Here is a 143,582-nt window from a genome sequence, read left to right on the forward strand (position 1 = left end):
CCTGACTGTAGATGGCATCATTGGCATTGATTGATTGATTGATTGATTGATTGATTGATTTCGATTTTTATACCGCCCCATTCCCAAGGGGCTCCGGGCGGTGTACAACAAAATTAATCGCAAACAAGAAGGTAAACCATACAATTAAAACAACAACAACCCATAAAAGCTCTAACATTAAACATAAAAGCTCTAACATTAAACATACTAAATTCCATTAAAACAGCGGTAATATCATAATAAAAGGCACCCGGTAAATCCTTTCCTTTAAAACCCTCCCCTAGGGAGCAGCCGAACTCCTCCATAGGAGGATAATCTAGATGAAATCGAGCAGGGGCGCCATACTCAGCGGCTGGTTGCTCCAAAGGCCCGGCGGAACAACTCGGTCTTACAGGCCCTGTGGAATTTGCCAAGATCCCACAGGGCCCGGACAGCTGGAGGAAGAGTGTTCCACCAGGCCGGGGCCAGGGCCGTAAAGGCCCTGGCCCGCGTAGAGGCCACGTGGAGGCCGGGGATATTGAAATCCCCCAGTATGATCAGCCTGGGGAACTCCTAGGTCCAGCCCGGTACTGCCTCCAACAGGCTTGGCAGGGTATCGGTTGGTGCATACGGTACAGCAGTCAGATAGCCAAACTCTCTCTCTCTCTCTCTCCCTCTGATCCTTCCTCATCTTTATGCAAAGAACAAGGTGCAGAGGGTCTTCAATTAGGCCTGCAATATCACTTTTACCTCTTAAAGCTCTGTTTCCCCAGTGGGGTGAACACCATAGCTGTTTCTAGCATACTGCAACATGACAAATCATTCAGAGCCAGCTGAGTTTCTTCTTTACCTTTCAAAACACCCAAGCATCTCCTTTTTAGCATGGAAGCCCTGGACAAGAGCAATGGGGTACCACCTGTGCTCCTTGTGCCTTTCCTTTTGTTTAAAAGCTGCGGTAACTTTCTTCCCTCCATTGCGGAAGCCTTCGCATTGGCCGGCCAAGCTTATGAAGCCAGAGCCCTGTAGAATTTGCGCCGGTCGATAGGTAGGAGCAGAGACGCTAGCCTGAGTACATTAAAGCCATGGCAGCAAAGTGGCCATCCTGCAAGGTGTATGATAAGTGCAGAAAGGAAGTCATACCCTGACACAATGGAAACCAGGAGCCAAAACTGCTTTGATCATGAACTGAAAACTATTATTCATGTTATTTTGGTTTCAATGTATTTAATGCATTCTTTCTCCATTCCTTTCTAACAAAAGAGGCCCCATTGACCTCAATTTCTCACATGACACTTAACATCCTGAACAGATAATGAAATCTTTCTTACCTCCATGTTCTCCACTTACCTTATGTAGAAAATAGACATAGGTCTCAGAATTTCCTCCAACACACAACACACTACCAAGCCTCCCTTCTTTTCTTTATTTGGAAATTATCTTACATTTGGGATGCCTCTGCCATATCCCTCCACCCAATTGGAAGACTTTTAAAAGAATGAACAAATTGCAATCAGCTCATGGCCACCCCAACCATGGAGTGCTCAAAGCAAGAGATGAAAAGAAGTGGTTTGCAATTACCTTCTTCTTCCAGTCTTTCTTGGTGGGCACCCATCTAAGTGCTGATCGTGGCCAGTCCTGTTTAACTCTCAACCCCTAATGAGCTCAGGCCAAACTGGGTTATTCAGGCTGCTTTCCCCTGAGCTCCCCGGAATTCCCCACCTCTCTCCAAACCCAGGACAAATCAAATGCTTTGTCATCTATTATTCCCCAATTCCTGTATCAGAACCTGCAGTAGCTCTCCCCAACTGTGTTCCATAATATGTAATCTCTGTGGTGTGCTCTTAACCAAATCTGCCCTGCTGCGTTCAGCCCACAAGATCCCTTCCATATATCTTTTCCTAGACTGCTACCTGGATCTTTTTTATTTGGATTTTTCTTGGGATTGCATGGTTGGATCTTCAGCTCTGGACCTTGGGTAGCTCTCTCTGCGGGCTCCTGTTCTCATAGTTATAGGTCTGAAGGCTATCAGTTGCGTGGAATCTCCCTGGACTGCTTCCCTACACAGAATCATTCATGATGTACAAATACTCACCCCGACCCCACTTTCTCTGCTACTTTCTCCTTTCTTCCCAATCCCTCCCTTGGTTTTACAAGGCTGGGGGTCAAGACATTGTGATATCATGTACTGACGGTGCATTCTAGCATTTAGCATTTATACATGCTTGATAATATTCTAGCTGCGTAAGTATACACTATAATCTATTCAAACTATCCGATTCCCAGTATTCCAAATTTTAGTTCGCTTTCCAGGATTTCTCTAGAGCCCCATCTCTTCCCCCTAGATCTCTAAAACAGACTAGTGATCTGAGTCCAGATGTGGACTTGTTCCTTAGCCACAAGATGGAATTTAAGAGAGCAGTTTCTGCTAGGGCAAGAGTAACAGATAGCAGCATAACAGGTTTCTGTCCTGTGTTTTGCTATTTTTGTGGTTCTGCATCTGGTGGAATCCCTCACATGTCTGACATGTACATACAACAAACACTGGCTTCAACACTGTTTACCATTTTCATACTCCTGTGCCCAGAAAATTGTAATCTCCATTTTGCTCTTATTTCTGCTAACATGAATTGCAAGTGGTTTGCTGTCATTCAGCCCTAGCCTTAGTTAGATCCTCCCATGCTAAGTAGCATATTGGGCAACAAGTACTTTCCTAACTGTACTAAATTGTTGCAAAAATTGGGGATGAGAGGACGTCATATGCTATCCTGAGTTCTGTGGAGTAAAGAGAGGGGGGAAATGCACTAAATGGCTGTTTGATATTCATGCATGTTTTGCAGATTAGTTGCATCTATCTGACTCCAGTCTTCAGAATTCAACTCTCTGCCAAGAAAGTCTAGAAATTAAGAAGAACATAAGAACATAAGAACAAGCCAGCTGGATCAGGCCAGTCCATCTAGTCCAGCTCTCTGCTACTCGCAGTGGCCCACCAGGTGCCTTTGGGAGCTCACCTGCAGGATGTGAAAGCAATGGCCTTCTGCGGCTATTGCTCCCGAGCACCTGGACTGTTAAGGCATTTGCAATCTCAGATCAAAGAGGATCAAGATTGGTAGCCATAAATCGACTTCTCCTCCATAAATCTGTCCAAGCCCCTTTTAAAGTTATGTCCAGGTTAGTGGCCATCACCACCTCCTGTGGCAGCATATTCCAAACACCAATCACATAAGACTTATGTGTTGGAAGAAGTGTTTCCTTTTATTAGTCCTAATTCTTCCCCCAGCATTTTCAATGTATGCTGCCCCTGGTTCTAGTGATTGTGAGAAAGAGAGAAAAATTTCTCTCATGTCAACATTTTCTACCCCATGCATAATTTTATAGACTTCAATCCCGCTATCCCCCCTCAGACGTCTCTCTCTCCAAACCTAAAGAGTCCCAAAGCGGCCTGTAGCCCTCTCATAGTAAGGAGAGAGGCGGCTCTAGTCCCCTCAAATCTATCCTCGTTGCCCCTTTCTCTGCACTTTTTCTATCTCTTCCATATCCTTTTTGAGATGTGGCAGCGAAGCCAGAACTGGACACAATCACTCCAAGTCGCGGTGTTTCCGCATTCACGGCTTCTACATAAGGGCATGACAATCTGCTGCAGTTTTATTATCAGATTCCTTTCCTAATTATCCCCAGCATAGAGTTTTGCCTTTTTCACAGCTGCCATGCATTGAGTTGACATTCCCATGGAACTATCAACTAAGATGCCCAAATCCCTTTCCTGGTCTGTGACTGGTAGCACTGACCCCTGTAAGCGTGTATGTGAAGTTTAGATTATTTGCCCCTATGTGAATCACTTTTACATTTTGCATACATTGAACTGCATTTGCCATTTTCTTTAGCTCCACTCACCTAATTTATCAAGGTCGGCTTTGGGAGCTCAACCAAGCAATCCTTTGTGGTTCTCTACCCACCTCTACATATAATTTGGTATCATGTGTACAGAAACTTACGGCCACCACGCTACTCCACCCCTACTTTCCCAGGTCATTGATGAATAGGTTAAAGAGCACTGGTCCCAAAACGGATCCTTGGGGGACATCACTCCCCTACATCTCTCCACATTGTGAGAAATTTCCCAAATTTACACCCACTCTTTGCTTCCCTGTTTCTCAACCAAGTTTTTAATCCATAGGAGGGACTTCCCCTCTTATTCCTTGATTGCTGGAGTTTTTCTCAATAGTCTCTGCTGAGAGAACTTTTGTCAAAAGCCTTTTGGAAATCCAAGTAGACAATGTCCACTGGTTCCCCTTATCCACATGCCTGTTTACACCCCTCCAAAAGAACTCTAGTAAGAAGTCTTGTAGAAGGCAGGATTTTACTTTACTCTGCAAAAGCCATGCTGACTCTCTTCTCAGCAGGTTCTTGCTTTTCTATATGTTTTATAATTTTATCTTTAATGACGATAGATTCTACTAATTCTACCAGGGAACAGATGTCAAACTGACTGGCCTTGTAATTTCCCTCGAGTCCCCCCCTAGATCCTTTCTTAAAGATTGGTGTGACATTATTGCCATCTTCCAGTCTTCAGGGATGGAGCCTGGATTTCAGTGGGATAAGTTGCATATTAAAGTGAGAACATCCAGCAATTTCATGCTTGAGTTCTTGAAGAACTCTTGGGTGAATGCAATCTGGGCTAGGGATTTGGTAGCATTTTAGGATTTATCAATGGCTGCCAGAACTTCTCTTTCCCTTGTCTACCACTATCTTCGCTAGTTCCTCGGATTAGCCTCCTAAGAAGCTTGGTTCAGGTGCAGGAATTTTCCTCACCTCCTCTTGAGTGAAGACAGATGCAAAGAATTCATTCAGCTTCTCACTGCAATCTCCTGTCATCTTTTAGCACACCCTTTGTTCCTTTGTCATCTAACTGGGCTCTACCACTTCTCCTTTGCTGGCTTCCTGCATAACTTTTTTTGGAGGTGTACTTGAAGAATTGTTTGTTGCTGATCTTGATGTTCGCAGCCATGTGTTCCTCATAATCCTTTTTTGCCTCCCTTACAGCTAACTTGCTTCTCTTTTGTCACCATTTGTGTTCCCTCTCATATTCTTCATCAGTCAAACTGGACTTCCATTTTCTAAAAGACATTTTCTTTTTTTCTGATAATTTCCTCAACCTCTCTTGTTAACCATGGTGGCTTTCTTTTGGACTGGGTGCTGCCTTTCCTAACCTGCGGAACACATTCCAGCTGAGCTTTTATTACTGTGTTTTTAAATAACCTCCAAGCATCCTGGACAGTTTTGACTCTCTTGATTTTCCCTTTCAGCTTCCTGCGCACTATTCCCCTCATCTTTGAGAAATTTCCCTTTCTGAAAGCGAATGTAACTACATTAGTAGTTGTCAGTCTTGTTCGCATACAGAGATACTGAATCTGACAGCATTTAGATCTCTGAATAAGAGGTAGATGCAACTAATCTGCAAAACATGCATGAATATCAAACAGCAATTTGCACTGCCTGCCTGCCATTTCACATACAAGTGGTGTTCAATCTGGTAACAGATTGTGTGTGTTACATTCTGTTCGTTTGCATGACCATTATGATTTTCTAGCACATTTTTTTCACCCAAACCAAAAAACAACAACACATTCTTGGCTTTAAAAAACGAGTAAAGCCTAGAACACTCTAATTAGGCGGATGGGGCAAGGGTTCCGGCACTCACCCTTAACGAAGTCGGCCTGTCTCCTCTTTTAGCTGTAAAATGCTGGAGGATATGGAGATAAGGACGTCTAGGACTTGCGGAACTTTTACCAAGATATACTAATCATCTTCTAATTCCCTGCCAATGTCCATATGTGCGTGTGTCTATATTTATATCTACACACACACACGTATGTATGTATGTATGTATGTACGTACGTACGTACATATGTACGTACGCAAGTACATATAGGTTTAAACTGGAACTATCCTGTAGTTACATAATGCAACTGGCTCCAAGGATTTGAGAGATTCTGCCTTAAGAATCACTATAGAATAAGACACCACAAATTTGAACTGACAAATAAAGCTGCACTCTGTCTCCTGTGTGCTGTCTGGGTTTTCTTGGCTGAAATATATAGTGATTTGATCAGTTGGACTAACAAAGTTATTTTTGTTGGATTGCAAAGAGGTGGATTTGTGGTTAAGAGTTCATATAACAGTTTTAAGAAAAGAACTAGCCAATTCTATTTATAGAAACTGGAGAAGATCCAACTTGTTTTAAAGTTGGGCAAACTTTGTACTTGTGCTTGAGAACTTTATAGGCCTAGAGTCTGGGGCTTGCTGACTGAATTCCAGCAGCCTAATTCACAAGATAAAGTTTTTAGCAAAACTGAAGGAGACAGAACCTTATTCAGAACCTGCAGCTGATCTCCTAAAAGGATTTGAGTGCCAAGAGTATGTTAAATCAATGTCTCAGCATCTGTATTAACTTCCTATTCTTTATGGATACAATTTATGGTAATTAAAACATTTGACATGGAGTGCTACATGGCTCAGTATGCTGCGACTGATTTTTCCCAGATGCTTCCTCATAATCAAGGTAATCAACTGTGGTATACTGAGAAGACCCTCTTGATCAGCCAAACATCAAGTACAAGCTATGTTAGGAGTCTGAAAGCATATGACGCTCTTCCATCTCTGAATTTAAGCAGATCTGGCCATTGACTAGGAATAGAAACTGCAAAGGAAACTGACAGACAAGAGACTGTCTTGCCCCTGTAATGGTAAAACAGCCACTGTTGTTATTTTCACACCTGAGCCTATGGGAGCACTGCTCCAGACCCTGTCTCCATCCAGAAGGGAGCAGCAGCCTGCCTGAGGGAGAGGGCAGACAAGAGAAAGGGATTTTATCTGCAAGGCAGCAGACAGTTTTGTGTGTACTTCTGCCTGTTAGTGTCGCAGGTTTAACTCTACCTTTGAGAGAGGATAGAATTGTGAGGCCTGTCTGATGAACAGACCATAAATACAAGCTTTAAAGGGAGTTCACCACATAACCTGTCCTTAATTAAATCTGTTACGTTTGTGCTATCTCTGCACTCTTCATGAACAATATAAAACTCACCTCACAGCACTGACCTTATGCTTACTACCTCAACAGCACTGTATAACTGACGGGAAGGCTTATATCACAAAACCAAGCAGATCCCCCAAATTAATTAGAGGCAGTGCTGGGGGGGGGGGGGGTCCCTTTGGTTTACAGAAAGGACCTGTCATAGAAACTTCAATATATTTGTCTCCCTGAGAGCTACTTATATACCCTTCATTGCTTCTTGAAGGAACAGTACCACATAGTGCAAAAATGGCTGAGAACCACAGTCAGTGGCTTTATGGAATTCTGGTCATGCTGCTCCCTTGCTCTGATGAGCCCCTGGGGGGATTCCAGTGAGGAGGGCTAGGTGGGGGGTTACAGTAGATGCAAACAGCTATCTTAGGTACAGGACCCCTAGGATCTCTCTCTCTCCCTACCTCTCTCTGCAGCCTTCTGTGTGCAAGCGTTGGAACCCTACAATTGCACTCCAAAAATGTCAACAGTACATAAGAAAGCAGGGCAGAAAAGTTAAAGATATTTTGCCATGGTAAAGAGGAATGCTGGGAACTTCACACTATGATTGATGTTCAAAATTGGCCTGTTTGAAATGCTCAGTTTTTGTTAAAGTCCAGAACACTTTGATTGCCTTGAAGACTTGCTTGCAAGAAGTAATACTAGCAGTATTCCATCTATAGCACTAGCAGCCTTTGATGTAGTATCATCCTGGGAAGCAACTAAACTGTATGTGCCTGTGCAGCTAGCAGCACTTCCCCCTGTTCTTCTCCACAGTCAGGGTCCTTTGTTTTCTAGCTATTTTCTAAAGGTATATGATTTATGGGGATAAGAGGACCTTGGTCAATTTAATTTCAGGTGCCTAGGCTTAGAACACTAGAGCTATGCTCCTGTACATTGGTTGGATGTCTTGGTTGCAGCCCCTTGGCCTAATCTGTTGCCCACCTCAGCACTACACCAGTCCAGTAACAGCCTGTTTACACCTGTGAGAATGGGGGTTCCTGCGCCCAAAGCCAACTAATGTCAGCCACTCCTCCAGGTCCAACCCCTTTCGTGTTGGTGCGGGGGATTGTGCCAGTGATACGCTCTAGCACCAACAATAGTGCCCTGCTGCAAGCATAAATGCCCACTGCACCGGTGCAAGTGTAATTTACACTTCACAGTGCTTTTGCCCATCTTCCTCTTTGGATTGCATTGTTAATAACCTATTAGAATAGATACTGTGGAGATTCACTGAAGATAACCATCTGGGAAGTTTATTCACTTAGCCAAGACAGTTAAGAGATTTCATTGCAAGCATATATGATCGTACTGAGGAACTGTCCAAGTGCAATCTCAGCTAGGGAGTTGTGTTGCCCATTCTTTTAAGGAGATGTGCAAGGAGGTGTTTATGTATGGCTCTCCATCCTCTTGTGAATTCTAAAACAGTGAAAGAGCACAGCAAGAAAGGCAGGCAATAAACATATAAATAAGAGAAATGAACATCATGTTATTGTAATGTAAAAATGGGATGAAAAAGGCCAACCCTTTCACACAATGATAGTAAATTTGTGCATATAAAACATAACTCTAGAAATATTCCCATCCTTGCTCCAGGCACAAACAAAAACAAAAAATAGTGCAATGCACAGCAGATATGAAGAAGCATTGGTGTAATTCTTCTATTGAGGCTGTTTTTCAAGAAGTGTTAAAGTTCTAAGCTAGAGATGGAGAACCACTTTTCCACTTTCTCTTTCCTACCACTCCACCACTTATTCACATATGCCCAGATGGACTTAGGTTGCAATGCTGAGAATATTTATTTGTGTCTACACTCCACTCAAGAATCCACTGAAAGCCAACCTTTATACCGAGCAAATGAAACAATGAAGTATCCACATGACAATCAGGTCCAAGACAAAGAAGGCAAAACTGGTCTACATCAGGTGACTTTATTAAGAAGTAATTATTTGATACAAAATGTGACCAAGTACAATTTTGAGTATGAACATCAACAAAAACATATCTACTAAAAGGAGAAGCATTAGATTTAGCCTTCAAAGTCCAATAAAGGAAATCCAAATCGGGTGAATATTGATTCTACAGCAGACATCGCTGGCTAATGCCACTGAGTGCAATGCATCTAGATGTTCTCTCGCGCAAGCCTCACTGGCATGAAAGGGAGTTGTACAAAAGTAATAAGATTGTACACTAAGTGACTAAGGCAGATTCCGCATGGGCCAAAAACAGTGGTGTGAAAATGGTGTGAGAACCCTTTTACACTGTTTTCACACCATTTTCACCCCGCTGTTTTTGGCCCATGCAGAATCCGCCTAAGATAATGACTCCAAAGGATGAGCCAGAGATACAAAACCTACTAGGTTCCATCTGTACAGCACAGAAGGGCCCTAACACTGTCTCCCATATGACAGCATACAAAGCTATCCTATACCAAGTCAGACCAGTGGTCTACCTGGATTAGTACTGAATGTTCTGAGTGGCAGCACTTCTCCAAGGTCTCAGAGAGAAACCAGCTGTACCCAGCATCTTCCACCCAAGCTTCTTGAACAGAAGAGACTAAGAACTGAACCTGGGACGTTCTGTGAGAAAAATCAAGTCTTCAAGTGAGCCAAAGAAATAGGATAGAAAGTTACACCATGTGTTCATTCAACTGTATTTAATTTTTTTCAGCTAAGGAAAACTGGAACCTGAGCTGGAAAATTCACACATCATTTAGCTCTAACAAGATTGCAAAGACTCCCTTTCAAATGTCCCCAAAAGTGCAAATCAGAAATATTCATATGCTTGTAAAACTTGTGCTCAAAGCTTTCCTCTTAGATTTGTTTTTTTAAAATAGCAAATAGTTTTAAAAGTATGTCTTGTATACTAAAATGACCTACAAAAACTAAACTAGGTGGTCAACAAGACATTCAGCAATGGCCATCAGAACTTTGGACACTTTCTTGAACTGCTGCAAGCATTGCTTTAGTCTGTTTCTGTTTTGAACTTTTAGTTCAAATAATTCCAGAACTTTTATGTTACCATTTTAAACAAAATGATAGCTACTTGATACTCAGGAGCCAATTCATACTTGCATGGTGCTAGTGCCACAAGAAATGGGTGTTTGCTATGGCAAACATGGAAAATATGGAGATGGAAAGCAGACAGTGGCACAGCAAAGCACACAGTGTGTTCTGAGGGACAGAATATATTTGACATTGGGAATGAACCTCTCGATCTTCTGACATGAAATGTAGCTGCAAAAAGGAGCTGGGAGAGACCCCCCATGTGGATTGGGCCACAATGTTGGGAAGGTGTTTTCAGCAACAGTATATCCCCACATACCAGCCCCCCAGTACAAAATTCTCACTGGGCCTGCTTTAAGTTCTAAGGAGGGAGGAAGGGGAGAGACAGAAGGCAAGACAGCATAAGAGAAAAAGATAGGCACAATATGGTTACTAATCTTTTCCCCCAATGAGGCTTTAAAGAAGCCTGAGATGGATTTTAATTAATCCCACCTCCCTTTCTCAGCATTACAACTCAGGTTACTATTAGGAAGCACACAACTGTCTTTGCAGTTGTGTTACCGGCTAGGACAGGGGTAGGGAACCTGCGGCTCTCCAGATGTTCAGGAACTACAATTCCCATCAGCCTCTGTCAGCATGGCCAATTGGCCATGCTGGTAGAAACTGATGGGAACTATTGTAGTTCTTGAAGGGTATCTGGAGAGTCATGCAGGATTCCCTGCAAACTTAGGGGATCTGATCACCAATGTTACAAATACCAAATCACCCATTTCTTACTTCAATGGCCCTTTCTACAAGCACAAATAAAATATCTTGCAGACATTAAAAAAAACCATTTTGGCTTGACAGCGCAGACAAAAAAAAAGCATTTGCAAAGCTTTCAAAAGAAATGGTTTCCTTTCCCGCCGCCCATGCCACTTCGCCTACTTACATCACCACGGCTCATGCCTGCCACTTTTCTGCCACTTTCTCCATCCAGCCCGCCATATGTTCCATTTGTTTCCCACAGAGGTTTTCTCTGCTAGCAGGTTTATCTGCTTGTTATTTCTGTTTAGACCCATGACTGAAAGTAATGAGAAGACATGGCCTCTGTGGAGGACAGGTATACCTACTGCTTCTTAATGGGAGATAGTTGAGCCCTCGAAGTGGCTGTGATTCTTATATCGTGTTGTTGACACCTCCCTCAAAACAAAACAAAATTAAAAACGACATGTACGGGGGATTGCCAGGGAAAACTAACTTTATTCATGGACTTTATAATGGAAATAGCAAACGGACAAGCTGCCAGCAGAGGAAACCTCCAAGGGTTCACCAAATGGCAGGCGGGATGGAGTATCTCTGCAGCAGCAAAAATAAAAATAAGAGCTTTAAAATTATTGGGCAGGAAAAATAATGTTTCCTGCTCTCCACCCTCCACACAGCAAGGAGGAAACAACTTGCCCCATCTTGGCAAAAAATAATTGCTAGTTTAGCGATTTTTGAAAAAAACCAAGTTGGGAGGAAAAAAACCCCTGAAGATGTCTTGGGGGAGAAAACTGTGCAGAGTTCCTCTCCTAAACGCTTTATAACATCCTCGAGAGGTTATATTAGTGCTGTGCCAAAAGGACCAATGTTTACTGCAGCAATTGCCCATATGCCTGTTAGAGCACAAAGTGTAAAACAGTTCCCAGAAGCTACATTTTCTTTCAGTTCTCTTTACTGCTTCCTTTATATTGTACACATTTCTTTTATAACATATACAGTTTTGTTGAAACAAAGGTTATTTGGAACTAGGCTATTACATATGAGCTTTTTAACTTTACCAACACTGTTATTTGCCCACAGGTTATGTAAGACATTGAATGACTGAATAAATAGAAAAATATTAATGAAGAACAGAGTAAGAACTTATGCAGAAGTAACCTCATTCTTTAGTTTTTTAGATCACAGTTGACAGAGGCCTTATGCTGTCACACAATGGAAAATTTATGGTTATCACAATTTATCCAGAGAAAAGTAGTAGTAACTGACATCAGAACAGTGTGGAACTATTAAACTGCCAAGAAAGTATACATTTGGCTTTTTGTCTTAAAGATATGCAATCCAATCTGAGGTTGCAGGAGCTTCTTAAGGATACAAGGGTCTGTCCTGGTTCAATATTCTGTAAATCCAGTTCTTGAAGTTAAGAAGAAAATCAGCCAGATATTGGACTGGACAGATGACCATTTGTGCGCTACCAGGAATTAAGGCTCAAAAGGTAATGGAGACAAAGCAGAGGCAGGATAGAGACCACAATGAATATCTAAAATGGCAATGCAACTGAAACAACTTTTCTATTCATACATTTTAACATTATAGAAGATTGAGACCTGGTCTACAGAGGAGGCAAACTGTGATAGAATCGCAAAGTGGCATAATGAATTGGACCAGCTCAAGGTGCAAGTGAACAATACTGTGTTTAATACTCTCATGTTAAAAAAAAAAGCAGCAAGCCCCCCTGAAAATAAAAACCTACCTCATCAGGTAGAGAATGAGAAACCTGGAAATTCTATTCCCATGAAGGGAAGTAGCACCAGAAGTTATATAATCCTATCCTGAAAAGAAACCATTTTTATTAAAGAAGTTTTTGGAAAGCATTCCCATAATGCTTCAATGTAAATAAAGTCAGTGACACAGCTACAAGGAGGAGAGGGTGCGCGTTATACTGGGCGCGTGCCTGGGGGGTGGAAAAATTGTCCCCCGCTCCACCCACTTTCCTTTGATGTGTGTCTGTGCAGGGGGCAGGGGAGGCGCTCGGGCACCATATTGCCCCAGGCGCTATTTTCTACTCCTACGCCCCTGAATAAAGTACATTGGTATAATAATGGGGAGTGATTACACCCCTGTAGATCGGTACAATCATCACTTAAGGTTCTGTTCTCCACAAAAGTTACCTTATCAAGCAATTTTAGCCCATAAATGACTGGTTACAACCCCTAGTTCTTTATTTTCTCTCATGAACCCCTCCTCCCCCACCCCAGTCTTAGTCAATGAATTATTCAAGTACAGCTACAGTACTGTTTTGAATATACCCCTTTGGCAAAGTCTTCCCATTTCAAAAATATTTCCATTGCCAAAGATCCCACAGATGAGTTAGCTGCAATAGAAATAAGCCAAACTAAACATACTAATACAAAAATATTTTCTTTTAAAAATTGCAGCCTTATTTTCTTTATGATTTATTTCAAAGAGACATTGATAAATTTTGGTATTTTGAATTTTGTGCTTCAATCATTTATAATCCTTAATGCTTTTTCCTCTTTTTAAAAATTTCTTAGGGTAGGATTGTAAAAAATTTTAAAACACACACACACCTCACACTAACACTGGACCATCTCAAAATACAAATATCATCTGATTTTACAAAAAGTATTAATACAAAGGCAACATTCAAAAGAGCTGAAAAATTATAAAGAACATATAAAGCCTGTAACAAAACAAAGGAGAGAAGGAGAGAGATGTTAGTTTTCTCTTCCTCCAAAACTGAATTGAGATATTTGGTTCTTCTTTACCAGTTGTCTAGAAAATCAAATCCCGTCTTCAAGATAACATTACTTGTATTGTTCTGCAAAGAGACAAGTTTTAGACAAGGTAAATTATTGAAGGCATAGAAACACTAACCAGAGAGAGACAGACAGCTGAATCCAACAAAATTACAAATCAGTACATATATCACCCCAAAGAATTACTGCAAGACATATTTACCACAGGGTGAACCTGTCCCAGACAACTAATGGCAGAATGATCATGCCCCTGTACAAAATATCTGAGAGACTTTCCAGGTATATTAGGCCTTTGCAGTGTTCCTTTCTTTCCCATCTTTCTTCTAAATTTAGTTTTTAACATGAATAGCTATACTCAATGTTTTTGTCATCAAGTCACAGCTGACTTATGGCAACCCCTTGTAGGACCTTCTGAGGTGGTTTGCCATTTCCTGCCTACACATCAAAACCTTGGTTTTCCTTCAAGGTCTTCCATCCAAATACTTGTCAGGGCCAACCCTGCTTCTGAGTTCAGATAAGACTGGGTTATCCAGGTCAGGGTAGCCACACTCATACTTACCTTGAAAATAAAACTGGATTAAGAAATTCTTCCTAGCTATAAACCTGTCAAGATGATCCACTGCAGGGATCCTAGGGAGGGCACAATATATTCCTGGGTACAAAAATACACTGAGTGCCAGATGTGGCTCTTCTCAGGAATCTACACATATAATCAATGGGACAACCAAGAATTTAACTCTGATGAAAACCAGCATACAATGTTGAATACAGAGGAAACTATTTTTCTTTATGTTCATAACACATTTTCTTATTACATTAATATCTCATGGACTATCCAGATGGCTTACAGAGGCACTGATCAGACTCAGGGCCCAAAAGTAAGAATTCTTAACAGTTGGATTCACAAAGCAGAGACTTTTTAAAAATAAATAAGAGTCTATTTGTGCTCAGAACAACACCCTTGGGAAGGGGGCCCTCCGGCTTTCCACCAAAGTAATTTTCCTGCACTGTAACAGTACAGGGTATTGACCCTTATTGGGAAATAACTTCTCGTCCAGTGCTGGAAAATTGGCTTGGCAGGAAAGAAGAAGCCGTTCCTTTTCCTCTAGTGGTGTAACAGGCCCAAATAGGACCACTTTCATTTTTTAAAAGCCCTCTTTGTCAGTTGCTGTGTGGTTGTAGGGAACCCAGACCTTCCTCTTTAAACACAAATACCTCTTGTTTGGCACTCAGACTTGGTTAGATTCAGCAAGGTTGAAGTATCAGAAGCTTTCCAGCCATACTTTCCACCATATTCCCACTGGTTACCAAGATATATGGATCATACCACTCACTGCCAAGCTGCCCGCAACTGCAGCATGCAGGCACCCCAAGAGGACTGAATGGCAGCAATTTGCTCACATGGTGGCCTGGCTTTTGATATAATGAGGCCAGGAAGGACAAAATTCTGAGTTTTGGAAAAAGATTCTGTGCCCAGTGGCCTACTGGAATTTTTTCTTGCAACAGGCATTCAGATATTCATTTAAATGCCTGTTGCAAATAAAAATTTCCTGAGTTTTTTCAAAACTCAGAAGTTTGTTTGTATATTGCAGTTTATACATTGCACATCATTTACACATATAGTGTAATCACATATTGATTACAGGATAATCACCCTATATATTAAAAATACCCTCTACAGAAACTGATGGCTCATTAGCATGAATGCAATGGCCAAAGTTATTCATTGATCTCCAAATCAATTGAAAAGGAACTCGGCTAGGGTTTAGCATTCCACAGAACACCTAATCCTCTTGCAGGGGCACAGGGATTGCACATCAATTACATATTAGGCAAGGAATAAAATATTGGCCTTTACCTGACCAAGTTCCTGCAAGTCCGAAAACAAACCGCTATCAGGCTCTTTACTTTTTGTCCCAGGAGATGGCAGTTTTTCCACTGGTTCAGGGAGGGCCTGAGTGGAACTAACTGAGGGCTGGCCAGGTTGAGGTTTCTCCCATTCCACAGATGTAGTAGCAAGCGAGGGAGCAATCGGTTTTTCGGGCTTCATAATGTTAGGCTTCTCTGCTTTAGATGCTTCCTTTGGCCCAGATTCTTGCCTGTAATATGGCTGGAGGGTCTTCTCTCCTTTCTCCATGGATTTGATCTGACTAGGGGTCAGAGAACAAAATTTGGACTGCTCCCCTTCAAACTTGGAGCGCTCAGCATTTATTTTCCAGAAGGAGGCCTCGTCCTCTTTCCTGGCTGGTATAAACCCATCTGAGATTATTGTTTTACCACCTTGCGAAGGTTTGGGGATCTGGGGGCCTGGAGCTGTTTTGACAGACTGTTTCTGTTCGTTCTGTGAAGACACTCCGCTCAGTTCTTGCATCGACAGAGAAGCAATACTGAACTCCATTTGACTCTGTTGGGGATTAAGAGCAAAACAACTTCAAAATTCACAATACAGGCAAAGTAATTAGCATATATCAAAAGAAGAGGGCTGTAGGATTTCCCGGGATAGCTAATGAAGAGGGCACACATCATGGACTGTGCCAAGGCCACTGGCAACTAAGGCATGTGGTATAACTGCTGTCGGAAGAGCTATACATTTGGCACACAATTTTGATGCTTCAGTATAAAGAATATCTGGATCTAGGAAAAGGGAATTTTAAAACCCACATAAATTGTGCAGTGTATGTAGATTTGCAGAGCAATTATTTCTTTGGGGCATCACACATTCTGCTAGTCTTCAGGGAAAAAGCTGAAATACAGGTAATACAGGTTTAGGTTAAATTGGAGTGGAAGATCCTACATGTTTCACTAAGTTTCAAGAATTACCTAATTACTGAAGGTACACAGCATCAATTCACAAGAAAATTATAAGGCAACATGAAACAAACAAACAAACAATGTTTTCTTAGATGGGTAACTTTCTTGCACCACCAAGCTACTCTGGCTCTTCCTTCTGCTAGGGGAGAATGACCATTGGGTACTTACCGTGAATGGTCCTTCTCTGAGCTAAGGAGGACATCTTGTGGGTGTTTCTCACCATCCAATTGGAGAGGCAGGAAATGAACTTTTTTCTCCTTCCTGGTTGTGATGAGATGACCCCTCTTTTCTCAGTTTGGGAATCCCTAAAGCAGTCTTAAACTAATCAAGAACAATAACAACTAATCCAACTTGCAGTAACTAAAAAGAACTAAAAAATGTGCTGATTCCAGCTAGAATTTCAAAGTTTTGAGATTGATATGTGTGACGGATTAGGCTTTAACAGGGTTAATTTTTCAAAGGTGCTGTTCAGCCAGAGCAAGAGCACCAAGTGTTAGCCAGAGCGCCACCTGACTGGCTGGCTGAAATGCAATAGCCAGGACCCCCAGACAGGGTGTGATGGCTAATATAAAAAGCAGGAAAAGCCTGTCAGAAAGACAGATAAGGTGAATTCAGAGATCTAAAAGCATCTTGAGAGCTCGTATGAAACGCAAATTGTGTCAGTCCTCAGATTCAGTCAGGGGACATTGTGTCTGAGGGCAGAGAGAGCCAGAGACAAAGGGAGAAACGGCTAAGAGGGCTTGATTTCTCAAAGAGATAGACTGAGAGGAAAGAGCCTTGTTTCCACAAAAGGCTAGGAGGCCCGGTGATGGATAAAAACAAGAGGGAAACTGATCTCATGGGAATGCTCCTAAAATCACACAGAAGGCTTGGCTATCGCCTTCCAGATATGGAACCAGAGAGTTTCTGAGGGCGTTTAGCTTAACTGGCAGAGTTAAGAGTGGGTGTGGTGAAACCCCTGAGCTTAATCTGTCCCAAGCCAGTGTGAGACCCTTTGGAGTTTAAGGGTGGGAGTTTTAGGAAAGTGTTCAGACCAGTGTTGAAAAGGCTCACCCAAAACTGAGACAACTGTGCATGTGTGTGAAACTATAAGTGAAGTAATCTGTGAAACTGAAACAGCCATCTTTAAGTGAAACAAAATCTTGAAACTGAAACAGCTATTTAAATGAACCTGCATTTGCTCTGTAACCTCTAAGAAATATCTTCCTACAGAAACCACTAATGCTTAAGTACCTCTCTGTAGCAACAACCTGATTCCTTCTTGACCATAGGAGAGGAGGTCAGCTCTGATTTCTAGAGTGCAGACCCAGATTGACTTTTGCACCAAGGGCAAGACCGGCTCCTCTAAGGTATCTGTTCCAAAGGAGTACAGGTCTGGTGGTATAGGGTAGGGACTCCAATGCTGTGCTCCAATGCTTCAGGAAAAGACATGGTCACCCTGCTACTGCTACTGCAGGATCTTACGGTTGGCTTCCAGGTACTCAGAATTCTGGTGTTCAAGTGAGGGTGAGTCATTCTTTTTTTTGTCTGCGTATGCGAGTTTTAGGCCGCACTTTTTCTGCCAGCTCTGCTGCCAGACAAGTTCGGCTGCCCTTGGATTTGACCATGCTATTAACAGCCCAGGAGGGCATGTTCCTCGGGTCTGGGTCCGGCTTGGCTGTTAGAGGGGTTTGACAGTTGTCCTCATCATGTCTGAAACCCTGCATGCTTGGATGCCCACTTGGAGTGTCTTCCAAGCTGATTAAATGAGCAGTTGACTCCTGCTCTTCTTGCCCAAAGGGAAGAAGAGAAGGTGTGGCCATTATAGCAGTTTGCAAATAATCCTCGGGAAAAAAGAGTCATCTTTGGAGCCCTACATGCTCGGACGCCAAGTCAGAATGCCCTACGAGTTTGATTAAATAAAGAACTCTGGACTCCCACGCTTCTTGCCCAAGGGGGAGGGGGGGAGGGAAAAGAAGGGAATCAGTGGGAATAGAAATAGAAAGTAGGAGTGTGATAGAGATCAAAATTATTGAGATTAGTAATAAGGCAATAAAAATGCAAACAGAGCAAACAGACTATAAATCAAAACAAAAGATAAAGTAGACTACAGAATATAATTGGAGTAGCAAAGACAACTTAAGAGCTGCTCTCCCCTAGCTAGGCAGGAAAAGAATTGAGGGAAGACACAAGGAAGGAGAAAAAAGTTCATTTCTTGCCTCCCCAATTGAATGGTAACAAACACCCACAAGATGTCCTCCACTCACTGGGAGAATGACTTGGCAATTCAGGCCTCAAGCAAACCTGAGCATCAGGTCATATTCCATCATTTTCATAATAAGTGATGCATCATGGAGGCACTGCAATTCTGTTAATTCCAAGGTTGCAAAAGATTCATGTCACTGATATGCAAAATCTTAGGACCAAAGGAATTATTTTGGCATGCATTTCATTTCAACACAACATCTGCCAGTGTAATGGAGGTGCTAGGGAAGGGGTAGTGGAAGAAAGCCTTACAGGATTGGCTCCCTCCAGAAACACACATTCACAAAGAGCAGGAGGAAGATGTGCTAGCACATCAGCCCATCCTTGTCAGAAACCAGATTTATTAAAGGGATAGCACTTGCCTTATACAGCACTTGAAAAGATGACTGGGTGCAGAGGCCCTAGTTAGCCTTTCCCCACTGCTCAGATGTGCAAGGGAGAAAAGTGTGTGTGTGTGTGTGGGGGGGGGGGGGTTCCTGGAAAAGATGACTGCATCAGTGGTGTTTTTTGTTTTTTTTAAGGCTGCTGCTTTAAAAATGCTGCACTACTCTTGCTGCTACCAAGAGCAGGCTGGTGTGTGATGTGTCAAGCAGCCCAGAATGCAGGAAGTCTTGTTTATCCAGTTTCAAAGTGGCAAAACCCATGAGTTTACTTAGAACAGAGGAGCAGTGATCTTGGACTTGGTTCTCAGTGGAGCTCAACACCTGGTACAAGATATAGATGTTGTTGCCCAGTTAAGAAGTTACCACAATGATATTAGGTTCAGCATTCGTGGAAAGTTACCCTAATGTCCCAAAACTGTAACATCTGATTTCAAAAGGGGAAACTTTACAAAAATGAAGACTAGTGAGAAGGAAGATAAAAGGCAAACTCAAGAGTAAGTCCCACAGAAAACGTTTGGAAATTATTTAAAACCGCACTAACTGAAGCAAGGATATAATGCAATCCCAAGTTTAGAAAGGTACTGTCAAATCGAAAAGGGTGCTTGCATGGTTAATACCCAAGACAAGTCAGTCATAAAAGACAAAAAAGGCAAATTTTTTTCTTTAAAAATTGGAAGGCCTGCCTCAATAAACAGAACAGAGCACAGGGTCTGGCAGAAGAAGTTAATAAACAAAAACAGGAGCAGATTGTTACAAGCTTCAAGACAAACAATAAGAATGTCTTTAAATCTATCCAGAGCAGGAATTTGAGCAGAAACAGTATGTGTGTGTGGCCTCTGGAAGACACAGGAATAAAATAATTGCTAAAGAAAGATAGGGAGACGGCAGAGGATTCTCTTCTAGATGATGTAGTGATGGCAATAGGCATACATCTGGGCCTATAACATCTATCTAGACCTACCGTTCTCCCTGGGGGTGGAAGAATTTAATATTAGGCACCGGGCGCCACCTACACCTATGCCTATATTTATTTTACATTTAAATGCTAATGTTTAGCTAGTTTTCGCTGCTTTTATAAGTTTTAGCCTATTTATGATGTTTTAAAATTGTATTTATTATCTGCTGTACACCGCCCGGAGCCCCTCGGGGATGGGGCGGTCTAGAAGCCCAAAGTATAAATAAACAAATAAAAATACATGGCATTGAAAAAGGATTAGACATATTAATGGTGGATATGTCTACTAGTGGCTAGTGGCCATGGTGAGTAAAGGGAACCTTTGCACATTCAGAGGCAGTAAACCTATGAGCACCGAGGGCAAGAGGCAACATTGGGGGAAGCCTCTATGCTTTTTTGTTGGCCCTCCAGGGTAAATATCTGGTCACTATGTGAGACAGGATACTGAACTAGATGGACCAGTGGTCTGATGCATCAGGGCTCTTCTTAAGAAGTAAAGCAGATAAGTGCTTGATTTGCTTGTCCTGCTCCCAGTTGGTGATAGAGAGAGGAGGGATGATGGAGCAGGAAATTAAACTGTGTACTTCCTGTCAAGTCATCTCTTCTTCCATCCAGCAGCCAACAGAGGTGAAGTACAAACAAGTCAAGCACTTCTGTTTTATTTCCTACCCTAGCTTGAGAATAAGCGTTTTTCTTCCACATGCAGTGCCTCAGTGGTGGAGATGGCGGGTGGGTTGGGGGGCTGAGAAGAAAGAGTAAGCCAACAACAAAGAAAGAAAATAAATCTAGGGAAGGGAGTAAAACAGTACACTCTCCCCTTGGATCGCTTCTGAGTTTGTGCTTTATTCCTTCTTTCCACCCATTTAGGCTTCTTCTGGGGTGTGTATATATGTCTTCCCCTGCCCCATCAGAGCCAAGCCATTCTGCATATCACATGCAAGGAGGTGATCTGCCCATATTTTGAGGGAAGACCGAAAACTCCGCCCACAGTGTTGGGCTCCCATAATCCCACTGGGTGCAGAGGCCCTAGTTGGCCTTTCCTCCACTGCTCAGATGTGCAGGGGAGAAAAGTGTATGTGTGTGTGTGTGGGGGGGGGGGGGGGGTTCCTCCTAATGGACTGAAAGCTTTGGCCAGAAAACCAAATTAGAGATAGGCCACCAATATTACATTACTTATCCTGAATTGTAATGAAATGGTTCTGCTTTTCATCAAAATATTTGTTTCTATTAATAATACAATCTCTTCTTGTCACACATTCTATACATTTTTATAATATTATCTGAACACTGTACAGTCAATACATAGCTGCAGCCACAGGAGTAATTTTAGACTAATCTTTGTGATGCAAGCTGCTTTTATCTCTTCCACATTCCTTCCAAAGATACTTTTGAATGCCACAGCCAAGGTCAGTTATCATAGACACCATATTGTAGATTTGGGAAGGGTGGGGGCAGGGGCGGGGAGAGCTGACTGAGATGAGACAGGCTGTTTTAAGACTACTGAGTGGGTACATAAGGGAGGGACAATTCAAACTGGGATCAATCTCTCGCCTGAGAAATGGCCATTTGCACTCAGGCTAAAAAAAAACCCCTCACAAAAGATGCATCATGGGTGCCCCAGAGAGGCCGGCTGCTGGCTTTGCATATGGCTCAGTCTGTGCTGCCCAAAGCTATCATGGTGGCAAAGGGAGCTAGAAGAATGCAAAAATTCCAAGGCTGTCCTCATCTCAATGCATCAAAGTCACCAAGTCTGTACTAAAAATGGAAAAGACCGCAAGAACCGCAGAGTTATTTTTATGTCTTATTCACTCATGGAGAATGTGCAGTATTTCATTAAATACATCGCATGTACAGCCAGAACAAGCTGTTTGTCTTGGCAACTTCTGAACAAAACAAAAAAGAACAAAACTCGTAAGATGCTGAGATAAAACTTTTAGAGCCAGTTTGTCAAATATAAATATATAAAACATAAGCTGATATGTCAAGAAGCCAAAGACCAGCTTACTTCAGTGATAGAAAATGAGAACCCGCGGCAGACTGAATTGATTGAGAACACTACGTTCTAAACTATTACACAACCACTGAGGTATGAGCAAAGTAAACACAAAGTCAGCACAGAATCCTCCATTTATTTATTTAAAAAAAGATCCCTAAAAATACATCTTTCTGAAGACAAATCAAGATGCTGCCTCTTCAGGCCAAACTAAGAGAACAAAGAAGCACTGAAAACAAAGCTTCCTGTTTCTTTGGTCACTTCCATGCTGGTGTTTAGGCCCAGCTTAAATGCAAATGTGCAGGTTTTTGGCCAGCTTCCTGACAGTGGCATGGAGCATTCATGCACTCTCCAGGTTTTTCTATAACCTTCGCATTACAAAAATGCAAACAATACAAATTACACTTCACATACAAAACTACAAAAATGCCAGCAATGAAAAATCAATAATACAATGAATGCTGTGCAATTGTTAACATAGCAAGCGTTGTAAATCCAACACAGCAGTCCAACTAGTCTCAAAAATCCATAGTAATTTTGTCACTGAGTAACATCAGACACTGTGTGGTTGTCTGACATGAAGTATAGTCTGAATGAAGAGAAGATAAGTACCCTGGCCTTGCACAAGTTTCATTGAATACTTGGTCACTACTCCTTTTCTGTCCTTAAATTATGGATCTTAATAGTTTTCTATCCTTTTCTTATGTTAATTCTGCACAGTGATCCAAATGCTACTTCTGTGAAGACAAACTAGTTTGATCCCCTCTAATCTGAAGCACCACCTACCTCCTCAATCTGCTGTATAAGTAGACCAGGCTTAATTGCTGTCCAGGTTACCAGGGTCTGGCTTGCAGGGATAACTGCTTCATACATGTGGCTGCAGCCCAGTTTAAACAAGATACTGTGTGGCTGCAGAGGCCCACAAGCAAGTTATTTTGCCTCACAAGCACCATAATTAAATCACATTTTAGCTTCGGCATAATGATTTGTTGCTGGGCTTGAATTATACAATTAGTTGTCAAAAATTCCTGGGTACACAATAAGGACATTGCTGGCAGTATACTAACACACCACAGCTAGCAGCCCAGCCTAATCCTATGACCCCACCCAATCAATACCTAGTTTTGCTGGAGGAAGAAGAAGAGTTGAATTTATATCCCCCCCTTTCTCTCTTATAGGAGACTCAAAGGGGCTTACAAACTCCTTCCCCTTTCCCCCTCACAACAAACACCCTGTGAGGTCGGTGGGGCTGAGAGAGCTCAGAAGAACTGTGACTAGCCCAAGGTCACCCAACTGGCGTGTGTTGGGAGTGTACAGGCTAATCTGAATTCCCCAGGTAAGCCTCCATGGATCAGGCGGCAGAACAGGCAGTGATATAGGTATAATTTTTATGGGGTGGATTGGGGGGGCTCAGGGGGCAGGGTCATGCCCCCACCCACCACTGGGGGCATGGCCACACCTCCCCAAGGCCCGCCTCCACCAGGAGACAGGGCTCTTAACCGAGCCCCCTCACCTGGGAGGCAGAGAGGCAGTCCTGGTCTCCGCCTTTCACCCACCACCCCCCCTGCCCCTCGATCTTTAGCAGGCGGCGATATTGTTCAAAAGGAAATGAAGTATCCCTAGCTACATTAGGGGACAAGCTGATCTCAGAAGAACGATTAAGACTTTATACGAAACAATTTCTCCTCCCACAAAGAGGGAAAAGAACTCAGCTTTGGGTACTTGTTAGCACAAGTCCACCTTTTCATTGAATGATCATCAGTATTTGTTCAAAGCAATTTATGTTGGTTAATTCTGTATCTTAAAAGAACCCTGCAAGATATGCAGGGTTAATTTGCGTATGACCAAAGATGTGTTTGTGAATTATGAACCTTTCCGATGCACGTGGCCTGATCAGGTTCAAGTCACTGGTCTTCCTCTGATGCTGTTTACTGAAACTGAAACAGCTCAGAGGAACTGCTCTTTGACACACTGGAGAATTTACATGTATGGAAGGCTAAACAAGATGTCTTCCAATGGGGAAAAAGGAAGGAGGGGAGAATGTATAAGCCATTTTGGGTCCTTACTAGGGACCAATGAAGTTTTATGTAAACAAACAGCAAGTCCCTAGGCCTATTTCAGATCACAAAGACAGCATGGAGGAGAAGAGCCTTAAACACCTGCTCCCCATGTGTCACCACAATCCAGATCTGGCCCACATGCACCTGGGAGAAATGGAACTTGCCTTTTAATATGCAACTTGCCCCAGAGTGTCAGGACCAAGAATGACCTATGCTTGCCTAGACCAGCTGGCATGCGAGTTCATGGTTCATGACACACAGCCACCAGGTGATTGCAGCTCACACCTCACTGTGGAGGAACATGAGGTGAGGCAAGTTTTGAGGGCTGTGAATCCAAGGAAGGCTGCTGGACCGGATGGTATTCCCGGTCGGGTGTTAAAGGAATGCGCTAACCAACTGGCTGGTGTTTTTACTGGGATCTTTAATCGATCTTTATCCCAGTCCACCATTCCATCTTGTTTGAAAGCTTCCACCATTGTTCCACTACCAAAGAGATTTCCTGCTGACAATCTTCAGGATTATAGACCAGTGGCACTCACCCCCATCATCATGAAGTGTTTTGAAAAACTGGTCCATAGGCATATTAGTTCTTGCCTTCCAGATACATTTGATAAACATCGAGTTAAGCATATCGGACTAATAGATCTGGAGGGCATAGCCATTGCCATTAGCCTCCCACACAGCTTTGGCAGCATCTGGAACAGCAGGGGAATTATAATGCGAATGCTCTTTGCGGACTTTAGTTCCGCGGTTAAGCCTAATCTACTAAACCACAAAGACTGGTGACAAAACTTGTGGATCTTGGACTCTCACATTCAATCTGTTTTGTGGATTAGGGACTTGCTTCTTGTCTGGGCGTTCCCAGAGGGTTAGACTGGGAAATCGGGGTTTCCCTCAGTTCTTACTCTAAATATGGGAGCATACAGGGCTGTGTGTTGAGCCACTTTACTGTTCACCAACTGTATACATATGATTGTACTCCCTGTCTATCATTAGTAACACCATTATCAAATTTGCCTGATGACACAACGGTTGAGGTGGGAGGGCTCATCTCTGGAGGGATGAGTCTGCCCTATACTCGGAATAAAGTGGACCGACTGCTCTTTCCATGGTGCAGGGGAAAATAACCTGGTTCTTAACACTAACAAGACAAAGGAGCTCATAGTGGACTATAGAAGGAATAGCTCAGAAATTCAGCCCTTGACTATAAAATGGAGATCAAAGTGGAAGCCGGGTGGCTAGTTTTAAATTCCTGGAAACGTTATGATTAAAGAGGATTTTGACCTGGGGGGGGGTACAGACTACCCTTGGTTGGTTAAAGAAAAGCCCAGCAAAGACTGTACTTTCTGAGACTTTAAGGAAGCAACAACTAAGATGGAAGAACTTCTGGTGTCCTTTTACCGCTGTGCTATAGGAAGTGTGTCCTAACCTACTGCATCTGTGTATGGTTTCTCCAGTTGCACAGTGGCGAATAGGAAGAAGCTCCAAAGGGTGATCAATGCTACTGCACAAAGTTATCGGCTGCCCTTCTCCCCTCCTTGGAAGAAATCTATAATGCCCGAAGTCTAAATAAAGCCCCAAAAGGTATTCTAAGGGACCCGTCTCATGCATCACACTCTCTTTTTAAACGGCTACCATCTGGCAGACGATACAGGGCCCTCAGAACTAGGACAAAGAGGCTTAGAGACAGCTTCTACTCTAGAGCTGTGGCTATGCTAAACTCCGCTGCTTCATATTGATGTATTTGGGGCTATGTAGGGATGGGTGGAGGATGATGATGTATGAGTCTGAAATTGCATGAGTCTGAAATTGTATGAGTCTGAAATTGTGTGCATCGAGGAATGCTGCTGTAAATTTCGTTGTGCGTGCACAATGACAATAAAATGCTTATGCTTATGCTTATGTTGAGGTGAAATTCGAATCAGTGTCATGCAGTGTTGAATAAGTGTCATGAAATTCGAATCATAGCCTTTTCCCTGCACTAGTTGAAATTGCAAGAGGTACACCACACATTTTTCTCAAACTGGCTAACTAGCTGTACTTCTGACAGAGTCTATCTTGGTCACACAAGGCACAATGGCACAAGAAACTGTTGACCAAGATTAAGAGCTGGAGCCTCTCGGCATTGCCAGTACAGTATAGTAAACAGTTGTGCTTAGTTACCCCATACAATATTACCACTTTGGAACTGACAGGAAGGAGTTGCTCTCTACTGTGAATCCTTTTTTTGTAAATTGCAGTAGCGATGTAATCCAGCTTCAGTAAAAATGGAGCGGAAACCTACTTCTGTCAATTATACTCATTAAAAATCCCAAGGTGAAACCACAACAAGGACAAATAAAATTGATTTGCAAAATTACCGTGGTTTCCCAGGAGAAAGGAGCTGAGTGTTCATCTTGCCAGGTTATATCCTGAAATGAAACAGAAATTATGCATAAGTTAGCCTGCATACTTCTGAACACAAAAACATTCAGACCATGTAACTAAGATTCAGTATGGAAAAGAAGAACTCTCAGACCACTTCAAAAAATGAATCCACTGAAATCCCAAAACAAACATGAGTTTTATATATTCACCTTCAGAATAAAATTATATTAACAGACAGTTTTCTGTATCGCTCGATAACACTTTGTACACTTACTGTGCAAACCAAATGGGGGACAGAAAAGGATTCAGAACAGGCAGGACCCCAACACCAGTGTAAATGCCACCTAATGCTAGTGAAAGTGGCATCCATGTCACTGCAGGGCCAGTTACGCCACTGCCATCCAAAACTCTGTGCCAGCGCTCCTATGGTGCAGAAGCCCCAAACAGTTTGATTGGGGAGGGGGGATTCTGGGGGCTGGAACTGACATTAGTCAGCTTCCAGAGGACTTCCAGCCCAGGAATGTCCCCTTTGATTGTGCAGACTTAACTCCACCAAAAAGGCAGGCACAGACAACTGAGCTGCATAGCGGATTTACAGGGCAGCTCGGGATTTTTTGTATGTGTTTCTGTGCTTGCTGCAATGCCTGAAACCTCTTTGGAGGCAATACAGCTGAGCCACAGCAATGCCACCCCAGCCACAGTGCAATTATCTGCCCCCTTTGGATTGTGCTGTTAATGTTGTGTGGGACTTCTGTCTGCATAAGGATATTAAAAGTTGCTGCATTCCAGCTTCAAAGATTCCTTTTAAAATCTGCTGAATTAATAGGTAAAATATGATTTAAATAATGGCTTTCTACATAAAGACTCATTCTTGCCGGTATAACCTTGATACGGTATAATCTTGATACAAACAGATGGCAGTTTCATTTTTAGAGTAATAACTATGTGGATTAGTTTTACAGTTATCAAACATTATTGAATTGTTATACTATAGAAATACAATTATGAAATTACTGCAAAGTGAACTATCTCCCGTTTCATTCAGGCCACTAGGCCTTGCATTTCTTTGCTGCAGTGTTTGCATTTTGCACATATGCCTGCCTTACCCATAGGTAGAGGAATCTCATTAAAATATTCCCAGACTGGGTCTCTTTTATGCCCTGCTGCTATAATAGATTTTCTTCTCCAGGGAGTGAATAATGATAAACCTCAGACTATACATACATAGATCCCAAAACTTGTGGAGAATTCTACTCTAAAGGTTTCACTTTCATTTTTACTGCTTGACTGTCCCTTCTCTCACTTAGCTCCTTGTGCAGATCTAGTACACTACACACAATCTTCTATTCATTGATCTTCTTGAAACTTGCCACTTAAAAGGTAAGGGGTTGATTCAAAAATGTAAGGGGTTGATTCAATGTAAACAGATTTGCAAAAGAACAATGGGATAAATCTGAATCAAGATGACTTACTTGTACCCATTTAGGAAGACAGCAAAACTGAAGCTTCGGCATCTCATCAGGGAGAGGGAATTTTGAAGCTGAAGGGCAGCTACAGAAATTGCATATCTGATCACCTCTGAAATTTCACTTAATTCACCTGAAGCATGGCTGCCTTATCCACACACTGTTGGATGCTGTTGCATCACTGTATTGTAACAATTATGTGCAACGGGTTTTCCTGTGTGGCTATAGTGTAACAGTAGTGCAATATTCAGTAATGTATAGGCTGTTCATTTACTGGTAAAAATAGATCTCTGCGATGGTGGCTTTTCAGGAATCAGGAAAACAGAACAGCCTTGTTTTAAATACTCTGACAAACATTTAAGAAGTTTTGAATGAATGCTTTTGGTTGTTTATGTAATCAAAATAGATCTTTTGCTTTCAACTTGTAAGAAACAAAGTGCTTCTCCTAAGTGGACTGAGGCCTGCTGCAATATTTAAGGAGATGAGTCTTTCGCTGCCGGTTTCTGAACAGTTAACTCATGACAAAAGTGCCATCCACAAACAAGAATCCAGTGACGCTGACCTTGGCAGCCAGCTGTAAAACATCAGATACACAAAAGTATGCATCTGACTACAATAGACTTTGAAGCCCCATTTTAGAAAAAGGCAACAACGATCAAAATTAAAACTGGCTGAGACAGTAGCATCTTTCTTTCCTGCCAGTGAATGACATCGCAGAGATCTGACTGTCAGCTCCGAATAACAGCCCTGTTGCCCAAATTAATACAAAAGATCTCTCTGTTGGCCTCTAAAGATTTCTGACAGAGCTGCTCTATTACATAATGGGCACTTTAGGAAAGTTTTGAAACTCTGTATACCAGCCCCTTTTATTGCTGGCTATGAAGCTGCAGCACACATGCGTAATCATACCCACATAGAGGTCACTACACACAAGTAGGGGAGGAAATCTGTAGCTATCAGCATGCATGGCAATTGAACAAGCACTCAATGTTAGTCACTGGGAAACTAAAATTTGTATTGAGTAACCCGGCCTATTAGCTGGTGTTTCTTGAACAGCAGTCACACAACAAACAGCTTTTGAGATTGCACTGATTTCCCAAAACCCTCTGTCATGCAGCCTGTGGGGGTGCTGCAGCTCAAAGAAGAATGGCCATGCTCAAGTCCACTGGCAGTTCTTCATACAGAGCCTATTCCCCAGCCCTTTTCAACCCAAAATGCTGTTGATGTGTTTGTATCTGTGTGCAAATTTGCCTTGCACTTTCCCACTAAGGTCAGGACTCAGCAGAACAGGGTCTGATCCACATGAATTATTTCAGTTTCCCAAGTGGAAATGAAGCCCAATCACAAGACCCGCTGTAACACCAATCAGTGTTCAGAATGTACTTTGGCACCCTTCCAGCTTTGCTACATACCGGGAAGAACACTGGGGTTTTTCCAATTGATGTATAAATCCAGATGTTTTTCCCCCAACAGCTTTGAAGCAAATAGCCATCAACTGTTTAAAGTCCAAAGCTAAGCACACTTCTGTGTCACTCCAGTAAACTGCTTTTTCCACACCCTAATTTTTCCTGGCTCAGCAGAAGAGGAAAACTTGACAAACATTTTGAGAAGGTCTCTTAAAAACATCAGAATTTGGACTATTCTAATATTATGCAGCCAGGCTTCCCCAAAGAAGAATAGAAAGGACTGCCAGATTCCTAGAGACAAATATAAATGTTTCCTCAAACCTAATTTTAGAAATAACTTCTTACCATCTGTTGCTAAACACATGAACGGTTAGCATACTCTTTTTATAAATTGTGTTAGTTTCTCCTTGAACTTATAGACTAATTGAGTTATTTTCTTTTGTTCCATTGGTATTTTTTAGGCATGCTGCTTTTCTTTTCTTCAATATTTGCTGTAATTCACACTATGAAACACCTGCCACACAACAAGTGTAACGGGCTCTGTAATTCTGTAATAGACAATCATTATACTGTTCTGTTAGATCCATAGTTAATTTAACCCATGGACATTTGTCTGTTAGGCTCATTCCGCACATGCAGAATAATGCACTTTCAAACTGCTTTCAGTGCTCTTTGAAGATGTGCGGAATGCAAAATCCACTTGCAAACAGTTGTGAAAGTGGTTTGAAAACGCATTATTTTGCGTGTGCAGAAGGGGCCTTAGATAGGTACCCTACTAAAAGCAAACCCATAAATCTCACAGAAAATCTGTGACTGGACCACCCTTCAATGAAACTGTTTGGTGGTCTGAATTTATTAGGGTCTAAATTGGGAGGGGGCCCTGACACTAAAGGAAGGGAGCGTTTAAACCCTCCACCCCCCAAACTTCCTCAGTAGACATTCTCCCCTCCCAAGCTGCCATGGGGGAGAGAAAGAGAGAGATACAACATCAGTAACCATAAGTTTTTAACACTACGATTGGGTGAGCCATGACATTTTTCAGTGAGAAATCAGTAGAAACAGATAAAGTTCGCTGAAAGACAGCTTGCACACCACATACAACTTTAGCCTGCAAAAAAAACTGCAGAGGCTAACGGATGTTTTGTAGAGGCCCAACAGGCAGGTCAGTATCCTACATTACTTTTGTTTGCTCCACAATTTCCCCCAGAATCCTCTGCAATATGCTAGGTACTGTGAAAGTTAGTCAGAAATTCATCGCCTGACAAGTCTCTATAGAAAGGGTTTTATGAAGGAAAGTGTGACAATCACTGTGATGAAAAACTGAATATTTCAGTTGTTTGTTCTGAGAAACTAGGCATACATACGAGTGTTCTTTCTTACACACACAAGCTAGTCCCTTTTCTTTCGCCCAAAGGTAAAGGAAGTGGGATACTTGATCTCTGAGTGTCGTTCTCACCCATTTCACAGCCAATTTTCGCAGCATTTTCAACTATCTGCTGTGGCTCTCAGGGTAATAATAAGTAATTGACTAGCTGGCATTGTGGCTATACCCAGCACTGTAACAGATCTTCACTATGTACCTCCAACCTCCAGCAAATCTGCAGAGCTGGAAAGTTCTCTATCCGTTTCCAATAAAACTAGCATCTGAAGTGGATCTGAGGTTGGACTGCCGTTGTCATATTCAGACGCCATTTTGCGATAGCCGTATTCGGCATTTTACTGACTTATTGCAGCAAATGAGGAAGTGTCCTGTGGCACCCTAAAAGCTACATGAATTATGCAACAGTTTACCTACAAGGCAGGTACCGTGCATACAGTCGGAGATACAGTGGAAGGAAAGAACAGAGACTTAATGAAGTGGAACTCCATTATAAGGCAGTGGCAAAGATAACAGAGCTGAAAAATATTTAGGACCAGTTCTTCACAGCTACATTTGCCCTGCAGACATTTCTGCTCCCTCGCCGCCATGTACCACCATACAAGCAGCGATATGACATAAATGTGATTATTTGTGCTGGGAGGGCTAAATATACCCCTCTTCGAGATATGGCAACAGCAACATATGGCGCTGCTCACTCAATCTCGCCAGGTGCCTATCACCACACTTCATACCAAAGAAAGTACCATGAACACCAGCATGTGCGGGACGGGAGAAGGCAGCAGTGGGACAGGAGATTGAGAGCACAAATGTATAAATCTGGAAGAACCGGGTTTGATTCCCCGCTCTCCGCACCTGTTGCGGCGGAGACTTCTCGCGAGGAAATTCAAGTTGTTTTGTGCACTGCAACACATGCCGGCTGGGTGACCGCGGGCTGGTCGCAAACTGCCAGGAACTCTCTCATTACCTCACGGGGTGTTTGTTGTACAGGAGGAAGGGCAAGGAGATTGTCAGACGTCTTTTGGAATTATGCAGGAGAGAAAGGGGGATATAAATCCAAACTACTACTCCTTCTCCCTCTTCTTCATGGATGTTGCAGTTAACTGTATCGATCTCATGCAATCCACTTTTTCTGTTCTGTTCTTAGGGAGAAGCTACAAGTGCAGTCCTAAATACTTACTGAATTAGGTAGCAAACACCCATAAAGAACCTGTGGCAATGGCAGCCAGCTCCCCGGGCTGCTTCAACTGTTCCTATTATGACCTCACTCAAAGCCTCTTTTTTTACAGTGGAGCAACAATTTCTTTCTTGAGTCTTGACAGTGCTTATTCCCAGTGGTAGCTACGACTGGCATGCAAAAAAGATTTTCACAGAAAAGGTAAATGTGCTTCATCAACACTTTTTTTTAAAGGGACAACTATTATTTATTTAAACAATAATCTTCAACTACTGAAACGATTGCTAAGGAGTCCCAGTAGGTTTCCGCTTCGCCAGAAGTAAAACACTGCTTTAAAGCTCAAAAGATCAAGTCTGAGGTCTGAAGCCGTTCCCTGCTCTTCACCAGGTATCTGAATTTCAACAGCGAGGAATTCTAAGACCCAAACTTTCCAGGACATAACCCAAATTCTCTGTTCTGAAAGTCGGGTGTTAGCCTTTATTAATACCCCGGATAGTGAGAGAGACACTTACAAACTTAGTGGTCAGAGAACTGCGGGCATTGTACCTGCTTACACTCTACTCTCTGCTTACTATAGACTCCAGCGAAAGCATTGGCACTGAGAACCAGTTCCAAGGACAAGCTGGACATTCCACAGGTATATATAGTCCACTTGCTTTACTACCACCAGATCTTCTGAAGATGCCAGCCACAGATGCAGGAGAAACGTCAGGAGAAAATGCTACTGGAACACGGCCATAAAGCCCAGAAACCCCACAACACCCGGACAAGCTTTTTATCTGCATCCTGCCTCAAAGTTAACACAACCCTTTTCCTATACCGCCTGATACTCCAACTGCATTTGTCCCCCAATTGAGCATCCACTCAAGTCTTGCAAGATTAGATGGAAGAGGAATACGCCCCCGAGCATGTGCAAAGAGCCACCTGACCCCCCCCCCCCCTTTACCTCGTCCCCGAAGTGCACCTCCTTCTGGCCGGTGTTGAGGCGGAGGTTCGGGTAGCAGGCGGGAGGCGGGGGGGCCCGGGCGGCTCCCCGATGCGCGGCGTACCGAGCCTGGACGTGTGGCTCCACCAGGGTCTTGTCGACGATCTCGTCCTGCTGGCTGGGCGGCAGCCGGTCCCACTCGGGCCCGTAGCGCTGGCGGATGCGCTCCTTCTCCGCCATGATCTTGCGCGCCATGGGGTTCAGCGACGAGAAGTAGGTGAAGCGCTTGCGCTCCCGCTCGTCCAGCGGCCGGTTGCCGTTCAGGGAAGCCATGCGGGAGGCCGCGATCGCCGCCGCCATGGAAGCCATCGCAGCCCGGGCCTTGGCAGGCTCCGAGTCCGGGTTCCGAGGCGAAGCCTCCCGCTTGCTCTGGTGCTGCAAACGCAGCCTCACCCCCGCCTCCGCCTCCCTTCAGGCGTCCGCTCCTCCTCCGGCCCGGGATCCGCCTCCCTCCTCCTCCTCCTTCCTGCCGGCGCCACCCTCCTCCCCTGAGCCCATCAAGAGGAATCAGTGGGTCCAGTTTACGCGTGCCGGCTATTGGCGACTGAACTTCTGGTTAAAATTGCACGCGCGATTGTGGTCGATTCCACCCGCTGTCCTTCTGGTATCGTTTACTCCACCACCCCTTGGTCTGGATCAGACCCGTAGCCTGAAGATTTTTTTTTTAATCAGGGGGGCAAATGAGTTTATGGGGGGGGGGGGGGGGTCTCCAGTGGTGGGATTCAGCAGGTTTGCACCACTTCGACAGAACCAGTTGTTAAAATGGTGCTTGTAAACAATCAGTTGTTAAATTATTTGAATCCCACCACTGGGGGTATCCATCACTATTTGCTATATTTATAGTCTCATTTTCTATTTGAGACTTATGGTGGATTGCAGGGTATGAAGCAATGTAATCAAATAGCATGAAAGATCTCTAAAGCAATACAACAGGGCTAGGGTTACAAGCATTCAAAAAGTGCAAAAGAGTACCAGACTTGCTATGTCAAGCAATGCAAAAAATGGAATCACAAAAAATGAAAACAATGCTGTAAGATCATGATGGAATAGCATACTCTGTGGCATAGACGGCAGTGCTGTTCTCTGATAGCTTTCCCCCAAAATCTTCCCCAAACAACTATTTTACATAGTTTGCAGAATTAAAGAAGTCCGAGAGCCTTTTTTCAAGTTATTGACACCTGAAACTGCAAATACAACCTTCTTTTAACCATACATTTTCAGCAAACAGAAAACTGTCACTCAAAAAAGAACGCATATCATACCATCTGTAGCTAACTGTTCAGCATTCTTATTTTGTTTTGGGGTAAACAAGCTGAAGTTTTGATTTTCTGTACCTAAATCTGGACAACAAATTGATTTAGTTGTCTAAAACTCTTGGTTTCTGCTATAGTTCTGTACTTAAAATTTAGCTATTTTGGGGTTATAATTGAGAACCTGTCCATTTGCTTAGAGGATTAAGTAATTATACTGATTCCAAATGAGACTCGCAATATTCAAGTCACAGTTATAAAAACTTTTAAAAATGATTTACAAATTGAGTACAAAACTAAACCATTAAACTTCTAACGGTGCCATCCAACAAAGATCAACAACTGCACATAGGCATGCATTTTCTGTGGAACAGCCTTTCTGAGGATGTCAGGAAAGCTCTTACATTTTGTGTCATTCTGCAAACTTATGTAAAGCAGAATTGTTCAAAAGAAGAAGAAGAGTTTGGATTTTTATCCCCCCTTTCTCTCCTGCAGGAGACTCAAAGGGGCTTACAATCTCTTTGCCCTTCCCCCCTCACAACAAACACCCTGTGAGGTAGGTGGGGGTGAGAGAGCTCCGAGAAGCTGTGACTAGCCCAAGGTCACCCAGCTGGCATGTGTGGGAGTGTACAGGCTAATCTGAATTCCTCAGATAAGCCTCCACAGCTCAGGTGGCAGAGTGGGGAATCAAACCCGGTTCCTCCAGATTAGATACACGAGCTCTTAACCTCCTATACCACTGCTGCTCCAAAAAAGGGTATTTTTATAAAGACAATAGATCTACATGATGATGGAATAATTCAGGAAGGAGCTTTTATAAAATCAGTAGGACTATGGATTTCATACTGTATGTACTATCTGTTTGCTATATACATTATCCTGCTCTTACTTCATTGCTTTATACCTTTGTAATACCATTTTCTGCACTGAGATAGTTTGTGCAATGATTTTTACTCCTTCAAATTGCTATAATCCTAGTCTTATTGCCTTGTTTATTAGATATCTCATCTGATGATTGCATTGATTTACACTGGGTAATCTGTTTTGAGTCTCATTGAGAAAGGTGGACTATAAAGAAAATAAATAAATAAAATGCAAAGGAACAGGCTTTCTTTTCTAAGTGATCATCATGTATACAACAAGGAACAATGGCATGATCTCTGACCTGCTTTCCTAGCTACTTTCAGTCTTCAGAACAAAAACCACAACCCTCCGCTGTGAATAAGATTTCTGTGGGGTAACATAAATTGGCAAAATATTTGTGCTCACTTACCTCTGGGCCTAAGTGCCTTATTATCTGTCTCCTGTCAAAAATAGTTTCCCCAGCGATAAGAGTTCTTCAGGACAATTGTGGAACATTTTTCTGTTCTCTGTGTATTTTTCTTTGCTTTGTTCTGGCGCAACATGATTTTTATCCCTTCATTACTTAATCTCTCTCTCTACTCCAACATAATTTTACTTCACTGCTTGCATGCTTTAAAAATCAGGACTCTTCAGCCTTGCCAACTACTCATTCTGTTTTAGCCAATTGCTTAGAGAATTCACACTTGGAAAGATTTATAGCAGGAGTCACACCTTTTTGCTTCAATTTTTTCCTTTTCCCTTTACATAGAGATTTTGAAAGTCTTGTAACAAATTTCACACCAATCCTTAGTATTGATTGGAGGGGCATGACAAATGATTGTTGGAGCACTGCCCTCTTTTGCCCCATGGTAGCTACTAACCTAATGGGGGGGCAAACAATAAGAATAATAATAATAATTATTATTATTATTACTACTACTGCTGCTGCTGCTGCTGCTGCTGCTGCTGCTGTATTAATATTAGTTTGATTTGGCATACTGCCCTATCCCCAAAGGGCTCTGGGCGGTGAGTACAGTGGTGGGCAGCCCAGCATTATTTATTTTCTTTACTATTTATTTCTGCTTTATTATTTTATTTTATCAGTTTTGTACTTGGTTTTGTACTTTTATCAGTTTTGTACGTGGTGCCTCGTGGTGCCACTGGAACAATCTAGAACTGAACACACTTAAAACCGTAGAAATGGTGGTAGATTTCAGGAGAAACCCTCCCATCCTACCTCCTCTCACAATACTAGACAACACAGTATCAATAGTAGAGACCTTTAAATTTCCTGGAGCTCCACATCATATCTCATGACCTGAAAATGGTCACCTAATATCAAAAATGTCATCAAAAAAGCACAACAAAGAATGTTCTTTCTGCACCAACTCAGGAAGCTCAAACTGCCCAAGGAGCTGCTGATACAGTTCTACAGAGGAATCATTGAGTCTGTCATCTGCACCTCTATAACTGTGTGGTTTGGTTCTGCAACCCAACAAGATCGACACAGACTTCAGAGAATAATCAGAACTGCAGAAAAAACAATTGCTGCTAACTTGCCTTCCATTGAGGACCTGTATACTGCACGGGTCAAAAAAAGGGCTGTGAAAATATTTACTGACCCCTCGCATCCTGGACATAAACTGTTTTCAACATATCTTACCCTCCTAAAGGCGATAAGCTACAGAGCACTGCACTACCAAGACAACTAGACATAAGAACAGTTTTTTCCCGAATGCCATCACTCTGTTGAAACAAACCCAATTCCCTCGATAATGTTAAACTATTTATTATATACTTATTATATAATTACTGCACTACTTTTTTCATCATTCCTATTATCCATCTCCTCCCACTTATGACTGTATGACTATAGCCTGTGCTGACATTTTATTTTACATTTTATTTTATTTTATTTTATGATTTTACATTTTATGTTTTCATTACTACTGATTGTTTCCTGATTGCTTAGTAGACCTATATGACAATCATTAAGTGCTGTACCTTATGATTCTTGACAAATGTATTTTTCTTTTATGTACACTGAGAGCATATGCACCGGAGACAAATTCCTTGTGTGTCCAATCACACTTGGCCAATAAAGATTCTATTCTATTCTATTCTATTCTATTCTATTCTATTCTATTCTATTCTATTCTATTCTATTCTATTCTACTTGAGACTCAAGGTGTATACATAGTATAAAGCAATGTAACTAAATAGCATGAGGTGTCTAATAAGCAATCAAACAGATCTAGGATTACAAAAATTAGAAAAATGGAAAAAAGTTTCAGACATCCTATTTCACCCCCCAGGTTTTTTAAGTTAGGACACTTCAGCCCTGCTAACTGCTAATGCTGTTCTAGTCAGTTGCATAGAGAATTCACATTTGGAAGATTTATGATAGGATTCACACCTTTGAACCTCAGCTCCTTCCTTTTTTTATGTAGAGAATTTACACTTGAAAGACTCGTGATGGGTTTCACACCAATCCTAGTGCTGATTGGAGGGACATGACAAATGATTGATGAGGCACAGCCCCTTTTTGCACCACCATGGCTACAGCCTGGTCTGGATCCATCTCAACCTGAGTTAAAGAATCTGTCATACTGACAAGCGACACATGCAGTTTGTTGACTGAAACAACTTTTACACCTCAGCTTTCAAATAAATAGTGATTATATGCCACAGCAAAAGTGTGACAGATATTCTTTCTCAGATGCACCACATCCTACGGCTCCCAGATGAGAAATATCATAAGAGAACCAAAGACATCTGGACCACATTTCCAAAGCATGTTGTTGGCATATTTTTTTGACATTACGCCTAATAACATAGTCTCAGCATCCATTAGCATTGTAATCCTGGTCACAAGTACAGAGAGCACATGTACATCTGTTTGTAAGAAACAGTCAATGCATATTCATATTGTAAATGAAATGGGACCAGTACTTGAATAAATGTGGGATTGGTATCACATTCAGCTGCAGAAGTGCTAAGTGTAACATGATAATTGCTAAGCATACAACAAAGAACAATCAAGTGCATGCAGACTGTATGTGTGTTCTTTGTAACTTTTAAACAGGGCTAGTGTTATGCCTGTGTTAAAGGAATCCCAGTTTCCTCAGGGAAGGAACTCCATATGACCTGGGTACAACTACTGATCTTCTCCTTCCTATGTGAACTTGTTGCTCTGAATCAGAGTCCTTGGGATGATCTATGACAGAAAGTAGCATCAAACCAGACAGCATAAAGAAGGCCTTAACAAAACAATTGACATTGAGACCAAGGAATATTTGTTCTCACTAAGATGGGGCCAGACTTTTGATGAATGTTTGAGTGATTTTACTATGAGGAAAGCTGAAAAAAAAACTTTTTTAGTGTTAGTGTATTTGATTATTGTAGTTCCTTTATTTCTTACACCGTATTTTAAAACTGACAGTTTAATGTACAACATGAAGTAGGATCTAAAAGTGTCCTGTTATCATTGTCAGGTAATCATCATCATCTTATTAACACTTCCCAGGCAATAAAATTTGTAAGCTCAAGGTTTTTTTTTAAAGATATAACAGTAAACTTACAATTTCATTTTCCTAAAATTCCTGCTTATTCCACAAATGTTTACAAAGTTCAGTTATGGCAAAAGTTTTTCACAGTATTAATGTTAATATTTATGCATTTTTTCCAGGCACTACGGTATTTAACAGTATTAAGATTAATAAAATCTTATGTCCGACCTTTATGGGGGGAAATTGTGAATTGCAGAATTTTAAACACCTGTCATCATCCTTGGCTTTACTCAGCTTTTAAACACTCTTCCACCTTCCTCTAGTTGTGAAGGTGGAGGATTGGGAGGGAGGCTCACAAGTAGAACAGCCTAGGGCAGTGATGGCGAACCTTTTCGAGACTGAGTGCCCAAATTGCGACCCAAAACCCACTTATTTATCGCAAAGTGCCAACACGGCAGTTTAACCCGAATACTGACATTTTAATCCTGTGTGCACTCCAAGTCCCGTGCGCACCGCTCTGCACCTCTCTAGCATCTCCGCCTCCTCTGCCCCCCACTCGGGTATCAGCCACCCAGAGCACAGGCACCAGGCCCATCAGTCGAGTCTCCCTGCTCTCTGCAGGGCATTGTGCCCAGAGGCCCAGGCCAGCCTAGATGTGTGTGTGTGGGGGGGGGGGGATGAACTCTGTGTGTGCGTGCCCACAGAGAGGGCCTAGGGCCACTGGCCTAGGGCCTCTCTTCATCTAAATCTGCCCCTGGTCACTGGTTTGTTTGTTAAATTTAAGCTACTTTTACACAGTGGTTCTTTAGATGGAAGAATTAGGAATATTAACACCTTTCTCCAATGTTTCCTTTAAATTGGCCTGGGATCACTCCTTTCAGAGCTATTTTCCATTAAACTCTTAGGGATCATTCTATCAACCTTAGAGCTATTTTCCTAGATAGCTGCTTATGGATTCTTCCTGAACCGAAGCCCAAATGTGTTCCTTTTCATTCCAGAGGAGAACCCTCCACTAGACAGCTTGCAGTTAACTCTGACTGCTAACTCCCCTCTCAGTCAACTGTCAGAACTCTCCAACTGCCCTTCTCAGAATTCTGTTTGAACACCCCATCCATCAAGGGGTTCTATGTCTTGCAAGACAGCTGTCCACCACAGCTTCACGGACATCCTTCCTGTAATCACTTTTATTATCTTTTTTGACTCCTTGCCCTTCCTTTCAAAACAGAAGGATGCAAAATGCATAAAATAATGCCAATGCTAAAATCAAAACACTGACAAAATCTGAAGCCAGTAATGAAATTCTTTCATCACTGCTTTTATTACTCTTTTACATTTTCCCCCTTTTTAAGAAACATGAGAGAGATTTATTAGTGTTAGTTATTTAAGCTTTGTTTAAAAGAAATGCCATATAACACTTGGCAGGTAATGATGACACAAGAAAGGGCCAACAGTTTTTAAAGAAGCCTTCTATGAATCCTTGAAGATTGGCTATCAGTCAAGAATGAGATGAGCAGATACAATCAAGAATTTGTTTTTTGTATGAATTTTAGCTATTAACAATTAGGACTAATAAAAGAAAACACTTCTTCATGCAACATGTGATTGGTGTATGGAATATGCTGCCACAGGAGGTGGTGATGGCCACTAACCTGGATAGCTTTAAAAGGGGCTTGGACAGATTTATGGAGGAGAAGTCGATTTATGGCTACCAATCTTGATCCTCTTTGATCTGAGATTGCAAATACCTTAACAGTCCAAGTGCTCTGGAGCAACAGCCGCAGAAGGCCATTGCTTTCACATCCTGCATGTGAGCTCCCAAAGGCACCTGGTGGGTCACTGCAAGTAGCAGAGAGCTGGACTAGATGGACTCTGGTCTGATCCAGCTGGCTTGTTCTTATGTTCTTATGTTCTTAACAACACAAGAGGCAATTTCAGTGAGTGCTGTTTGTTCAGCTGAAATGATATAGAGCTGAGTATTAATTCCATTTCTTCTGTATAACTATTTTAAAGTGCATTTGGTTACCCAGGAGTAAGCAGGAGTAAGCAGGAGGCCCCTTCCGCATACGCAAATAATGCGTTTTCAAACCACTTTCACAACTGTTTGCAAGTGGATTTTGCCATTCCGCAGAGCTTCAAAGAGCACTGAAAGCAGTTTGAAAGTGCATTATTCTGCATGTGCGGAATGAGCCTTGCTGAGCTCTAGGTGAGAACAGTAATTAAAATAGTGGAATCCACAATCTATTAAGGTGGTGAGTCATATTTTTTATTTTTATTTATTTTTTTATTTATACTTTGGGCTTCTAGACCGCCCCATCCCCGATGGGGGCGGTCCTATTTTTGTTCCTATTCTGCTGTTAACAACATCATGTTTTAGAGGACATTAATTCATAAGGTCACCAAAAGTTGGAAGCACCTTGATAGCACTTAACACACACAAACATAATTCTGCTTCTAAGTAATCATATTCCATTACCATGCTGTCCTGTGATAATGGCAGTGATCCCATGAATACGGCAAACATGCTGTACAAAGGCATATTTCTACAAGAATCCTCCTACCTTTCAGTACATATCTTTGATAATATTACTGAGGTAATTTCAAACAAAAAGCACGATTTGTCCCTGCAAGTTGATACCCTTAAGAGTGTGTGTTGAGGCAAAGACTACCTCCTGTCATTGGGACTATTTGCTTTAATGTATTGTCGAATGTATTTGCTTTAATGTATTCAACTGGTTCTGGTGGGTTTTCCAGGCTCTGTGGCCGTGGTCTGGTGAATTTTGTTCCTAACTTTTCGCCTTCATCTATGGCTGGCATCTTCAGAGGTGTATCACAGAGAAAAGTCTGTTTCACACTGTGTCTAAGTGAGAAGGGAAAGTTTAGTGGGGTATATTGTCCATGTCCCAGGGTGGGGAACCAATCATTAAATGTTTGGGTGAAACTTGCTATGCAAAGGTGTGGTTGAGTGCATTGTATTGTGGGTGGGGTTATCAGTCCATTTTTTAAGTACAGGGAGCCAGGCTTTGCTAATTTTTAACGTCTCTTCTTTCTTATTGAAATTGTCCTGGTGTTTGTGAATTTCAATAGCCTCCCTGTGCAGTCTGAATTGTCCAGAATTTCAGTGTTCTCAAATAAAATATTATGTCCAGTTTTGTTTAACACATGTTCTGCAACTGCAGATTTTTCAGGATGGTTAAGTCGACAGTGCCTTTAAGGAACACGAAAGGCACTGTTGGCTTAACCACCAGATCATGGCCACACAGCCCGGAAAACCCACCAGAACCAGCATTTGCTTTAAAGTAATTTTAAGAAAAAAGGACTCCATTTAGTTATTTATTTAGTACCAGTAACCCCATCCTTCCTCCATATTGCCCTGGGCAGTAAACATGGTTCTTCTTGCTTATTTTATCCTCATAACAAAAACTCCAAGAAAGAGAGTGACTGGCCAGCCTCACTCACAGTGCTGTCATATTACAACCTTCTAAATTCAATGAGTTTAGAAGGAAGTAACTGTTTAGGATTACAGGGTCAGTGAGTATTGTTCATGGCAAGCACAGACTGGATATTGGATCTTCTGAAGCTTCAGCCCTCTAACCACTCCTTCACTATACTGGCTTACACTATTGGAAGTTGAACTTCATAAGTTTAATTATGCTCTTACTTGATACTAAATCAAATGTCATGTTACTGTGTAATTACTGTTGTAACAAATTTTGACCCAGTCCATCTTGATTTATTGCATATACCGGTCCTTCTTAGTGAATGAAATGGAAGGTTAGGGTGAAAAGAGTCGATGTGATGGGATTGCTCATTAAGTTTTGTAAAAGAGGAACTCACTGGTGAAGCAGAATGGAGGAATACAGGGTAGTCTGCATGAGAAGGTGGGAGGAGAAAAGAAATACTTGGAAAAATACTCCCTGCTCCAGTTTTCAGTCTGAGATACTATAAATATAGTAGGGAAGACCAATTTTCCCTTTCTTGTTTTTCTTCTTTCCCCTTTAGCTTATCTCATCATTCTATCTTCATCAGGCTGTTTTTGTGGTCATTTTTTTCTAATTTACAAAGAATTGTTCTGTTGTATGCTGGGGAAATCCCCTGTGTAGAAAGAAACTGTGCTCTTTTTCACAGTTAGGCTCTTTCTGCTGCCATTTGTGAGATATGTATTGCTATTGCATGGAGTGCTATTTAATTATAGTTATCTATATAGATGTAATATACACAAATATATATTTATAATAATGAGGGAAGCTTCTAAGGAGTTTAAATACAAGAAACAGTATTTCTTCCTGTTTGAAGGCAAAGAGAGTCTGAAAGGATTTAGCACAAATTAATTTTTCACTACGGTTGGTTCTTATTTAAGGCTCCTTTCCTGAGTTCTGTAGTTATCTTGTCTCAGCAAACCCTCTCAATTTCTATTAAGAAAAGAGTTATTCTGTATACTGCATCTTATTATTCAACAGCTCCCAAGCAATAGAATATCTGGGGGGGGGGGGGGACAAGGGGGGACGACTCAGGTGCCATTCACCTGGGTCATATGGGGGCGCATTTTGGCCACCCACCCACCCTCTCCCTCACCCCAGGTGCCATTTTGTAACGGTATGCCACTGTCCTCAAGAAACCTTTAAGAAAAATCACACTTTCAGCCATCTAGAATAGGTAGCATTGCAGCATTAAGTATAGTGGAATACCAATGTGGCCACTGAAATATTTTTTCAAAGGGATAACACACTAGTGGAGAGTGGGCTTTTTCACCCCTACCTTATAGTAGGAAGGGATAAAGCAAAGCTCAGCTAGATATATAATACTATTTGATTGCACTGAATTACTCCGCTTGAATTCCCCATATTATTTTACAAAATTTATACTCCATTGTTTCTGCCCTTATATGGATATTCAAGATAGTTAACAAATTGAAACATAATAAAAGCACATCTTGAAAGCAATTGAAATAACAAAACATATCATTAAAACAATGAAAACAAGAACTTAAATGCATAAAAACATTGAATATCTTTGTGGATTTTTTGACTGCAAATATGGATTTTTTTTGACTGCTGATATGGCAGACTATGCAGGCAAGCCATTGGAATCCAGAAATATTGAGACATTTTCAACAAAAAGGAAGTGTTGAAACAGACTTCCCTCTGTGATACACCTCTGAAGATGCCAGCCACGGATGCAGGCGAAATGTTAGGAACAAGATCCACCAGACCATGGCCACACAGCCTGGAAAACCAACCACAACCAGATTAATTCATAAGATGCCAATAATCTAGTTTGAAATGCTGTGTTCTTACATTACAGAAACCTCACATTTCTGAATTCACATTTTTTACATCAAGGTCCTTACACAGCTAGTTACTCTACAAAACTCTACTCAAACTTTTTACAATCTTTAGTCAAGTCAACTTCTTCTGAAGTGATTAACTACAAGGATAATGTAGGTGTGGGTCAATAAAGATCTCTACCATTCTACAGTGTCGTTGTATATGTAAAGTGCTCTTAATTTGCACACATGGTGACTTTCAAGGCAAGTGAGGAGCAGAGGCGGTTTGCCACTGCCATCCTCTACAGAGTCTTCCATGGTGGTCTCCAATCCAAGTACTGACCTTGGGTTAGTTTCTGGGGTGTCTACTGAGTTCAGACTGCACCATGCTGCCCTCCCTCCCTACAGTGTCATTACTACAGCAGAAGCTAATAATCTCCTAAATCAATAACTGAGTAGCAGACTACTCAGGCTGCCCTGTTTTCTTGCAAGATTTAATTATTTACCCCAGTTATCAGAATTAATCATTTTCTGTAGTCATTTGCAGTACATTAATTCAATGAAAACAGATAAATTGTGCTGTCTGCCATATTCAGATCTCCTAACATTGTTAAACCACTGCATTACAGCCTCTGTAATTAAGTCTGTCTCCTCCATTGGAGCAATATAAGTTTAAAAAATCCTTGTAAATGTTAAGATGGAAGTTGAAAAAAAGAGCTTATTTTTAAAAAATCATTGTTACACTTCAAATCCCTGCATTTCCTCAAAAGTTTAAATGGGTTTCTGGCATGATCCCCATTCAGACCTAGTCTAGCATTGAGTTTCTCAAGTAAACAATTGCAGGCCCTGATAAAGAATCCCCAATAGATGAACATTTAAATTTTGTTTAGTTTCTAATACCTTCTGACAATATGCATATTAAACAATGCATATTCTGTGCCAAATGTAAGCACAATACTAGGAAAAAGAGTGACAGCCATGCATTTTACATGCTTGGAACAATTTTTTGCAGTTCTGTGCAAAGTTACCGTACTTCTGATTAATCTCATTGATTTCAATGTATTTAAACTGCAATAGCTCTGCATGGGATTGCAGTGTTAGACTGCGGCTAAAGCAAGCAGTCCCCCTCTAACTTTTCCCCAGTGGGGTGGAAAATACATCCTAATCAATTACTTATCTTTACAGCCTTGGTCTCCAGAAAAAAGCCCAACTTTTATGAAATTGTGTATTACTCGATATGCCTCCATGTTAATTTTTAAAAGAATGATATCATTGCAGAATTGAGGTTAATAAAATAATTGACTAATTATGCCAACATTATCAATTCACTGCAAGGAGCCATCTGCTCCTTTGTTGCAATGCATGATTCGTTTTTTTGCAAATGAGATTTTATTTTTTGAAGGATACTTCCACTGTATCCTTCTGCCCCCTTCTGCTGCCACCCTCTTGTAGCAGGTAAGGACGTTTTTTGTTTCATTTCGTTTTCCCCTAATAATCCCTTTTGCACAGCTCAGAAAACACACTTTCTCTCAATATTAAGAGGTGCTTTCCCAATGTTTGCAGCTGTGTGCAGATAGATGTTCCTCATGGAATGCACAACAATCACTTGGTGCTGTATCGATGCAGTCTCAGCAAAGGTCTCACTTTTTGATAGCAAACCAGACAGAGTGTGAGGCTGAAATCCATTGTGTTCGAAGATGGAGGCTGTAACTGGGCCATTCCAGAGCCAAGAAACACTTGATTAACACTTGCGATCTACTCCAGTCAATATCCTGGGTATGGTATTCTACATCAGTTGAACTTTCTGGATGCTTTCCTAGGGCAATCCTAATTAAAGTGCTTTGCAGTCTAGATGAAAAAGGGCATGCACCACATTAGCCAGAACTTTTCTGCTATGGAAGGCTGGCTAACGTGTAGAAGCTGGTAAATGGCACTCCTAGCCACTTTAAATCACTGGCCAGGCCTTCTGTTCACCAGAAGCATTTCAGTCTTGTACGGATTAAACCTCAGTTTATTAGCCGCCTGCAGCTCCAGAATTGCCTCCAGGCACTGGTTCAGGGTTTATACAGCCTCTTTGATACAACCAGTGGTACAAGATAGAGCTGATAGAACATAGATAGGGCATGCCAGTGTAGTAGTAGTAGTAGTAGTAGTAGTAGTAGTAGGAGGAGGAGGAGGAGGAGGAGGAGGAGGAGGAGAAGGAGAAGAAGAAGAAGAGGAGGAGGAGGAGGAGGAGGAGGAGGAGTTTGGATTTATATCCCCCCTTTCTTTCCTGCAGGAGACTCAAAGGGGCTTACAATCTCCTTGCCCTTCCCCCTCACAACAAACACCTTGTGAGGTAGGTGGGGCTGAGAGAGCTCAGAGAAGCTGTGACTAGCCCAAGGTCACCCAGCTGGCATGTGTGGGAGTGTACAGGATAATCTGAATTCCCCAGATAAGCCTCCACAGCTCAGGTGGCAGAGTGGGGAATCAAACCCGGTTCCTCCAGATTAGGTACACGAGCTCTTAACCTCCTACACCACTGCTGCTCCTAGTAAATTTAGCCCATTATCCATTCTATCTGTGGTTTACCTATGTATTCTTGCTCTAGGAACATGTTTTCTCTTGCAGTGCAATTATAAACATATAGGCTTAAAAGAGTTCTGCTATTAGCAGCTAGCACAAGATGTCAACTTTAGATGTTATAGTAAAAATATATGTAATCAGGGCCCAGTGCTATTAAATATTTTTATCAAGGACTTGGATAATAGAGAACATGTTAATCAGATTTGCAGATGATACCAAATTAGGAGGGGTAGCTAATAACCTGGAGGACAGAGGCAGGATTCAAAATGATCTGGACAGATTAGAGAGCTGGGCCAAAACTAGCAAAATGTATTTTAACAGAGATAAATGTAAGATTCTACACCTAGGCAGAAAAAATGAAATGCACAGATATAGGATGGGTGACACCAGGCTTGACAACAGTACATGTGAAAAGGATCTGGGAGTCTTAGCAGACCACAAGCTGTACATGAGTCAGCAGTGTGATATGGCAGCCAAGAAAGCCAATGCAATTCTGGGATGCATTAATAAAAGTATAGTGTCTAGGTCGAGGGAAGTAATTGTACCACTCTACTCTGCATTGGTCAGACCTCACCTAGAGTACTGTGTTCAGTTCTGGGCACCGCAATTCAAGAAGGATATTGACAAGCTGGAACGTATCCAGAGGAGGGCAACCAAAATGGTAAAAGGTCTGGAATCCATGTCCTACAAAGAGAAACTTAGGGAGCTGGAGATATTTAGTCTAGAGAAGCGAAGGTTAAGGGGGGGGACTTGAAAGCTATGTTTAAATATTTGAAGGAATGTCATGTCAAAGAGGGAGCAAGCTTGTTTTCTGCTGCTTCAGAGACTAGGACATGGAGTAATGGATTCAAGGTGCAGGAAAAGAGATTCCACCTACACATTAGGAAGAACTTTCTGTCAGGACCGTTCAACAGTAGAATTCACTGCCCTGGAGAGTGGTGGAGTCTCTTCCTTTGGAGGTTTTAAAACAGAGGCTGGATGATCATGTGTCAGGAGTGCTTTGATTGTATGTTCCTGCATGACAGGGGATTGGACTTGATAGTCCTTGTGGTCTCTTCCAACTCTATGATTCTACAATTCTAGGGTTCAAAAAAAATGTAACATGGCTATCTTTGCAGAGGAAACCCGGATGTCTGGTTTATTTGCCAGGGTTTGCGATGAAGTATGTACAGCAGGTATCTTTTTTGGGAGGAAGTATATTGTGGGGCTTTATTTTATCTAGTTGTAATTTAAGCCACCTTGAGGCAAGAGGGAAAGCAGAATACAAATGGTCTTTCAAACAATTCATCTGTATTATTGATCCATATTTAGGACCATTCAGTATCTCCATCCTAGCTATGGCATATATTTTAAAAACACTGATCTGTAATAGAAATACAACTTTGCATAGGACCACTAATATCCAAGAGGAAATTTTATTGAATTATTTTTTAATTTTAAATTAAACATTTAATTGTTCAAGTGTTTAAACAGTTTTATGTTTGCCAACTTGGGGGCCTTGATTGGGTGAACGTGGCATAAAAATATTTTAAATAAATAAATATTAAATACATCCAGATTCTAAACTGCGATTAAAATGGCTTAACCATAGGGAGAAACAATTTTCCATGGTACAAGATTTCCCCTGGAAAATAACATTTCAGTGAAATGTAGGAAATAAGATCCTGTGGAGAACATTTATTGAGTGAAAAGCTGGTCATAGAAAAGCTCTACTGTGCAATGAACATGTTTGTGCTTCTTTCTGTCATGGATAGATCTGCTTTCCTCTGCTCAGTTAATGGAGAAGTTAAATTACTATTCAGGACCCTGTTCATGAGATGGGAGAGGAGCCTGTAGTTGTTTAAATCGGTTTGTTGCACAAAGTTAGGTTTGTATTCCAGAAGCTTAGTCCAGAGGAAAGATCCATATCCAACTATTATTCATGGGATGATGAGTTTTCCCACACTTTTCTCTTTTTGTGTAGGAATAGCTACATGGGTTCTACCTCCCTCTGAATGGCTATTCTAATGGTCAAAAGCAGACTAAAGTGTGCTTCTTGTGCAATTGGTTGGCTGCAAGCCATAATGCCTGTAAATCCCAGACAGTCTGCTGCTTGCCTTCTGTCCCACTATCAGAGTCCTCAGATGCTATCCCAAGCTGTCTTCCATTGTCAGGCTATGGGCAATGCCTATGTATACAGTCTTCTAGCTATTAGTTCTCTTTGATAAAGAAATCAAGAACAGGTCAAACTTTCTCCTCTTCATTGTTCTTGACTTAGTTACTCTTGACCCAGCTTTGTCTGCTTCACTGACTTTCTGAAACAAAACTCATCCTTTACAATTCACCCTGCTTCCCACCAGCTGTTTCAATGTACCACCCCAGTGGGCCTGCAGCATGATGGGACTAGGAGCTCTTGTTCTTCCCTACCCACAGGGGCAGTTTTCTTTCTTGAAAAGGAACTGCTACGAAGTATCGGCAAAACCCTCTCAATTTTCAATTGTTCCTTTTAAAAACCACATACAAGAGAAGGTATCATTGCTCTTTATTGGGATATTATACAGCACCTAAAGCCTTTTAAGGCAATGAGATGAATCTGTACTCAAGACTTCAATCATGGTTCGTAACGTTGGAAAAGATTCCGGAACTGATGGAAGGCTTTTGTAAGAAGGGGAAATGCTGAAAAAGAAAAAAAAAGATTAATAGAAACAGCATTTGCTCCAAACATTTGGATGAGTGACCCCAAAGACCCCAATACTCACGTAGAACTTATCTAAGGTTTTGTTTGGAGAATCAGAAAATGAGGCATCTTAAGCCTCAAAAAGTTTACTTAATTACTTCATACAGTGAAGTTTGGCACAATATTTGGTGCCAACATCATAAGTGAAGAAAGCTAGTTACAGAAATGGTGCTACTCCAGATTACCACAGAGAGATCAAAAGGTTCCCTCTGCAAAGTGAGAAAGCTTCGACTAGAGGAAGAACTCATTCTAACAAGAAAATAAGTTTTATTCCAGTAAAAGATATTTCACTTTGCAGCAAGTGAAGTCTAATGTAGATTACCCTTTTCCTTCTGTCACCCAGTAAGTTCTGTTCATGCTTCCTCTAACATGTACCCTGACTCAACTTCTCATCTTTCTTAACTTCAATACTGACTACGATAGTTTTTTGGGGGTGGAAGTTTTAAGTGTCATGATTATATTTTGTAGTGAATACAAATGTGAAAAATACTTTTATGATGAGTCGGAAATATTTATAATAGTGATGAACACTTAGTGGATAATAAAAACTTTTAAAGGATACACAATAGATTGAGTCAACATTAATAATGTTACCTTTTCAGATTCAGCCAACCTTTTGCTGTTTTACTGAAGGCCTCTGAATTGGGTGCTGTCATGGCTTCAAAATCAACCAACTGGAACACAGATAACAATTACATTTTTAAAGAAAAGGGTCTAAACTTAAGCCCCAAGGCTGTAGATATGAAGAAGACCTGTACACGTATGAAGAAGACCTGTACACTTCAGACCTCTTTTTCACACATGGTGCTGCTTAGAGAACTGCAACTGTGAAATGCTCAAAGTGATCGCATAATTTCAGAAGAAAATAATTTAAAGCTGAGACTGCAATCACAGAGGAATGATGATAGGATTACTGTTTCCAGGTACCCTGTTGACAAGGTAAAGATTACTGGCCATAACACTGAGCTTATGGCCCATCTGAACCATGAAGTGGTAGACAATGCAACGTGATAATAGAAAGCATTTTTCTATTATTGGCAAAAGGGTTTACTGTTCTTATATAGGGAGAAAAGATTAAGGCAAGTTCACAACTCCATAACTTTTAATATTAACTGAAGGCTAGAAATAATACTTCCTAATAGTTCAGACCATACTAATGGCAAAGCTTGCAGTAGTAAGGGCTATGAACAGGGGCATACCTAGGCAAACTGGCGCCCGGGGACAAAACCTGAGTTTGGCGCCCCCCCACCCCCCCTGGCCCGGTGTATGGGCAGCCACCCTCCCCCACCATGACCAAACAATGATTTTTGTACCAACTCACAAAACACTTCCAACTCCCATCAAAACATACATGGCTCTCTCCCCACCAACTCTTTTCCTAATTTCCTAATCACAACAACCCTATGAGGTAGGTTGTTAGCCTGAGAAACAACTCCAAGCCAGTACAAGTGGGTATTAAGCATGTAAATCTCTCACAAATCACCCCCAGCAAAACATTTACCAAACAAATGTCAGCATCATCTCTCACAAAACACCTCCAGTGGAATCCACCCCCAAACACCATCACTTTCAATGGTGTTTAAACTAGGGAGCTCAGATTCTTCCTTTAAATCTACCTTAAAGGGAGAATCTGGGGTCCCCGGTTAAAACAAAATTGAAAGTGAAGCTGTTTGGGGGTGGATTCTCCCCCACCCTGAAACAGCATCACTTTTGAGGGTTGGAAATTCAGATGAAACAAATAGCAGATTCAGCTGGAATCTGGGCAAATTTGGGCACATTCGGACAAAAATTGTCCGATTATGTCCTGCCCAAATATGAACAAATGCGAATGCAAGGTATTTGGGCTTTTGGGGGGTATTTTTGGTGTTTTTTCGGCCTGCAGTGAGTGCATTTTTAAAGCTAGCGGCATCATGATATCAGGGCATGATCCAGAGACTGCCCTGATGCTACCACCCGAGTTTGGCAATGTTTGGTTCAGAGGCAGCAAAGTTATGGTCGCCCAAATGGAATGCCCCCATCCCCATTGTTTTCAATGGGAGCTAACCTGAGATGGGGGCTACCCATTTGAGGGACCATAACTTTGGTCCTCCTGAGCCTAACTTCACCAAACTTGGGTGACATTATAAAAATAGTTACCAGATGATACCCTAAAATTTTGGTGTCACTAGCTTTAAAAATGCATCCCTTCCAGGCACCCCAAGAAATTTGCCCAAGATTCTTTGTTTTGCAGTGACTGCTCCATTGTAACTAATGAGGAATTTCTGAGGCAGGCTGCACATTTTTGAAGATAGAGGCACCAGACTTTCAAGGTGGCTCCAGGAAGCCCTCCTGGTAATAGCATCCAGGCTTAGATACCTTTGCTTCTGAGGATCCAATTTTATGGGCCCTCAAAAGGTTTATTTTGTTTCCCCGCTCCTGCACATGAAGCCTGCTGGCTGAGTTCTCTCAGAACTTCTCAGCGCCCCCACCCACCCCCAAAAGCAAAGCTCACCAAGCTTGGATGCTATTACTCAAGGCCTCTTGGAGCCACCTTGAACCCTAACCCTAACCCGCGCCCCCTGCAGGCCGGAACGTGAAAAAACACTTAAAAATGTAAAAACACACAAACGACCCTGAAATGTTGGCGCACCCCCATGTGACCAAATGGGAGGCGCCCGGGGACATAGGGTACCCCATGTCCCTAGGCAGGAACACCACTGGCTATGAAACAAAAGTTCACCACCACCTGCTCAAGGTTATCCATAAGAATGGTTCTTTGTCAAGAGTGTGTTACATCTTGGCCCCTGATATGAACCAGACACGTCTTAGCAGCCAGGTGTGACCAGTTTGCAGATAAAATCATTTGAATTCAGCCTGATTTTTATGCTTCTGTTAGCACTGTTAGTATACTGGATGTTCCCCAGGATTCCACAAACCGTTTTGATGAATACTTTCAACATTCAACTTGAAGATACTGGAAGGAGTGAAGCCAATGTTGTATGAGCTGAATGCCTGCTCATCCAGGCTATTAAAATCTGCTGGAGGAGTGGATTCTTGGTTGTCCGTGGTGGTCAAACCTCCACAGGGGCTGGGATGCTCTGATACCCTTGAGAGAAGCCACAGTGAGGCCACTCCTGAACAAATTTTTATCTGATGCCAATGACCTCCACAGTTTTGGCCAGGCTCCAATATTCCATACATGGGTAAGGTCCTTTAGGATATGACGACATCATACTCCAGAGGTTCTTGATTCAAACTAATTACCTCAATCTCTCTCTGCTTTTAGAACCAAATCTGATCTGGCTACTCCTGACAACCAGTGTCTGAGGAAGGACAAAGGAACAAATTCCTGGACTCAACAATTTTTGATACTATCTATATTGTTTGGATCACCTTGCAGGTGTCCATTTAGAGCCTGACTAGGTGGCAGCATTCTCCTGGCCACCACAAGGATTCTGCCACCATTTCAAAGTCATTAAAAACGGGGTTGGCCGGACGCCTCTATTATTATTATTATTATTATTATTATTATTATTATTATTATTATTATTATTATTATTATTATTATTATTATTATTATTATTATTATTATTATCGCTGTTTTAAAGGTTTTAGTAATCTATTTATAATTATATTTTATGCTGTACACCGCCCAGAGCCCTTCGGGGATGGGGCGGTATAAAAGTCCAATCAATCAATCAATCAATCAATCAATTTAAAATGCCACGAGGGCCTAATCCTGATCAGGCCCACAGTGTGCTCTCTTGTTTCCCCACTGTACTGTTTCAAGTGTCAGAATAGGTGTGAGGGGCTTGTTCCCCTTGCCCCCGCCACAGCTGTTTTGGAACATGAAAAGGAATGAAGATGGGGAAATGTGGCCCAGGGAACACTGGAGCCTGCCCTCCCAAAGGACAGGTTTCAACTAATTTCCCAGGCTATTTAACATTTATATAAAGCCTCTGTGGGAGGTAGTTGATTTGATTTCTAAAGGCTCAAATCAACCTGGATACCTTAAAGGACTGCCTCTTCCTGTATTAACTATACCAAACACTTCAGTCACCCTCTGACATATTACTCCATGTGCCCTTATCATCAGAATTATGGTAGTGGCAACCCAGAACAAGGCCTTTTCAGTAGTAGCACCAAGATTATGAAACGGACATTCACTCAAGGACATTCATAGTACTCCCCAACCACCACTATTTAAAAGCAGCTAAATACCATCTGGCTAGACTGCGCCATGCAAAATGTGGTTTATGCCAACTGTATTTTTTACTATTTTGTTGTAAGCCACTTTGAGAATTAAATCAATTAACAACTGGGACCTCATGTAAACAAATCATAACAGCAACAAGCACTACTTAGGAGTACACACAGGTATTCCTGTACAAGGCTGTGTACCACACAAACAGAAATACTCTCTAATTTCATTTCAGTATTGAAAAGATGTCAGTCTTTAAGAAATTGTGACAGCTTATAGCTGCCAGAATATTTACAATATATGCATCAAAACAACTTCCACAACACACTTCACAGAACATCTAACACACTTGTGTCACATTTACATTCAACAAGCTGCCTTAATTTACAGTTTATATACAATTTATAGTTTATACAGCATACCTTTCCTTTAGGGATTTTCCCTGATACTTCCTTTCCACTTGCCATCAGTGCTCCCATTATTACTGAATAAGCCACTACACTAGAATAAATAAATAAATAAAAATGCACATCAAGCATTCTATAGGACTGGCAGTTTAGTTTACTTACAGTTTAGACAGGTAACATAAAACTGCGATATTTAAAGAGAATCTGTATTGTAAGTGTACTGAACTAACTTATACAATCAGTATTTGCTTTTTCCCTCCAAGTCAGATCAGGGTTCCTTCAACTGGACTCTAATTCACACCAGTCAGACACCAGCACTGAATCTCTCCCAATTCCCTGGGTCCTTGCTATAATCTCTGTTCCAAAGGGTTTTTTCTCAAGTAGGTCCTATGATTCCCAAACATAAGGGATCCTTTCCTTCCATTTTCACTAGTGGGAAAAGGGGTCAGATCTGGTTCATGATTGAGTTTGCTTGTCATGGTGCTAGCAGCACTGATCACTAGAGTGATGCATAGTTGTACCAAGGCCATTTTGAACCTTTGATAAGTGACTAAGTTTCCAGTTTAGGTAATGCCCTTAAACAGCCCAATCCTACGGGGAGGGCCAAATGGGCCAATGGAGCCAGTGCTGGTTTGTGTCAGTGTGTTTCCCTCCTCTGCTGGTGTCAGGGGCACCCCCAATGGCAGAGAAGACAAAGACACTGGCGTCTCAGTGCCCGGAAGTGGCAAAAAGCGGAAGTGGGTGCTGTTGTGGAGCTACTCTGCTGTGTGAGTGGACGCTGGCTTGGGGGGGGGGGGGGGGGGGGGTTTCCAGGAGTTGGAGTCAAATATAGTCGGCTTCCATCCTGGCTTTTAAGCCAGGATCACAGTGGCAAGGGCCTTAGACTTCCATTCAGCCCTATAGAGGGCTTTTTGGGCTCTTTTCCCCTGTGTTTCAGCCTCCTTGCACCACCTAAATGCCCTCTGAAGGTGACACAACAGCTGTCCCCAGCCACGGCTTCTGGACTTGGCTGCCCGATATCTGTATAATGTTATTGGCCATGGATATAATTATGATATATGAAGAAAGATACTAACCTGGAACCTCTGGATAGAGGCATTAAGTTATAGAAGTAGTAAACAAGAGACAGGATCAGACTGCACACAGCATCAGCCTCCTAAGGAAAAAACACCAGGTCTTTAGCTTGAGAAAATGCAGTGCACACATAAACATTTTTTTAAAAATTCACACATTTAACTATATCAACCAACCAATTCAAGCCTCATAAACAACAAGCATTCTAAACAAGCATTCTAAACAGGCAGTGAAAAACAGCTGGGGTGCTCGTCTCCACATACAAGTATTAAAAGGCTCTTTGAACAGTAAAAACATTCTAGATAACAAAAGAATATACTGGGAGATAAAAACTAAGTAGGGTAAAAGAATTTTAAAAATTATCCTAAGGAAGTGGAGGAGGAGCACAGCAGACAGTGTCTGCTCAGCAGGGCAGCCAGGACTGGAACCCATTAAACTATACATATTTATATTACAGTGTATAATTATTATTATATAATTATATAATTATATAATAATTATTATATTTACCAATTTTAGGTATTTCTAAAATATTTCGCAACATTTCAGCGAATGTTCTCTGCTGCCCACATTAGAAATGGCAGCTAAATCAGACAGAATAATAATAGGTCACAATTAAACACTATTAAAACAAGTTTTATACGGTAATATTAAGTTTTACTTCTTATGATCAAACCCAGTTTACTATCTTCTAGAATGCAAATATGACAAACACAAGTATTATTCATTGATGCCAATTCATTTTTATAATTAGCTATCAAGCCTTGAGTCATTTAAAATTGTACATCAAGGAAATGTAACCTGATGGATGGAATTTATGAAAACACTTGTGGCATTTTCATTATAATATATTCTACAGTCAGTATAATTCTTTATTGAAAGGGCAGGTCTGCAACATGGCAAGAACTTTATCACATACTTTGTAGAAACAAACAGTATGAAACACTATGCAGTATCTTGAAAAAGTATCAGGACCACAACACAGCTAACAACCCAGAAAACATTAAATCACACGTAAATCAACACAACTGAAACAATAAAGTGCTGAAGGCATTCTCTGCTTTGCAAACTAAACAAGGCCACAGGCTCAATCCCCAGTATCTCCACTTAAAAGGACCGGGTAGTTGGTGATGTGATAGACCCCTGACTGAGACGGCAGAGAGGCATTGCCAATCAGAGCAGACAATACTAATCTTGGTTTAATTCAGTATAATCTGGTTTTATGTACTGACCCTTTAGAATTAAAAAAAAGTTCTACAGAACCAACAAAACAGAACAGCAGCTAGCAATACATGGTCTACTACAGATCATGGTTGTATTAAAGCACATACTAGAGATGGAATCTAGCTTGACTAATAAGGAATGTACTTAATGGATACAGAAATTATGACAGGAATCCAGAAGCAACTTTGGCTCACACAAGGCGCCTGTGCTGACCCAGTGGAATTTTTTGCTTCTTTTCCTTAGACCTTACCCCAAGTTCGGCAGTCAAAACAAGTATTTTTCCTTTTGCAGTTAGGTCTTTATAAAGAGCATCTATTTCTGCATGATACAGCTGCGTTCTTTCTTCCATTGTCTGCGTTTCCAGTGAAAATAATGTATTCCCAATCCTAAAAACGTGTGTATGAATGTTCATATCAAAATGTGTATGAAATAGATATCAAAACAATAATCAGTCTCTTCAAAATTCATTCCAGCTACTGTCAGTTAACTGCAGAAATGAGAGCAACATACAATGATTTTTTCCTTGATACTCTAAATGCGAAAAATAAACAAGCAAATATCTGCAGATCCCTCCCCCCCACACTCTACAGTACCTGATATTTCTAAAAATTCTGATGTTTATAGAGACCATAAAGTCAGGACAGAAGCAATACTTGTATTGTATTGTCAAAGGCTTTCGCGGCTGGAATCACTAGGATGTTGTGGGTTTTCCTGGTTGTATGGCCATGTTCCAGTGGTATTTTCTCCTGATGTTTCACCTGTATCTGTGGCTGGTATCTTAAGATATTCCCCTACATTTCAGGGAACATGGCCATACAACTATTTGCACTCTTAGCTGTTACAGTTTTCCATGTACACTGAGTACAGTTCCATGTAGTTTTCCATGTACATCATTTGAAAGAGGACACATATAAAAGTATAAGAATTTAAAATATGTGTTTGAATCTCAAGAACCATGAGCAGATTTCTGCTTGTGAAATGTTTGTTCCCTGCACCTGCCTTCCCACTTCACCCCTTCCCACACCGTCTGAAAAGCTGGCCCAGAAGGTCAGACAGGGAACCAACTGAAATAGCACTGGATGCATCAAGTGAACACAGACAGAAAAGAGAATCAGCAGAAGTCACTTGCCTTGGAGTAGAAATGCAATTACACTTATAGAAGGCAAGTTTGGAACCCTACTATGACCCAATTCCATTACTGTGTAATAACTACAATGTCATATTTACAGAATGATTATGCTGAGCTAGGGAATTAAGAGGCTTGGCAGGCAATCTCTGGCATCAAAGTTATCTTTGTGTATACTACAGAGGTTTCCTTTGTGTATACTACAGAAGTTTCCTCCTTAACCACTACACCACCCTGTATATATGCTGCTGTTTAAACGATCCATTTAAACAGCAGCATATATACAGAGTGGTGCAGTGGTTAAGAGCAGGTAGACTGTAATCAGGAAAAGTGGGTTTGATTCTCTACTCCTCCATGTGAATGGTGGACTCTTATCTTGTGAACTGGATTCCCCTCTCCTACACATGAAGCCAGTTGGGTGACCTGAGGCTAGTCTGTTCATTCAGAATTCTCTCAGCCCCACCTATCTCACAAGGTGATGGTGTGGGGAGAGGAAGGGAAAGGAGTCTGTAAGCCGTTTTGAGATTTCTTACAGGAGAGAAAGACATCCAAATCCAAACTCTTCTTCTATATACCGCTAAATACATAGAAGGATGTTGGGGGACTTCTGATTGTAGAGCAATTAATAAAGCAGTAGTTAAAGAATAGAATATACTCTCCAAAGGCAAAAGAAAAAAATGAAATGTTGGAAATGGCTTTAATTATAACTGTTAATAATCACAAAGATTGGGAAGTTGTTGGGGGTTTGTAGATATATGACAAACAATTAAAAACACATACTTATCCCCTGTTATGGTAATAGTAAATCCGTCATATTCTTTCCCTGAATCTTTGAAGCTAGGGACTTTGGTGTTGACAGTAAACCCATCTCTTGTTTTACTGCTTAACTGCTTTCAAATACAAGAGAAAAACAAAACAAAACACAAGATATACTTTGACCTTTATGACATACTAAAAATAAGACAGCTTTAGCATTCCACACATTAGGTCAAAAAAGACACATTAAGGCCTGTGACGCCAGGAAACATACAACAGATTTTTAAAAATTGATCTTTTATTCAACTTCTATCCCACCCTTTTCTAATCATAGTTAGGTTTAGGGCAGGATACAACTTATAAAATAATAAAATTTTATTTTAAACAGTAGCATTGTAAATTTTAAACAGTAAATTTATTTTAAACAGTAGCATTGTAAATGAAACTCTCTAAAGATGGGGTAAACAAACTAATCACACCAGAGGGAGGGAATACCAATAAACCAAATTCCTGCACAAGACGTTCATACAGGCTGTCCATAAAAAATGGTGGATAGTGGTGGGAGGCCTCAAAGAAAGGAACAGGATTGCAAATGGCCTCAACCAAAGTCCAGTGGAACAGAAGGTTTGTCTTTTTTGGGTTATAGTCACCATAAAGGGCTCTAAACCTTTAACTATAGTACATTTACTCAATTGCAAACCAATGGAATTGGTTTTAATCATATCACACTACAGAAATGCTAGAAATTCTCTCATAAAACAGCATTCTACATTTTAATTGTCTTAATATTTACTTTTAATTAGGCAGTCTATGGTAAATATGAATTGCCAGCAGATTATCATGCATGGAATGCTCCATTACTTCTGTCTTCTTTCTCCAATTAAAATATGCTTAAATGGGCATGGGCAACAGAGTTTGAGCACCTTCATTTATATTTTGGGGCAACACCAGAAGCACAAAGTGGATCACAGCTCTCCATAGTGACATGGCAGCCTCAGTTCAGTTCTTTCTGGCCATTGCACCTTTTCTGCAAGATGATGAAATACTTCCCATGAAATGCAAAGGTCTGTTTCAAAATACGGCAAAATACGGCTTCCCATTCCAGACATTACACTGCGGGAGCAGTGTACCCTGTACCCACCACTAGAAAGGATCATATTAATCTATTAAAACTTCTGGACTGAAGAGTTTTAATTTCTCAGTTCTTTGTCAAGTATTATACTTCCATGATTTCCCCATATTACCAAAGTTAGTTGCAGGAATTTGGGGGAGGGGGGAGGAGGGAGAGGAGGAGATTACCTTCATGATTGGGAGAAGGTCTTCTACTTTATGTACCTGGTCCAGTGCTTCTCGAACTTCTACAAGCTCTTTGTGATTATTAGTACTAGAAGTTAGATAATAGGTTTAATGCATTTTACTATGCATTTAATCTAATTTTGCTACTCATGCCTAATGATAGCAAACTACACATACACCTTTGACTGCCCCTCTCTACGTAACTGAGATTATTTCTATCAGGTACTCTGAACACTATAATATGCTGCAGAACTGCTCAGTATTGTTATTGCCCTACCTAGCCTTTCCTGACCAAATCTTCTTGAAGGGTTCATCCAGCCCTCAAGAGGAGCTAGAGAGGAGGCAGTAGAAGATCTTTGGATACTGCCTTAGAACTTCATAAATGAATTTAAATCACGTTTTCTCACATTCAGCCTGGATGTTATAATCACACTGATTCTTTAGATATATATCTTCCATGACTCTGAAGACTGTGAACACAAGCGATCTGTTTCAAAATACGGCAAGGGTCAAGTCCATACCTTGATTTGCACGTATTTAAGAGTGCTGATACCTGAAAGTACAGCTGTACTAATCATTCACAAAGTCATGAATATTAAGGATATTCATCAGCTCCACGTTGCAACCTTAATAGTAATTTAAAGCCCTTCATATCCACAGCATCTACTAAACACCCTTCAAAAATCAGGTTAAAAAAATTACAGAAGACAAATCAGGTCCCTCAGTCTTGTCCTGCTGTCATCAATTCTGAACTGCTTCCCAGAAGGTTCTCTTGAAACAAAAGTGCACAGGCATTGCACAATAGAACACCAGAGAACTGAGAGCCAACCTTCACTTGAAGGAATGTAAGTACTCTCTGTGTGCCACATTTTGCCTCAACGAGGCTCCCACATAACCTTACCATTTCTATGAAGCTATGCAAAGAATCGAAACAGATATTTTGGCATTCTTCCCATACAATTTGTCTTGGGAGAAGGTGGCTTTTCCTCCTTCTATGTAACACTGTTGGCCTTTGCCCCTTTCTTTTTGTTCTTTCATGCCATTTAATACAGATTCTTGCCCTTCCAGCATCACCTTTTTCTTACCTCATAAGAACATAAGAACAAGCCAGGTGGATCAGACCAGAGTCCATCTCTAGTCCAGCTCTCTGCTACTCGCAGTGGCCCACCAGGTGCCTTTGGCAGCTCACATGCAGGATGTGAAAGCAATGGCCTTCTGCTGCTGCTGCTCCTGAGCACCTGGTCTGCTAAGGCATTTGTAATCTCAGATCAAGGAGGATCAAGATTGGTAGCCAGAAATCGATTTCTCCTCCATAAATCTATCATCTTAAGCTCCTTTTTAAAGCTATCCAGGTTAGTGGCCATCACCACCTCCTGTGGCAGCATATTCCAAACACCAATCACACATTGCATGAATAAATGTTTCCTTTTATTAGTCCTAATTCTTCCCCCCAGCATTTTCAATGAATGCCTTCTGGTTCTAGTATTGTGAGAAAGAGAGAAAAATTTCTCTCTGTCAACATTTTCTACCCCATGCATAATTTTATAGACTTCAATCATATCTCCCTCAGACGTCTCCTCTCCTAAACGAAAGAGTCCTAAAATTTTGCAGTCTCTCCTCATAAGGGAAGGTGTCAGTCCCTCAATCATCCTCAAGTTGCTCTTCTTCTTGCACTTCTCTTTTTTCTATCTCTTTCTCGAGCATATCTTTTTTTGAGATGTGTATGCATTCTCAGAACTGTACTCCAAGTGCGGTCGCACCTCCTATTCTGCCTTGCTCTTCTCACAGTTCTGTTGATGCTCTGCTCTCCTCTATGTTAACAGAACACTGAATAGTTTTGCTCCATCTGCTCTAAACTCTAGTCAACTTTTGTCTCCTAAACCTAGATTAATCCATCTCCTTCCTTCACTATCTTTGACCTGTTCTCAAGTCTGACAATGCATGGCAAACACCTCTTCTTGACATTATTCAGTTTAGATTTATGTTTTTCCTTCTTTTGCTTTCTTGAGCTCTTGCTAAGCAAAGATTTTCTCTAAGCTTATTCGTTTCCTACCATCTTCCTCTCAGCATATTTTTCTATTTTAGTGCAATTCTCTACCATCTTCTTGCCTATTTTATACTTGTCTTTACTCTTGGGCTTGAGGGCAATTCTTTATGGACTTCTACTACTTGTGTCTACCCTAATTTTTTTACTACTTTTTTCCAGTACTGAGGCTGCCATCTTTCCTTGGAAGCAAGTCTCCTTAAGTAACATGGGACGCACTTCCAAATAGATCTACTTAAGATTGCACCCAGAGTCTTCCTCCCTTAGTCTTCTTACTAGAAGTCTCATTTTGAAGGAAACTTGTTGACTATTTTTAATTGTCCTATTTCTCTTTCACCATTCCCTTAACAGTAGGTATGTGGTTAAATGTTCAGTAATCTTCCTTAAAGACTAACAACAGGCAGGCCTTTCTAGCAGAGCATGTGCTTCTATCGTGAGTCAAGCAAAGCTCACTTTTTTTTTGTGAAAACACAACGAGGAGTAGTGAGCTGTCACACACAAAAGTTCACACTCTGCAAGCAATTTTGATAGTCTTTAAGGTGTTACTGGACTCTTATTTTTTCTACTGATACAAACAGCTATTCATCATGATCTATCTCCCTTCCCTTCAACAGATCTTGAATTCCTACTATTTCAAATTCTTTCTACTAATTTACTATTTAGCCCTTTCAAATGCATCTTTCTTACCATTAGACTTATTCTGCTCTCTAATTTCCTAGTATATTTTACTTGCTAAACCACTTAAATCAATTTTCCATTGCTGCTTTCCTTATCCTCAGCTTTTGGCATCATAATGCTCTTCTTGGGCCATGAATTTCCTTGCTGAATTTTCACTTGTTCTGGAGATATTTTTACATACTCATTAAAAGTAAATAACTATTTCCAGCTGGAGTTGATCTAAACAGGTCTGTTATGTCTTCTTTTCATTTCCTTATTTTTTTATCACTTCTATCCTGATGGCCTGCAACTACACTTTTCTGGATCTTTATCTTCTTTTAGTATTTCTGTTTGTCTGATTGCTATTTCTGACTAGATTATTCTCACTATCTTATCTAAAAATGAAATATTGGTTTATCCTCCAGTGCACGTATCACCTTTTTTCTCTCTTGGGATAATGTTTCTGTTTCTTCTCAACCTTAGAGTCCACTTATTCTTCTCTCCTCTATTTTTATTTAAGCAATTTGTCATTTTCAACTTTTGAAAAATAAAATGCATTCCACTTTGTCTCTTGCTACTGGAAAGCCATTGGTTTACTTCCATTGCTGCTGCAATTACCCTCTTCCTGGTTTTCTGCTCTCTCCTTCACCTTTTCCTTTTTGACAGTGGTGCACATTTGTTTTTTGCAGCCTCCCACTTTGGACATTTCCTCTTTGGTAACACTCCCTTCCATCTCAGTTTAGGCTGCCCCTTTTAATTGTGAATCTCTTTTCCCTTTGGATCCTCCAGTTCAAATTTCTGGCCCATTTGCCACTGCTAGTAGCTTCTTCTTGATTCAGCCTTAGTTTGCTCCTATTTCATGCCTTCGTCCTCTTTTTTTCTTGCTGCCTGAGCCTCCTATCTCTGGAACTTACTACCTCTCAATAGCCATGCTCTCTTTGCTTGCATCTTTTTAAACATTTGAAAATATCTTTCTTCTCCCAAGCCTCTAGCCTCTGCTTTTCTCCTGTATCTTGTGTGCCTTCCTTCTCTCCTTGCGGTCTCATCACCTTAGAATGTGTAGGCCTATACTGTACCCAGCTTGATATATTTTTTTAAAAATGTTATTAATGTAAAAAGAGGAAGAATATACTTACCTATGATAAACAAGGACTCTGTCTTTTATAAAACTGAGTATCTTTTCAAAATAGTCAAGGTATCTTATATTAATCGCCTGTCCCCTGTAGATAAAAACAGGGCATTCAGCACTTAATTGATATGTACATATTAGTAATAAAAATGCACAATTTCCATATAGTAAGATAGTGGTGTTCAACTTTTCTCAAGGAACAACTTCAACACCTATTTGTCTGCTTTGGACCTCTTGATTATTGCAGAGGATTCTGGACATGTCTGAACACGTACTCTCTGTGCTAAGCACTGGTAAGGTCTTTTGTGCTTAACTATCACATGTGAATTAGGTACATAATGAATGTATGATTCGTGGTATTTCTCTGTGATTGTACATAAAAGCAAAAATTATCTTTGATGCATCAATACTTATTATTTTTCTTGTAAGCATGTTAGCTTCTGCAGAATGTTACAGAATACAGTCTAAAAACTAGCTCAATTACAAAATGAAAGGTATAGCAGGATAACTGAACTTTGCCTAGTTCACTATTAATAGCATTCTTACAACTAGTGGTTCATTTGGCAAGGGTAAACACATCATTTGTGAATTTTTATACATTAAAGAATTGGTAGCAATTGTTACTATTATTTAGAAGTGACAAAACACATAAATGAACAGTAAACATATTGCCAGTATTCTAGTACTGACAATAGCATCTGCTGGAACATTTCTGAAGCTTCACATTTATAATGTCGTAGTCCCTCCATTAAAATCACTAGAAGCACATTAAGGCACTTCACAAATGTGTGCAGATCCCTGTCTGTCTAGATCTCTGTTGACCACACACCAAATTCATACACCAACCATATGCAACCCAGATGGGAAAACTGCACACCATTATTACACTGGTTAAGTCAGTGGTGGGATTCTATTAATCTATCTATCGGTTTGGTAGACCCCCCCCCCCCCAGCGCCTCACATTTATCTGGCTGCTATAGAAGGGACTGGGGTTCTTTCACTGCCAGGCTTATCAGAGGCTCTGAAAGGCCCCAGGGTGGAAAGCGAGGGGCCTTTCAAAGCCCCAGAGAAACCTGGTGCCTTGGCAGCAGGCTTCTCTGAGGCTCTAACAGCCCCCTCGCTCCTGCTGCCAAGACAGGCCAAGAGTATATATAATAATGGTTGAATACACTTTGTGACAACAGGTTTTTTGTAATAAAGCACAATGTTACACAGAATTATTCCACTCTGGATGTATTGTTACTTTCCAGAGACATATGCAACAGTGAAATCAGATAACCCAAAACTATGGAGAATATTTATTTTACCTACAAAGCAAAACAGATGTACAAATTCGGCTGTTGAAGGGACACATGGAAAACAAGGACTATATTTTGTTTCCAAAAACGCACACAACACTAATATGGAAAAACATGCTATAATACATTTTTAAAAACCATCACCAAAAGCAGATACAGAAACATCAAGACAAATCACACCATGCACTTTGTTAGAATTCTACCACAACTCAAAATGCAAAAAAGACTGCATCATACCTGATTAAATTGATATGATTATTAAAACCTCTACTAAGGCTTTGAGACGGCATTTGGTCTAGCCAAACCACTGGCTGGTCTGGATCCGCAATCCTGAAAGAGACGTTGCACTAGCATGGTTAAGGATTCAACAATTATATAGATTCAAACAATCATATATTTGATTTCCAAAATAGCTCCACCCCATGATTCAAAACATTAACACAATAGGGCCACTCAGGGATAGGGAAGAAATTATTACAATTATTACAATTACAACCCAGAGGACTACATACATGCAGGCTAACTTGCAACATTCAGTGCATGCACAGGCTACATCAACCAACAAAAAAATGAGTTTTTAAAAGAAGGATTAGCCAAGGGATGCTTGTGGGGAAAAAGTCCAAATAGGTGGGTTGAGAAGTGGATAAGAGGGGAGGAAGTGGGAGGGCAGCACAGGTCCCACTCTTGCTTTTCCCTGTTTTTCCTCTTGCTGTGCCTGACAGAGGTTAAACCGCAGATCAGAAGAATTTTTAAGAAAATGCTCACATAGGCCTGAACATCAAAAATTACTTTGCAGAAGACAAATACTAGAGGGACAGCGATATTAGCATACTGCTACAGAAAAAGCAACTAAGAGCCAGGGTCTACTTCATTAGACACATAACCAAGATGGAGTCTGGAACTGCAAATGCCTTGGTACTTTTTGCCCAAATTTAAGAGACCTGCCTAAAGTTCAACTTTGTACACCTGCTAAGGTAATCAAATCCACAATGTAAAGGCTCAGTCTCTCTTCTCCTTTATTACCTTCTCCATTTCACAGCAATGTCAAACATATCTTTCCACTGCATCAGCCTGGATTTTCCATTTATTCGGACTTTTGAGTTCACCCACGTTCTCTGCACTGCTTGCATCACTTCTAGCACAGCTAGCCCCATTGCTGAACAACAAAGATCGGATGTTACTGGTTATGCCCACTTGCATTTTGAGGCAATAAGTATGGCAATGACAATAAGCATAAGGGCTGATGTTTACTATCATAATTAGAGACTTATTTAACTATTTACACATTATTTTAAGGAACATTTTAATGCTGCCTTTTTACACAATCAGGGTCCGCAAGGCAGTGAACATGAACATTAAAACAATTAAAATACAGCTAAAATTATAAAATAATTCAGTTAGACGCATAAACAAACAACTCTTGAAAAATACTGGAGGTAAGTCAGACGAAACAAAAAAATGGCGAAAGACACCATTAGAAGAGACAGATGAATCTCACCGGGGAGGGTGCCAAGACTGAGCAAGCCCTTGTTCTGCTTGCCACGTGCCCAGCTTCAGATGATGGAGGCAACCAAAGCAGGGCCTCTGAGGATGACAAGAGTGCATGGGTAGCTCCATATGGGAGAATGGAGTCCTTAACATGTGTTGGTCCTGGGTCATACAGGGATTTAAAGCTCAAGACAGCACCAGAAGCAAATAGGAAGCCAATGCAGGTGGAATAAAACTGCAGTGCCTATGACCCACTCCAGTCAATACTCTGGCCACAGCACTCTGTACCAACAGTAGCATTCAGACAATTTTAAATCGCAGCCTGACAGGATGTTACAGAGCATCTACCACATTGACAAGGTATTTATTATAATAACAGCTTTGAAAATGTGATCATTTTGTTTAATGAATGAATAACCTAATTCACCCACCAGTACTACTGTAAGTTCTGTATTCAGTTGCAATCTCGCACATTTACCGTTTTTGTTTCCACATTCAGGTAATGTTTTTCCAGCATACCTCTATGGATTCTCTTGTTTGGAAGAAATCCCACGGTCTCATATTGCATCAGTGAACCCAAATGATCAGCTACACATATCATCTCCTGTATTTCAGGTTTATAGTTTTCAAATTTCTGATGAAGCACATCCCTTGAAATCATAAGGAAAAAAATTAAACACCAAGGTGATTTCCAAGGACACTTAAATAGAGAGTGATTCCTCAGAGATTATTCTCTGTGGAGCTTTTGGGTAACAGGGTGTCCACACTGCAGGGTTTTTTTTTTTCACTAACAATTTTTAACAAAAGGGGGCATGGGAACATCCTCAAACAAAAACATATGTGAAAAGTGGTCTGTGCATGGCCAAGTCCCCGGGGAAGGTAAGCCCCATGGGCTCTTGAGGGCTTTGGACACCCCAAATACCCCCTGGACAATAACTAACCTGCCATCCAATCAGAAGAAAACTGTTATCTGGGTAGTTACCAATGCTTTCTCTAAACAGTCACATGTTCTCCTGTGTAAAGGCTTGGCTACTGCACAGAAACTGGCCAAGCTGTTTATTCAACATGTGTATAGACTATATGCTACCCCAACCAAAATAATTTCAGACCAAGGGTCACAATTTGTTTCCAAGTTATGAAAATAATTTTTAAAACTGTTGGGAGTTGAACAAGGATTGAATTTGGGGTACTACCCACAGACTGATGGCCAGATGGAGAGGATTAACCAGGTATCTAAGGTGTAATGAAAGCTGTCAACAGGATGACTTGATTGAACTGTCAGCATTTGCTGCATTTGCATACAACAATGCTGTACATCAAAGCACCAGACTCTCCCCTTTCAGTGTGGTTTGTGGGCAGGAAGGTAAGCCCATGCCAATGTTGGAGTTGTTGGAATTGACCCCACCAGCTTTGAAAAAAATGGATGTTAAAAATCAGAGGAGTATGGCATGAATTGGTCAAAGCTAAGTAACATATACAAAAAATACACTGACTGCAAACATGCACCAAACTGGGATTTAAATACCAGAGAAACCTGGTATTTATTTCTTCTAAACATCTTGGATGCCTGCAGCCAAGCAAAAAGCTGCGAAATAAATATGTGGGACCATTCAAAGTAAAAAGATTAATGAATGAAGTGACTGTTGAGGCAGAGCTTCCAAAAATGTACAGGCGTGTACATTCTACTTTTCATTGCTGATTATTAAAGACGGTGTCTCTCCCAGACAAAGTGGCACCCCTGTCCCTCTTGGTAAATCCCATACCTATATTGACAGACGAGAATGCCCACTACAAGTTGTCCCAGGTCCAAGATTCAAGACATTACAGAGGACAGTTACAATATTTTGTTTGACTGGGTGGATGCCTAACATATTGCTGACCCCGTCTTGGTTCAAGAGTTCCATCGACTGACTCAGATAAGCCTGGGGGAGGTGTGCCTGGGGGGGAGGGAGGGCGACAACTGTCAAGTCCCTGTTGAGAACTGTTAAGATTCCAGCTCTTTTCTGATTCTTGCCATGAGACTATAGGATAGGCTGGGAGCAGGTGGCAATGTGGGAACCCCTGGCTTGGTTGGCTGTTTAGTTTCACCAATGGGTTTTGCTGTGGGCATGTAGTCACTTTCTCATCTTTTGAGCCAGCCAGCATCTGGCCTTACATCGGATTCAGCCTTGAAGACTTCCCACTCCCTGAGAACACTTCTGATGATTTCAACCTGCTGGGATCCCAAGGGTGGTGGCTGGAGTATGGTCTGGGAAAGCGATATTAACCGAGAGATGTTATAATGGAACTCAATTCCATTAATGCCTGCTTGCATATTACTGGCAATGTCTTGTTAATAAACCAATTTCTGAATCCTAGAATCTGGTTACTGCAGGGGTTAGCAGATCCTGACAACAGAATCACATGCAGCTTGTTGAAGACTAAGCCCTTATGTGTCACTATTACAGTTTTCCAGCCAAAAAATGCTCATCTGAAAAGAAGCAATAAACTACTCACTTTATGTGTGGTTGTAACCCTGGCTGTTCTTCATAGTCAACTATGAGAAAAGGAAGATTTTTGGCCCAATGTTCTTTAAACTTTCCAGGAAGCTCCATATCCATGTTATACTCTGTGAGTGGGGTATCAAGATGTGCATGCAGATAGCGAGAATATTCTGTGAAGGGAGCAAATGTTATTGAGGTTTTTCTCCCTCTTAGGCAAATTTTAAAGGACTTGCAGACTGAAAGTTCTTCATATAATCTACTATTTTGATTTACTTTTTAAACATTTATAATCCTACTGTTCTCAAGCAACAACCACAAAAAATCATATCCAAGATGTGCAATCCACATTTCTTGTCAGTGGCATGTGACATTTCTGGCCATTTTTCCTTCATGCAAAAGGACTATTGTCATTAATGCAGTAAAAGCTTCTGTGCAACAAGTACAAATCTCATGATATTGTACTGGAGTTACTGCCATCAGTGTAGCCTTTTCAGAGATGATTTGCCACTACTGCCATTACATCTGACTATTTCCTAAGACCTTCCTGAAGTGCATTCTTATCTCCCAGGCAAACCACGTCAAATGTATCCTGTAGAAATTTGCTCTGTCATCAGAAAAAAAATTAACTTGTACAAAAATGGAGAAGGGAAAAAAGGGAGAAAGGGGAGCGGGAGAAGAGGAAAAGGCTAATATATTCAAAAAGGGAAATGTAGAACAAAGTTAGTGAGGCTGTGAAATTAAATAGAAGCAAAATATTGTAACCTAGCCTCTTAAAAACCACATTGTTACTCCATTGTTCACCATAGCAACTGCTACAGTGACTTATGTCAAGCAAAAATACAAGCAGAGTTTTGTGACCTATGCACTGTGTAGGACCAAAGAACAGCAAGTAGGGTTCTGTGCAAGACACATCTTTCCCACCTCTTCCCTCCCACTACATCCCCTCAAAAAGCCACTCCTGAGCTTGGGACAGAGTACAAAATTAGTAGAAACTTTGTGTGACAGGAAATGCTCTGCCATTTGCAGAAGAGGGAATTTAAATCTAACCCACTGTAAGCACAGTTTTGAAAGAAACGGGGGGCAAACCTAGATTCAAGCAATCAGTTTTATAAATGAGATTTCTTATATCTATAGATATTCTCAAACAAGCATATATACATTTTTATATTTATACACAAAAATTTATTGAGGGTTGATCTGGATACTTGTAAAAGCTGCAAAATGCCCAACACACAGGGGGTTTCTTTTTGAAAAATTCAGTAGTATGATGACTATAAAGATTTGAGTCCAAAATAAGCTTCAGCTTACCTCTGAGATATTTCACTTTCAAGTATTCTGTACTAGCTTTCTGACCAGGAAGAGGATCATTTAACATAACTTTAGTTTGAGCTTTAATTCCTTCATAAAATTGTCCCAAAGTGACATGACTTAGACCTTTCATATACTGGCACACTTCATTATACGGTTCTAGTTGCAGGCATCTCTAAAATATGGGGAAAAAATAACAAATCTAACACAGCTGTACGTTTTCAAGTAACTGACAACAGGCCATAGGGTACTAGACAACATGCACATGAATAAAATGATTTTTTTCAAAACATTATTTTAATGAACAGCCTTTAATTTTTGCAATAAAGACTAATCCTCAAGTAATTATTAATTGTGTTCCATAATCAAACACAGTTATTTTCAGAACCAGATGACTACAGAATTAAAATCATGCTAAATCACATCAATGGGTATATTTGATAAATTTAGTCAATAAATAGTTGTGCTTATAAGAATGTAATAAACATGTAAACACCAGATCCTATATATGTGCACATATGTGCATGCATGTGCAACATCCAATTATTTGCAAGCATGTCATAATTGTAAAGTACTACAGCTGTACCAGTGCTTACCTTAAAGTTTTTCAGAGCCTCCTCTAGACTACCATGATGATACAGCATCATTCCCCCCAGCTGTATTGTTGGAACATGATTTGGGTTTAGCATTAATGCTTTCTGGAAGTTTTCTGTAGCAGCTTCAAAATTACCAAGTTCTCTGATGTGTTCATAAAGTGATAAATATCAAAAAGCAACAGTGTTTTCATTCAACAAAGCAATCAACATAATCTGTAAAAATTAGTATCCTAACTGAAAATACCATTATTGTATATATGACTCATTCACACCTCCGTTGTTTAGAACCTTAAAAAGTAGGACACAGGAAAGCTAACAATACAAGCCTATTTTAGTAAAATGGACTGGGTTACACTTGTGAAAAAGAAGGGATTTTTGACTTCCCAATAAAGTCCCCCCATTTCATACCCCCCGCACATATTTCACGAAGGCCTCCTTAACTCTCAGAGACAGGATTTCAGGGGGCCTGACAGACAGCACTGAGGGAGAAATTGGCAAAACCTATCCTCCCCCCACATGAGAAATGTCTTCTGTAAGCAGAAAACTTACATAGGATCTACACCAGTTTTATTATTTGAAATTCTTCCTCAGATAACTTTTAGCTCCATAACATTGTTAAACGATACGATGCAAACATTACTGTGACAACCAATGTTGCTAATCTCTCTTCCCAAAAAACGACGACCCTGGAAGTGTTTTATGCTCTTTGCAAAATCAGGGCTTAATAGTGATACTTAAAAAAGATGTTTTAATATTGCTTACCGATAGGCTTGCCCCAGACTTTTATATGCATCTATGAAATCTGCTTTCTGTTTCAGGGCTTCTTTGAATGATTCAATAGCTTCCTGTTTCAAAAACACAAACAGTTAACATTAATTATTCTAATTTTATTCCTCCTGCTGGGGTTTTAGAATGATCGTGTTTGGAACCAAGCACTCCCTTCTTCCAAGTTGGTTGCCACTGTCACTCTCAGCTCTATGGAAACAGTCACTGGATCCAACCCCATGTAAATAGCTTTATGGAAGATGTGAACTACAGCCAAATACTATCAGGTGAACTACTTCCAGTAAAATATCTATATATCTTTTTAACAATGCTTATGAGTTATTACTAGAGATTCAAGCCACTCAAAAAGAAATAAGGCAAACTGAAAAGTTACAGAAATTTAATTATTTTAACTACCGAAGTTACTATTAAGTATTTCAGGTACAAATTAAGACAACATAGCTGAGATATTTTGAACTACTGAGGTTGCAAACATTTTTGAATCCTCATTGCACAACAAATACTTGGCACAGTCTGGCTGAGTAAAGTTATTCTAAAGGGTCACTTTTTTAATGTAAGGAAGCAAGTCTCTCTCCCCCCAGCCCAATTTTCAAAAGAAAACCCCCCTGATATCTCAGTCAGCTAGAGAGCTAAAATTGAAACACAGCTGGGAAAGATCTTCCCTTGAGATCCAACAGAGCTGCCAGTCAGAGCAGATACAGCTAGGGTCAACAGACCAACGAATTAAATGCAAGGGAATTCCATATGTACATACTCTGTGGAAACATTGTGTTGGATCCAGTGGAAGGGATTTCAGTTAGTAGAATAGGACTCCCATTTTGTTGCAGCCAAAAGGGCCCTCCCAAATGCTACTCCTGGGGAACAGGGAACCCTGGGGAACAGGGAACCCTGAGTAAAACCAGAGGGATGAGTTTGCATTTGGTGAGGGGATTCAGCAAAAATCTTTTAGTGGAAATCTACTACTGGATCCAACTCATGATGTGTTCTGGCAAACACATATGGTAGAAAACCCTGAGACATTTTAAAGTCCTTCAGAACTTTGCTGTCCTTTAAAATAGTTACCTTCAAAAGCCCTCTGTGAAAAAACGTCAGCCCTTTGTAAAGCACAGTTATAGGCTGGTTTTTGTTCAGCTGAAGGGAATTCTGGAAGTCTTCGTAGGCTGTTGCATAGTCCTGTTGGACAAACACAATTTCTATTAGCAAGAAAAACCCGTTCAGTCTAGTTAAATTATAAAGGTTATGTAAATTACCTTGCAATTACACAATAATGTCCTGCCAATAAAACTGGTCTCTGGAAATAAGCTGTTTTGATTGCTAAGGATATCAGTTATTGATTATACTCTGAAAAAGCAATATTTTGGATTAACTGAGATGGGGCTTTATGAGAATGCTGAAATTTTATCTGTATCACTGAAATACTGATTTCTTTCAGATACATTATCATTGCTTAAATAACATGCATTACTTCCTCACATCCTTCCTTTATAAATATTTAGCACCTAGCATTCTCCCAATCAAAGAAATCCAACTCATTTCTGAGGCAGCCTCCCATCTACCTTTTGCAAGCCAGTCTCAGTGTTGGAGATGGGGAATTTCAAAAGGAAGTGAAGCATTCACCTTGCAAATCTCAAAGGATACACATATTAGCATGCAGCTTAGTTTTCAGTTTTCTTTTAGATGCTGTCTTTGAGAATAAACACCTATCAACTCATTCTCTAAAGGTGTCTAATTAAAAACTAACCTCAGACATGAAGTAAAGAGTACCTCTATGCCGGTAGAGTCGTGCTGAAGGTTTTAGCTGAATAGCTTTAGTGAGATCAGCCAGAGCGTCACTAATTTGACCCAAAGGTGACAGTATCTATAAATTAAGATAAAACTTTAGCCTAACAAACACACACAAGTAATCCGTCATTTCAAAACACAGATTTAACTTGCAAACTTCCTGGCTTGTTCCCAAACAATAACAACAAGCAAACAATTGAGAATTGGTGAGCAATATTTACACTAAGAAAGAACATTATTATGTAGCGAAGAAACTGTATACTAAAATTCACTGCAGCATGTGCTCCCATATTCATCACATACTCCAGTGAAGGAATGCTAAGGTCAGGTATCAGTTGATGGTGGTTGCTTTTGCAGTTTTGTGGGAGCTTTTAGTATATTTCATCATATGGTCTAACTAAATTTAGTTTGCAAACTGCCCTGGGAACCTTTTGAGTAGAGAGTTACAGTTGAAGTAAATAAACAAAACAAAATTATATTTAGGACTATATTGAAATTATATATTCCTTGTCAAACAGCTGGCAACACATCTGCAGAATTTATAAAAGTTCTAACTGTGCTTATTACAAGTACCCTTAATAAAACAAGTACACACAATGAGAAGGTGATGAAGACTCACTCATTAGATGATGGAATCCTTAACAAGTTTATATTATTCTGTTTAATTACACAAAATGTCTACTTGAATAGGTTTCAGGAACTGGGTACACCAAATCTTAATTTAAATCAATCAAGTTCCTTCAAATATTGCCAAGTATATGTTCTTTGTTGCATTTATGCAGCATTTTCAGTATAAAGGCATACTGCTTTGACAAGAAATTTCAAAACTAAAAATGCAGTATTTAAAAGAACACTGGCAAAAGTGCAAACACTGTATAAAGTACTGTGTAAAGTGTAAAAACACTGTATAAAGTATTAGCCACTTTTTAAAAGTTACCTCTGCTCGCCTTTCAAATACTTCCGGATGATCAGGTGCCAGGTTAATTACTCTGCTCAGATCAAACAAAGCAAGCTCTGTATTTTTCATATCCTTAAAAATGGAAAATATAAGCAGCAGTAAATTTTGACTGTAGCTTAGTTAAGCTAAATATGTTTAGCAAGATTGTCTGAATGCTCCATATTTAATGCTCCATTAAATATGGTTAAGGTTTATGAGGGCAGGTTGTGAGGTTAACCACAATTAATCTTAATAGTCATAGTCATAGTCAAGTATTTATTGTTTGAGCCATTGGCTATAACAATACAGAAATACATGCAGTTAAAATCTTAATGCTGGTTTGTTCTCTGACAATGCCCTCCCAAACTACAGAAAAGGCAACAAAACCAGCATTTGTTAAGGCAAATCAGGATTTGTCAGATGCCTGTGATCTGAATCCTGTATCCACAAGCTAACTAAAGCTAAAATAAAAGTGTTTTGTTTTAAGCAGGACTTTTTTTTGTTTAAAAAGTGCCAGTATTCAATGGAGGCAAACATAGAAGATGACAGGGCAGCCAATATACTCCACTGTACTCACTGATAGCATCATCACTGAACATGACAGAGTACATCATCTGCCCTGCCAGCCTTCTCTGATAGCTTCTTTGCAATGAGGCTAGCTAGAAAGAGGTACTGGTATGTCATACTAGTGCAAACTGGCACACACATAAAAGGCCATGGTTTTAAGTCTGAACCAGGCCTACAAATCTTTGTATTGTTAAACCATATTGTATAACAAAAAAGACCAGATTGTAGAACACCAAAAGTGGTTCAAACCAACGATTTTCGTCATATTTTAAAGTCTCCAAAGAGAATCAGCTGCTTTATATCACAAATGTTATCAAAACAATTTGCATAAATATGGTGAAAGCAAGCTGATCCCCTTTCCAACATTCAACCATAGCATTTGGACATCATAGTTCTGCGATGTGGTTCCTTTATAAGACACTTGCATAACTTCAAAATGCAGTGTTATTTATGGCTCTATAAATATTATCAGCATTATAAGCTGGGAGAAGACTTTGACCATCTCTGTATGTAAAACACCAGGCATGTACTGAATCCATGAAACAAAGAGGCTTGAAGGAAAAAACGTTGCAAACTAAGCTGCTGTTGGCTAGTTATCAAGAATAATAACAATGTGTAAGATTCTCTATAAACCATCATCCCTGGTGCAATATATACAAGCAATTGTTTACACGCATGAATGTGATACTACACAATTGTCAATCTTACATATCAATGTCCCAAACTGGAAATATCTCATTCAAACATTTCCAGTTTGGGACATTGATATGTAAGATTGACAATTGTGTAGTAGCACATTCATGCGCGTAAACAATTGCTTGTATATATTGCACCAGGGATGATGGTTGTGGGTTTATAGAGAATCTTACACATTGTTATTATTCTTGATAAATAGCCAACAGTAGCTTAGTTTGCAACATTTTTTTTCTTCAAGCCTCTTTGTTTCATATACTTTGCTGCATACTATAGTACATCACTGAATCTAGTCAGGTCCCACGTAAAATTGGTTCCTAGACAACATGCTACATAATCGGAGGTGCAACACTGAACTTATTCATCCATACTACATGGGGAAAATCAGTGGCAGAGCATCTGTTCTGTATACAAAATATGCTAGCTTCAATCCCCACCAGCTAAAAGGATCATAGATAGGAAAGACTGCTGCCTGAACCCATGGAGAGAAGCTGCTAGTCAGAGTAGATGACACTGGCACTGATACACCAATGGCAGAATAAGGCAGCTTCATGTGATCAACATGACTTAATTAGGATCCAATTAAATGTTACGAGAGGCACAAAACTGATGTCGCCTCATGCCTCTTTTCTTGTCTTCCTCATAACATCACAAGTACTATCTGTGACATGACATGCTGTGTATTGTTCTATGTTGCCTGACCTCATTGATCATGGGCCACTAGGTGCAATGCAATGCCATCAGGCAGAGGTAGATATTATGAGAAAAAAGGTCACAGAGATACAGCTTCAGCTAGCACCTGAATAGTTAGTTCATAGATACAAGAACATATTTGACACAGCACATCTCTTATGCAGTGCTTGACAGAATTCCACAGAACAGTCTGAAAACTGAACTAAGAAAGAAAACTTTTGTTCTAATTGGAAAGAACAAACTTCTACAACAACGACAACAAAATATGCCTGATTTTCTTCTAGCAATAGTGTTTACAGTTTGATGGTAAGGTATTACACTCAGGAATGCAAACAGTATGGTTCTCATCCAAATCTGAGAAATATACCAACAGCATTTTGCATTTCCCTTCAGACTTCTATCATATCAGCCTGTCAGTCAGCTATGAAAATATTCTCCAGAGACTTTTCAACTACCCTTCCCTTGCCTGCTAGCTCTTTCTTTATGCAGTCTGCATTTTAATTCACTGGAGGAAGCAAAATAATTCTAAAACAAAGACCAGGGGATATGAGCACTGTAAACTGACACTCAATATTCCTATGTTCAGAATCTTGTGTATATTAGAACCTGATACAATATGAAGTGGAGAAAAGATTACATTTTGGAAACTTAGTCTAACAAGCTCTATACACTTTTGAAGTTGTTCTGGGGATTCGGCAAAAATTCCCCTGCTTTCCACTGGCAAAACTGCCAACCTGCTAGTTTAAAGACATTAGAAGCAACATATTTTTCATATAAGTAAAGTTTTAAACTAAAAGAGCACTAGTCTAGAACATTATCAGCTTTCCTTCCTAATAAGCTTGAGCCCATGACTGCCAGATTTTAAATAGGAACTTGACTGAATTTATGGGCAGAGTACAATCAAAACTGATCACATATTTCTCAGTTTTTCCCTGAAACAAAAACCAGATTTTTACCAAATATACCAAATTCTGTATCATATCGCTATATCTTTTCTCTGCACAATGAAGTTATGGATACATGGAACTCAAAAGTTTAAAAGGCCTTGTGCAATTGTCTAGGCATACAATCTAGTCTATTCAGATAAGATACACACATTATTGTGGGCTGGATTAAAAGATTCCCTTTTGCAATTGGAAGGCATTCCAGATTTCAGATTCAATGTGCAGCCTCCTGAATTGTATCCTATACACTTGTAGTAGACAGCGAAAGAACAACAGATTTATTCCATGAGTGGAGTGCCACTAAGATTTTGCTAGATCCAGCACATGTCTTTAGGAGGGTATTCATAATCAGCAGCTCTATGCCAGTTCAGCTCTATAAAATCCAATAGGAAATACCTGTTTAATCTGCAAGGCTACTCAAGTGCTCAAAATTACCTGTTCCAGAAGTCACAGAAATAATATACAAAAAGAGTAGCAATTAGTCATCATGTTCATTTTTACTAAATTCATTTATGGCTTTACAGTAAAACATGCTGTACAATGTTTTGTTTAATATTCACAGCTATAATTCGGATGACTTCTGTGGCACTGACCAGGGCAACCAAACTGCCGAGAGGTACAGTTATGAAACAGTAACTCCGCTCCTTCACTAAGGTTATAAAATCCTAATTGGTGATTTCTGCATAGCAGAAATAAAATGTCTTGAGGACATTTTAAAATGCATTGGGGGAAGAAGTTCGCACAGTTCTCTCCTCCCAAATGTTTTTTTAAAGTTTTATTTCTGTGAAACCAGGTTTTTCAAAATCGCTAAACTAGCAATCTTTTTCTCCCAACCCACCAGGCTGAAGATGTTTCCTGCCTGCTGAGCAAACAAAAGCAGGCAGGAAATGTTTTATTTCTCCTGGCTAAACCTCTCAGTTTCATTTTCACTGTTTGCACCCACCATTTTGTGTGCTGCAGCGGAGATTCTCTGTGAAGGTTCCCCATGGACGCTTCCTCTGCTTGCAGCTCATCCATGCCTGATTTCTGTGTAAAAAGTAGATGAATAAAGTTGCATAGCAATCCCACACATCTGTCGTTTTTCCTTTTTTGTTTTGAGGGGAATGTCTGCGAAGCTACAATGTCACAATTAGAGAAGGTGCAATATGCATATATTTGTCATCACAGCTTCGCAGACATTCCTCTCAAAACAAAAAAAAGGGAAAGCAATGTGCACAGGATCACTAGGCAAAACAAGCTTTATTAACCTACTTTTCACACGGAAATTGCATGCGGATGAGCTGCAAGCAGATGAAACCTCCATGGAAAACCTTCACCAAATGGCAGGGGCAGAGGAATCTTTGCAGCACACAACTCTGAAATTGACCAGAGCTTCGTCAGCCCAGCAGGGTAGGAGAAAAACTTTTTGGACTGGCAATGTTTGTGTTTTTTACGCTGTGGGAAAACAAGAAGTCAAAACAGATCTTTGTAAAACCTCTGCTGGACGTTCTATTTCTGCTGTGCGGAAAGGACCATTATTTCTTCCTTGAATGCTCAAATCTTTGCAACGTATATAGTGGGGTTGTCAGTTTAGAGTTCCAAACAATTATTTCTCATCAATGTTGAACTACCTGTGTGGATTTTGATACCAGTCTCAGCCATTTATGCAATGCTACCAATCTCAGCCATTTATGCCAGAACAAAAAAGGCTAATGGTTGCGTTCTTTCTACATATTTATTCTGCTAATATATGCATTATGCTAATGTGTAGTTTCATTACTGCATCAGTATTTAGTATATGCAATGTGTACTCTGTAAAGAGCAGCTCAAGCTATCAATATAATTATTGTGTACTGTTTCAAAAATGTGAGATACTCACATGCAGTCCTTTTTTTCCATATGCTATCCCCCTTCCATAAATTGCACTAATGAGCTCCGGCTGTTCCTGTTCAGAGCACAATAGAATTAGAAGATTCCCGGGTACACAGGCTGTTGATAGTGAATGCTACATTTTAGAATGCCTTCATTCCCAGTACAAGCCAAGGGGGATGCATATCTTCAACTTTCACACATATTTAAAATGAACTTAGGAAAACTGTGTGTGGAAAAGTTGCAGTGGATCCCGCCTCTCCCTGTGGATCCCGCCTCTCCCAACATCAGCTTTTCAGTGGTCACAGAGAGTTGGTGGGGGAAGGGAGTGGGGGAGAAGAGGTCCATATTTTTTCCAGAATCTTCTGAATTACTGAAAGTATTTCCATCTAAAATTTGTTAGCTACAAGTCCACCATAAATGTTAACACGACCACAATGTTCACATTTTCAACTTTCATTAGGGACATTTTTATGTTTTTGTTAATTTTTTCTGTGACAGATAACAATGATACATTATTTTGCAGAAATTCTCTTTGAGATGGGAACTTAATGTAAATTTAAGCCCCTTTAACCACATTTTTCCCCACTGATCCATCTGTATATTGTACCCAAGGTTACTGATCAGTTTTATCATACACTCTTTCACTCCTTCTATTTCAAATTTCAACAGAAGCTTATACATTTTGGCAATAACATGATCATTATTCTTAAATAGTCCGACTTCAAACCCAGTCTTGGAGTCTGTTAACCCATGAGTTCTCTTATATATTTTAACTTTTTCTAATAATTGTGCACGAAAAATCAATGATGGATATGTCCTTCTATTACTAAATCTTCTCTTGATTTCATTTTACAATTCCCTTGTGAAAAATATAGTATGTGGCGATACGTTAACAACCTACTTTCAACCATCATGTCTTTTCTGTATAGTACTACTTGAGCAGAGAGTCATAACAGTGTTCTCTGACACAACTTAGAAGAAGAGTTTGGATTTATATCCCCCCTTTCTCTCCTGTAAGGAGACTCAAAGGGGCTTACAAACTCCTTTCCCTTCCCCCCTCACAACAAACACCCTGTGAGGTAGGTGGGGCTGAAAGAGCTCAGAAGAACTGTGACTAGCTAAGGTCACCCAGCTGGTGTGCGTTGGAATGTACAAGCTAACCTTCGGGGGTGGGCGGTTTATAAATTTGATATATATATAAATAAATAAATACATAATCTGAATTCCCCAGATTCCCCAGATAAGCCTCCACAGCTCAAGCAGCAGAGCGGGGAATCAAACCTGGTTCCTCCAGTTTAGAATGCACCTGCTCTTAACCACTATGCCACTGCTGCTCCTTAGGTATATATTTTTCCCATACTCTCAGTATGGCACATGTAACATAATGATTCTTAAAATCCTTATCAACTTTGACTTTGTCATATCATAAAGAGGCATGCCATCCAAATCTCATATCATGTCCTAATTCTAACAGTCTTCTATTTCTCAACAAAACCCTTTTCTACAATCAAACCAAGCAACACCTGGCAAAATGCAATTTAAAGTCAGGTAAACTTAATCCTCCTCTTTCCTTTGCATTTTGTAGAACATACTTCCAATGACATCTGCCCTAGGCTCCTGTCTCTTTTTTTAAATTGTGAAATCTGTGCACCAGTCATATACTTTTTTGCTTTGAGATATGGATGATTGTGAAGCAGCTTTCCCATTCTGTTTCTGCTCCCCAGGAAGTCAAGTATCCTACATTGGGAAATTCCAGCATTGAAGTTTATATCAAAGGGAAGAGTAAAGTTACCTGAAGCATGGATGAGAAGTGACGTATAGCTTCATCATAAAGGCCACTACCAATCAATACATAAGCGACCGCTGTCAAAATAACGTTATGGGTTAATGAATCTGAATTTCAAGCTCCCATGAATTTCACACCTGTCATGCACATGAAGAGTTGAAGAGCTGAAAACAGCAAATATTTAAAGTCTGCTTTCCAGAGGGCCTAGCCTCTAGCCTGTTATACAGTAGTACTGAATGCTAATAATAAACAGTTTCAGTGGCACATCAATATTTAGTATATATAAAGTGTACTCCGTAAAGAGTTGTCTGCATCAATTCACATTTTAAAAGACCATTTTTAATGTGCACTGTCCACTAGATTTAGTATCAATTTAGTGAATTTTTAACCCAGGATCCATTTAGTGTATTTTTTACCTCCAAACAACTTTGAGGAGCATCCATGCTTTCCCATGCTTCATTTTATCCTTATCAAAACGTTCTGAAGCTGAGAGGGAGTGACTGGCTCAACATTACCTACATGCTTACATGCAAAATGAAGATTTGATTCTGGGTCTCCCAGATTCTAGTCCAGTGCTGACTACTACTCCACTGCCTACATTTTTACTCACAAGACAGTTACTTATCTAGATGGCTCTGACCCACAAAAACTTATGGCACAAAACATTTGTTTATATATTTATAACAGTTCTACTCTACCTTATCTCCTTCGTCTTAGTTTGTTACTCCGAGGTGCCAAAAAGTTCTTTGTTGATTTAGCCAGCAAAATAAAAATTTAACATGCAGTAGAGACTACGACATACAAAACTAAAGGTTACAAGGCATCCAGAATTTAGTACTATGGCACTCTAACCAACACAGACGACTTCTATTTGCTATTTCCTCCTCTGAATTCTTTACATATTGCTCAGTTACGAAAGATCATGGGGCCAATACATTTTGCAACTGTCACCACAACTTGTTCATCCAGAATCTAATAATGAAATGTGTGTGGTGCTTGATCCCTTGATGGGATCTAATAGTAAGCTCCTCCCAACTTCCACAGGGTAAGTTACCCTAATGCTAAGAAAGAGCTTCAACACAAACCCACACCTTAAGAAGTGTGTGAGTCCTATGGGAAGAGAAGCACACCTGCCTAGTTCTAGAGATTATGTATTTATCCAGCAAAATTCTGGAAGCCATTTCTAAACATGCACACATATAGCCACTCTGACAATCTATTTACATCCATCTTAAAGCAGAAGTTTTTTAAATGATCTGTTGAAAGCAATACATTTGCAGTAATCTAGTGTTTGTGGAAAGAAAATTGCTGGGGCGGGGGGGATAACACAGAAACAGCAAAATCACTGGCCTGGAGAAATGAATTAGGAGCACACACTTAAATGAGCTGTAATGAACAATGGGGGAAAGCCAAGGGCAAGACTAGAAATAAGGGTAGATTCACCAGTGAAGGTCTAGATTTTTTTTTTCACAAAGAGGGTGAATGTGTCAATTTTTATTTAAAATATCCAAAGCAGTACATGGGAATCCACTCTAACAGATTTTTGAATAAATGTGTAACAGTCTATGTATAAGAAAGATGGAGCTCTCCAGTTAAAAGAACAGAAAGAAAAAAAGAAACAGGTTATAAATGTCAAGATCCTCCAACCTAACTCTGCTCTGTGGGTAGTTGCTGCAGTAATTAAAAATGACTTAGTATTAATAAGTCTTATTACACCCATTTCAGAAGAACCTGCAGTGCTATTCAGGCATGGTAATCTACTTAAGGGCACAGATCGCACACATCTTACCTAATTCTTCATTTACATTGTCATCATTGGTGGCAAAAGGAACTCTTTTTTGTTCAGCAAACAGTTTTGCTTGACTCTGTAAAACATTGAAGAAGTTAACCTGACAGCACCAATGTAACAATGAGCACATAATCCAAAGCAGAGTTACACCCTTCTAAACCCACTGGCACCAACACACTTAAAAGAGTGTAAACTCTGCTTAGTATTGCAGCATAATTCTCCTACTGAATGCATTCCATTAACATTAGTCATCCTCTGACATAACACACCTTTTTCATTCGCACCAGAGGAAGAATAATTTTGCCAGAGGAAAAATCCTTTGCTAGTGAGACAGATTTATAAGATCCAAACCACTAAGATATACGGTATATTCTGAGCAGAGTTATCCCCCTCTAAATCCACTGGTGGGTTTGAAGCATTGAACTGCTTGGGATTGCACCCACAATGTTCACAATTAAAGTGACTGACTAGGATCTGGGTAAACACAGGTTCAAATCCCTACTTCTGCCATGGAGGCTTGTTGGACGGCTTGGGGCTAGTCACACTGTCTCAGCCTACCTCACAGCATTGTTGTAAGGACAAAATAAAGGATAGGAGAATGATATCAGCTGCTTTGTGTTTCTATTGAGTTATAAATAAAGGTGAAGTATAAAGTAAACAAAATCCTGTCAATTTAGTACTGGATTGAATCTTCAAAAGCCAAAAGGCTTAAATCCTCAAAATATTTGGATTAAAAATAACTAAGGCAAACATACTACTTTAGAAATCAAGGCAGTCATTAGTGTTATTACGATACATATTTTTATCCTACCCTTCGGCTCAGGTCAGGGTGGCACACACAGTCTTGCTCTTATTCTCAGAACAGCCCAGTGAGGTAGCCTAAGGGCACCCAGCAAATATCACAGGGATTAAACAGGGATTTCAACCAGTCTTCTCCACTCGCAGTCTGATACTATGGAAGACTGACCTGATATAGCTTAAGCAATATTAATAGTTCTAACAGTATTTTTCAAGCTCAGTATATCCAATCTTTAAAGAACAATAAATTAAAATCTTTTTTATACTGGGACATGTAAGACAGGCAGATTTCATCATCATCATCAAGTAAAATAGTATCCGAAGTAACACAGCAAAATTGCTACAACAGTGATAACCCAGTACTGATTCACCAGTATTCGCTAGTGGCTTGCACCCTGCAAATGGGATGCCCTTGCCCCTCTGCTTCACCAGAACCAAAATGTACTCCAGATCCAGCTTATTCTCAGTCAAATGGTCCATTAAGGGCAATGGCTTTTTTGACTTAGTCAGGCTAGGCCCGTGGTGGCAAACCTTTGGCACTCCAGATGTTATGGACTACAATTCCCATCAGCCCCTGCCAGCATGGCCAATTGGTTCGCTACCACGGGGCTAGGCCTAATACAGACATTCAGTAAAATGCAATAAAGCAGATGCACTCATTTCAAATTCAAAAGTTCACATCATAAAAAGATGGAACCAATACATTTTGAAAGTAAAATCTTAATAAGAAGTCCATTATCAAGATTATATCAGTCCTCTGAATGCACTCAGCTAGGATAGTCTCTAGACTTTGCCACAGATTGGGCTGGATAGGCAGCCATAAACAAAGCTAGCATAATTGCTCTTTGCCCAGCACACTTCTTGCAGGAAAACAAAAAAGGCGCAATGCATTCAAAAACCTGAGATCCACAGGGACATAACCTCTGCTCCCATGGGATTCCCCTAAATCTATTACCGTAGTTAACTGTGCTAAACGGAGAGTGTTAAAATGGTCTAAGGAGAACAACCTACAATAAGCAGGAACCAGAAGATAAATATTTACTGCAGGAAAATTAAGGAAAAAAACAGATAAATATGTGAGAAGACTTGCATGGCATCAGCTTCAAAATCTTCTGTTACCACTAAAAGCCTTTCTTCAAAGTCTTTCAGTTACTAGTACACAGGACTTGTTTAATCCTAATTCTGATAGCTAAATCATGGAAATCTCCAGATCAGCAGGTTTCTTGTTTATATTTCAGCTACAAGAGCGGAAGCTAGCTCGCCATAGTCGGCAAGAGTTGGACAGAGTGAGGGACAGCCAGAACTTGATTGCTACAGGCCAAGCTATGGTTGAAGTTTGTTTCCTACCCGCCTCTAGTTGCAGAGTCGATGAAGCTACACACCCAGGAACCCAAAAATAACATGCAGGATTCCCCAAATGCTGCTATTGCTAGAAGACAGAGGTTCCTATGGAACAGAAAAACAGGGGAGTGAGATGTTCACAGCAAAACAGTAAAAGTTTTTCCCTTCCAGAAGCAAAAAATTTCTACAGTATCCAAGCATTTATACACATAACAAATAGCGAAACGTACCAAAAGTTTTTCAGTATTGAATGAAAGCAGGGATTCACAAGCTGAAGACCCTCGTGGCTCACAGTCTGAGTCATGGAAGTTCAAAGAAGAGTCTAAATGGAAACATCTTCATTATCAATCCATATGCTTAATCTTAAAACAGTTACACTTAGAATTTAAAATATAGATGATAACATTACACATAGAAAAGAGTGTGTTGCTTTTGAGCTTTGTAAAGTCAGCACCATATAGAGCTTTCTCTATATCCGTTTTTGAGGGCACCTGTTCTCATTTTAACGATACAAACAGCATGTACATCAGTGCAGCTGCGGCGCCAGCACTCCTCCAGCGTAGGAGCCTGCGCCAAAGGGAGCATTCCCAGGGGCAGAGCTGATTTTAGTTGGCTTCCTGAGCTCTTTAAGCCCATGAACACCCCCTTTTGCTCATGTGCACTAACATCAGCAAAAAGAGTGGGCCAGGATTAGGCTGTCCATATCACTGCGCAGCTGTTCCATTCAGGCTGGATGTTTTGGAGTCCATACTGCAAATTCAAAGCTCAGTAGACAATTGTAACAAAGGCAGTTGGCATCCAAAATGGGACAGAATAAAATTGATTTCCAACAGCTCAGAAACATATACCATGGACATGTTTCATTTTATACACAGAATATTAAAATACATAATTTTAAACCTATAATTTGGTGCAAGGTGTTCATATCAAGACATTCGATGATCAAAATAAGCTGAGGATAGTTTTACATGCCAATTGTTTGGCAGTAGTATGACTAGGATACGGGAAATTCAGGTTGGAATCCTCACTTTGCCACAGAAATTTACTGGATGACCTTGGGCCAGTCACAGGCCCATCATGCATGGAACACTAATTTCGGGGCTCTTAGCAGCGCAGCGGGACTGTAGTGTGGTCTCCTCATGTTTCTCTGTTACACGAGAGGAAGCATTCACTACCTGCTCCACAGTTGCTTGCTGAAGTCTCAACAGGCCTCTGCTTTTCCTGGCTAAAGCCCTTTAAACTGCAGTTATATTGATATACCTCTGGTTGCAGTTGTACGGATATCATAATCTCTTTCCCAAAATAACCACCCAAAAGAAAGAGGCAAAACAATTCCCTGGACCAGACTCTGCTGAAAGAGGGGACCATGTCCTAGAACTGATCTCTCCCCCACTCCACACACACATATACTTCCTGGTTTTCAAATGCTATAAAAGACAGCGGTTTTGCAGTGATTCTGTTTATATTGATATATCAATATAATAAATAACAAAAATTGAAGCAATAACAAATCTGAAAAGCAGGAAGGGGAGAAGTGTGCATTGGAGTGGAAGGGGCTGGTGGTGGGTGGAGGAAGATGTCCAGGGGAAAGCTGTGGTCACTGGCAAATCACCCCCACTCCGGCAGCAAAGAAAATTAAAGGCCGTTTCCGCATGGGCCAAAAACGGCAGCCTGGGGGCGGTAAAAACGCCGCCCCCAGGCCGCCGTTCGCACAGGCGGCGCTGCTGAAACGCAGCAGCGCCAACCTGGCTGCCCTTCCCCTCCCTCAGGGCAGCGTCAGGCCGCCCTAAAAAACAACCCTTTAAAGGGTTGTTTTTGAGGGAACAGCGTCTTCCCGGACGGCAGCTGGGTGCCAAACAGCAACCGCTGGGAACACTAGCTGTTTCCCTTATCTTTCCCACTCACCTTGTGTCCCGTGCGTCAGCCTGCTGGCTCTCCGAAGCTTCTCCTCACTGTCCTCCGACCCTGGAGGTCTGAGGGCAGCGTGGAGTAAGGGCTTCGAGGCCAGCAGGCCGGTCTACCGGGGACAAGGTGAGTGAAAGGGAAGGGGGGCAGAGGCGGCTCCATGTGGAGCGGCCTGTCGTCCGCAGGCCTCTCCTGAGGCCGCACGCACGCTTGCGTGCGAATGGCCTCCGCCCCCACGCCGGCAGAATTCTTGCTGGCGTGGGGGCGCCTGGGGGGCCGTGCGGAAACGGCCAAAGTTGCGCTTAAAGTGGTGTCGCTTGGCATGGGGAAAATGAAAACTGAAAGTGAGTCTTGCGGAAATACATCTGTACAAGAAATCTTGCTGCAACAGACATTTGCCCTTGCAACGTGGCAGACACTTGGTGCATAATGGGCCACACATTCTCAGTCTTAACCTGACAAGCATTTGAATGGGAGACCTCCAAGGGATACCAGAGGTGTGTCATGGAGATAGGCTATGGCAAACCATCTCTGAATGTCTCTTCTTGCCTTGAAAACCCATTGGGGTCCCCAGAAGTTAGCTGTGACTTGAAGGCAAAAAACGAACGAACAGTGACCTTTAAATCTTGCTTTCTCCACCTTCTGGGTTACCATTTGGAAACTGCCCTCTGGGCAGCATGTCTTACTAATGTGGGGTTTAGCAGCTGCAATCTGATAAACACGATTATTCTTGTCCCAGCCAGGAGTTCTTTCTGAGGGCCAACAAGGTAAGAATTTCAGGTTGTGCAGCTATGGGCCATGGAAAGGGACATAACAAAGAACCCTTAAGTGGTACAGGAAACATTTAATCTCTTAATTCTGTGTGAACTGAACCTTTAAACGTAATAGGAATCGTTCTCTCAAAGTCAGAAGGAAGCCGCTACAACCCTACTGGGTCTCCTTCAGCCATCGACAGTCAGGGTCAGAGATCCTGACTTTTTCCCGGAACGAAGCTGCAGGAGGGAACATTAGTCCATGTTTAAATGCTGACCCGCATTTCAAACGACCAGCATGTAGAAAGCTAGTGTATCAAGGAGAAGAGTTCAGTCTCGTTTTCCCTCTGACATGGCCGTATGTGTTGTGGGTTAGAATCACGCGGAAACACTGGAACACTCCGCCAGCACTCCAGGAAAGCTCCTCCACGGAATGCACTCCGCTGGCCTTTAACCAGGGCTATGAAGGAGGAGGAAGTTGGGCTGGCTTTTTCTTTTGTTTCCTCCTCCTCCCAACACTCACCGCAGTCCCCGACAGCTGCCGCATGCTGTTCCCGACCCCAGTCGGTCACCAAGAGCTCCGGACAGCCTCTGCCCCCGTGGCCCTGAGGACAGTACAGGTCCTGCTGCAGCAAGGACAAAGTCGGGTACTGCTCGGTGAGAGCAAACGCCGGTCCAATTACAGACACCAGCAGCCCAGCGAGGCTCGGCCAAGAGCGACAAAAAGCTGCTGCAGGGGCCATCTTCCTACCGCGCCTGCGCAAAACAACTTACTTCTTTCTACATCCCTCCCTTACTGTCTCGCAGTTAGAGGGGGTAATCGAACTGCATTCTGGGAGTTGTAGTTCCAACTTACGGAGTATTTGCTATTCAGTTTGCGACTGCTGGGATACAAGCGCCGACCTACTTTGAGGTTTCTCCTTCTCGCCTCTCTTACCGGAACCCGGAAGCGAATGAGGCAAACGTGCAAGAAGATACCAGGAATGTCTTTGTGGTAAAGTGGCGGTGGGGTTCTGTTATTAGGAAGAAGATGGAGGCGCCCGGTGCCTACAGGTGCATCGAGTGCAATGAGAAGGCTACCGAACTGTATAGAGACTATCAACGGGGCGTATTGCGTATCTCCATCTGTGTAAGTTGTAGCAGGCAAAGCATGGCCGAGGAGAAATAGCGAGAATGGGGATTGTCGGGGTAGACGAGGAATGTAAAAGGACTAACAATAGCCTATCAGCTGTGTGAATATCACCACCAAGTTGTAGAATGAAGAGCTGAAGAACAAAGATGTGGAAAAGCAGCATACTTTCAACCCCTTTCTTTTCTGTTTTCTGTATATTTACATTTTAATAAGCAATTTACCTTCTTTTCTCCCCAGTGGGGAACCAAAGACACTTACAACATAGTTCTCCCCAGGGGTGCAGTGGCAGTAGCGCTCAATCCCCCTCCAGGCAGTAGGGCTCAAGCCCCTCCAGGCTATCAGACTCTGTGATTTCCCATCAGGGGCAACTTAATGATGGGGTAGCATCATGAAGCTTTTGCAGTTGTCAGGTTCTCAAGTTGGGTCAGTCCTGTTGGTCTCTGAAACAAGAAGTTTCTAGGAGGCACAAGGCTGATGGGGTTGTTGTTGTTTTAAAGCTAAGAGGGAGGAAAGGATCTTCAGTGGACAATACTGTTTATTAAGAAACAATAGAAAAAGAGCATTAGGAACATAAGAACAAGCCAGCTGGATCAGACCAGAGTCCATCTAGTCCAGCATTCTGCTACTCGCAGTGGCCCACCAGGTGCCTTTGGGAGCTCACTGCAGGATGTGAAAGCAATGGAAGGGAAAGAACAATGTATCTAATAATCAGAAGGCCTAAGGGTTGAACTAAATAATGTATTTCCTGTAGCTTCCAACACAAACTCTGATGTAAGTACAGCTAGATCTGAGTACAGTAGCACTTTAGAGACCAAGTAAATTATGGGAGTATAAGTCATCTAGAGTTAAAACTCCATCAGTTGAAATAGTAAGGCCCCTATGATTCTAAACTAGATCTCCAAGATTCCAATCCAGAATTAATTACTATACCGTATTGCCATTAGGATTGTCAGCTATACAAATAAGAAATCCAGGGCAGAAAGATAAAAGATAACCCTGGAAGCAACAGATGATACTGATATCTGACAAAGCCTATGTAAGTCAAAGTTGTAGTGCTGTATGGACTATCAAAACAAGATGACTTCTAGGTCATCCAATGGGCTCTGCAAGCTATGGGATTTTCATCAGATCTTCTCTTGCAGTATTCCTGATTATTCAAGTTTTTTTTAATTACTAGAATACATTTTTTAATTTATTTTGGCTTGAATTCCACCCTTCTCCTCATAACCTCAGGGCACCTCCCATCACATAAAAACAATAAAAATCATTTGGCCGTTGTGGGATTTCCAGGCTGTGTGGCCATGGTCTGGTAGTTTTTGCTCCTAAAGTTTCACCTTCATCTGTGGCTGGCATTTTCAGAGGCATATCATGGTGATATGTGTCTCTCATGTTAAAACAGTATAAACATGAATAGCGGCTAGAAGTCAATCTTAAATATACTAAAATTCCGAACACAATAACAACCCAACCAATAAAGCAGAACAACAGAAAAGAGGAGTAGAGGGGAAAGGAAGGGCTTTAGGTGGTAGAAAACCATATTTACCTCAGCCATATTCCTGGTTGAACAACTCTTTTACAGGCCCTGCAGAATTGCACCAAGTCTAGCTCTGTGTAATGAGCTCAGGATGGCGTATATGGTTCTTCCAGTTTATTATGACACATGAGGTAAATTAAGCTGCAGATATGAGCCAAGATCACTTTGTGAGTAACATGAGTGAGGATTTGGATCTGGATATCCCTGGGTCTAGTACAGCTTGCAAGCACCTTTGGAAATCTGGCACAGCATGGTGGATGCAGCCAAAAATGGTTGCCCTGGCTTACCTTCAGTCACACAGTGAAGACCCTTGTGCAATGATGGTAGTTGTTTCTTTCTGAACAGCCAATCTGCACAGCCAATCAAATCTCCAATAGCCAATCCAGAAGCCTTGCTAGGCTGGAACCTCACATGGCCCCATTCATGTTCCAAAGACATTTGTCATGTGCCAGGAAAGATTTTGACATTAACCATGGTGCTCACAGCACCACATTGGGTGGTCCTGGTCTAGTACTACTGTGACTATTGTGCTACACTGGTTCTTCTAGTTGTTAAAACTGGCATTTGCCTATGATCATTATGACTTCCAGATTTTAGTTTTTTAAAGGCCAAACAAAGAGATGAGTACTAGTTAGAAATATATTTTGAGGCACTTCCCATTCCCTGTTACGGACTAGTGAAGATGGGGTGCATGTTCCGTTATTGTTTGTAAGGGATTCCTCTGCAGACAGGTGTTTGCGAACATGGAGAAGGATCATACCTCGTTAACTTATTATATTCTTCTGTTATTGTAGCAGTGACCACCAGAAAAAGCAGGATAGAAATCTTTTAAATATATACTATGTATTCCAGTCCTTTGAAACATAGTGAATCTTATTACAGTGCAGATATTCAAAAGATTTTTCAAGGACAGTTCATGGTGTATACTTGTCCTTCCCAGTTTCTTGTTTTAATCTCTATAAAGTGCAAGGATGGCCTCTATGTTCCTTTTAGTGCAATCTAAGCCATCCAAATACTAACCATGGCCAGGAGCAGGCTGTTTTAATGCATTTTTATTGGAGGTCTTTGTTATCTGATCAGACTTTTAAAATTTTGTAATCTGCCTTGAGTTTTTAAAATTTTGAAATCTATCAGTGAGAAAGGCAGGCTATGAATGAAGTAAACAAAATGTACAGTGGGGGGTATCTGAGAGGTTGCAAGATCATATTAAAAATCTTGGCAATCCCCAACCAGCATTGCTGCCATGGTTGGTATTGCTGGGGAGTGGAATGAAGTGAGATCATCCCCAAAAAAGTAACAGATAGGAGGAATGGAAGGTAAAACAGGAAGTGAGAGGATAAAAGGAAAAGCTGGACATAGAGGGAGAGAAATAGAAAAAGGGGCATAAGTGAATGGGCAGATTCACTTATCTGGAGGAAAACTGAAATAAAGGTGACATTCAGTGATATGGAGCAGAAAAATTTCCAAAACTATCGTTCCATGGAAAATTTTCCACCGCACATTTGTAAATATAGTCTGTTTCGCCATAGTTGTCAAGACTGTTGTGCTGAAAACCAGTTGTGTGAAATGGGATAAGTGTGGGATATGATGCATGGGTCAGTCCCAGTGCTTGTATGTGGTGCCAGCTTATACATGTGCATTTGTCTTAGTTTGATGATATTATTTAGGTTTTACTATCATTGTTTAAATAATTTATTTAAATTTGATTGGAAATTGTCTGATTCAAATTTTCTTAGAATATCCACAAAAGGAAAAGGGAGGGGCTGAATGGGTGGTGGTGGAAGGGGGATGCTGGTGAGATAGAGGGAAAGGCTTCACGGGGAGGATAAGAAGGAACACAAGAGAATGGGAGTGAGAAGAATGAAGTCGCATTATCCACTTGTAAGCTTGTAGTTCTGTGCTGTTGTACTGTGGTCATTGTTGCACTGTGCCTAAATCCCAATGATCTATAATCACTAATACATCTTCAGCTTACATGGATCTGTGTTCAAGTTGTTTCCTATTCGTTTCATAAATGAAATTGTATCATATATTATTTTCTCCAGATGTATTTCTTGTTGGCTTCCTTTATGCCATGTCAGATTCCAACATAAGGATGCACAGAGCCCTATCCAACTGTCTGCATCAGATTGCCACTCCCAAGGAGGCTTCCTGGTGGCATGGGGAAGCTACTAACCAATTAAATCCTCCCTGCTGCTAGAAAGCCCCCATTGGGCTTAATGGACTTACGCCACTGAAAAGGTGGTGCAAGTCCAAAGCCCCAACCACTGATGCAACGGGGGCAATGGCCAGGAGGAAGCCAACTAGTATTGGCTCCTCCCCTGACCACACCCCCGGCCCACCACTGCTATGCCAGCAGAGGCACAGGGATGCTGGTGTGGTGTTCAGCACTGCATCCAACTGCCGGGCAAGTGTCCCAGAGAGGGCAAATCCACCAGATGTCCCTGCATCATTCGCCATGGGGAATTGGGGCCCCCCTTTGGGTGGGACCAACAGTCTTTTGTTTTTTTTCCTACTTTTTTATTGCATTACCAGAAATCTCTTTCCCTGGATAAATGTGCCAAACATTATTTCCACCTTTCTGCTTCCCCCCTGTCAACAGGGCTCACTTCTGCTTGCATTTTCATAATTTGGTAGGCCTTATTTGTTTGGTGAATTAATAAGTTGTTCTACAGAGTCCCACTTATCCTTGATCGATCCTTTTTTGGCATCCTTTGCTTTCCTAATTATTAGGCTGTTTGTTATTTATTGATTAGATTTGTATCCTCTCTGTCCTGTGGGCTTAGACCAGCTTACAGCAGTTTCCCCAAATTAAAATTCCCAGATTCCTAAGTGGTCACAAACGTAGTAATTAAATTGCTTGTGGAGTGAAACAGGCCAAATGAAATCAAAATTACATTTGATACCCATAAAATATATTTAAAATAAAAAACATTAAATAAAAAACATCACACCATCTATATCCATTCCAGATCGGTATTGAAAGGGCAGTATTTTTAAGGAACATCCACCTGCTAAATGGAAATTTGTTGACAGGATGTCGCTAAGGTGGAAACCTGGGCTCAGTCCCAGGTGTGGTGGTGATGGTGTCTCTGGAGGTATGCACAGGAAGTAGGTGGATGATAACTCTTAGCTCCTAGAGGACTATTTCTCCCCAGAACTTTGTCACGGGTCAATGCTGTGTGTTAGAAACATCTTCACAGTCTCACAAATGTTGTGCTTGTTTGTATTGTCAAAGGCTTTCATGGCCGGATTTTGTGCTGGGGAGCTGGAGTATGGTTGCTAGTTCTAGTATTCTCAAGCTGTATTCGTGGCTGGCATCTTCAGAGGATCCTCTGAAGATGCCAGCCACAGATGCAGGCGAAACGTCAGGAGAGAATGCTGCTAGAACACGGCCATACAGCCCGGAAACCACACAGCACCCAAGTTGTGCTTGTTTCTTGTTGTGTTCTCACTGCATTGTGAGAGAAGTCCTCGTTGTCGTTCCCTGGCTCTGTCCTCACTGAACAGCTAATTATAGGTGTTTTTTGTTTTGTCTGTAGTAGGTTCAAAGGAAAATGACAGCAATGTCACAGAAGCTGGTAGGAAACTGAAGTCTCAAGATCTTTAATACAATCATAATATCAGTGACATGGTGACACTGTAAATATGTTCATTTTGGTTTATGTTTGTGCTTTTACAGCACATCTTTCCAGAGTTTCTATATGTTGGCTTGGCTTATTAGCCCATCATTATTTAGGGTTGTTACAACCCCAGTACATTTCCTAAGCCCTCTGTTACACAAAAGGGTGTAGTGGTATGGAAGAGATGAGAAAGAGCAGGAAGCATCAAGAATCCTGCTGAGACAGGATCCCTGTTTCAGTCATTACAAGTTGCAGCTGTGAGGAGGGCATTTGTGTACGTTGGGCATCCTACTTGCCAGAAGGCTCCCTCTCAAGCTGATTGAGTGTGTTTTTGATGCCTGTGCCCTCTACCATATGTAGCTACCCCAGTCTGGCAATGGATATCTTCCTCCTTTGGCTCCTTTGAAAGCACTTGCACAATTATTTGAGAAACAGTTCTTGAGGATCACTTGCCAGGTTGACAGTATGTCTCTGCTAGCTTCACAGCATGCCTTTTGCTTGGATTCCACACATCTGAATTGAATCCCATGTTCAAGCTGCTGTATGTGGGGGTGTACTTGCACTCTCAGTATGGGGGCTTGAGTGTTCCATTGTGTTCAAAGGTTAGCACTTTTTTGCTACCGTTAATAAAAAGCTTATTGAAAAGCTATGTTAAATGCACCTTTATTCAGCTCAGCTTTATAAAAAATGGATAACATATTCTTAAAACAGTTGGGGAATGAAAATTCTGTTCATGTAGAGCTGCACAGAAGCTGAGAAGAAATAATTTTGATAATCTGTTTAAACCCCATGTTCTGAAATGATGCTCCTGCTACTTCATTCACATTTTTTTGAGTGTGAAAGTTGTGCAAATAAAGATTTTAAACTGGGGGAAGAAGGTGATACTCTTGTCTTTAGACTCGTTATATTTGTCTACTGAGCTTGCGAATGGCCCTGGTGGAGGACAGCCAGGCAGTGTTCAGATCAGTGAATTGTTGTTAGATGAACATAACACTGTTTTGGTAACATATTGGAAGAGGTCGTCCCACAGATGCGAAGGCCCCAGACCATTTAAGGCTTTAAAGGTTAGTACCAACACTGTTGGTACTCCACTTGGAGTCAGTATGTTGGCAGAGCACTGGCTGGATGTGTGTTTTACCTCAGCAAAACCCTGTCTTCTCATTCCATACACATGTTAACAAGCTTTGTGTCACTAAAAATGATCTTTTTATTTTTCTTGATTAGATTTCTCCCCATTGAGGATGTAATGTGGTTTGCATCATTCTGCTTTCTATTTTATTCCCACAACAATCTTGTGATTGTTGGGTAGGTTAAACTGGCAAACTAGGTTGGGTACGCGTGACTGGCAAAAGATCACCTTGGAAGCTTCCATGTTAGAGTGGGTATTTGAACCTGGATTTTGCAGATCCTAGTCTAAAACCTTTACACCATATGCTTGCTGCTATGGAGAGAGAGTCTTCATGTATCTGCAGAAGCAGACTCAAATTTGTGAATGCTGATGCTAGTATAAACCGTTATGTTAGTCTTAAAAGGGCCATTAAACTCCTGCACATTTTTAGCATGACATACTAGTCTCCTGTGCCATGGCCTAGTAATGCAAATTAGAGGAATTCTGCCAAGCAACCCACTAACAATAAGGCCATCTGTGAAATCTACTGGGTTGCAACATGAAGCCTGAAGCTTTTGGTACCATTAATTGTAGTAGCTTCGTGAACTGGCAGTCTAAAATGGGTATTGAAGGCAGTGTGTTCAAATAGCTTAATTCTTGTATGGTTGATCAATATTTCCCCCCCCCCCTTCTCTGACTATTTGCCCCCCTTCTCATATCTCTCTCTGTCAATATTCCTTCCATCTCCCTCTCCCCCCTCCCCCGCCTTTAAGGTAAAGGTAGTCCCCTGATCAAGTACCAGGTCATTACTGACTCATGGGGTGACATCACATCATGTTAACTAGTCAGATAATGTTTACGGGCTGGTTTGCCATTGCCTTTCCCAGTCTTTGCTTGGCCTTTTTAGCTGCATCATAGGCAGCAGGACATCAGGCAGTTGGCAGGATTCCCAGGAGCCCCCACCTTGGCAGCAGAGCCTTCAGCATCCATCTGGATGTCCCAAGAGTCATCAGATCCCCAAGTGTGAAACAAAATCTCTTTTCTCTCAGTGTGGGCCTAATCTGCACATTTAGATATCTGCAGATCTGCTCACACTTGAGAAACAGATACACAGATAAGTAGCAACCTTCAAGGTCTTTCAGGAAACATCTCTTCCCTGTCCCACTATTTCCTCTTTCCCTTTCCTGAAAGCACCCAGATCTCTCGCCTTTTCCTACTTCCTTCTCTCCTTCCAGAAATCTCCTGCATCACAGTAGATCTCCCAATTACAGAGATCAGTTCCCCCTGAGGGTTGCCAGCTCCTGGTTTGGAAGTTCCTGGAGATTTGGGGCTGGAGCCTTGTAGAGGCGAGCTTTGTGGAGGGAAGAGACCTCAGCGCAGTATAATATTATGGAGTACGTGCTCCAAAACAGCCATTTTATCCAAGGGAATTGATCTCTGTCATCTGGAGATCTGTTGTAATTCCAGATGATATCTAGCCTCCACCTGGAAACAACCATCTTAGTAAGGGGTTAGGAGTACCAATAGGCATAATTCTGTCAAATTCTATACCTTATGGCTAAAGAATTGAGAACCTCCCAACAGTGTTCTCTAAAAATATTCATCTAAATTTTTATGTCCAAGATAAGGACCTATTTCCTCACAGTCACAATTTCTCCATATAATTCACAAACTTCCAATAGTTAATTTCTGTAACAGAATATGAAATGGTGAATATTTAAATTCTACCAGTATAGATCTACAATTCTCCAGCTACAATTTAACACTAGCTAGAAATGCTGCTTCTTTTTTCTTACACAAAAGTAACCCTCTGGGTATAAATGTCTTTACACAAAATAATGGGGTATTGGGCTAGTCAACCCCCGATTGGGGCTGACCTCCTCACTACTTCTGAATGGCCCAAATAGCTGCATAAACACAAAATACCATCATTGAAACATTTCAGCACTTGCTGGTTTTCCGCTTATTTTTTTGAAGTATGACAATATGCTTATCCTCTTTAAGGAACAGAAGTATATTTACTCACATCTTGCTTTTGCTGTGGCTAGAGTTGTGTTTCCAAATCTACTCGCTTTTCAGTAGCCACCTCCCCTATAACAATAACTGTCCGTTAATGCATGTTAAAAAATATAAAAGCAACATATTTCAGTTATGTTGTTAGAGCCTGGAAGCAAGCGGTTGCAGTTAGTAGCATTTTCTCTCCTGACGCCGCATTCGCATCTGTGGCTGGCATCTTTCAGAGGATCTTTCAGAGTGATCCTCTGAAGATACGCCAGCCACAGATGCAGGCTTAAACGCCAGGGAGAGAATGCTGCTAGAACACGGCCATACAGCCCGGAAACCACACAGCACCCAAGTGATTCCGGCCGTGAAAGCCTTCGACAATTCACATTCAGCCTTGTTGTAAGAACATTTCGTTTGACAAACATACAGACCAGAACAACCAGGGACTGCTTCTCTCCCATGTCCTGCGGTCATTCTCAATGGAGAGTTCTGCCTTTCCCTCTTGGAAGTCTGTGAACTATATGGAGAGATTGTGATTGTGAGGAAACGAGTCCTTATCTTGGACAGAAAAAATATGGGTGGAATATTTTTAGACAATGTTGTTGGGAAGTTCTTGATTTTTAATCCATTTGGAAACTGGCAACCTTTGTTCCCCTAGAAAAAATGGCTTCCAGGATGGAGAATGGAATTGATGACATGATACCCTTCTGAGGTCCTTCCCCTCCTCAAGCCCCACCCTCCCCAGGCTCCATCCCCAAATCTTCATGTATTTCCCGGTAATCATATATTGGTATCCCTGGAGTTGGTAACCCTATCTCCTTCCCACCCAACTATTAATCTCCTTTTTATCTGCCCCACTGGCTTCAGCTCCAACCCCCCCTCCCCCCAGCAGCATGTAACTAGGAAAACTCTGGCCCAATTGTGTGGTTTTGCCACTGGGCCAGGCCCACTTGCAGTCTCAGGAACCCTCAAGGACTTTGTGAGGGGGCACCTCACTTTCCCCTGTATCCCCCTCCCTCCACTATTTACTCTTTCCCTCCTTTTCGCTACTTCCTCTTTCTCCAATATTCTCTCCAGCTCCAGATTTAAGTGACCTCAGATTTGGCTATTGGTATATAGATAGATATTACTGGATAATGGCCAGTAATTCATCTCAGCCAAGACTGAGATGCTGTTACTTGATAATATAGCGAACCAAATAGTTACTTCAGACACAGTGTGATGCCATAGTTTAGTTTAACCATGGTTTTCTTGTGAACCCAGGATTCAGTTCTGACATGATCATTCAAATACTGGTTTGCCTTGGCCAAGTCTTGTTTCAGCTTTTTCTTTTGTTACCCCATCTTCTTTGCTGGTACCCCAACCTGCAACGTGGTGAAGACATCACCGAGGATTAAGCCATGGAGTTGGTGTTCACACATCACCAACTGCTTAATGAACCAACTCCGGACCATGGTTTCAGATCCTGGTTTTGCATATTCTAACTACCCATAGGTAGTGAAGTGGCCTTTGTTCGTATATTCCTACTAACCCATTAACCATGCTTTTGCATGATGTCTAGATAGAGTAAGTGGGACTGCTAATGGATCCATGTCTCCAGTTGGATATTCAAGCTTCATTTATTTATATCATTAACTAACCGCATCCCTTTAAGTAAAAACTAGAGCTGACTATAGTCATTCATATTCTAGCTGAAACAAGCATATTACTGCAATATGCTCTTTGTTGGGCTGCTTTGGGATTTATATACCAAGCGGCCTTAAAAGAGGAGAAAAATTATATTTTTATGAAAGATAATAAGCAGCTGTGATGGTTGCAGGGAGAGGAGCCTAGAAGCAGCTGCAGTGGAAAGGAATAAAACAAGTTTTAACTGCTTGTCCTTTCTCTCCTATGACAAATTGTGCTTCAGCTGGAGTTTATTATCTTCCAACCAGTAAAACTTCTTTTCCTATTATAAAAACTAAAATGGAGGTCATCTTTTATAGCCCTCCATATGTTATCTCCCCTCTGGACAAAGACATTTTCCTCAGCAAGATTGCCCTTGAAAGCTGCAGCGAGGGTATTTACATGCATTAAAATGGTTGGCAATCTGCCTGAATTTTGTAGGAACGTAGTTATGACTATTGATCTGGTTGCTCTCCTTGATGCTGTGCCATTTTCCTTGTGAGGCTTGGAAGTTATTTTTTGGATCTGATCTTAATATATACTCAACAAATGAAATATTTATGTAGCATCAAAAAGGAGGTCCTATTTTAGTTAACGTCTACTGCAATGTAGTCATGGGCTTGAATTTGTCCAACAATACAGTTTAGCAATAATACAGTTTAGCAATAAACTCTGAATACAGATGACCTGAAATAATTAGACAAGGGTTTATTTGGGTATTGTTGTGTGTGTATTACTTTAGGTTTACTTCAGGTTACATTTTCTCATGTAACATTTGGAGTGTGTTGGATAAAGTTGCTATAAAATATTTTTTTTCTCTTGGAATGAGTGAAATACTTTTAAAAGACAAGTTTCTACTAATTCAGAATGTGTAGTATGCAGATTTTTCTGTTTTCAACTTGTTCTTTTCCCCTCCATCTCCTATGCCCCCCTCCCCCCCCAACAAGATATGTGTCTTAAGGTAGTATAGCATGTAGCTGTTTGCACCTCTGTTATCAGGAAACTGTATTTCCAGCGTTTATATAAAAAAAAAACCTAAGGTATTAACTTTCACAGATATGCAGTTCTATATGCTAACTAACATATAGGCTGTGCATTGTAAATTGTCACAAAAGCAAAATGCATTTGTGTGTGTGAGTCAAGTGCAGTTAAGTTGGTTCCAGTTTGTGGTAACCCTATGAATTAATGCCCTCCAAAAAGTCTTGTTGTTAACAACCTTACTCAAGTTTTACAAACTGAGGCCTCTGACTTCCTTTATTGAGTCAGTCCATCTCATGTTGGGTCTTCCTCTTTTTCTTCTACTTCAACTTTTCCAAGCATTATTGTGAGTTCCAGTGACTCATCTTCTCATAATGTTTACCAACATCCGGTAGCCTCAGTTTAGTCATTTTAGCTTCCAGGCTTGTTTTAATCTAGAACCCACTTATTTGTCTTCTTGCCAGTCCAGGGTATCTGTAAAAAATTTCTCTACCACCACACTTCAAATGAATCAACTCTCTTCTTCTCAGCTTTCTTCATTGTCCAACTTTTGGTCAGACTTTGCATTACAGCCCCTGGCTGCTTGTGGTGCATCTCACCTCTGTATTAGAGCAACTGTATTTCTACTGTGATTGTTATACCCTAAGTAATGTCCTAATCCAGTTTAGGCTTTAGGAAATAAGTACTGCATGTATTTCAGTTTTCCTAACATTTATTTCCTTGCAGTTTGTTTTTTGATGGTTTCAGAATTCCCAGAAATTTTACATCTTTCTTACTCATGTGCATTTTCATCTCATTAACTGATACTTCTTTTTGGTTGGTGTTTTTGGAGAAGTACTCTTTATTTGATTGGTGCCTTTTAAAAAAAATGTGGGACTGAATATTCTGGAAATATACCTGCTAGTCACCAACATTAAAAATCTGAATAGGGCTAGCAGTCTGTCAATTGTTTGCAAACCCTAGCAGGCAATTTCATTGGACAATACAAAGTTATGCTTTGTTATAAGAAATAAAACTTCATGCAGTTTTTGTAGCCTTACATTCACATTGATAAGCCTACCCTTACTAGTCCGATTTCACTGAAAAGTCTCTCTGAAGTTTTTCTTTGTAAGGATGCTCCAATCTCCTAATCATGTTATTCTTCCTTACTTTCTCTGTTTAAGCCTTTCTAAGAGAAGGCATCAGTAACTGTGCACACTATTCCAGATGTGAGAGCACTGTAGGTTTATGTAATGGAGGTATAGTACTTGCTGTCTTGTTTTCAGCTAATTTCCTAATAATTCCAAACACTGTGTTGGAATTGCTGAAAAGGATCCCCATCAGTAGAATGGGACTTCCTCCCCTCTCCTTCTGCAGCCCAAAGATCTTCTCCAAATTCTACTCCTGGGGGGCCAGGGAACCCACAGGAACAGCATGAGGGGTGAATCAGCCGTGGATGGAAGGATTCAGCCGTGGATGGAAGGATTCAGCAAAAGCATATCGGAGAAAATCTACTGCTGGATCCAACCCTTTATGTTTTCCTTTCTTTACTACTGTACCACAAACCAGTATCATAGGCTGGCTACAATGTAGCTATGCTTCCTGGATTGAATGATAGCTCCGTATTTGTAAAGCTCTTATATACAACTGCTTTTCTGTTTAATACGTACGTTATAATTAATTTGAAATGCCTATTTCTGCACATTGAATCAAAACATCTTCACAGGGCCAAAATATACAGCTTTGGTATGAGCTGCTAGTACATTCCTTTGAAATCTGGCAGTTGGCAAATAGCTCTCTTTCTCTGCCTTGTGATGTATATGAATTTAATGTCTGAGTTTTATGATAGGCATAACTTGAAACTATTTCTCATATTCATTCATTCATTCATTATTCATTCATTCATTCATTCATTCATTCATTCATTCATTCATTCATTCATTCGACTTAATAAACCGCTCTCCCCCGAAGGGCTCAGAGCAGTGTACAGATCAGAAAATAACAAAAACAAAACATCGAAGAATATCATTAAAATACATAAAACCCCTTTGTCTTTGGTTTTGAGAAAAATTGAGACTATACCATAACAAGTGCAGAACATTTTATGTTATCCAATGTAGGGACTGCTGGGAATGATTTGCAAGAATCTTAATAAGCATTTTAACTTGCTTCTGCTTATTTCTTTTCAGAAATCCTGCCAGAAACCGGTGGACAAATATATTGAATATGATCCTGTTATAATCTTAATTAATGCTATTTTATGCAAAGTACAGGCCTACAGGCATATTCTGTTCAATACAAAGATAAATGTAAGTTCCCATGACTTTTTCCACATCTTAATTTATTGTAAGGTACGTAGATCTTATTCGAAGTCAACGAAAGTAATGTTGAAAATATGTAGTCCGTGACACATTGCTAGGAATGGCCCCTTCCCTTGGAACCTCCTTCAGTGGACTAGTGATACTGAGTTTCATTGGCCTCCTAAAAGTTGCTTCTTATGTGTGGTGTTTTTGAGAATGGGAAGACTCTTGAAAGTCACTCTTGTGCCTACATAATATACGTACACATATTAACTGAATGTATGATGAAGTTGATACCCAGACAGCTACTTCCATGGTTCTTGTCTGTCTGGAGGCCAGTTTCATGGTTACTCTTGCAGTGCTAGTACAAAAATGTGGTGATCCCCTGTGTGTGTGCATTGGAGACTGTTCCTTCTGTGGAAAAAAATCACGAGAGGCTTGAACCTTCAGTTGTAGCCTCATTCCTTTCACATGTTGAAACCCAAACATTAAAGCAGGTTGCTGTTGTTTTTCTTGAAAAAGCCTTGTGAGGGTCGTTGTGTTTTGATCTGAGAGAGAAAAAAGCCCGTACATCCTAACAGGGTCTGAAGGGAAACTCTTACAAATCCTTGATACCAGCACAAATGCTAAAGATTTGTGCATTCTGTCCATGTGCCAATTTCAGCAGCAAGGAGAGTGTATAGAGAAGGTGCTCCTTAGAATTGCCCCTACAGATCTGTCAAACATTTGAGCCAGAACACTTTCCGGAGCCATCAAACGTCCCTTGGAAGCCAGGATTATGCCCGCGTGGGGTACTTTTTAAATTAATTAGGTATCTTGTGTGCAAGTGTAATCAGCCCTGAACCCTGAGGAATGGGCAGAATAGAAATTGAACCAAATGAATCACTCTGTCTGATCAGCTTGTTGCATTATTAAATAAATGATGATCACTGTGTGATCCACTTGTTGCATTATTAATGCCGATGGCCCCGTTGTAAGATCCATTATAGGCTTGCCTTAACATGTTCCCTTGCTCTTTGCGCTCTTCAGAGCTCAAATGAAAAAGGATAGCCACTTGACAGTACAGTAATCAAAAGGGCCATGGTAGCCTGGCCTCACGTTAAGAGATCCTTTGCAGAGTCTCAATTCTGTGCTGTGCGTATTTATTCCTTACGGCCTCCTGTTGATGCTTAGCAGAGCAAAATTCTTGACCTGTTTTAAGGCAGATCTTTTATAACTGTCAACTAGGTAAGGCCCTTCCAGATTTATGGGTGATAGAGAGTGCTTTCAGGTGGGGCCCCTCCCCAACATCTGTACCTGTTCTGTGATCCTGCTGTTTCCTTCAGGTGATCTCATCTCTCACTTTAAGGTCAATAGGATCAGAAAAGCAAGCAACTAGTACAAGCCAGTCAAGTCTACGTGTGAGTTGTTTCTCCCTCGTTTCCCAAGTTTGTTCGATTCTGTGCCTAGGACTGGTGGGGAGGAAAGTAACTGTAAGAGGATGCTTCCAAGACATGCTGTGCTGCTCCTGCTCTTTTCTTCGTGCCAGGCCTTGTATGCTCCATTCTGAGGGAATTTAGGCACCGGGTCACTCCCCTTCTTTTCAACTTCTGTCATTCCTCCTCTTCCCATCATGAGAAAAGTGCAAAGCTGGCTTTGAAGAGGACATTCACAGCTAGCATTATCGAACCTGGCAAAACAGCGTGCTTTGTATTTGCAAGTGAGGGGGGTGGGGTAGTGGGTTGTGGCAGCCAAGAGGCTGTGTTAATTGAAATGGTTGCTTCTAATACTTACATTCTTTTATTCTTAAGATCCACGGGAAGCTCTGCATATTTTGTTTGCTTTGTGAAGCTTATCTCAGGTGGTTGCAACTACAGGATTCAAGCCAAAGCCCTGACCCTGATGATTTAATTAGATATGCCAAAGAATGGGATTTTTATAGAATGTTTGGAATAGCATCCCTGGGTAAGATCAAAGGTTATCTGTTCTTGCTGCCAAATAGGCTTCTAAGAGTGTAATTTGATGCATTTTAGACCTGTCTGAAGTGCCTTTAAATCATGAATGCTGAATGGATGTGTTGTAATGTTTGTTAATTATTTCTCAGCTTCCACTGAATTTGCTTGATCATTGCGCTTTGTTTTAATCATAAACTGCTTTGAACTGTCTTGGAAATATGGTGTATAAGTACAAACTACAACCTTTTGTCAGTTGTTGCGCTTGAGGGCCCCAAAAGAACCATTAATGGCTTTTGGGGGAGCACATAAGGCCACTGTGGACCAAAGGAGCTTGAAAAATCTCAGTGCCCATGCAAAGACAACTTTGCCATTCTTTCTCCTGGCCTTATCCTCAAGGAGACTAGATCAGAGGCGTAGCTAGGCCAGAGTGCCCCCGGTGCACACTCTGGCTTTTTCGCCCCGCAGCACCCCACCCGACTCCACTTACTTTTAGGAAAGGAACAGGCCGAAGAAGCCTGCCTGCGTAGTTCCCACCAGGCCCAGGCAACGCAGGCAGGCTTCTTCTCTGGGATGTTCCACTCCTAAAAGTAAGTGGGGGGGTGTACTGTGGGGGGGGTGCCACGGAAGGGGGCGGGGGGTGCTGCGGGGGGTGGGGTTTTTTTCCACCCCCACGTGACCAGAATCGGTGCGCCCGGTGCGTTGCTCACCCCCACCACTCCCTGGTGGTTTAGCCACTGGATTAGATGTATTATTGTTTTGTCTTTGCATATATTTGGATGATTTTGTTCAAATACTTGTGGCCAATTATACAGTCCAATCCCAAAAGGTGCATGTTTCCAATCAGAACTTCCCTTAAAGGCATCTTGTGCTTAAAAACCTCAGTTCTTAAAATGACTTGTTTCATCCTTCTTCCAGAACAAACTGCCTTTTTGATTGGCATCTTCACTGCTCTGTGGCTAGCAAGACCAATAGTCCTAAAAACCAAAGCAGATTTCATCCTACTTCTGAAAGCATTGCTGCTGTCTAGCTACGGAAAACTCCTGCTGATTCCAGCTGTTATTTGGGAGCATGACTATACTCATTTGTGCCTCAAGCTCATTAAAGTATTTGTCTTGACATCAAATTCTCAAGCAATTAGAGGTACTCATCTTGTTTTCTACTGCTGTTATAATTATGCTCTGAAATAGGTCAAGATCTGACACATTCAGTCCTGGGTTGATGTGTCAAGCACCAGGCTATAAAATTCCAGAAAAGCTACAGTTTGTTCCCTGAGTCATAAAAACTAGTGGAAAGAGACGGAATTGCGAAACAGCTGACCTGAATCTGTACAATATATTTTTAAAAGTCATTTCTGATTGAAAACAGAGTCTGTTGTTATAAATGGCTGGACTCTGATTTACAGGGATACTGGGGTGAGGAGGTTATAAAATTTGATACTAGTTTTGCCTGAGACATGTGCATAATAGGTGGGTTTGTTCACATGTATTACATTTGATACTGCTCTGAGTATCACTCTGTGGGTCATGGAATCTGTTTCTTCAGTCCTTCGCCAAAGGAATGTTAATAAATTCCAGATCTGTCCATAGTGTTCTCTATTTACCAAGCCTTTAAGAAGTCCAGGTAAAATCACTTCTGGTTCAGGAAGGATTCTGTCCTATATCTAATTGTGAACCTGGCTGCCATGGAGAGTATAGACTCACTAGACGGATAAGAGTAATTTTTGTACAAACTTGGGGGAATCAGCCAGGTTTGCAGAAAAATATAAAACTTTTTTTTTAAAAAATGTAAAATTAACTTGAATATAAAGGCATAGATCTCAGCTGCTGTTTTTGAAGCCAGAAGCACCTACCCACCTCTGCATTAGGCAGGCAGATGGAAAGGAGGAGCTGCATGAATTAATGGGTGAGGGGAGCAGAGAGGATTGCTGCAGCTGTCCCTTGGAGCCCCTCATTTGCCACATGAGCAGACAGGTCAGTCAGGGGAACGGGGAGCCACTGCTGCCTCCCTCTGTGCCAAGGGCAGTACAGGAAGGCGAGGAAGAGGAGGCAGGGAGAGGAGGAGCAGGAGATACTACCGCCCTCTGCCACATGAACTTGGGGAGGGGGGAGCAGGAACTACCCCCACTCCACTGTCTACTACTGGTCAGTGCTTGCTTGGAGAAGGGCAGTGAGGTTGCTTCCCCACCCTTCCCCTGGTGCCAGGTGCACTGGGCTGGCACGTCTCCCAGACTGCCACCCCCTCCACCTTCCAGACCTTCCTGCAACTGCACCCAGCCAAAGGGACTTACTTGCCCTGTGTGTTCCTGATGTGAGTCTCCCTGGGTAACTGAGGTGCAGGAGTGGCTAGATGAGGTTGGCGATGGAGAGGGCCTGTCAGCTCCCAGATCAGACACTTGTAAGTTTTCAAGGATTTTATTGCTGACATGTAAGGAACAGAAGAAGACAGTTCTGGCAAAAAAGGTGCCAAACAGTTGATAATATGGATAGAAGAAGAAGAAGAGTTTGGATTTATATCCCCCCTTTCTCTCCTGTAGGAGACTCAATGGGGCTTACAATCTCCTTGCCCTTCCCTCCTCACAACAAACGCCCTGTGAGGTAGGTGGGGCTGAGAGAACTCAGAAGAACTGACTAGCCCAAGGTCACCCAACTTGCGTGTGTTGGAGTACACAGGCTAATCTGAATTCCCCAGATAAGCCTCCACAGCTCATGCAGCATAGTGGGGAATCAAACCCGGTTCCTCCAGATTAGTGTACACCTGCTCATGATCCCCACCCCCCACATGTGAACTAAAAGACTCAGAAGAGTCCAGCCTGGAGGCCCATCCCAGCTGCAGGACTCCAAGGCCAGAACAAGTAGATAGCTGTGCACCTGCAAAAGCGAAAGCACTCCCAGACAATTCTCCCTCCCAACAATGCCATCCTGACAGGGGCACAGCTGGCTTCCCTACCACAGCCTGCAGCCTAGCTGGCTCTGATTCCTCTGTCATGAATCTCGTGGGTCCTCCACTTGTATGCATTAATTCTCTGGTCTCAGTGTCTTTCTTCTACCTTCACATGTTCATGGTTCACTCAACAAGTTGGATCCCAGAAAAAAAAGCCAGCAGGAGGAGCTGAGGAACAGTGCCCCTCCCTGCTTCCCCTGGGCAGTCTACTGTGCATTCCAAGAATCCTGTCTTAAGGTCTGGAGAAGAAAAACTTCATAATAAGGGATGCTGCAGTGATGATTGAAAACTGGGTGAAATCGCTTCCTTTGCTGATGCAAGCTGCTAATGGAAAAGGAAGAAGGAAGCAATTTTACTTTACTTTTCATTCATCTTTGCATTACCCCACACAATGGCACATAGTGTTTGCAAAGCTCTCTTAGTAATCAAAGAAGATTTTCAGAGCAACACAGTAGGCTTCTGAAGGAAGGCAGGAAAAGATCTTCCAAGTTTGGTGATCGTTTTTACTGGATTCAATCCAATGTGTAGGTAGTTTTTATTTATGACGACTGTAAATTTCCTAACCATAACAGGCATACAATAGTTTAAAGACAGTCTCTCTAGCCTTAATTTGATTTTTTTTTGCCATAACTCGCAGACAAGTTATGGCAACCCAGTGAGGTTTTCAAGACAAGAGACTGTAGCAGAGGTGGTTTGCCATTGCCTAACACTCCCCACAGAGCCACTCTGGACTTCCTGGGTGGTCTCCCATCCAAGTACTAATCAGAACCGACCCTGCTTTTTTTCCAGAATCTGATGTCCAGGCACTAATGTGAATGGAAGAGTTATATTCTGCCTTTTAAATCTGCAGCCATTTTTCACTAAGAGGCGTCCTATTCAGATCCATTTCTCATTTAATTGAAGGGTTTTCTCCCAGTATATTTTATTCATAATAACTTTTTGTTAACATTTTGCCTCTAACTGGCACAATGTATGATGGATTTAAATATAGTTGATTTTCTATATTTGAAATATAGTTGATCTCACCACCTTTGCTTTAAAAGTTGCATAACAAAAGGGACAAAAATATACTGGACAGCTGTAAAAATATCATTTGTGTTGAGCAAGTTTATGCCTAGAAATGTCCTTTGAGTTTTGATCTTAATAATTGTTTATCTCATTTGTAATGGGTGTTAAACTACCCACTGCCCCAAAAAAGGGAAGGGTTATTTTTCAAACAGACATATGGAAATTCTCTTTACATGTTCCAAAACAACATATTAATCATTAAATCACAGGGCTTTATTGAGAAAACTATTCTTTTTGACACTCTGTCCCTATAGGTTCACAGCCCTCTGACTGTAGAGAAGCCAGATCTTGAAGTTTATTAATTCCAGGTAGATTTAGTATCCTATCAAAAGATCACTCATGTTTATCTGTTAAGATTTTTTTAATTTAAAAGCTATCTAATAATCCTGAAATGATTAAATATGAAGGAATCACAATAATACAAAAATAATTGCATATATAAATGAAATCACAAACAGAAATATATACATAACAACCCTTATCCTTTCTATTTTAAGATTGAAAGATAAAATGTAGTTTCTGAAATTCTCACGAAAGCGCTTTCAGAAAGATCAGATAGTCTGTTGTATACTACTTCTAAGGGATTCAGGGGTATTTTGAAGGTGGCTAATGACCCAACTGTGGTAAATCCACATGACCATACCAAAACCTTAAAGTTTGTCCTTTCTGATGGTAAGTGGTAAATTCTTCTCTGAGCTTAGAAGACAGAGATTGTTCAGAGATTTTTCTGGGCAATCATCCACCTACTGAAAATTATCTCTTTTCCAGGGTTGGAACAGTGAGAACATAGCTGAGAAAATAAAACTTTTATATGTTTTGCAAATTTGAAAACTATAGAGCAGTGGTTCTCAACCTGGGGGTCGGGACCCTTTTGGGGGTCCAACGACCCTTTCACAGGGGTCGCCTAAGACTCTCTGCATCAGTGTTCTCCATCTGTAAAATGGATAAATGTTAGGGTTGGGGGTCACCACAACATGAGGAACTATATTAAAGGGTTGCAACATTAGGAAGGTTGAGAACCACTGCTATAGAGAATTGTCAGGTCGGTATGTATTCAGTCAATACCTTTAACAGACAAGGGTCTGCAATAAATTAGTCAATTAAATGTAAGTAAATTTATGTACTAGCAAAACTTCTGTAGTTGCCACCTTTTTAGATGAGGAAGTCTGTCAATTTCTAACTTAAAAAACAAAAGCTACCACTCATTGTTAAAGGCCATTGTTAGCATTCTTTTCTACAGAACCAAATAGATTGGTAAATTAAACAAGTGTATTTTTCAATTTATGACTGCAAATAGTGGGACTGAAAGTTGATTAAGTGCTCTGCCTTTGACCCTATTAAATTTGGCTTGAGACTGGCTGTGAAACAGGTCTGATGGGTTTCCTCTTTTTCATGAATAAATATTGTGCTTCTTTGTTGCAGTTATTGGGCCTTTCAGAAGCATTTTACTTAGTGGATATCAAAATTTTAATAAGACAAATTTCACTAAAACATTCCAATGTTGTTATTGTTTTTAAATTGGCTGCATGCCAAAGGTTATTTTTGGAGATCAGGAATCCTCAGGATTGGGTCTATGCAAGATTTGTCTGTTATTTAGTCTTCATGTGAAACATTTAAGAGAGATCATCCCTTGTTTGTGTGGTTGGGACATGCCAATGACACCCAGGTATATATCTTTATATAAGCCACTGGTGACAGCTATTGCTGCCCTGATCAGTGCCTGGCAGCTGAACAAGCACCAATTGAATATGAATCCTGTCAAAATAAAAATGAGTATTAGCCTGTAAGTTTTTGAGGGAAACTCAATGTCCTCATGTGACGGAGTCCAGTGGATCCTATTTAACTCAATCAGTCATTCTGATCCATGCCACAGTTACTTCAAAACTGGAGTACTGTACTGTGTTGGACATGGGACTGTCTTTGACAATTAGGAAACTTCAGCTGGCACAAAAAAGACACCAGCTTGTCTACTACAGTATCTGGAACTAGGTGAAACATACACATTACACTATTTCACTGGTTCTCTGCTAGCTTCTGAGTCCATATCGAGGTGTTGGTTATTTCCTATTAAGTTCTTCATTGCCTTGGACTGACCTATCTGCAGGACTTCCCTGCCTGATATGTTTTCCTGCAATAGCTTTGCTCAGCAGGACAGAGTATTTTAAAATTTGTTCACTGGAATGTTTTATGTGATGGCTCTACCTGCTGAATTATTGTTTGCTTTCAGAAATCTTTAAAATTTAACTTTTTAGACAGACATGTTAGTACAATGGAGTTATTCAGATTACTAGCAGCAAAACCCATTTTATGGTTTAACAAAATGGGCTGGGAGGGGAGAGGTGCACAACTTTTCCTGCTTGCCCACCTTCTTCTGCCTCTCTCTGTCGTTTCTGCTGCCGCTTGGTGTTTGTGGGTTGGGAGAGGGCAGGTGGGGGAATGGGGAGCGTGCTAGCCGGGAGGTTGACTTCCTGGCACCCTGCCCACTGGGCCGTTTTTTGTTTGGGGACGGTAGTGGTATAATGGGGAGTGTGCTGGCAGGCCTGGCGGGGAAGGTTCCTGCCACCCTCACCACTGGGGAGCTTCTTGTATGGGAGGAGGGAGGGTAGTGTGCAAGGGGGAGGGTCCTGATGGGGAGGGCAGCTTGCCGCTGCCTTCCCAGCTGGGCCTGCTTTGCTACTGGGTTTGGGGAAGGATGGTGAGGGATGAGTTGGAATGTGAAGGATACACTTCCAATCAGTGGGCACACAGGGTGCCCATCCAGCTTGCCCATCCAGTATGCCCATCCAGCATGGTTGTGAGCCATTGATTCATTCCAACTCTTACTCAGGATAGGTCATATAGGTTGAGAACAGGATTTGACTTCTGTTATTCATAATTTGCCCTTGATTCTTTTTTTGAGAAAGGAAGGTTAGAAATATTAATAATCAACATTTGCAACAATTTTGATGTTCCACATTGTTCCAAATCAAGTAGGCTTGGGCTTGGATCCAGTGGAGGGTATTTTATACAACAGTGGGAGGGGGGAAGTGAGGCATGTTCTTCTAGATCCAAGCCATTATTCATAGGCGTCAAGTGTTCACTAGAAATAGGATTCTATCCAATCTAATTAATTTGTCCTCACTGTAGCAAACCTTTTGAAATGCTGCCAATCCCATTTCTGTTTCTCTTGCAGTTACCTTGAATACAAGTCGAAAGCTTTGTCTGATGGCCATTGTGACTGGACTGATTTTCGAAAATGGTATCATCTATCTGTTCCAGAGGATGGGATGGAACATTTGAGGCAGTTGTCTGCCTTTTCAATGATGGATATTTCTTAAAAGAAAGGGACACCTTTGAAGTCAATCTCAGTTCTTTTGTTGCCACCGTGTTATTGTCCATTAGTTATAAATGCAATAGTAATGAAACTTTGAGTGTATCAGCTTTTCCAGGCTGAACTGATGACAAGCTGAAACCAAGCCAAGAACTTCAGTTGCCATGCAATGATAGTTTATTTTATAGCATCCTTTGGTACTTTTGGTCTTGCCAAAAATATATTTGGCTGCTGTTACTGTTGGATTTATAAGTATCAAGGAGAGCAGTATTAAGGAAATGGACCACATCATTTTGTGTTTGGGCACTTGAGGAAAAAAAAGCCCTAGATAGGTTGTTTCCTTGTGAGAAAAAGGAATTTACTCATGGAGAAGAAGAAACCATACTGTGCTTAAATACATTGAGTTTATGAAATGGAGAGTGACAAATTGTATTTCTGTAACAATTAAAAAACAGTGTGGTTTTAAGACATGGTGTGACAGTAGGTGGCTTAAGAATGAGGTATATAGGCTGCAAGTATTATACACCATAACATCAAGCTTGCCTTAGGTGGGCATCACTTTGTCTACCGTGCTGTGGAAATCATTTTCTATTTGGGTGGTCAACACACTTGATGTTGACAAATCTCCAGATAGTAGGGGCGGGGGGGGGGGGGGGGGGGGGATGTTAAAAATCTGTAATAATAGAGTGGTTACAAAGCATTGTCTCTGATGTAAAAGTACATTTTAAAATTCTTTTCAGAATTCTAAATAGATTGTCTCAGTTAAGATGAGTTTGTATACCTTCATGCAGTCCTTCAAGGACCAAATATGAAAGAAATGTCACTTCAAGAATTTCCTTGGTAGGAAAAAAAATCTCAATGGGTCTCAGCCTTTGCACTATATAAAACTGCGATCTGGAAGGACTGTCTAAACCGTCCTGCATTAGGATTGTGCTCTGCAATGACTCATTGTAAGCATAAAGCTAAATGGAATATCCAGGCCCTTCAAGTAACAACCTCTTGCATAATTCTGCTGTTTGAATATGGAAGTGTATAGAAGAGGCTCTTGCTTATTTGGGCACAAATGCAGGATTTATGGTTATCAGGTCCTTTTCAATTTGATAATTTTGGGAAACATCAGACTGCATAAGTGACAAAGTAGCTGTAGAAGAAACTAGTATAAATCTGAACTACATCTGCAGTCTCAGTACTAAACACTAATACTACAAGTTCTATCCTAGCACCAAAGGTGAAAAATGCTCCCGTATATGTCAAAATTGATATATAGTTATAACATAAAAAGTCTATGGGTTGCCTGATTCCTGAAGAGAATTACATCTTTGAATATGTGTTTCCATTTATCTATATCAGTGATGGCAAACCTTTTCAAGACTGAGTGCCCAAATTGCAACCCAAAACCCACTTATTTATTGCAAAGTGCCAACACTGCAATTGAATCTGAATTGATTCAGGTTTAAGTTTAGAAATGTATTACTCAGGAGTAAGCTTGGTGAAGCAACCGTGTAACGCTTCAAATGGGTGAATCACGACCCTAAGAGGGTTTACTCAGAAGCAAGTCCCATTGCCAGCAACCGAGCTTACTCCCAGTTAAATGATCCAAGTCCAGGCCAGCCTAGATGTGTGTGTGTGGGTGTGTGTGATTTTCCACCCCTCCACATGACGGACTCTGTGCACACGTGCCCACAGAAAAGGCTCTGAGTGCCACCTCTGGCACCCGTGCCATAGGTTCGCCACCGCTGATCTATATGAATAGTGCCAGATCCTTTCTGCCTATACCACATTTATTTACATTCACTGTCACATCTTTACATTCACATCTTTCAAGGCAGTAGAAAGTGAAGTTGGTTAGAACAAATATTGTGTTTGACTTAAGTATTGTTAACCTGCTTTTGACTCATGGCGACTATATGAATTATTGTACTTCAAAATGTCTCACTGTTAACAGCCTTGCTCAGGTATTGCAAACTGAGGGCTGTGGCTCCCTTTATACAGTCAATCCATCTTCCTCTTTTCCTGCTGCCTTCAACTTTTCCTAGCATTATTGTCTTTTCCATTGAACATTTTCTTTCCATAGTGTGACCAAAGTACAATAACCTCAGTTTAGTCACTTTAGTTTCTAGGGACTGTCAAGACTTGATTTGATCTAGAACCCACTTATTTGTGTTTTTGGTGGTCCACTGTATCCATAAAGCTCTCCTCCAACACCACATTTAAAATGAACCAACTTTCTTTATTGTCCCAACTTTCACACCCACACATAGTAATAGGGAATACTATGTCCTGAATTAATTTCATCTTGGTCATCAGTGGCTCAAGTAAGAATCTTTTCTAGCTCCTGCATGGCTGCCCTTCCCAGTCTCAATCTCCTTCTGATTTCTTGGTGTCAGGTTCGCTTTTGGTTGACAATGGAGCCAAGGAATAGAAAGTTTTGAACAATTTCAGTTTCCTCATTAACCTTAAATGCCCAGTAACAAGTACTTTTATCTTCTGGATGTTCTGAATCTTTTAACTTTCACGAGTAGTCGCTTTCAAGTCTTTGCTATTTTGGGGCTGTAATGTGGTATCACTGGCATATTTGAAATTACTAATGTTCCTTCCCCCAATTTTGACTGCACTTTCATCTAAACCTTATCCAGGTTGCCTTATGATATATGCTTCACATAAATTGAAGAGATAGGGCGATAAAATACATCCTTGTCCAACACTTTTGGCCATTGGAAACAATTCTGTTTCTCCATACTTTGTCGTAAGAGTAGCCACTTGTTCAGATTACAGGTTGCACATCAAAATAGTCAAATGCTGTGGCACGTCCATTACCTTTAAAACCAGCTGTAGCTTTTCATGATCCATACAGTAAAAAAAATTCGTAAAACCTATATTCCATCTCATCTCCATGTTTCTAGATGGCTTACATAAATGAAAAACACAATAAAACCTCATAAATAAAATATAACAATTAAAACAATCCCACCTCTACTCCTACACCAGCAGCTATAACAGGGGTTTCCAGGGAGGCTATCCAAATGCCTGGGTGGAAAGGAAAGTCTTCACCTTGCACCTAAGCTCATAAAGAGTCGGCACATGGCAGATTTCCAAGAGGAGACTATTCTGAAGCCTTGGGACAATTATGGAGAAAGCCCTCCCACATGCCTCCGCCCCCGTGGCAGAGGGAGGTTCCATCAGGAGTGCCTCCGAGTGTGACCTCAGTGCCTGGGCTGTAATACAGTGCTCCCCAGCCACATTCCCTGGAGCCGGTTCAGCAAAATACCATGGTCTGTGTTATCAAAGCTGTTGAGAGATGAAGGAGAATCAATACAGTAGTATTCCTCCTGTCTCTCCCCTGGTAAAAAGGAGGAGTTTGGATTTATATCCCCCCCTTTCTCTCCTGTAAGGAGACTGAAAGGGGCTTACAATCTCCTTTCCCTTCCCTCTCCACAACAAACACCCTGTGGGGTGGGTGGGGCTGAAGAGAGCTCAGAAGAACTGTGACTAGCCCAAGGTCACCCAGCTGGCATGTCCTGGAGTGCACAGGCTAATCTAGTTCCCCAGATAAGCCTCCATAGCTCAAGTGGCAGAGCAGGGAATCAAACTCTGTTCCTGCTCTCAACCACTATGCCACTGCTGCTCTCAAGGGTCATCTGTCAGGGCGGCCAAGGCCATTTTCATCCCATAACCATGCCTGAGACCAGATTGACAGGGGTTTAGGAAATCAGTTACTTCAAAGTAGGCTTGCAGGTGAGCCACCACCACTGTCTCCAGGACCTTGGCCAAACATGGATGTTGGCCACTCCACCGCTCAACAGTGGAGTCCAATCCTGTTCAAATCTGTGTGATTTTATCTTGAAAGTGCACCGCAAAATTATTACAGAGGGACTAGGGGGTACTCTAGTCACTCTCCTCCAAGCGGTGGACAGCAAGCAATTAACCACTCCAAATAATGCTTCTTGACAGACAGCTAATGGACACAATGAGGGCAGAGAAATGCCACCATTGCCACTTAGTAGGCCTGATAATGGACTCTCACCATTGACTGATCAAATCTGCAACGCAATTTCTGCCACCTGTGCTCAAGCCATTAGCCCTCCTGCTTCATTGCTCTCAGATCCCCAGTATACCAGGGGCTTGAAGGGCTCTGCCAGAGAGGTGATGGCATTCAGGGGCAATCATGTCAGTGGCCCTCCTGATCTCACTGTTCCATAGGGAGACTAGAGCCTCAACAGGAGCACCTGCCATATTTCCAGGAAAATCCCCCAGAGCTCTCGGAATCCCTGGGATTCCATCCTCCTCTAAGGGTGGACCATCTTAGTTGGTTTCCCATCCCTGCAGAGGGAGAATGAAGCCCAAATTTCACCAGGTCATGATCTGTCCATGACAAGGGACAGATCTTAAGTCCCCCAACTAGCAGATCACCTCCAACCTGCCGTGTCACAAAGACCAGGTCGAGGGCACGTCCAGCTGGGTAAAAAACAAACTGAGATAGCTCCATGGTTGTCATGGCATCCATGAGATCCTGAGCTGGATGATCATAGGCATCCTTGATGTGGAGGCTGAAATCCCCCTGATGGAGAGACTCCTGGGAGAGACTACCGCGATACTCCAACACTACCTCCAAGACTGCCTCCACCAGCTGAGGCAGGTGGCCAGCGGGGTAAGTGATACACCAGCAGCAATCTCAACTTGTCTCTCTATAGTCAATGAAACTCAAACAAGATGGAGCTGCTCTGCCAGATATACTGGTGAGGGCTGCAGTGGTATCCATCTAGCTGACCTCTGTCCCCTGCCCCTCTTTTGTTGAGGGTTCTTGTGTTTATGGTTTGTTGTTGAATATGTAACTATTAATTCATTCCTCTCTGATTGACTGTTTTTAATTAAGGTTCTGAGACATTGTACGGAAATTGTTTTATTATGATCTATTGCTGTAAGCTGCTCTGAGCCCACTTGCTAGGAAGAGCGACATATAAGTCTAATAAATAAAATAAGCTGATTTTCTTCTGAAATTCTCTTGTATGCTCCAGTAACCACTGTAAATTTGCAATATGGTCTCTAATGCCTCTTCCTTTTTTGAATTCAGCTTGAGCATCAGACATTTCTTGTTCCATAAACTGTAATAGTCTTTGTTGCAAGATTTTAAACATTGCTTTATTTACTGGAGAAATTAATCAATGGCCCAATAGTTGCCATAGTCTTTGATGTTTCCCTTTTTGGAATTTGAATGTAAATTGAACGTTTCCTCTCATTGTTTTGCTTTCCATATTCTTGTTAATATTTTGATGGACTCTGGTCTTGGGGTTTGGGGCAGCTCTGTTCATATTCCATGTACTTCACTTTCTAGGTCTGCAGTTTACTGACACTTGCCCTCTCTTATAGTAAAAACCCTAGTGTTCCCAAAATTCACAAACCCTAGTGTTCCCAAAATTCACAAACCTTCCCAAAATTCAGGGGAACCTCCAGACAAAGTGTTTGGATATACTGAGTGGGTAGAAGTCATTGCAAATTAGACACACAGCCTCTCTCCTCACTTTCTGCCACAGACCAAATGCCCCTTAAAATGCAATTCCTGGAAGACAGGACTCTTAGGATCATCATAAAGCTCTAATCAGAGGTCTGAAGCAGGGGATGGGAATCTACAAAAAATCTTCTCATATTTCTCAAAATTGGGCTAGATTGGGGGGGGGGGCTAAACTAAAACAAGAACTTGATTCCAGTTTTTTTATGGATTACATGGGCCAATAAAAAGTATTGTATCGCTTGCTGTGTATTCCATCATTTCACAAGGATAGCTTTTGCTTTAGTAAGTTTCTAGGAACTCAAATTTATTAAGCTCAGGAGTTTTTTTTAAATAGACCCTGAAATATGCTGTCAAGTTCCAATTACCAGTCTGACTAGATTGGAGGATTAATTTTAAATCTTCGGATAAATTCCCTTTAGGCTACCACTAGTCCAATAAGTGAGCGAGATAAAACAAACATGAAATGAACATAAGCCAGAGAGAGAGAGAGAGAGAGAGAGAGAGAGAGAGAGAGAGCAAAGTAGACTTTTATTACTTTTTTGTTTTCTTGGAGTCTCCTAAGTCATGTCTGTATAGGACTCTCTGGCTTCATCGTAAGTGATTCAAAAGGCTTTTTTGCTGACCCAGTCAAAAACAGTTTAAGCAATAGCTGGCACAATTCAAACAGGCATAATTATTTGTGACAGAGCCTAGTGCTGAGAATTTGAGATGAAATCTTGGAATATCAACATGTGCCAACCTACCCAGTTCCACAAAATGGTTTCTTTGACCCATGTTTGGCTGACAAGATAAAATAAACATTTGTGAGGTTAAAAAATTGAAATGTGTACATGCTTACCAAAATAAAACCTTCCAAAACTGGGATTCTTGAGTCAGTGTTGCCTTTTTAGCTGTAAATATTTGGCTTGGCTGCACAGAAAGGTAACAGCAAGATCTTGCTGAAATGCTTTTCACTTTTAAAATACTGATGCTGCTAGCTGTTCTGCAGAGGAAAGGGGCAGATTTCTTACTTGCTCACTCGCTCGCTCTTGCATGATCTCTTGCCATTAGGCTGAAGCAGGAGGAGCAAAACACACATACCCTTTGACTTGGGTAGGAGTCCTGTGAAAAAAATTAAAAAACACTCCGCTCAGGAGCCCTCCATAGTCATTTGTGCTTCGGCACTTGGCACCCATCAAGGTTCTTATTTATTCTTTGCTATCCTGTTACTGATCTACAGCATTCTTGGGTGAGAAGGAAAGGCTTCCAGTCTCTCATGCAAAACAAAACTGACACTGGATTGCTATCCTTCACCGTCCCAGTATTTTGTCAATGGCCCTTTCTGCACAACCAAAATAAAATGTTTTCAGGCAGGAAATACAACATTTCCTCTGAAAAGTTCTGCATAGCTTTTAGCCCAAAATGTTTCATTTCAAGCCTCAAAATGTTCTATATGCATCCTCTATTTTAGCAAATCTTTTTGGGAAAACGGTTTCAAACCTTTTACCCTTGTTGTGTGGAGGTCTTTAAAATGTTTCTTAGTGCTCTTTGCAGTCCCTGGACTTCCTCCTTAGTGCCATTTTCTGAGCTCACTCCATCATCTCGCCTGTTTACTTCTGCAATTTTTTTTTTAAATTGAGGTATGTGTGATACCTTCAAAGCTATAAAGACACAACCCACAAAGAATCACACCACAAGGCCTTGAAACATGGAAGCTACGAATCCATGGAGACATTAAAATAAAATGGGAGAATCACAAAATAGCAGCCAGGAAGTGTTTTTGAGGGGGTGAGTGTGGACAAACAGGGAGGATTGAAAACATTTTGCAGCCGTTTTCAGCGTCTTGTAAGAAAATGGCACTTGCTACTGAATCTGAAAAGTTTCTTTAAATGGAAACGCATTATTATCCAGAGAACAGTCTACATTTTCTGGCTGTAACAGTTAAATAATCAAATGCCACAAATTCTCTGTAGTCAGTTCAAATGGAACTTAAGTCTACTGCCTTTTTAAACATTGACATAAGATATATTGATATTTTTGGACAACACAGGGAAATCCACAGCAGGAAGCCATTTCCTTTGCTTTCTTGATATCCTGCTGTCTTTGCGAATCTGCAGAGAATACCAGATGGAGATGGAAACAGCCCAAACCAAGCTGAGCAACTAAACTTTGTGTAGTTGCATAGGAATGTGTTCTCAGCAGCAGGATTAACATTTTACAGATACACGAGTTAGTCTTTGAAGGAGAATAATTATTTTTGCTTTCATTGGAAATGCATAAACTACTGTACAGTTCAAGCTTTTGTCAAGTAAATAAGTAGAAAACTGTAGTACTAAAACATTTACACTGTTTAAAGAGACTATATATATCCCTGCAGATTTGTTGAACCTACACACATGTAAAGTACGATTGTACAGACACTCAGTCTCCCATTCTGGAAAGGGTGGAAATTCAAGCAATTAATTTTGCAGATGACCAGAAAGTTTGTCTAGATTCCAGATAGGTTCTGGTCTCCAAGCCCTGTCACACAACAATACAGGCACCAATTGCTAGAGCAACAAGCTTCTTTCATTGCTATGATCTTCACGCAAAAAAATGAGATTGCTCTCACTTTGTTATTTTATAGTACGTTTCGTCCGGATCAGGCGGCAACGAGTTCTGGGCATGGAGCATGTGGCAGGGGGTGGGGGGAGAAGGAAATGGTGGATGAAGTTACAATTTTACTTAGGTCTTTGTGTGGATCATGGTATATCACTAGGCAACATAGTCTGGAGTTTCTACATTTCCAATCTCAAATGGAGCTGCAAAATGTCAGCTCTGCAAATCCAAGAAAAATACAGAACTGGATGGACTTCTTGGACAGCCTCAGTTGAAAGACCACAATTCCTAGTAAATAGCCTTTATTAACATGGGGGCAGCAGATTTTAGCCTATTACAGTGGTGGTGAACCTATGGCACAGGTGCCAGAGGTGGCACTCAGAGCCCTCTCTGTGGGCACGTGCAAACAGAATCTCCTCCTCCTCCACCACCACCACCATCTAGGCTGGCCTGGGCTGCTGGGCTCAATTATTAGCATTAGACCTAAGACCTAGTTTTGGGAAAGCAGTGTAGGTAACCCTGTTAAGCACTGTTAAACCCCACTGATTTTCATGCGAAGAACTAAAGTGTGATCCTTTACCTGGGAGTAAGCTTGGTTGCTGGCAACGGGGCTTGCTTCTGAGTAAACCCTCCTACCCACCGACTACCACCACTCTTACTCCCAAGTAATGCATGTCTCAGAGCCAACCGTTTTTTTCTAAACTAAAACCTCAGTATTCGGGTTAAATTGCCGTGTTGGCCCTTTGCGATAAACAAGTGGGTTTGGGGTTGCCGTTTGGGCACTCAGTCTCGAAAAGGTTCGCCATCACTGGCCTATTACTACAGCAGTCTAGTTTGGAGGATTTTACAAAAAGGCTAAGAATATTTCCATTTATGACCAGGTCGTACTCATCACTGCCACGCTTGCAGTTAGGGGGAGATTTATTCCCAGCTCCTGTCTCCCAGTCACACCAAGCTCAGTTCATTTGCTTGATCTAACTGTATTAGTTTATAAACTGGTTCCTTCAGTCACACAGGGCTCTGTATTGCAGAGAGTTTTATTTGCTCCTTGTAGCCACTATAGCATCATAGGGATAAACTGTGTGGCTTAATACATGGATAAACTTGATTTACTCTCAGCAGTAGGACTATATTATATCTGAAAGGCTGAAAAGGACCTAAATATTAAATAGGAGGGAGTTTTTTTAATACTCTGTTTGCCGTAGAAATACATTTGCATCATCAGATACATGCAGGCACAGAAATGAAAATGGAAGATGAAAAAGACACTGCTTACTTCTGTTTGTTTTTCTTAACATTCAAATAGTTCATCAGAAGAAACTAGGTTTATTGTTATGTAACACATTCTGCATAATGTAGCAACATACATTTATAGATGTCTGAGTGGGAGTTAATTTTTTCCTTTGTCTTCATAGAAAAGATGGTATCAGTTTGCAATGCATTCATTTTATACATGACCTTAGTGCAGCTCTTGCTATGAAAAATGTTTATTGAGTTTGTTGAGAAAAATGTTAATTGAGCTCAACATATTTTCAGTACATAAACTACAGCAGATTCAACTATTTAATCTCAGTCATTACAAATGGGTTGGGCCAAGGAAGGACAAGCAAAACTCTGTTTATGGAATGGATCTTCCTGCCTCCGTATCTTACACAACCACTGGAAAAAAAACCCTTATCTGGATAAATTAGGCATCCCTCAAGAACAGTGTGGGGTCTATCACAGTGGGTATTGCATTTGAATGATGGACCTTTCCTACTTCTGTAGAGCATGTTTGGATCCAACCAAGGGTGAATTATTAGCAGGAACTCTGTACAAGCAATAGGCAATTAGGTCTTGCTTGTATGGATTGTTTGCCAAATTTTTGTTGAACATTACATAAATATTATTACCCACTGATGCCAAAGAGATGGACTAGGACAGTGGATCTTTGGTATGATACAGTAAGGGATGTTCACCAAGTCCAATGATTAAAATCCTTGTGTTCAGCTTAATAGCCTGATAGCACCACTGCTGACTTCCAGATGTTCTAATGACAAGGCATTAAAATAGGTCGTATTTGATGCCCTCACTTCAAGAAGCAGTGGACAAACCATGAATGATGTAATCACTTTGATTTGGTTTAGGAAAGAAAGTTAGGGATAAGTTCAGCCGTTAAAAGCTAGCAACCCAGAGGCCCACGACAATTGTGGAATTACTCAACCATGCCCTTAACAAGCATTGCACAACTGAAGTTTCAGAGAAGACCAGAACATTGTTTAATTGCATGGTTTGGAATAGGCAGCGTAGCAATAGTTAATAGTAACAGCTTGTTCTGTCACGAACAAATTCCAAGCATTCAATTACTCTCTGCTATAATGATTCCAAAGTAGCTAAGGGGCTAGTGATGGGCATGTTATCCACACCATTTTAAAGGTCACTAGCTAATGTTGTAAATGCAGCCACAAAATGTGCTGAAACCTTGTTCAGTACTGCCATTCAATCCAAAAGTTTCTGAAACTGCAGTGTAGCATGAATTGCACATAAATCCTCTAGACCACAGAGACTATCTGGCCCTATATCCAAATAAATGGAGTGGGGACAGCAACACATAAGGCCGAATACCACGAGCAGCAATTGTAAAATCAGGACAAGATTTGTGGTCTAGTAGGCCCAGGAGAAAATGCTATTTCTGAACATTTATTATTTTAACCTACTAAAATATTGGTGCATGCTGCTACAAGGCAACTAAATCTAGAATTAGTTCTTTTGAATTTTGCCAAAAGTTCAAGGTGTGAACTTTGACAAGTCTTTTATGTTTAACCCCTCAAACTTCCATTTTTCACAGAGGTAGCTGCAACACAGGACTTTGTCTCATTCATACATGCACACCATAAATTTCCTGAATATAGTTTTATACAATGCCTCTAAAACTTAAAAATAACAGCTTTTAAACACAATTTCAGTTGTTCTTAAAAAACAACTTTACCCTTGAAGGGAAATGCATGTCTTGTGAACTTGGGTATGTACATTCCCAATTACAAAAAGTAAAAAATCAGCCCTAAGGCTTAGAACACCATATTCAACATGATTGCTTTAAGATAACAAGTGTGGACTAGAAAGATGAACCCCACACACTCCCTGAAAAGCTGCTCCTGGAATTCTATGGACCTCCAGAATAGTACTCAGTGACCTGCCAAGGGCTTCAGCCAGTAAGAAAGGAAATATGCACCATATCCTGTGCAGAAGCATCTAGGATACACATAACCCAGTGCTTAATGCTGAAAAAGGTACATTTAATCATTCATATGGTTCCAAATTCCATGCACAATCTCTATGCTTCGCCACGATAACTGCTCATGTCAGCAGGGCTTCTGCAGGTGTCGACCTGCAAATGGACAAAATCAGCAACTGTACATGTGCCGCCTTTATTATGGCCCCCACCTTGTGGAATGGCTTGCCTGAGGTGAAGACAACTTCCAGTCTCCTGGCCATCTGCACACTATGCAAAACTATTCAAGATGTCTTTTCTGCACAGGTAATGGAGTTGCACAGTACAAAATGGTTTCACAGACTTAACTGGATAAATGATTGGGACGTGGTCTATACTGCTGTGTGTAGCTTAATGTAAGTAGGATCCTATAATGCGATTTCTGTACCACTTAATGTGTTATGTTAATACTTATGCTGTGCTTTAGTTCTTTCTGGTAGTTCCAGACTTCCAAAAATCCTAATGCATTAGTTATTGATGTTCCATTTTGTGGATTGTACTGTCATTATGTACGCTGATGACACCCAGCTGTATCTGTTGACGGGTGGCTGACTTGATGCTGCCCCAGATATTCTGGCTAGCTATCTGGAAGCTGAGGTGAAACAGCTGGCTAAAGTAAAATCCAGTGACGATGGAGTTCCTGTGGCTGGACTGGGAGACAGGAAGGGAAATGGCCAGCTCCCAACTCTTGATGGAGTGCAGCTAACTCCATTGCCAGCTGTCAGGAATCTGGGAGTGTCTGGAAGCTGAGGTGAAACGGTTGAAACAGCTGGCTCAAGTAAAATCCAGTGAAAATGGAAATCGTGTGGCTGGACTGGGGAGACAGGCAGGGAAATGGAAAGCTCCCAACTGTTGATGGAGCTAACTCTGTTGCCAGCTGTCAGAAATCTGGGAGTGTTGCTTGATGCCTCCTTATCTATAGAGGCTCAGGTTACAAATGTGGCCAAACTAGCATCCAGCAATCACCAGGCCAAGTTACTGACCCTCTACTTGTCATGCCCTGACCTAGCTACTGTAATCCACATTAACAGTCACATCCAGGCTAGACCAGTGGTGGCGAACCTTTGGCACTCCAGATGTTATGGACTACAATTCCCACCAGCCCCTACAATTGTCCAAGCTGGCAGAGGCTGATGGGAAGTGTAGTCCATAACATCTGGAGTGCCAAAGATTCGCCACCACGGGGCTAGACTATTCTAACTCACCACCTTGAGTCTTCCAGAAAAAGGCAGGGTATAAATGAAATAAATAAATAACTCACTCTATGCTGGTCTTCACCTAGAAACTCCAGCTGGTTCAAAATGTGGCTGTACTGGTCTTTATGGGGACCTCATGGCGTGAACAAATCCATCCAGTGCTCTGTCAGCTGTAGTGGCTTCCAGTGAAGTATGAGTCAAGTTCAAGGTTTTGATATTAACCTTTAAAGACCTGAGCAGTTTGGGACCTTCATATCTATAGGACCACCTTTCCAAATACACCCCCAGGAGAGCACTTTGCTCTATGAAGAACTTATTGGAGGTCCCTGACCCAAAAGATATCTGGCTGTCCTTTTTCAGCTCTGTTTTTGGCTTGATGGAATGCACTGTCAAATGAGACCCAGGCCCTGTGAGACTTGACCCTGCAGGGCCTGCAAGTCAGGGCTATTCTGCCAGGCCTACGGTTGAGGGCAGCGACAGCATTCAATCAGAACTGGCTTCCCTTTACTCTTACCCTCTTATTTTAGAATTTGTTAGGATACCATGGGATACAGATTTATTATGAGGATGCGTTTTACAATTTGTTGTTTTACAATTTGTTTGGATTGTTATATGCCACCCTGAGCCTGTAAGGGTGTCCTATAAGTCAAATGATAAATAAACTAACAAATAAGATAATTCACCTTGAGTCGCTGTGAGAAAAGGATGTAAAAAAATTAATAAAATAATCCCACTGTGTTTATATATGCTGTGAAGTCAGGAAAATCTTTCTATACATCCATAAATTGAGACAAGTCCATCACCTGCTACCACTCTATACACTAGCTCCCAGCAGTTTCACACATACAAGTGCCTTCAGTCCCACCCACCTCACAGGGTGTTTGTTGCAGGGGTGGGGAGAGGGAAAGGAGATTGTAAGTCCCTGTGAGTCTCCTTACAGAAGAGAAGGGAGGGAGGGATATAAATTCAAACTCTTCTTCTGTACAGGAATTTGGTTAGGTGAACTGGTCTTCATGTTTTCACTGGAATCTGCAAAGCAGTCAGCTACTTCCTTGCTTTTAAAAAAAATACATACACACCCTGTAAATTAATGATAGAAAGTTTAATAAATTACTGTTCAAGTGTTAATTCTTTCAGTTATAGTAGTATAAAAGTTATGATATTAATATTCTACAAACTCTTTATACAGGTTTCTTTGATTTGTAAGAAACAAGTTCACAAGCTGCAATTTAATGAATATAAAATATTGATGTTGATATGAGTTTGTGTGGTATTTCTTCACATTTGCTACCCGTGAAGTTTGCATAATAAGTTAACTAAATGTTACTTGTGTAAACTTGTTGAGCCACACAAAATGAGGCAGACTGTTGGCTTGTTACTGTATTTGAGTATAAATATACAAAAACCAGTCCGATTATATTGGTTTCAATAAGTAACGAATACTGACAATATCAAAAGTGAAAATGAACTGGATCACTAGAAGAAAAAGTTAAATTCACTAATACATGTACAATAAGCCTCGACTGAAGAGAAAGGAGGTATGATAAAGCAGCTTTTACAGAATATCTGAGATACTGTTAAGAAGGTACATCTAGTAGTGTACTAGAACCGGCTCCATAGTTTCGGATGTTCAATGATTTTTTTAAGCCAAGATTCCTGTTCTCTATTACTGCAAATGCACATACTCTAGGTAGTTACATTAACTACCATTTTACATGTCAGAATGTTGATTTCTTTCTTGCATAATCCAAGTTTGCCAACATGTTCAAGCTGAAATCACCCAGTGCATAAATTAGACTGATGTGGTCTGTCAGATGTACTTTAGGACACTTCAAAGCTTGTTGCATGTTGCTTTCCGAAAGTAAGATTAGCACAGTGTGAAACCTGGGTTGACAGTACACCAGAAATAAACAGGTTGCAGAGTGCATTTCCTCCAATACAAGGCAGGGATGAACTTAAACGTTCCGGTAGGCACTGATGATGTCATGACTACAAGTTCCCTCCACACTCCGATCCTGGCAGTGGCACAGTATTCTTAGAAATATTCTTCCTCTTCGTCAAAAAAACCATTTTCCAGAGCATACACACAGTCTGCATTTGATACAGCTTGGCAAGCACCTTTATATTCTTGTATTGATTCATAAAGGGAGTAGAGTTGACACAGTAGTGACATATCTAGCTGCCGGAGGCCAACCTTGTAGAAGAGAAACACAATATTAGTATTTATGGCTTACTTTAACTTGGAATATGCTGGTCAATGCACATTTCTTTATCTACAATGACTTAGCCCAAAAGAAGCGCTGTTGTCCCTGGCAATTATGCAATACAACAAGATAATTAAATTGCCTGGGAGATTCCATCCTACTGAAGTAAAAAGATGAAACAGCTTTGGGGAGAGCAACATTACACAGGACGCAATGTGGCAAAGCATTCCTGATGCTTTACTCATGGTACCATGCCCTCTTTAATAACCCGAGATCGCTGTAGTCTCAGGCTGAGACATTGTTTTATTAAGGGCAAAAGAAAGAAAATCATGCAGTAGCTTTTACTGAGGCCAACCCAAATGACAGAGATGGAAAGTCAGGCACTGCTGGTCAGACCTGTGTCTCAGAATTAAGTTCACACTGATTTTCTTATTAAAAAGGAAATTGGGGGCAATTTAAAATGGTACACAGCCTCCCTTACTCGGGTTCCCTCTGAAGCTTTCCAGCCCTTTTTCTCTTGGGTTTTCATACAAGTATGGTTCATGCCTTCTAGCTTGTGCCTATAGGAGAACACACTGGGCAATGCCTATGTCAAGCAAACAACCATCCCAACACTGCTGTCCTATTTATACTTTCCCCACTCACAACCTAAGGGAAAATGTTCTATGACATCAGAATTTGGCTAGATAAAGAAACTGAAAATATGCTGCCCCTGGGCAGCACAACAAGGGCACAACTTAAACTAATAAATTGCAATTATTTCTCAGGGTTGCTTCCCATAACACACTGGGTTGGCTCCTATATTTCTGTCAAGAAGGCAAGGTCATGGAAAAAATTTCTCAGCTTTCCCTTCATTTAAGAGCCTCCTATTCATCTGAAAATACCACACCTGGGTGTTGGGGAATGTTTCAGAAAAGGGATTCCATGTGGCTCTCTGCCATGCAAGTTCTTCTTACTACAGTTCCTCCATATGCCACCCCCCACCCCCTGGGCGACTTTTTAAGGGATACGGAGGGAAGAAAGGATTGGTGAAAATTGTTTCCATGAACTCACTTCATGCCATGATTATAGAATCCAAAACATTGTTTTATGCAGTGGGAAAAGCATGTACTTTATCATGTAGCTTGGAAAATGACACAAATGTTCTTTTCGCAGTCAATGCACAGACTGTTCAGCAAGTACAGTGGTGAAATTAGTTGTCGTTGGATCTTGTTGAAACATGGATCATTAGATTCATCCCATATGGGGGATTACCCCAGACCGAAAAGAAACAGAAAATTATGCTGAAAAAGAAAATATCTTATTCTGTCTTGTCTCTGAAGCCAACAGAAATAGAAGAATTGATTAAATAAAACAATTTCCCACAGGACACTGAACCTACCCCCAGCACTTCCTCTGAACTGGGCACACAGCCACTGTCTGTCCAATCTTAGCATGCTGGACAGCTGTTGCACTGGGTATGTTAACACTGCACATATAGCAGGCCTACCTGGTGTGCACTGCTGTTCAGTTTAGATGTCTTACTGTAAACAGGCAACTAAGCTATTCTACCCTGCCACCATTACATTCAAGTCAGGTCTCACACAGTTCTTCCCAAGCTACAGCTTTGCAGCATATCAAACCTTATCAAAGCAAGTACCTTAAAAAAATAGAAGGGGGGGGAAGGAAGATGGGTTCCTACTGTCAATTTTTGAATCATTGGCTTCAGCATCTGAGATCGTACTATACCGCTTTGTGTAACCTTGCAAAGCTGATATATTACGAGATGTGAACTTCTTGTATGCCCCTCACTTAGAAAATTCCAGCAAATGGACAAAATTAGGTTGCAAGTCTGGACTTTAGTACTATACACAAGAGAACGTAGGTAAAGGAACACTGCATCAGAGGTGAGCAGCTGTTACAGGTATCTGAACGGGGTGGAAAGCTTAAGAAGCCAAGCAAAAGAAGAAAGAGAGGGAGCAAGCTGAACTATTCAGTGGCAACAATGCATTTAAGTTGTGCATGGCAACCCAATAAAAATAATTACTTTAGTACTATCATAATGTTCACCTGTATTAGTTTAAGCTAAATAACCAATTTTAACCAAACTGTGTTCCTTTCATGTGGCAAACTGAGTAAAACCAATTCAAAAAGAAGATATGGGTAAGAAGTTGCACAAAAAGAGATCCAACAATTTTCAGACAGGAAGGAAAGAAATCCATAGCTGTTATGAGAAAGTCAGCTAAAGGTAATACCAACTGAAACCAAGAATAGAGAAGCTAAGGGCAGGTAACAAGACATGGCAGGTTAAATTCAGAAAACAAAGCAGAATGGGAGAAAGAAAAGATACTCTACTTATTTTAAAGAAGTTGTCCAGTGATTCTGTACTTGTGGTGACAGAAGAAAATCCAGGGGAACAAAGAATTGAGGGTTTGACATGTTTTGTAATGCATCTGGATTGCCTGCTGTCAGAGGAAATGCTGCTGCTGCCCTAATTTGGAGCAGAATAAGGACCTATGATGGCACTGCCCAGCAGTACAGGCTCTGGGTGCCCAAGGGTGGAATTTAGGCTGCACTGTGGTTAGAACAACTTTAGCCTTTGAGATCACATTAGTGAGGGGGTTGAGATCTAGAGTGTCAGTTCAAATCATGTCAAGGGATACTAGGGAGGACCTGGATGATGTCACAAGACCAGGAGATGTCTCTGGCTGCATACTTCTGAAATGGCAGTGGTGGTAGGTGTGACAGCCCCTTCTAGGCTTGTGATGGGATTACCAAGGAAGTTTGTTTCGTGAGGGATACTGAAAACTTTGGTTATTTGTACTGCAAACCTGTCATTACTCATGGCCACAGGTGTGAAGAGCTTTGGTGGCTCATACAAAAAATTCTTAATTAATGTTCCCCAGGAGAATTCAGTTAAGCAATTTCCTCTTCAAAGCAACTGATGAAATACATGACTTAATTGACAGACCCTGTCTTGGTATTAAAAATGGATCAATTAATTCACACCTCTGACTTCAGAAGGCTAGAAGATCTTAGACATAGGTCTCAATTAGGCAGAGTCTATGGGGCAACAGCCGCACCCTGTTTACATTGCATTTAGAAAACGAATCCCCCCAGAAACTGAAAATTCATTTCCACAATGCCATATTAAAATTAATTTGCCCAATAAATAACACTAAGCATGTTAAGTACCTATGATTGGTAGTTCTCAGAACCTTCAACAGTTATTCTGCTTGATTTTCAAAAGCATTCTACCAAAATTAATACTGGGTAAAGTGTAGACAACTAGGAAAGTCAATCCTGTAAACAAAACCTGCCTAGTAAATGTTGTGATGTGACACCATCCCATGGGTCAGTAATGACTCAGTGCATGCCCAGGGGGGGAATGCCTTTAAATATTGGAAGCAAAATTCTAAATCCCAAGAATTTGGGTGCTTTGAGGCCTGTGATAGTTTACTATACTTTTTGGAGAGTCTCTTCAGAATACGCTCTGAAGTCATCTACAAACACTAACCATATGCTTCCCGACACTAGCATGAACGCTGAATTTATTTTATTCATATTGTGAATTTAATTAGTTGCAGAAAAACATCTTGTATCAGAAAAGATGCCTTAATATTACATTTTTAAAAGACCATATACTTCTGGACAGTATTGTCCCACCAGGGATACTGCGAGGAGAAAATAGCTTTTAATCACATCTTGAAATAGCCCGATTTAGAGCATTCACATGCCATGCATCTTCATGAGCTCTGCAATCCAAAGGCTGCTTACTACTCATTAGAACTTCCTCCAAAAGGAGACAGCCAGCTTCAAAAGTATTTAACTTGGGTGTGCCAGGATGGCACAAATCATTTCTGTCAGAAATGTAATGTCACTGATTCAAAACAAAGAAGCACTATGTACCTAATTATCAAACTATGCTCTGTAGAGAGCAAAATAGCTTAATTACCTATAAGCTTTCCCTCCCTTGTTAAAGACACACTTATTGCTTCATAGCCCTTTACATCACTTTAGATTTTTAAAAAGGCTTTCATGTGATAATATTTATGCTGAAGGCCATCCTTGAATTTTAAAGCTCATTTATCCCATTTTACATTTGTGTATATGCTCTATCAAATATGTCAGTATTTTCATTATGAACCCATCCTCTCAGTCTAGAAAAAAACATGTTCAGTCTTCGGTTTCAAATGTACAGCCAACATCAATTGGTATCCAAAAAACAATCCTGGGAGAAGAAAACCTGATCAGGTCAATTAACCCACACCTAAAAAGAAGGGAAGTCAAAAGTGGGGGAAAAACAGCCCACTATAGGCAAATTCCAGTCTCTGGAGCAGAGCAGCAACTTCTATAACCACATGCTAAAGACAGCTTTTTGTGTAATCTGCAGCTATCAACACTTTCTCCTAAGGAAGAATGAAAAATAGATTCCAGCCAGAATAGCATTTCAGGAAGAATTAAGGCATCAAGCTACATCCCTTAGTTTAAAGAAAATTGCTTGAGAAAGCTATTTTAAAAAGGAACCCCCCCCCACCCAAGACATGTAAGACCAATGGAATTTAACTGAAAAACGACTAGTAAAAAGTGCCTCTTGAACACATACTTCAGATCCTATCAGTAGTGTTTTCTGGCTTGCCGAGCTGCTTTCTTTGTTATCTTGATACCACAGGAGAGACATCTCAGTCACAAACCCCGGCCAGATCTCAGATAAAACAGCAGCAACTTGGGTAACCACCACAGGTCTACATCCAAAGAAAACTCAAGTCATTCTGGACACCCAAGGAGCCTTGGGCTCCCTCAATCTATAGTTTCTCTTGCTTCACGGCAACTCTTTGGCAAGTGAAAGTTTAAGTACTGTGTGCCATATGGCCTTGGGACTGGCTATTCAAAGAGAAACCAAGGAAACACTGAGTATATCCGAACCCTTGGGTACAACTTAAGCCCCCAGTGTATACTTCTGCATAATCAAAACAGCTTCCTATTACCATATTAGCTAACTAAAGAGCAGAATGTTGTTGTTGTTGTATTGGACAGTGATGTGATGAACAGGCATTTTCTTTTGTTTTTCTAAATGTTCTTGTTGCATGCATCAACCACTCAAATGACTGATGAAGAGTCTTGGGTAATGTGAAAGTTTGTCCACTAATAGAAGATGTTTTAATTAACAAAATGTTTTAATAAAAATCCGTTTTAATTAATAAAATTTATATCAGTATTGTTTTTAGATTTCTTTTCCCTTAATAGATCAGCATTGCAACTGTCTGCCGTTTTTCTTGAGTTCTTAAAATACTGTTTTTGTAATCCCCAGACTAGCCCTAAAAGATAGGCCAGTACAATTATACTTATAATGCAAACATCAGCATGAAGCCAAAGGGAATAGTTGCAGCTCCTGAGAGTTGAAGCACAGACTTTCAGGGTTCTCAGATCACATTTTTGGCTTGCGGTCTTGAAATTACAGCATATTAACATCAACAACAACACTGTTCTTGAGGCAAAGGAGATGTGAGAAAAGGGATAATATTTTTCTCTTTTAGTTCCCTGGCCATTTCATACAGTGAGACACAAAGTTAGACACAGTATCAAGAAAACATAATTTGTTCAGCATTCAGTTCCGCAATAAATTCAAAGCTACATGGCCCATTAAAAAGTAGGGCTTGTTTTAAATGGTCAGTTTATTAAGGGATGCCAGGGCATATCTAGCTAGAAATCAGAAACTGTGGTCTGAACATCCTTCTCTGGAATGTCAGATCACAAACACTTCATTGTGAGAATTAAGGTCTATTTCACATAAATAAGGTGTGATTTTAGCAGGCATCCAGACAAAAGGTTGTATAGGCACACCTTCAAAGAACGAGTGTACTATGCAAGTTAACAGACAGGCTTTCTGACCATGCACATCAAACAAAACATCTCCACTGCCTGCAACAAAATGAGTGGCCACAAGATAGGATATTTTCCACATCTCTGAATTGGCCTCACAAGAGTTTTCATGCAGCAGCATCCCTATGGCTTTTCCTTAGCTCCTGAAGAAGTGGAGGTTTGTGAGATCTCTTCCCGCTGGACTGTGGAGCTACCGGTCTTGTTCTCTAATGGGTTGGTTTGCACAGTTTAACAACTTCTGGTGGGCTTTTTAAAAAGACTTTGAATCATATGCTGCATGTTCCACTTTGAAAGATTTTTTTAAAAGCCCTCGCAGCGACACAATAGGAGAGAGAGGTGAGCTTGAAAGATTTTTTTAAAAGCCCTCGCAGCGACACAATAGGAGAGAGAGGTGAGCTACAAAGAAGACTATCCGGCCAACAGCTGTTTTCTGGACAGGCACTCTTTTTTGCCAGTGTGTGGTACGTAAAGAATTGGGAGGATGAACTCTGCATACGCTCATAATTGCTGTTTCCTTAACCAAACGGAGACCTGCACTTGCAATCAGACCGTGCAACTAAGACCAAACTCCAATCAACATACATAAAGGTCCAGAGAAGTGCACCCACCAGAGGGCGAGGGGGCTCGTCGCCCTCTGTCCCCCCACCCCGCCCGGCCTAGGAGTGCTTGGGAGGGTTCCGTGGCGTACTCACCATCTCTTTTCGGAGGAGGGCCAGAGCCGCGTCCAGATTCGGCGGTTTGGGCGGCCGCGGGGAGCCCCGACCCCCTCCGTTCCGGCTCAGCTCATCCTGGATGCGGGACTTCTGCGCGTAGAGCCGCTCCAGGTCCCGCCAGCGCCCGCCCGGGCCCCCACTGGAGGAGGAATTCAGCAGCCCGCTCAGGCTCTTGGGCAGCGGAGGCAGACCCGACGCCCCGCCGCTCACGGGCAGCCCCGGCCCGCTCATGCCGCCTGGCCCGACGACGACAGCTGAGTCGGAAACAGCTCCTCCTGCCCGCTGGAGCAAAACAGGCTCCTTCTGTCCGGCCCTCGGCTGTCCCCGCCCCCCATCGCCCCGCCCCGCGGGAAGTAGGAGGGGCCAGAGAGGCGAGGTAGGAGAAAGCAGGACTCCATGCAGAAAGAGAAAGGGGCGGGGCCTTCAACAGATAAAACGTGTATACAAAAATGACCACCGCCCACGCTTGTCAGCAGCACAGAATGCTTCTAAACGCCCCCCCACTTATTAGGGTGTCACCCACTAGAAGCGTGAACTGGCTTAACAAAACTAAGTGAGGGGTCCCTGCACTTTTCGTGATAGGATCTGAATTTTACATAGCTGCGTTTCCTCCTGTACTTTCTGCATTTCAGGACTCCCCAATCCGGCTGTTTGGTTTTATTTTCCCCCTCTTCCATAAAATGTCTACGCAGTGAAGATCTGCTCGTTGCATCTGAAGACGTGGGCTCTCTAGTCCATGGATTGTTATACCGGAATAGAACGCAGTTAGTCTTTCAGATGTCACGCTTCATTACTTAGGAGAAAAATATAGTCAGTTTTATTATTTTTATTATTATTATTTATTAGATTTATTAGACCACCCTTCAGCTGTATGACAGTATATGTGAGAAAGAAGAGGAGGGGGTGCCTGAAAGGAACATTACAAACCCCAAGTGAGCTTTTACTTTTTAAAATTCAATATTAAGCAAATTTGTGTTAATGGAAAATTAATACATATATGAAAATTAAATATAAACAGATATATCTGTGATTATATTAGGAATATTATTAGAGGAGCATTACTTATGTTAAGACTGTTACTTGTTTAATATATTGTTTTTTTTTCTTAACTCTCCAGATTCAGCTAACTCGATGGGGAAGTTCGATACTTGACTACTATATTATTTGGAAAGGGAAACCTTAGAAAGAATTAACTTTATTAATTATTATTAAACCAAATAGAATAATGTAGATTTGTTAGTGAATTGGTTAAATGGTATATGAAATGTTTATTTCACTGACTTTTGTGTATTGTGTTTTACTGTGTAATATATAATAAATCATTTAATAATCTTAAAAAAAAAACCCAAGTGAGCTCAGCACTCAGTTCTGCTACCTGTGAGCCACATTCAGCTCTTCAGTTGCCAAAATGGAAAGATGCATAGGTTCTTTCTGTCAGGCAGACCTGAGGCAGAAGAAGATGAGGTGAGAATGAGAGGAACATTAGAAGGATAAGAAGGCTAAGCAGCTATTTTTTCAGGCAACTGCATTTCAGGCAACTGCATTTCTGCAGTTTAGTGGACTGGGGGGTGGAGAGAGGAAGTTTTGTGGCAAACCATCCATTTTGCCTGTAGAAAATCCCAGGCTGAGTTGCCAGTATCTCCGGATCAAAGGATCAGGTAGTGTTAAAAAATCTCTCTTTTTTGAGACCCTGGAGATTATCTGCACTACTCTAACATTAGGGCGTGACTAACAAAGTCACTGTTTGCTTTTTATATAGATAGATAGATTACTTCAGACAGCAGGTTCCAAAACATTCACCATTTTATCATTTCCAGCTTTGTATCTCTGTATATCACTGAAAAACGCTGGCAGAATCTAGATCTTGTTTTGACTTTTCACACCAAGTGCAAAAATGTGTGAGCTTGGCACTCAGCACTGATACCTGTGAATATTAAATTGCTTGCTGGAAGGATTCTGTCCTGCTCCCCACAGAAACCACCACTGTGGCAGTTGAACCCATTAGTACTTAGAGCATGATCAGATACACTGACTCACTATCTGAAGGCCAAGTCAGATGTGAAAGGAAACAGGATCATGTGTAAAGCAGTACATGGAGGAGGTCTGCTTTTCAAAGAAAATAAGGTGGGCAAATGAATGGAAATAACCCATGTCCACTCACCGTGTGTATTATTTGTTATTATAATTTATAACATTTATAACCTTTCTACATGTAACATTTATAACTTTTCTACTTTGCAGCACTCAAGGAAGCTTAGAATATAAATAAAACAACAATTATAAAGCATATAAAATATGATAATTTAAAATCTCCAGACTATTGAAAAGGCCTTCAACCATCAATGGAGGCCCACAGGAGACCTAACAAGGAAATCTTTGCACATAATAACACTGATATTGGGGTGTTAGCATTGTAGAATGGAATTTGGGATTTCATAAAAAGGATGCCATATCATTTATACACAGGTTAAACAATGATGAAGTTATTAGGCATCCTTCTGGAAGAACCTTCTGTGAAGGAGAAGAACCGGACAAGTGGCAAACCAAACGATAGCAAATCTGAGCCAAAGAAGAGTCATGTAACACATTAAGACTACCAAACAGCTAAATTAGTCAAATGCAGTCCTAAAGAAAAATGTCTTCAGTTCCTTTGAAAAGGCGGGGCCAGGTGTAACTCTCAGAGAAGCCAGCTCCGTACTTGTATTTTCCTTGCTATGCAACATTTCCCCCATTGCTCAGCTCCAGTTCCCCTCCCCCACACTATACACATGTGAATATCTGAATAAACGTGGATCCCACACTATCATGTCTAATTTAGCTCACCTCTAATTTTCGATACAAATGGATTAAAAATGATGAAAAGTATATGTAACATTTCTTACTGTAATTGTTGCAGTTGTGGCAAACAAAATATACAGTGTGTTGTGTGTTTGTGTATGTTCCATCAAGTCACAGCTGACTTATGGCGACCCTGTAGGGTCTTCAGGACAAGACACATTCAGAGGTGCTTTGCCATCACCCAAACTCTTTGTTAAAACAACTGATATTCTAATTTAAAAGATGGAATTCTGCTAAACTTTGTGTAGACCTTTTCTAGCAAGATCTGATTTCACAAAGGGATAGGCATGCTAGAGCTCCCCATGTTGAAATGTGTATGTGAAGGTTTCAGACAGATGTTGGTGTGGTGATTATACATCTCACTGCCATTCAGATCCATTGCATTTAGTAATAAATAATTCTGTGACTTTGGTCTTTCTTTGATACAGTCTTTCTGACATACAGTAAAAGTATGCTAGTGCAAGCTGTAATAGTTTGAAATTGACCAGAGTGATTGTAGAAGCTTGTACATCAAAGCTTGTACATCAAAGTTTCTGAGAGAGACCAGTAAGAAATTTGCTCATTGTGCAAAATAGGTATGTTACCATTACGGGAAGCCAATTGACTATTTCATTCACAAAGTACGTGCTTTGGTTTCCAATTCATTTTGGATGAAGTCACTGAAAGACAGCTGTGATTCAGTCACAGGAAGCAAAGGAAATGAACTTCAGTGACACATGTGGAACCTGGACTTCTTGTTGCAGGAAACAGATAAAAGCTCAGGAAGCTGTTGTCTGAGCTGAGGAACATATATATGCAGTAACATAATTCTTTAGAAATAGGCATCAAAATGATCCACTAGATGAGCCACGGATTGGATGCCCTTGTGTTGTGTGCCGTACCGTCATCGGCATTACCAATGTGACATCTTTTTGGTATTGTCTGTCTCCTCCCGGCCTTGGGATCGGGCACCATAATCAGTATAATCAGTGTCATCTTTATTGGGTTTAGAATGCTGCTATCTTATATTAAGTTGAGTTATGAATTTTAATTATTTATTAATTATTTATTGTGCACTATTGTTTTTAGTTGCTGTTCTGTTGTACACCGCCCAGAGCCCTTTGAGGGGTGGGCCATTTGTCAAATAATAATAATAATAATAATAATAATAATAATAATAATAATAATAATAATAATAATAATAATAATAATAATAATAGACATAAAATATGTTGCAAAAACAACAAAAGAACATAATGGGTTTTTTTAAGCTGATAGACATTGGTGTGCCTAAGAAAATGTGAAAATGTGAACAAAGTTATGTCAAGTGACTATGTTATCTGAATTGACCTGGTCTGTTCCTTTAATTATTTGGGGGAATTAGCTGGATATGGACTGGCAATACAAGAGGCAGGTAGGAGATCTCCACCTGTGTATACAGAGCTCCATTCTGCAAGAGCCTCACTCAAAACCAAGGTTGTAATAAAAGAAATTACAATTTTATTAAGGAATTAAAATGATTAAAAAATACACATGCAGACACACAGATTTAAGTGTCCTAAGAAGTGATGGGTTAAGTGATAGTGGGAATAGGTTGGGGAATTGGGAGGGTGATAATTACTGTTCCATATGTGAAGAGGTCCAAGGAGAGCAAGAGAAACAGCCAGTACTTCCTACAGAGAACAAAATTGGGCGCAAGGAGGAATTCCAAGTGCAAAGTGCTAGGGATATGTGGGTTCTACTTATAGGAAGAATTGATCCTCTGACAATGATAAGAGGGGCAATCTTCTTGGGACGATGCAAAGTTCTATTCCCAGACTTGGACAATGCTGTTGGAAACGATTTGATGAGATTAAACCTGGAAGAGCTCAGGACTTGATGAATTTTGGGCATTGCTGATGAGGTAAGAACAAAGCAATTCAGGAAGCTTGATGACCCTTAATAATTGGACAGTAGGATTCCAAGATTAAGTTAATGTTAGGAAAAAGAGGTGCAGGGCAGTACAGCCAATTCGCTGATGAGATCAGGGTGTGGACATCTGCAAGTTCATTGTAGGACTGGAACCAGGTGTGTGATCCCAAGGCTAGGCTGTTGTAATCAGATTCAAGGGGCTGTGCCCTCAGGAGGGGCATTGTTTGAAGCTCTGCATTCTTGATTTGGCAGGGGGAAGAATTATGTTGTGTGTCAGGCAGACCCTCTGGATATTAAATCCTTGTATTAAGATGGGCGTCCATCTTTTGCTTTAAAAAAAATTAAATTGAACTTTAATGAGATTAATACAAAAAATGTTAAAATCAAATGATTGTTACAAAATACAAAAGTAAGGATAACTGATGTTGACGAATATAAAACAGAAAAAGAAATTAAGGCTGATTCCGCATGGGCCAAAAACAGCAGTGTAAAAATGGTGCGAAAATGGTGTGAAAGGGTTTAAAACAGTATAAAAGGGTTTATACTGTTTTCACACCAGTTTCACACCACTGTTTTTGGCCCATGCGGAATCAGCCTAAGAGAGCAAGAAGAGTGGAGAAATAATGGAAAAAAGCAATAGAAGAAAAGGGAATCAGAGAGGAACTTATATTGGGGGTATAGATGAGAGAAAAAAGAGAAATGGAAAAAAGAAAGTAGTAGTAGTAGTAGTAGTAGTAGTAGTAGTAGTAGTAGTAGTAGTAGTAGTAGTAGTAGTAGTAGTAGTAGTAGTAGTATAGCAAAGAAGAACCAATATACTTTGTAACAAATGTCCTAAGTTCTTAATGGGAACGAAACGTAAAGAGCTTGTATAATCTATATATATAAAAAGCTAACCATTTGTTTGTTAGTCTTGCCCTAATGCCAAAACAGCTGGACAGATCGCCCCCAAATTTTCACATGACGTCCCTCCCTGTTGCAGGCAGGTAATCGGACCTTCAAATTGCCAAAAGTCCATACCTGAGCCAGGTAAAACGTCTTTTTTCCTGGCACACCAGGCCATGAAGCTGGCTCTGTTTAACTGTCACCCTTAGAATGTTCGTGCAGCCTATCTGTGGCCTGAGGGCTTGGTATGAGGGCTTAGAATGTTCGTTCAGATGGGCAGAGATGAGCAGTGAAAACAGTAAATAGGTAATACTGGTAGGTAATAGGAGTGGAAGTGAAACACATACACACTTTACCATGTGAGACGTCAGGTGGGGTTCCCCCCTACACCCACATGCAGGTAACTTTCACTCTCTGTTCCTCACCCAATACTACCACACAACACACATACTCTCATACACATCCACTTCATCCTCACACACCTCACTCGGCCCTCCCTCACATCCAACCACCACTTACCCACTTCCTCACCCATATTTGTCACAGCCCTCTTTTACTAAAAGCAAGCTGGAGTTTGCCTTTTTCTTCTAAGAAAATCCACGGGGTGGGGGCGAACCAACACTACTGGCTCCGCTTCTTTTGCATGTGGCCCTTTAAGAACCCAGGGAGCTGGCCTCGATCTGAGCGCCTCACCACCCTGCCTCTGCTGCCTGACTGGGATAGCCTCCTTGCCCCAGTTCTGCCTTAACCAAGCCAGGACTGTACGTGTCAACCAGCCTCATGGACAGTGGGATTCGTACTCTGGACAGTTCCGTTGTGGAATGGAAAGGGTTACCTTATACTAAAAACCAAGACAGCACCATATAATAATGTGAACTGAAAAGGGAAAGAGAGATTCCATTTGACCACCCCAGAAGAAGAAGAAGAAGAAGAAGAAGAAGAAGAAGAAGAAGAAGAAGAAGAAGAAGAAGAAGAAGAAGTAGTAGTAGTAGTAGTAGTAGTAGTAGTAGTAGTAGTAGTAGTAGTAGTCGTAGTAGCAGCAGTAGTAGTAGTAGTAGTAGTTTGGATTTATATCCCCCCTTTCTCTCCTGTTGGAGACTCAAAGGGGCTTACAACCTCCTTGCCCTTCAGCCCTCACAACAAACACCCTGTGAGGTGGGTGGGGCTGAGAGAGCTCAGAAGAACTGTGACTAGCCCAAGGTCACACAGCTGGTGTGTGTGGGAGTGCACAGGCTAATCTGAATTCCCCAGATAAGCCTCCACAACTCAAGCTGCAGAGCTGGGAATCAAACCCGGTTCCTCCAGATCAGAGTGCACCTGATCTTAGCCACTGCTGCTCCCAAAAGGCTATGCTGGGGATCATTGGACCTGCATGGACATCTGTGTGGGTTGCAGACTGCGTTGAGAATGACAATTGACACAGCAATGCGTGGCCGGGCCTCTCTAGTAACATATAATAAAGCTATTTTTGTCATTGAAATTCCCCTCTAAACGGATACAAGTTAGTATCAGTATCCTATAGATAAACTTAGATTTGTTAAACAATTCTTTAGATACCAAAAATTACTAATATTTACAGTTTTTAACTAATGAACTATTATGTATACTGTATTGTCGAAGGCTTTTGAGTTTGGAAGCAGTAATAAAAGTAACTTAAATTTTATTAGAACTTATATTTTATTGCCCAGGGGAAATGTAGTTCCCACCAGGTCGTTTGCAGCCTGGAAGGGAACAGGCAGGCCACTTCTCCAGCCTGCTTGGTTTGCTAAAGTAAGTGTGTGTGGAGGAAACTGCTGTGGGGGGGGGGGGACACTATGGGGGGGGGGTAGGGGGGCCTGGGGGGAGCGTGTAAAAAAGCCAGAGTGTGCACCGGGTGCACTCTGGCCCAGCTACGCCTCTGCATCATAGCACCCATTTTTACAGCATGGTTAATGATGATATGAAACATTTCAGTGACAGTTAACATTTTTAGCTCCCTACTTTCCCTAAGGAAATATTTTTTCCTAAGTCAAGAGAATACATTACAGCAGTTATCCACAAAACAATAAAGAGATTTTTCCTTCCATTGGACTCGGGTGATATGAACAAAGTAGTGTATGGTGGGGCTCATCACCTTCCTCGGCAATGTCAAATTAGGTCAGCAGCTGCCAGAAGCAATAGTCATTTTTTGACAGACTTGGCTGAACTACTACATCAGAAACTGCTCCATCTAGCACAAGAAAATGGGTTGCAGATACCATATGTTATTCTCCAATGTGGCGTGGGTCAGTCCTGGCACTGTGCTTAGCTTGGTGCAGATTCAAAGAGAGCTATTCAGATGGTGTGGCTTGGTTGTGAATCAGTGCACATCTGAAATGCAGTCTGGACATACCAGCTAAGCAGCCCTATGTGTGTAGAGACTTATATATAATACATAGCAATATGTGCTCCCCACTCTTCTGAATTGCAAGCATTTCGAAGGGATGTATTGGTGAGGTTGCTTTCTTTTGGAAGAGAGAGCACTGGCCATTTTATGACATTCTTGTAAAATCTGCTTTATTTATGAAATGACAAGTAGCACATAGGTGGGGACAGACTGGGCAGAAATCTGTTGCCCCACATCAGTTTTCCATGGAAAGTGAGAGAGATCATGTACCCAAGCAAGAACACTGGAACAACACTGGAATAGTGATAGCGCTTCCCTTGAAGGACAAACACTGGGCCAGGGGGCATTTGCAGGGGAGAACCAACAAGCCAGCAAAGGACGGTTCATCCTTTCCCTGCCTGTCAATTTCGACCTACAAATGCCCACCCAACCCAAACAGCTGGGGGAAATTGCAAGGAGGAGTAGGGACTGCATTTTGGGGGTGCAGGACTTTTTTCCCCCAGTGCCTGTATCCCTGTAAGTATTCCCTAGAGGTGCTGACATAACAAGGGTGAGTTTGGAAACACACATTTACCAAGCAAATGTGTGGTTGCAAAAGCAAAAAATAAGAATACTATTAGTAGAATTATCCCTCTTTCCCCTTGTCCATCCATTCTCTCAGTGACAATAAGTGTAATATGGCAAAAGCTTTCAGGGCAGATTTGCTCCGATCTGTGAAATATGATCCTGGAGGTTAGTTGAGGAATGCTAGGAAAATCCCAGTTTCCTGAAAACCTAATACAAATGCCTAGAAATGTTGGCTTGTTTTCTATACTAGGCAGAGTTATTGCCTTAAATTATTATATGTTCTAGGAATGTGAAATATTTTATTCAGCCCGCATCAGTTATAATCGAGCAGGATAGGCAGCCATGTGGTTTTTTTTAAAATAAAACATAAGCTGTTCCTTTGCTTAGGCTAAAAATAATATCTGTTTTATGCTACTAAATGAGCAGAATCAAATCTTTCTGAGATTCTGTATTGAACACTAAAGAGAAGATTGTGACGAGCTATTTCTCTGCAATCTAGCTTGGACACATGTTTAATTTAATAACTTCCAGCATCTCTTCTCTTGCTGAATCAGAGCAATGCTCATCTAGTGCAACACTATCACTCCATTGATAGCGAGCCAGATGCCCCAGAACACTCATAAATGGACATGACTGAGGTAAGAAGGGTATCTCCAGCCCATGTTTGTTCTTTTGTTCATAATGCAGCATAGTCAGGGTCTGAGCTGGAAGAAAGGAAATAGTCAGCATCCTGGCTTGCAACATAGGTGAAAACACAATATGAATTTCAATGCAAGGGCTTTTTAATGCTGAATTTAGTCTGACATTTGTAGGAAACTGTTGTGATTTTATGCTGTTTCAGTGATGTTCTGTTTAATGGCCTTTATGCTATATTAATCCACTTTGTGATTTTTGTACACACAAAAAAGCATCTAGAAGGTTTTTTTTTAGATAAATCAATTCCTGACTGACACATCATTCAAAGGACAAGGAGAGATATCACTGCACAATTACTATTAAAAGGATAGTAGTAGAATATTGTTACAAAGTTGGGTTGTCAACTCCAGGCTGTGAAATCCCTAGAGATTTGGAGCCTAGCAGTGGTCATGGGAGGAGCCTCAGCTGAATATAATATCATAGGGCCCACTCTCGCAAGCAACCATTTTCTTCAGGGGAACTGATTTCTTTAGGGAAGAGAGCCAGCATGATGTAGTGGTTAAGGCCAGGTGGACTGTAATCTGAAGAACTGGGTTTGATTCCTCACTTTTCCACATGAGCAGCAGAGTCTTATCTGATGAACCAGATTTGTTTCCCCACTCCTACATTCAGTGGTGGGATTCAAATAATTTAACAACTGGTTCCAAACTTCCAATGGTGGGATTCAAACAATTTAACAACTGGTTTGCTGCTCTAATTACTGTTTTAAGTATTTTAAGTGAGAGAGCGAGAGACCGAGAGAGGGAGGGAGATAAAACAAAAGAGAGAGAGAGAGAGAGAGAGAGAGAGAGAGAGAGTCTGGCAAGAATGGGCAGTAAACTCACCTGGCAGCGGAGGTCAGTGGGGAGGCACATGGCAGCAGCCAGGATGCCGCCAGCAAGGACAGACACCTTAGGGAGGCTGTGAGAAACCCCAGAGGTTCAGGGGAACCGGCCAGCTGAGCCCATTCCTCCTGGAGCGGGGGTGGGGGGACTGTAAAAAGGCAAGGTCAGAGCTGGGACAGGCCCAAGGAGCTGCTCAGGCAAGCTGCGGCAATTGGTGACAGGGCTTATTGAATCAGGCGGGAAAGTTTAAAAGTGGGAAGAATGGAAGGCAGGGGACGGGTTGTATGGAAGAGGAGTTTGGAGGTGAAGAGGCAGTGAGACAGACGGAGAGGCGAGGAAGAAGTGACCAGAGGGGGATGGAGTAAGTGGAGAGTTCACCAAAGGAGAGCGAAGGGCCAAGGCATATTCCAGTGGTGGGATTCACATAATTTAACAACTGGTTCGCCGAACTAAACAAAAATTAACTATGGGTTCTGGTGAACCGGTGTGAACCGGCTGAATCCCACCTCTTCCTACATTCCTGCTGGGTGACCTTGGGCTAGTGACAGTTTGTTCAGAACTCTCTCAACCCCACCTACCTCACAAGGTATCCTTTATGGAAAGAGAAAGGGAAAGGAGTTTGTAGGCCATCTTGAGCCTCTTTACAGGAGAAAAAGGTGAGGTATAAATCCAAACTCTTCTTTTACTTTCTTTCATCTGGAGACCAGTTGTAATTCTGGGAGAACTCCAGACTCCACCTGGAGATTGACAACCCTGGGCAAAAGGTAAATACACTATTGGGAAGAAGGTAACAATCTTATATCTAACCATTGGTCAATGAACCTTCTTTCTATTGCCTGAAAGGTTACAGGGGGAAAAATCATTTCAAATTGCCTTGGGCTTATTTGCCTCTTCACTGAGTTTTGGATAAATCCTTGGGTGCGAACCAGCCATTTACCTCTTCAGGAGGACAGCTGGAGAAGCCAGTTCAGTTCAGGGCCCCCGTTGCTAGTCATGCAACCACGGGCTTCTTTACTGTCAGCACTACAGGAGCAGCCTCCGTGAATCTGATTATGGAAAGCAGATAAGCGAGGAGATAAGAGCTGCAGGGTTTAAAAAGGTATTTGTCTCATTATCCCAGTGACACTGAGCAGACTTTTCTCTTCAGGGAGGTCTGGGGGGATGGTCAGGCCTCTGGTGCAGCGCAGAGGTTATTTGAGGTAAAAACTTAATCTCTAAATCTGCACATAAATTACATGCCAGAAATTAAATTCTACTGAACAAGGTAACTGCTGACCCATAAAGGAATGACTGCATGATTGGTGTCCCAGATACACACGGGCTCTTATCCACAGTCCAGTTACACAGGAGTCCTTGATTTTAGATGCTTTGTTTCCAGTGGCTACTAATGGTTTGATTACTTTGAGCGGTGCAAACAATGATTTGTGCTGCTCCCGCAAAAAGCAATACCATGTATACACAGAGGCAGAGCCAAACAGCTCTGCCCTACTTACTATTGAAGCCCAGGGGTCCAATCCAATCTAAGCCTCATTCATTGCAATGGGTGAGCTTGCAGCAGGTGCTTAAAAGTGCTAAGCTTTGATTGCATTTTTAGTTTGAAGTGGTTTGTTTGTAAACTGGGAGGTGGTGAGGTCAAGATCCTCAGAGCTCTCATCTCAGAAAAATAGTACATAGTATGGATGTTGAATGGGAACTGTACTGTACTGCTATTGTGATCAATGTAATTTATGATACTGTGTGTAAACGCACCATACTTTTTTTGGTTTGTGATCGCATTGTGTCCCTTACAATATTTTTTTCAAAAACTAAACCAAGGACTTTTCTGCACGCAGAGGTTATCACAGATTTTCCCTGTGGTTAAACTTTGGGTCTTGCAAACATTTTCAGTGAAATCATTCTGCACACTCATTTTTTCACCATTGTTTAAGGTTTTTCCCCCTTGTCTGTTCAATTGCATTTATTCCACATGTTACTGCTAAAAATGTGTAATTCCTGATGGTGACGGGAT

The 143,582-nt window shown here is 41.2% G+C and overlaps 4 protein-coding genes across 6 annotated transcripts; 1 reads left to right on the forward strand and 3 right to left on the reverse strand.

Moving 5' to 3' along the window:
* Window positions 1–8,951: 8,951 nt before the first annotated feature.
* On the reverse strand, window positions 8,952–33,207 carry LG01H1orf198 (linkage group 01 C1orf198 homolog). Its single transcript, XM_048486502.1, has 5 exons — window positions 32,752–33,207; window positions 26,372–26,422; window positions 15,424–15,969; window positions 10,771–13,627; window positions 8,952–10,608 (listed from the first exon to the last, which is right to left on the reverse strand). The coding sequence occupies exons 1-4, from the start codon at window positions 33,097–33,099 to the stop codon at window positions 13,571–13,573; spliced, it is 1,002 nt and encodes a 333-aa protein (XP_048342459.1). The 5' UTR covers window positions 33,100–33,207; the 3' UTR covers window positions 8,952–10,608; window positions 10,771–13,570.
* A 15,517-nt stretch (window positions 33,208–48,724) lies between these two features.
* On the reverse strand, window positions 48,725–87,377 carry TTC13 (tetratricopeptide repeat domain 13). Of its 3 annotated transcripts, none has more exons than XM_048486479.1 (23): window positions 87,150–87,377; window positions 84,200–84,291; window positions 81,831–81,906; window positions 80,048–80,118; window positions 78,263–78,328; window positions 73,508–73,600; window positions 72,530–72,646; window positions 71,851–71,961; window positions 70,765–70,847; window positions 70,003–70,144; window positions 69,407–69,581; window positions 68,112–68,268; window positions 66,135–66,265; window positions 65,151–65,283; window positions 64,365–64,457; window positions 62,837–62,920; window positions 59,003–59,087; window positions 57,728–57,834; window positions 56,072–56,207; window positions 54,600–54,679; window positions 53,539–53,617; window positions 49,531–49,610; window positions 48,725–48,875 (listed from the first exon to the last, which is right to left on the reverse strand). In XM_048486479.1, exons 1-23 carry the CDS (start codon window positions 87,367–87,369, stop codon window positions 48,764–48,766), a joined length of 2,523 nt encoding a protein of 840 aa, XP_048342436.1. In that variant the 5' UTR covers window positions 87,370–87,377; the 3' UTR covers window positions 48,725–48,763. The 3 variants fall into 3 exon arrangements, with proteins under 3 accessions (XP_048342436.1, XP_048342428.1, XP_048342446.1); XM_048486471.1 differs by having other exon boundaries at window positions 57,728–57,837; XM_048486489.1 differs by lacking the exon at window positions 78,263–78,328 and having other exon boundaries at window positions 57,728–57,837.
* Window positions 87,378–87,462: 85 nt separating this feature from the next.
* Window positions 87,463–110,667, forward strand: ARV1 (ARV1 homolog, fatty acid homeostasis modulator). The gene is made up of 5 exons (XM_048486514.1): window positions 87,463–87,755; window positions 100,839–100,958; window positions 102,740–102,893; window positions 103,799–104,023; window positions 110,064–110,667. Exons 1-5 carry the CDS (start codon window positions 87,657–87,659, stop codon window positions 110,168–110,170), a joined length of 705 nt encoding a protein of 234 aa, XP_048342471.1. The 5' UTR covers window positions 87,463–87,656; the 3' UTR covers window positions 110,171–110,667.
* Window positions 110,668–123,816: 13,149 nt separating this feature from the next.
* On the reverse strand, window positions 123,817–131,831 carry FAM89A (family with sequence similarity 89 member A). Its single transcript, XM_048486526.1, has 2 exons — window positions 131,492–131,831; window positions 123,817–124,927 (listed from the first exon to the last, which is right to left on the reverse strand). The coding sequence occupies exons 1-2, from the start codon at window positions 131,741–131,743 to the stop codon at window positions 124,769–124,771; spliced, it is 411 nt and encodes a 136-aa protein (XP_048342483.1). The 5' UTR covers window positions 131,744–131,831; the 3' UTR covers window positions 123,817–124,768.
* Between the last annotated feature and the right edge of the window lie 11,751 nt (window positions 131,832–143,582).

The sequence above is a fragment of the Sphaerodactylus townsendi genome, linkage group LG01, assembly GCF_021028975.2.
Source record: "Sphaerodactylus townsendi isolate TG3544 linkage group LG01, MPM_Stown_v2.3, whole genome shotgun sequence".
Lineage (NCBI taxonomy): Eukaryota > Metazoa > Chordata > Lepidosauria > Squamata > Sphaerodactylidae > Sphaerodactylus > Sphaerodactylus townsendi.

Bases quoted from the DNA above. Each gene is read 5' to 3' on its own strand.
- TTC13 (XM_048486471.1), bottom strand. From the start codon at position 87,369: ATGGCCCCTGCAGCAGCTTTTTGTCGCTCTTGGCCGAGCCTCGCTGGG. The intron at 73,601-78,262 runs GTGAGTATCTCA...TCCATTTTTAAG, and splicing joins ATGGAAAAAAAGGACTGCAT to GATATGAAAAATACAGAGCT. The intron at 59,088-62,836 runs GTAAGTATATTC...TCTAACTTCTAG, and splicing joins AGAGTCCTTGTTTATCATAG to TACTAATAATCACAAAGAGC.
- LG01H1orf198 (XM_048486502.1), bottom strand. From the start codon at position 33,099: ATGGCTTCCATGGCGGCGGCGATCGCGGCCTCCCGCATGGCTTCCCTG. The intron at 26,423-32,751 runs GTAAAGGGGGGG...GTTTCATTTCAG, and splicing joins AGGTGCACTTCGGGGACGAG to GATATAACCTGGCAAGATGA. The intron at 13,628-15,423 runs GTAAAGGCCAAT...GTCTCTTTGCAG, and splicing joins ACTTGCAGGAACTTGGTCAG to AACAATACAAGTAATGTTAT.
- FAM89A (XM_048486526.1), bottom strand. From the start codon at position 131,743: ATGAGCGGGCCGGGGCTGCCCGTGAGCGGCGGGGCGTCGGGTCTGCCT. The intron at 124,928-131,491 runs GTGAGTACGCCA...CTCTTCTACAAG, and splicing joins CCCTCCTCCGAAAAGAGATG to GTTGGCCTCCGGCAGCTAGA.
- ARV1 (XM_048486514.1), top strand. From the start codon at position 87,657: ATGGAGGCGCCCGGTGCCTACAGGTGCATCGAGTGCAATGAGAAGGCT. The intron at 87,756-100,838 runs GTAAGTTGTAGC...ATTTCTTTTCAG, and splicing joins TATTGCGTATCTCCATCTGT to AAATCCTGCCAGAAACCGGT. The intron at 100,959-102,739 runs GTAAGTTCCCAT...TTTATTCTTAAG, and splicing joins TGTTCAATACAAAGATAAAT to ATCCACGGGAAGCTCTGCAT.